The following is a 116,452-nucleotide window of genomic DNA, read 5'->3' as shown; positions in this document are numbered from 1 at the left end:
TATTTTTTAGTTGTAAAGAGCCACCTCGCATTTTACTTTCTCTGAAAACTATTGAACGACTATTTATTTTAGTGTTTAATCACAAACAAATTTTATTCACAATCAATAGCAAGCAAGCTTTGCATAAACTAAAGGCAACAGTTGAAAGTAAGAGTGTTGACTGGAAAATTTGTTTGAAACATTGGCTCGCGTATCAAAAAGTTTCTGATGTAGATTTGGGTTCTGATTTCAGAATTCAGGTTGGTGGTAGTAAAGTTATTTCTGCTAGTGTTGCAAAAAAGCAGCGTGTTAGCTATAGTGAAAACTGTGACGGTAGCGAGAGCATTAGCAGCATTCCCGTTAGGTTTAGAGTATCTTGCAAATGTTCGGGAAATTTCCGAAAAATCTTTCATCCACGGCTACTGGCAAAGGTGATTGGACGCTCATTGGTGAAGACGCAGGCATGGACAGTTGATTTGAGGAATCCAAACCTCGAAATTTATGTTCATGCCGGTGATGAATATTTGACTGTCGGGCTGCCGGTCACAAAGAGACCGCTTTCTGACAGACCATACTTGAAGCACATCAAAGTTCGCTCCACGCTGTGCCATGCAATTTTAATGGCAGTAGGGGACATTGATTCTGCTGACGTGATTTTGGATCCTATGTGCGGTGCAGCGACATTACTAGTGGAAGGAGCTGTCAGTTTTCCATCTGCAACGTTTATTGGTTTGGACATCAGTGCTGCCCAACTGGAAAAAGCAAAAGAGAATGTAATTAGTGCTGCAGTTGGTGATCGAGTACATCTTCTGCATGCAAACGCTGTCGCCCTCCCATTGAACGATGGATGTGTGAGTCGTGTGATATGCGACGTGCCTTTTGGCAACAAGTTTGGCAGCGTGAATCAGGTGAAACGCCTGATGCCGGTTTTTTTGTGCAGTTTGAACAGAGTCCTTTGCAAAGGTGGTAAACTAACATTTCTCATCAGTGACACACTGATAAACTTTATGAGAAATAGTGTTCACAACTTAAACATTTCTTTGCTCGAAAATATCACTGCCAGTTGTATAGGTGACAATCTAAATGTTTGCCAGTGGAAGTCCTTAGAGTGTCATAGCGTGAAACTTGGTGAACTACCGGCAACTATTTGTGTATACGAAAAAGTTGTTAAATGTGATTAGCTAATTTACAGTGGCTATTAATTTATTTTCGTCCACTGATATTTGTGCACTAAATTAGAAATCAATTAGTCTCTGATACATCTCTCTAGTTAAAAAAACTTACAGGCCTAGGTGTCAGTTAAATTTTTACCTTTAGTTTTTTGTTATGGTTTGGTTGTCCTGTTTGAATTAACTTACTAGGCCGACCTAATAACAAATCTTCAGTTCAAGAAAATCAAGAGTAGCTCTTTCTGCAGCTGTGTTGTGGACTCTGGGGATGGTGTTATTGTCAGGGCATGAGGTATGAGCGACTCGGACGATACCGACGCTCTCCTGCTTGTGCCACCAGATCTTTTTTACATCCACTCGGACTCTGAAGACAACTTTTTCTGTGATGTGTCGGAAGATCAGAATCCACAGTTTGAGAGAATGGTCGTCAATGATCTCATCCATCACGTCAGCGAACTGGAGAACAGGGTGCACGTGATAGAACACAAGGATAGCTTGAACCCGTACTGTTCAGACAGGAGCTTCTGTAGTCAGCAGTGGGATTGCTCTGCTGACGCAGCTCGCGGTTTGGGCGCGTTGCATTTGTCTGGATACAGCCGTGGGCATTGTGGGAGTTTTGAGAACGTAAGGAACTATAGTGCTGTTTGTCAATCCGCTCTCAACGTGTCTGCGACTCCCGTTAAAAAGAGACTGCCTTTGTCCCTCCCCTCCACCCCAAGTTTTGGCTGCTACGCTCTCCAACACCACGCATTAGACTGCTCCGTCCAGCCAAGCAACTCACTTGAACAACATCTTTTGCGGAACATTAAACCTAGTGAGGACGAAAGAAACATGTTTCAACCAACAATGCAAAATGCAAATGTACTGTCTTGGCCAGCAGTGGATAACGTAAGTTCTGCTGGTCTGAGTTCCATTCAGAAGACTGCAACGCCTCGAAAAACGAACCAGGAACAGGATTTGATGAGTGAAATTGATGAATTCCTCAACAGCGTTCAGAAAAAGCACCCGGAAAAAGTTCAAGAAAATGACTTCGGTATGAATGGGTTCGCTGGCCACCAGTTGCACAGGAACTCCGAGTCTGCATCTGTTTCATTCTCTGCGCAATCACAAGTATTGCCCAGCGCCAGACAACATGGACTAGATTCCGAGATCAAAGGACTAGCACTGTCAGATGTTGGCAGGCTTCTTGATGAGGTTGAAAGCACACAAAAAGAAATCATGCAGAAGCTGCACGACATAAACAAACCATTTCCAGAAAGAGCTCTGTCGCTGGAAACGTCGCTCAGCGCGAATGGACCTGTGCCAAAACTGGACGTAAGTGAAATTTCTACTCAAACACAAGGTAGGTTACTTACTAGTACTATTGCAGGAAAAGAAAATGGTATTACATCTCACCACATTGAAACAAGCCGTCAACAAACAGAATGGAGTGTGGACTTAACAGAAAATACATTGAACTCTAATAAAAATTCAGCACCTAATACATTGGGGTTGAACAGAGCTAGACGAAAGTTAGACCTAGGTGGGGAGTGTCCTGCCAGTTCAGGTGTTGCCACAGGGACCTCTGACGTTAGCGACGGGGCTGTGTTCGTGGACCCGACTAGCCACGCCACATTAGCGTCTTCCCTGAACAGTGTGGCTAGCAGCTCCCTTGTACCCTCGGCCCATGGCAACAGGACCGTCCCGGCCCAGCTCTCCTCGCACTCCGCACAGGAGCGAGCTGCTGCTGGCCCTTCGCTGGAACCTGGGCCTCCGTCGTCCGTCCCGGGACACGCGCAGAGACTGGGAGACACGAGCCAGGCTTTCTTCCCCAGCGATGGCATCAGCAACGATGCTTCGGGTAAGTTTATACAGCTCGCACAATTTTTTTTTTTCAAAGGTTGTCAGTATGAAATGACACCTCACTTAAGTTTATCTTAAAGGCGCCTGTTCCTAGTACAGCCCACCGTAAGTTTGAAATTTAATCATTCTCAGGTGGCTAAAGCATATGTTGATTACTTCAGCATACATCTAAGACTAGTCAGGTGGTCCAATACTGTTACAAGTGTTTCTAACAAACTGACGTCTTGTAAGCCTTACCTTACGTGTATTGAAGAAAATATTTTTGCTTATACTTAATTACAGTTAAAAATAATATTTACTTTTCATTGATTTTTTCATGTTCCTGTTTTATGAACATTGTCACCGTACAGTAGAATGCTGCCATGTTCACAAAATAACAATGCTTTAGCTGTATTTATGTTGTAAGTTCATAGCAAGCACAGAAATAAGTTTTTATCATGTTCAACTTAAAATAATATATGTCCATGTAAATGCCCTTAAATTACCTTAAAAAAATTCCTGTTTTCATATTTTGTTTTTAATGATGTTTAAAAATGATTTTTTCTCATAATGACCAGGAAAGTCCATTATTTTGAGAACTGATGAAAGGTTCAGGACAGGAAAGCACATCTTGGCTCCTTTCAGCATGGCTTTGCTGACAGGCAGTATCAGCATTGCTGCAAACTTGGAATTCTGAGTTTTGACGTACCTGCAAGAAACCACTGAACATATACATTACATACATGTCTTCATGCTAAAAGTAGACACATATATCGTTGTCTATAACTACACTCATTCTTATAATATAATTCAGATTTAAAGCTAAGTCCATTCAATTCAAAGCTATTCCAGATTTGATGCTTACTAATATTATTTGTAATTATTAATGGAGGGAATATAGTGAAAGACTTCCTTGGACAGTTGTCAAATAGAGGGCTACAATTCTATTGTGAGATTAGTTTTGTCATTATTGCTGTGCATGAGGTCGTTAAATTATTAAATATATTTTTGTATTAAAAAAATGTGTATGTTGCTTATGGTGAATTTTGTTTTTTTAAATATTTTAATTTGAACTTAATAGGTTACATTTTCTCACATGAACCCTTGAGTAAGATTGTGTACTAAAATAATTTTTTTAATAAGATGTACATATGTATTAGAAGTGCTGAGAATGTATTAATGTAATTTATTCTATGTACAGGTGACGACAGCAGGCAAGAGCCTCCGAAGCTTGATTATGAAAACAATCCTGTAACGAGGTTAGTGACATGGACAACCTTTACGTGATGTATTTTAAAAAAGTTTAACTCAAATACATTAGGTTGGTAAAGTGGTAAGCCTGTTTGCCATTCGCCAAGGTGTTAAGAGTTGGCATCCTGCCAAACTATTTAATTTTGTTTTTTTGCCAAACGGTAGACTTGACAGCCATAATTTCACAGTGCTACACCTCACCTCGTCTGTAAACTGCAGGTGTGTCCTTCAGTTACAGTAAAGCCTCAGCGTAATCAGACAATAGCGAGCGACATTGGCCAAATCTGTCGGTGCACCCCTGGTACTCTGTTGCCTCTTCTAGTCAATATTTTTATAAATTATATAATTAATGTTCTTAATTATTCTACGGGTCCTCTGTTTCCAAATAACCTTAAAAATGTACTGTTTCGTAACTTTTATACATGACTGTGACTTGCTTCACAGAGAAATTTTTTTTCTAAACTATGAAAAACCCACTATCATAGCTTGCTTCAGGAGATATTATTTGATTGATTTTGATTATAAACTTTTAAATAAATCATTTAAGAATCCCTGTTGTGTTAAAGATTTAGGTATCTGTCTTGATTCTAAATTGTACTTTAATAATCGTGTAGAATCCCTTTTATTGAATGGCTATAGAATTCATGTTCTCATTAAACATATTACATGTAATGCATCTAATTTAGGTTCCACTCTTCTTTATGTATTTGTAGTTAGGTCTCTGTAATCTAGAATAGTATTTTCAAAACAAATAGTGATAAATTGGATAAAATACAAAATAAATCCATAAAAATTGTAAACCAAAATGGAAATTTCAATAATGATGCTAATCTACACTCCCTTCTTGATATACTGTCACAGAAGAGAAATATTGAATGCATAATTTGTATGTAACAGCTATAATAATAACCTGAATTGTTATTATCTTGTTGAAACCACTGATGTTAAATTTACTACTTCTTTAGTCGTCAGGATCCTTTGCTATGGAGTACTTTAAGCAATACTAATGATATTGTATGTAGAATCATCAGTAACTTTAAACGTATGACCATTTTTATTCTTCTTCAGCAGCCTAGATAATAAAAAGTGTGGTGCTTGCCTGAATGTACAGCCTATCTGCATGCTAGGCTTTCCCGATGTGTAGTGACTGCCTGCCCGCTTGCAGTGGCTACTTTGTTGTTTGTGTAATTGTTTTTGTATGTATTGTAGCTGTCATGCCCACTGCTGAAGTTTCCCAACTGTTGGTGATCATGTTAAATGCTATAAATAAATCAATAAATAAAAATCAGTGATTGGTTGATTGTAGGTGTTCAGTCACAGTCAAGTCTGTAAAACATGCCAACGGCAGAGAAGGGTTAAAACTTTGAAAGGTCAGAGAAAATAGTCACTGAAGTTAAAACTTAAATCTGTAATGCTTTGTTAGCTTTTCCCTACATGACTATAAAATTCTCTAATTTAAAAACAATACTACCCATAGGTGTCAATAAAATAATTTTTCATTATGAGCATGGTTAGTGTTCCATAAATTAAAAATCTTATCATAGAACTTGCTTGATACAACTAAATCTTTTTTTATGAGCACATTTTGTTGATGATAGGGGGGGGGGGGGGTTATTATTAATTTCAAAAATTATGGTTAGTTCTTTGTTTTACGTCATGGAGAAGTAATGGAAATTTAATCGTTTAGTTCTGTAGCAATCATGTATTGTATTGTTAGCGATGTGACAGGTTGTTATACTTGTGTGCAGGGCCGGTGCAAGGTAAATTGGCGCCCTAGGCGAAAAATCTTAATCCCCCCCCCTCCCCCTCCGACCGGACACCCCAAAAAAAATTTCCCTTGCCTCAAAATACATCACGTAAGCCTAAGATTTTGTCAACAATCAAATGTAAGCAGGCTTGTGGTTTTTTTTTTACTTATTACTATTACAAATCATAAACAGGTCACCGTGGACTTTAAATAATTACTTATATCCAATATAAACATTCCAAACTGTGGTTCAAAAATCCATTTTCGTCTAGTTTCAATAATCATTAAACATATTGTATCAGCTGTTATGTGTCGTGCTGCGCCGCCCCCAGCTACTTGTTGCCTGGTTCGCCTGTACGGACGTGCCGGCCCTGACTGTGCAGTGCAGTTGCTGGACGTCTGACCCTCGACAGAGGTACAGGAGCGTGTTGTGGCTGGCCTGTGGGCAGGGTAGCGCCGGAGAGGGGCCACCTGCTGAGCCTGTCGGAGCTGTGGAGCGGGAGCGAGGGGCAGGGCCCGCGAGGAGACGGCACAGCCGACCCCGGGCGCCGGCTGGAGGAGGAGCACTACAGGCGCCAGGTAGCTCGCAGTTCACTCCACTAATACATACTTTTTTGACGTGACGTCTAATAAATCGATGAACGCCGGCTGCACGCACAAAAAAGTGTCCCGTTACGCACGTTGTCCCATTATGCCGTGTCCCGTTACGCTCATTGTACGCTTGCGCCGCATCTATCTCTCTTCCACTCGATTGGAACAACCATCGATTTGACTTTTTCGAGGCACATTAAACTTGAAACACTCCCATTCGTTTCCTACTTTTCCTATCATCGTCCTATCCTTAACAGAATAACACAGGTTGGAAGAAGTTAAATAAGAAACATGTATAAAAGTTATAGTTAAAATAATCTCTTCGTTAAAGTAATAAACATATTTGAATTAATGAGTGCAAATAAAAGTAAATTTATCATTTAAATTGTAGATTCCATTTCACTCCTTCTTTGTATCCATACAAAATATGATAATTCAATAAAAATGATTCAATTTTATTCATAAAAGTATGCAATCATTTCATCAATATTTTGTTATGACGTCACGTTAAACTATCGTCCGTAAACCGACTTTACAGACTACCAATTTTTTTATTTTGATGTCTCTACTGTGTCCTTTGTGCTTTACGATAAGTTCTACAAATCCAAACAAAGATTCATTGCTATCACTAATTAATAGACATCATATTTAACACTTCAAAACCAAAATCTTTCTGTACAAAATTTTAATATTGCTCTTTTTTTATCACTTTCAAAATATAATACTGTTGTACGACTTGCAAGGGGACGCACCACAACGCCGAACATACAATAACGCAGAATACCATAACGCCGAATGTCAAAATTGACCACAACGCCGACAGCTAGAAAACTGCTGTGTACCACAACGCCGAAATACATTAACGCTGAAAAATGTCATTGCAGGACTGCCACAAAGGTTACATTAGGTACGGTTAGCACACAAATTCATTCAGTTGTTTTTCATTTTGCTCCTGTGGCCCCCCTTCCCCGCAAAATCATTTTTCGGCATTGTGGTACACAGCAGTTTTCTAGCTGTCGGCGTTATGGTCAATTTTGAAATTCGGCGTTATGGTCTTGGGCGTTATTGTACGTTCGGCGTTGTGGTAACGACCCGTGTTGCAACAGTTTTATGTATGATGCCTACCACAGCCGTCGGTAGGCAAGTTACAATCTGGAACAGATAAAGAGTGAATATCGCAGTGGTGTGCCCGGTGCGGTGGTGTCCGCAGCACTGCGAGCAGCTGATCCGGCAGCTGCAGGGACGCCTGCTGGAGGAGCAGCAGCGGCTGGCGGTGGCGCTAGAGGTGGACCGCGCCAAGGACCGGGCCATCACGCGCCTGCGGGCGGGCTGGCGGCAGCTGGCGGCGCACTGGCGCGGGCTGGAGGAGCAGCTGCTTCGCGAGCGCGAGGCCCGGCAGCTCGACCTGGCCCGGGCCGAGCAGGTGGGCGCTCGCTCGCCGCCTCCCTCGGCACGGTCCCGCTTCCCCGCTCACGCGTTCCCTTCTCACCGCTCCTCGTCATCTCCTCGCACCCCGATGTTTACAATCATCTAGTGCTAATTCATCCTTCAGTCATTCGTCGTCCTAGCAGGACACGGTCGAGCCAGGGAAGGGGAGAGAAAGAATGTTGCAGGTTGAGGGAGTTAGGGGTGGTTGGTGACAGGGCCCCCCACATGGCCGGTGCTACCGTTGCTATTGCCACGGGGCCTGTGGGTCTAGGGGGGGCCCCGCGAAGGAAATAAAAAACTTAAAAAACAAAAATAGTAAGACAATATTTAAATAAATCATAGAAAAAAAAACAGTAAGGCCTAAATTTAGTTACCAATTAAATATTACGCCAGGGTAATATAATTCGGAATATGCTGTGCGTACAGAACGTGTCTGAATCTACGACTCTGAGTAACAAAACCACCACCATCCGACGTTACACCATGTTGACGGTGCACAACACTTACACTCGTTTATTTGCCGTTATTCAAAATAAATTTACGTTGACAATCGAAACAACTGACTTAAAACTAGTTTTAATGTGTTCTAAAAATAATTGTGAAAAGGTTTTAAAAAATATAGCTAAAACAATGTACACAAAGGAAATTTTTTTTTAAATCTCTTTTAGAAACAAAAAAAAGGGTGGGGGGGGCATCATGACTTCTAGCAACGGGACCCACAGAATGATGTGGGGGCCTTGTTGGTGAACATGCGACGAGAGCTCGCCCCAGGGGAGAGGTTGTGCGGTTCGTAGTCCGATGATAGCGATTAAGAAAGCTAACTAGTTCAAAGACTTTGTGCACCTTCAACTGGAAAGCCAATGCTGCCGTGAAAACAGCTGCTAAAGCATCAGATCAAACATGCGAAACTGTAATTCTTCCTCATCACAGAGAGAGAGTGTAACTTAACCTTGAACCTTGACTTGTAATGGTTTTCAAGCTTGATAATATGCCATGAGCGTAAGTCTTCTTGTACACTTAAAGTTATAGCAAACTTGTGTCACATAAATACCAGAATATTGTAGCTATTAGCGTTCGGTGGTAGAATATTACTATGTATCATATTTTCGCTTTATTTTTTAATAGGTCTGACATGAATAACAAGGACATTTTTTTTTCACATTGTTGTTATTCGTTTGTAAAATGAAAATAAATACTAATTATTTCAACATAAATTTTTAATAAATACTTTATAAACACTTTTTGAGCATATTTATATAGCGTGCTCATGCATCACATCCATAAGGCCTGTTCACAATTTGAAACTTTAATATTCTTTATTCTTATTTTATGCAGATGCAATGAACTTATACAATCAACTGAAAAAAATGAAATACATCTCATAATTCTGTAAAAGTAAACATAAGTAAAGTGTCTATCTTATGTATCGCTGTTAAGATTAATACAGTTTTTATGAAAGATAAAAACCTTAATTTATAAATTCACTCTGGTTTTACTTGTTTCCTAAGTATCTAACCGGATAGTTACTACTAACATTAATTTTATGATTTTTTATGAATCGTAAACAGAAATTGTATCTTACTGATGGGTGGAAAAGAGATGCAAAGCAACACAAAATAATGTTATTAGTATTGAAATTATATTGCGGCTTTTTTCTTCAAGGGTTTCTTAGAATTACTATCAGGTTTGCTCAGTAAACAATAGAATACTTGTCAGCAATGGCGTAGCCAGGATTTGTGTATGGGGGGTGTTAAGAAGCATAACTTCCCCCCCCCCCCTCCCTATTAAAGCGGGGGGTCAGGGGGGCCTCCCCCGGGAAAATGGAAAATTTGGATTTTAAGGTGTAAAATAGTGCTATTTTAGCAGTTTTCGGTACTTAAATTTTAAAAATATTGCAATGGTAAAATTTTTTATTAATTTTTAATATGAAATTTGTTTGAGTGATGAATAAGAAATTTAATTAAAGATTTGATGCCAGGGGGGGGGGGGGGTTGAACCCCTAAAACAACCCCCATGCTACGCCCCTGCTTGTCAGTTATTTTTCTTATTGTTAGATTTATTTTTTACACCTGCATAATGGCTCGGACATTAAATCCTAAAAAAAATCCAGGAAATTTCGCAGTGATCTGGAACAATAAAAAAAAAGGTAAATGTATCAGTATTGTTTGGTAGTAACGGGGGTTACGTTTTCCCTGGAGGATGCACCTCAGCGTGTGCTCTGTTCCGGGTGGTGTTCCCGGGGAATGGAACTGAGGTGCTGAGACGTGCGGGTCTTCCAGAGGGCGAAGCAGCTGGAGGGAGAGCTGTCGAGGACGCTGGGCCTGGCCGAGGACTACCGGGGGAAGAGCGAAGCGGCGAGCCGCGAGCGAGAGGAGGCCGCGAGCAGGCACCGGCGGGAGATGCGGGAGGCTGCCGCCAGAGTGCGGCAGGCGGAGGAGGCCTTGGAGGAGGCACGGGCCCGGGGGGAGGAGGCGGCGGAGCAGTTGCTCCGTGCGGAGCAGGAGGCTCGCAAGGTGTGGCATTGCCAGGGACGACATTGTGTGGTTTTTGTTTCTAGGACAATTTCATTATTGAAACAGGAGAGTTCAACGTTAATTTTTATTTTTGCTTACTGTCTTTATTCGTTAAAAAAAAAAAAAAAAAGGGTATTATTCAACAAATCGATGGCTTAGAATGAAAACCTCGTATCTCAATTTTTGGACGAAAATACGTTTTTTTTTTATGTTTTTGGCTGGAAAACCTCGTATCTCACAAAATGTTTGGCTGAAAGAAATAAAATGTGCATCCTACTGCTTTCTATCAGGAAAAAAAGAAACCACGTATATCGGTAGCACTCCACATTGTGGAGAAAACCTCGTATGTTCGGTATGAGATACAAGGTTTTCATTCCAAGCCATTGAAATATAAAACCGAAAACAATTTCTTAGTACTTATTTCACTAAAAAGGTCCTATTTTGATTAACACCTGATTCACATACACAGTAAATTAAAAATAAATCTGCAAATTTATTGTTGTGTGTTTTAAAAAAATTGGGTGCGTGTACTTTATGTACGCGCGTGAGAAGTTATACTTCTTTGGCATCATTAAAAAATAGTTTTTAATTGCATGCAAATAATTAATTACTATCAAATAATAAAAGGGTTGGAAAAAGATAGTCAACACAGTCAATGAAGTTCAGTTTAAATTTTAAAAATTAAGTAAATAAAATTTAGAGAATAATAAATATATATGACCATAATGCTATGGAAAAAGTTCTTTAATTATGGTTGAAACCATAATGTTATGGAAAAAGTACATTTTTCATAGAATGGTTTATAATTACATAGCAAAAAAATACCATGATTAAAAGTTAAAACATTAAGAAACATAGATAAACATTTAAAACAAAATAATATTTAGGCCGGCATATATTACAAAAGTTAATCAGGTTATTTAGGCCGGCATATATTACAAAAGTTAATCAGGTTAGGAAATTTTTACATTGAGTTTGTGTGGGTCCTTTAAATTATATGTAATTTTACATTACATACATGTTTTAAATCTTATATATAGTTAACAATAGCATGCGGTTGAAGTGATTACTCCTTGTACTTATTTGAACGTGTGATTTGATTGTATGTAGTACGTACAGTGAGTAACGGTGTTTTGTTTGTTGCATCTGTGGATGCCCGAAGGAGAAGCAAGCGAAGGAAGCCATCGCCGCAGAGATGGGGCAGTGTCGGGAGACGCTTGCCGATCTGGAGGCTGAACTGCTGGCTGCGAAAGAGGAGAAGGCATCGCTCCAGATGAAGCTCAAGGAGGAAAGGAACAGGACCGCTCTGCTGGACAAACAGAAGAAGGCCTTGCAAGCAGCACTGGAGGACCTCAAAAAGAGAGAGGTGGGTGAACGTACAGTCAAGTAACACCTGAATCCGGTTGTTGTGAAATAGGTACAAAGATATTTGAAGATATACCTCGAGCTTTATTACCTGCTGCGAGTATCATTATCAAATTACTAGACCTGTACAAATATCAGTTTGCTTTTAATCTAATACAAATACAATATTATTCTAATTTGAATAATAAGACTGATGATTAGATTCCTTTTGAAAGAAAAACAAAATTTTTTCACATCATGTAACAATATAGAGAGAAAGAAAAAGTAAATGTATAGTGTAATGGCTTCTGGGAAATTAGAAAAATAATACTTAAGTTAAAGGTTAGTTAGGTTAAGTTAGCTACAATAATTATACATAAAATTGACTTAGATATTTTAATTTTGAAAGACTGAATTTTGTGTTTCTAATTATGCAGCTAACCTAACTTAACCTGACCAACAAACATATAATTTCCATTCATGTCCGTCTTATTTTCCAGAACCTGTTACTCTGCATATTATGTAATCCAGTAAATTTTTATGAACAGCAAAATACTGTGAAATCCAATACATTTCACAAAAAAATTGAAATTTTTTAAATGCTGTATTCCCAAATTAGTGATTAAATTAACTCATATTTAAATATTTAAAACCTAGGTAGTCACACATTTTTTGCTGTTAACGAAAGCCAGGTAAATTGTATTTTAGTTCAGAAATTATACAAACACAATTTCTGCTACTTTCATCTGTTATTCAAAACCATTATTTTCCTCTTTTTTTCCAGTTGCATTTTAATTTTGATGCCCTTATTCAGTTTATACTTTATACACACACATTAAGTATAAATATAATTTATTGGAGATTATATGACTACATAATGTGAATTTTTATCTGTGAAGAGGTTTTTGCTTAATATTACGGACAAGATTATGTGGTTTTAATTTAGGCTAATTTCATTTTTAAAAACAGGATATTTTTGTGTTCTTGCTTTTATTTTTATGAATTATATTTTTTCATAATGAAACCATGTTACTAAACAAAAATGGCACTTAAATGATTTTGACTAATATATATTGCACTTTTACAATATAATAATTTTTAATTAATCATGTTCAACTATTCGGAACAATAAAAATAAATTGGCTAATATTTGTGTGTTGGGAAAAATGTACTGTCATAATGTAAAACTTGAGTTACTAATAACAAATGCAAGATAAAGAAAAAAGGTAAAAATTTTTCTAATACATGCATCTTGGTACTGCATAATTGCTTACAAAATTAGTTATATTTATTGAATATTAAAAGATTAGGTTTTAGTGATTTGAGTTAATTTAATACTTGGTTACAAATGCTTATCAACTTCATGATTTTAGTTGCATTTTGGTGCTTAATAGTGTGTTAACTTGCATTTCTGTGTTATCGCAATTCACAGTGATTTGAGTAAATTTAATATTTGGTTATAAACTCTGATTAACTTCATGATTTTTAGTAGGGATGGGTCAAATCCTATTTTTGGCCGAATCCGAATACTTAGTCAAATCCTTTAAGGATTTGTCGAATATCGAATTCGAATCCATGAAAAAAAATTATTAAAAAATTATTTTAAAAAAAAATTTTTTTATTCAAATTGTTTTCTAGTACAAATAAACCTAAAACATTGAGATTATTCCATTAAAAAAGGCATAAAACTAATACAAAGAACTTAATTGATGAAATATGGGCATGCGATGCTAGTTAATATTACCTAAAAATTAAAAAAAAAAAAAAAAAACCTACTTTAACACTACTCATGGGTTAATTTAAGTAATCTTAACGTCAGGTACTTAAGATAGTTACATTCAATGAGCACAGAAACCTAATTTAAAAACCATAATAATGGAACATGCCTGATGTACACTTAGTAGGCCTACTACAGGTAAAATATCTAACGATCAATTCCGCTATTTACGTTTTTTTCCCCCTCGTAACATAACCCCCAAATCGCTACAATTAACAGTCACCACCACAGATCATATCGCAAACATGGGAAAAAGTTTTGGTCCTGCCATTTTTCTCATTAAGATATACGCTATTTTTCTCCAGGATGTCAATAAAGTTGTTTTCCCATATCAAACGTTTTATGTATTTTACAAGTTGAAATTTATTATTAGTTTGAATACTACCACTTACTGATTTAATGTGGAAATGTTTTTAAAGATATTTTCAAACGTGTTGAATTATGTCGTTGCATCTTAGCATCATTCACGTTTGGTTACGTTGATTCCCGTATAGAGTGCGCGCACGTAGTGGGCTATCGATAAATCGCCGATGATTGAATGCCCCATGCGCGCTCTATCAAGTACTGAGTAAACTACCTATTTTTACGTTAGTATGTACTACGAAGATAATTTAGCGTTAATTCCATCTTTCGTCTTAGTTCCATTTTTCTGTTTTAATTTGAACGAAATGTGTTTTTGATGCACGGTTTGATTATAAAATGTGCGACTATCATCCCTTAAAACACATACTTCACGTTTTTCCCGCATTGCTGGCGCCGGCCCTGACCTTGACACAGTTGTCTCGCCGCGCCGCGTCATTTCAAAACATTCTTCGAGCGGCAAAGATGTAGGTTTGCGGTTATACTGCGATCTCCACTTTCAGTTTTGGATATTTTGATAAAAATCATCGCATTATATTTAGGTAAATACGGTTGTATCTACGGACATATTTCTCTTGTTCTTGGCTGAATGTTTACTAATGTGTGTGGTTTTCGCCAATAGGTTACTTGAATCCTCGCAGATTCGCCGAATCTTCGCAGATTCGTCGAATCCCTTGGATTCGAGGGATTCGACGAATCCTGGATTCGACCGGCCCATCCCTAATTTTTAGTTGCAATGTAGTGCTTAATGGTGTGTTAACTTGCATTTCGGGTGTTGTCGCGACTCGCGGTGTACTCGCAGTGTGCGTGTGTGTGTTGCCTGCAGAAGGCCGGGCGGGAGGAAGCGCGGGCGGCGGCGGAGGAGAGGCTGGAGGAGCGGCTGGAGCGGGCCAGGCGGGAGCTGCGGGACCACTACCAGCGGCAGGTGGAGGGGGTGGTGGCCGGGAAGATGCAGGAGTTCCAGGCCCAGCTGGACGCGGCCGAGGCCTCCATGCGCGCCGAGCTGCAGCAGCGTGAGAGCGCCGTCACCCGGCTCGCCGCCCGGCAGATCAAGAGCATCGCCGAGAAGTGCGTGGCCCCTTCTCCCCGCTGCTGTGCCCCTTGGATGGGCAGCCCTGCAGGATTTCCTGACAGTGGTTAATTTAGGTTAGGTTAGGTTAGGTTAGGTTAGGTTAGGTCACTTTACAAACTAACCACTGTCAGAAAAATCCTGAAGGGCTGCCCATCCAAGGGGCAACAATTCAGACAACCTTTAAAAAACACTACTGTTAGAAAAATCCTGATGGGCTGCCCTTCCAATGGGCAACAATTCAGTCGCCCCCTTCTCCCCGCACTTTCATTCCGCGGAATTTTTGGAATTTGAAATCGTAATAAACCTGGCTGCGTAATTTAATATTATAATAAAAATAAACTGTAATCACTGGCCACCAGTTCTAAGAATCAAAACTTCTTTTCTTTACATCACTACGCTCAGTTATATAAAAACCTCAATGTCACAGACCAGGGGCGCAACAACTAAATTTCCAAAGTTGGGGGCAATATACCTTTTTATATTTATAAAGAATCATCAATCCCCCCCTGTTGAAGCGTCCTCCCCCGGAAAAATTTGTATTTCAAGGTGGAAAATGGTGCTATTTAAGCAGTTTTATTATCTAAAAATTGATTACACAGCACTTTCTTTGCCCCCGTTTGCCCCCACTTCAAGGTTTCAGAGGGGGGGGCAAAATACCCTTGCCCCCCCCCCCCCCCCCCCCGTTTTTGCGCCCCTGTCACAGACACTCTTGGTCAAGCAAAATTAGTCTGAATAAACAAATCATCAATACAATATAAATAAAACCAAATTTTGAAAATTTTGAATCTCTTTTAAATTTTAAATTTTCTGTAGTTATAACATTGGTGCACGATAGTTAGAATCACGCATCTCTGGTAGAAAAATAGTGTTGTGTTAGTGAAATGTTCTCAGTTAACTTGTATCCTACTGTGAAGATAGAAGATAAGTAACATAAATCGACCTAACACTGTTTTTTTAATAATACGGTACACACTGTTGTTACAAACTCATTTATTACGGCCTTCTTTTTATTGCGACCTCCTTTTAAAAAAATTTGTGAAAAATATGTGTTAAAAAATTGAAAATTTGAAGTAAATTGCCTGAAAAGTTAAGGATAGTTCCAAGTTTCGATTTAGCACATGTATTTGTCAATAAATAAATGTTTTAAACTATTGGAAAGTTTTTTTTTTATGCTGATTATGAAATGCTACATCATGAACAGGAACAGAACATCAGACCCATGAAAGTGCAGTGCGAATGGGTGAGGAAATACAGCGAAATGTCTAGTCCGGAATTCTATGGTTCGGCACAGCCTGCGACACGGCACCAATCGAGCTGCCGACATTCCGGTTGCTGATTTTGGCAGCCAGGAGACATTACTATGCTGCCGGCACAGCTAGTTCACTTAGAGGTTACCATTACCGTCAGTTCTCTTTTCGAACTGTGTATAATGGTTTTTAGGGCTACATTTCACAGGAACACGTTCGGAATTCCCGTTGAAATACGTCAGTGTTTGAAAATGGCGTAGCCGTGGTCCCGAGCTGGCAGGATTTAAGACCTTTACACTGTGATTGAGGTCACGCGCCCACCGGTTGCGAGACCTGTTTGTTGAGAGAGAGCTGGCCAGGGTCTCCACAGTTAGTACTTTCGTACTAGATCTAGTACTTTTATAACTTTTATGGTTTAGTACAGATCTAGTACTCTTTTTCTTTAATATAATAATATTATTACAGTAACTCCAATATGTTTTATTATTAAGCGTAATTATTTTTAAAAAAAACTATGGAATGTGTGTGTGTGTGTTTGGTGTGATGTATTTAAGTTCGAGCATTGCAATGTCATAAACTTCCTGAATTGTTAAAAACCATAACAAATTATAACTAGTACTTTTTTCTCGCCTAAGTTGGTACGAAATATTTTTTCCCTTGTGGACGCCCTGAGAGCCCGCGTGTGTGTCCCAGGCACGAGGAGGAGACGCGGCTCTTGGGGGAGAAGCACCGGGAGGAGCAGCAGATGCTGCGACTGCAGCTGGCGCAGAGCACGCAGCTGGCGCGAGATCTGGAAGCCGAGCTAGCCCTGCTGCAGAGCCAGCGCGCGCAGCTGGCCCGGCGTCTGCACGGCATCATGGAGGTGCAGTGGAGGGAGTCCCTGCGCGTTATCACCGGCGCCAGCCCCGCCGTGCCCCCAGCCGTGAGTTGACACGGCGGGCAGTTCCCGGCAGCTTACTGAGCCTATGTCGTCGCTTTTTCACAAGTCCAGCAGAACACCTACCACATCTCGGGGGAAGAAGACTTCGGCAGGATCCATAACACAGTTTTTTTTGGCTGGATGGCTGGTCACTAAAGGTTTCAGCTCGATCGTTGCATGACTCCTGCACCCGGACATTAAATGGACGGTCTCCGGGTAAAAGGGTAACAAGTCAAGAATTCACTTTTTGCAGGAGAAACAAAAAAAACTCTTAGATAAAAATTTAATTCAAATACTTAAAATATTTCTTGCATTATTCTTTTATTTACCAACCAACATAGTCGCCAATGATTAAAAATGCATTACATATTCTAAGTATACTTAAGAGTTTATTGCTGGAATAAACTAAAAATCACCAAAATGTGACTTGTTACCTTTTACCCGGAGACCGTCAAAATTATCTGCCCTTAAAATATCATTTAGTTTCTGCCGAAACTGCAAAAAACCTGTCGGCACAGCACTCGGAACGATGACTTGACTGTACAGCGTTAACTGCCTCTTACAGAGGTGGAAACAAAGGAATGAAGCGTCACGCCACCCCCACAGCATGGTCCATCCTGACTGGCTGCCAAAACGGCACCCAGCAAACATTCTGTTCCCATTGCTGCGCTGTCGTGTGCCTACGCGAGAGGGTTTTCCCAATCACTCACTAACTTGTAGACAAGAAAAATACTTTCTGGCGCCGGGGTGTTTTTTTTCTTCTTCTAGAATTTTGAAGTACAGTAAATCAGGAATTGTCCAATTAATTAATACACACGCTAATTGAACTAGGCAAACAAGTTTAATTCATTCTTATAAAGTTATTGACCTTGCCATAAAAAAAAAATTTACTGTGAGGCCTCTGAGTTTCAACAAATGGATTAAAGAGTTTGACTGCAAGATAAAAGTTTTTATAATTAAGAGACTGGCAGTCACAAATAACAGTAACTCATCTGCTGGTGATGTGGACGTGCGTTAAATTAAATTCAAGTCAGTTCTTTAAATTTGACTGGTGGAACATCACCGCACCTAGATTGTGTGGGTGTGATGGAGTGTATACTCACGTTTTCACCTCGTACACTCGTGGTGGCCATCAAGTAGAGTGGATCCACACACAGTGATCTGGTTCATTCAACTCGCCCCGCTTCTGCTCTTGGCTCTGAAACTCGCCCAGGCTTGCTTAAACGAGTTTAGAAAAATTATATGCAACATTTAAAATTAAATAACTTTGTTAAATAGTTATTTATGATGAAATTTTAAAGTTATGGATTAAATAAAAAGTAAAAGTAAACGTACTATAATTTGTGAGCATGTCAAAAAGTGAAATTTTAACTACACTTGAAGGTTTATGTTACAGGTTGAGTTTAAGTTCGATATTGTCTTACTGTCACATATTTCCGTACTTAAATTTGATAGCATCTTATATTCTAGAGCCTTTTAAACTGAAGGATTTGTTTTTGAGTCCATTCTATATCACTAGAGGAATATATGATACTTATCATTTAAGAATTGAAATTACATAATAGTTTAAATAGTACTCAGTTACCTTGGAGAAGAATACCATTTCCTCCCCCCCCCCCCTACCATTTTATAATATTTTCATATAAATTTAATGAATTTTTAAAGCTATTGAAACATTTATTTAACGTTAAAAATTTTTCTTTTGTTGACTTTCAGTAAAGTAATTTATTATTGAAATAGGAAAAAAAAACACGTTTAGAATTTTTTTGCTGTGGATCCACTACGGGATATTCGCGTAACTCTGGGCATCTTTTAGCTGCGTGTGAAACACGTTCAGAATTTTTTTGCTGTGGATCCACTATGGAATATTCGCATAACTCTGGGCATCTGTTAGCTGCGTGTGAAACACGTTCAGAATATTTTTGCTGTGGCTCCACTACGGGATATTCGCATAACTCTGGGCATCTGTTAGCTGCGTGTGAAACATGTTCAGAATTTTTTTGCTGTGGATCCACTACGGAATATTGGCATAACTCTGGGCGTCTGTTAGCTGCGTGTGAAATACGTTCAGAATTTTTTGCTGTGTATCCACTACGGGATATTCGCATAACTCTGGACATGTGTGTGTGTGGTGCAGACTCCGAGGCCTGGGGAGCCGGCGCGGGGGGATCCCTCCCTCGCGCAGGGCGGCAGCTGCGCAGCTGGCACGGACCAGGACGGCCGTGCCACGGCGGCACAGCCGCAGCAGCCGGCCGGCGTCCAGCGGGCCGACGGAGGGGACGAGCTGAGGAAGTACATCGCGATGGTGAGGCAACGCTGCAGCGCGGGTACTGCGAGAAGGTCTCCGACCGGGAACATTCGGGACCGCGGCAGTCAGTTCTGCTAGCGATTTTTTCCCCCGGGTTGCAGAACGTCAGCTGAATTCAAACAGGAATGCCAGATGTGAAATTCGACTTGCCAGAAAACACGAAGCATTGCACTGAAATGAAAAATCGACGGCGACCGTCAACCCTTAAGCGAATTAAAATTGCTACCCGTAAAAAAAATCCACTCTATAAATGCTATTGTTGTCAATTGAGAGAGAAATTTTACAGGAATGTGGCTGTGTGTCTGTAAAGACACGGAGAAAATAGAATCTGAAGCACCATGAAGTTGAAGGCAAATTGTTGGGATAGTTTAAGCAAATTCAGGCTTCGAGTTTACCCACCCATCTCTGGTTTTAACATGATATTTGTTTACATAGCCTGGTAATGCCATTGATAAATTTTGTGCTTAATTTTTTTTTTTCCCTTTGATAACAGGGTTCTACTCGATATATAAAAACTGCCACGGCCTATAGTAAGAAATTGTCACAGCATTTGTCTGGAGTGGTTTCAAGAAACAAAATAAATAACTCTCCTCAAGATGTTTGTAATATATGTTATTGTTGTTAAGACTTGAGTTTTTATAATATATTTTAGATGCACAATTTTTTATTTTACATATTTTGGTACCCACAAACTTAGACCAGAATCCATGTCAATAAATGACAGGAAACAACTTCACACTAGAAATATTCATTTCATGTTGGCTTGCTTTATCCATTGGGTATACTGCTACATAGACATCACGTTGGTGCGGATTCAGTTGCCTGCACTGTTGTTTGTTCGTAGCTACTGGACTGCAAACCAGGGAACCCAGTGGGAGACGTGTCCGTCATACCAACTTCAGAGTGTGGTCACATACCAGCCAGGACTCAGCAGGAATATTTGGTGAGATCCCAAGTGCACCATAGTTTGTATATTGTGATACACCCAGACCTTTTGACATTTTACTTGAAATTTCCAACTATTAAATCAACATGCAAGTAACGAATTAAAGATGACTGTACTATGTTTATTTCAAAATATAAATACTGAATAGTATATTTTTTCCCCCCAAACATTTTACTTGACTTGATGTGGCAAACTCTTTATCACATTTATTTTCCTGGTCTACCTTCACTCAAGACACCAGTGCAAAAATAATTTTCATATTTTGCATCATCATCATCAGTCTGTCCTATGGTTAAGTAATCATTTAAGTATGTACCATGTGGCAAAGTGCATGCACAGTGTAAAAAATATTTTCTGGCATAGTATGAGATGAAAATTTTAACACAATTTGTGGATTTTAAAACTAGTATTAATACAATAATTGTAGTAAACCTTTATAATTTGAAAGTTAGTTTTTGTAAATATATTTGCAGCCATAGTGAAATTATGACTGAATAGCAGCAGAAATGATTTATCAAACTATCAGGAAGTGCCCGAAAATGAGTGGTTAGTAATTTTTAAGGTTGGTGTGCTTGGTTTTATAGTACAAAATAAGTTTATGTTGGTTTATATGAGATTGTGAATCTTGTAACTTTTAGTTCCTATTTTGATTTCCTACGTGAGCATTATTATAACCTTGTACATTTTGGAGGATTTATTGATTTATCGAGATGGTATTTTACTTAAAAATTCTGTCCAAAATGAAACCCATAAATTAAGAGTTTCATTGATCAAGGTAATTCTACTTTTGTAGTAATGTTTGCATGATAATTATAATAACTGTCTTGGAAATTTCAGATAATATTTTAAATAATATCTTGTCAATGATAGTTAATAAATTAATCATATGTGGAGAAATCTCACTTTAACTACACACACACAAGCACACAAAAAGTAAACCTGTTGGAAACAAATTCAAACAATATTTTGTTTTCAAGGTTGATGTGACAATTTTTTTTTATTAATCGTTCACGTGATTTTTCAATCACTGTTAAAGCAAGACAGTAGTAAAAAAAAAATTTTAATACTTGTTGCATGTTTAAAATGTCGCTTATGGTTCATGTTTTTATTATGTAGTTCCATTAAAAAAATCAAAAAAGGGCATTTATATCACCCAAATGACTTAACCTCAACATTGAATGATAGTTTTCAATGTCAAATATTCGTTCTTTCGAAGTGTGAGTATTCAAAGTCAAATCAAATGTAAATAGTTTATTATTTGTATTGCTTTTTGAATATGTTTGCACAGGTCTAACAAAAATATATGAAAAAGGGGAGAGGAAATAAATGGAGGGGATTATGGTTTAATTATTTACAAAACTTTGATGAGGATTCATATCACGAAAACTTTAAAGAAAATTTAATGATAAATTTTCCAACTTAATACATTAAGCTGCAATTGCAAATCTGTGGAAATTAATTATTATTATTAATCTATCAAGTCTCATACAAATTTTTGCAACATCACTCACTATCTTACTTCCTTACTTAAAAAGTCTTTCATTCCAAAAATTTTTTGTTTTTATCTACCGTGACACAAGGTCAGTGGTTATTTGTACATATAAATACAAGCTACACTTAAAGTAATAGTTATTCGTACATATAAACACCAGCTACACTTTGGCAGTCATGCAGTGCTCGGGTTGCGTATTCGAGCCTCCACTTAATTGCTGTGGATAGCCACGATGTCAGATGAACATACTGAGAAAAACTGAGTCAAAAATATTGTTAACCCTTTTCTCCAAAAACTTCACGTCCGATTTCAAAAAAAATTAGCACTATTCGATTCAGCGTCCTCGAATTACCCTTATATCAAGTTTTCAGGTCTGCTGGTAAAAAGTGCTTACTTTGCCTCTTGTTGACTGGCCTATGAGCTTCTTTTAATGTGTTCTACTATGTTTTCTACAGTTCACAGGGATTAAAGCTGCAACAATAACACGAACAGTACCAAAGTTTACAGAGGTAAAATGTTAGGTTAGGTACGGCAATTTAATAAATAACTTCTTTTTTTTTGGGGAGGGGGGGGGGGGTAGGGTAGGAGATAGGTTACGTTAGGTTAGGTTATCATAGCTAAAATGAAATATTGGTTCGGTTAGTGTTGTTAAAAACACTTCATGGCTGTAGATTGTTTACGTCCATGCATTTTGGAGTTAATTCACGCAAGCACATGATGTGGAAGTCGCACCGCTTGTGTCCCAGGGAGCAGGGCTCTCGGACCAGGACCGCCGCCTGGTGCAAGGTTACACAGCTCGCCCCGACCCAGCAGACTCCAGCAGAGACAGCCAGGCCGGGAAGCCACCCTGGAAGTGACCTTGAGATCAGAACAACAGTAATAAGCACACGTGTAATGTCGCGAACAATCTCTCAGAACTCGTATTTATTAACTCGGGCACGTATCGTGTTCCTATATTTTTTAATATCAGTGTCGTGAATGTGCATGCAGAATATGGCTGTCATATTTGTATCAAGAATTTTTATGGGAAAAATAAATTGAGAACCCGTTTTGTGTAGTCATTTTTTTTTTCCAGACAGTCCCCTTGAATAAATGTAGCCGGAATGGAAACTGTGCAAGGAACAAACAAAAAAAGAACAATTGCACGTGTCAGTTAAGTTAAAATTTTACTAAGTTTCAAGGAGTGGTCTAATTGATGCCATAGACCTACGTGCAATATGGCGAGCTTGCAATATTTTGAAACAAGTAAACGTCTATCCGTCACAAACCTACCTGGAACTCGTTCCTCAAAGTCTGCCCTCGGCGGGATGGTGCTAGCTCTCGGAGAGGGACCTGCAGGGACGTGGCTAGTCCGGTGACTTCTGGTAGAACCTGGATCCTCGGTCTGCACACTCGTCCATGTAGACTCGGGACACCGTTCTGAAACCTCGGTCAGGACCTTCGGCGCCGTTGTCTTTAACTGCTTCCAGTAGTCATACATCAGTGACCATCCGTAGTTTCTCGTGACGTGGAACTATGTCGATTACCCATGTTAATTTTCAAGTGAGAAAACATTCCAGCTGTTCTAATATCAATTTCCAACATACGATGATGTATAAATTGTTGGTTAGCATATTATTTTTCTCAGATACGCTTTGCTTCCTTAATCAATTAATTAATACAGTTAGGTACCCCAAGTACTGGTTATATAACCTATACTAATAATGTAACTGTCTGAGGCAAAAAGTCTCTGCAGTGAATGAAATTGTAAAAATAACTATAGGAAATGGCTATTTACATTACTAAAAAAAATATGGTTTTTAAAAAAATTTTCTGTTCACGAGCATTAATTGTAAAATACTTTTTGAATCATGAAGATTTTTTTTTGTTAAGGTATGTTTTGCAAGGAGCGTCTCTAGCGATGATCGCTCAGCGATCATCGCGAGCAACCGGTCAGATGGTGTTTACATACGTTTGTGTTGCCATGAGCGTCGATCGCGGGCCCGATTCAGTCGCTGGTCCCGAGGCAAATATAATCGCAGTCGCGAGCGATTATTCAAGGACGGTACGCTGCTCATTGTCTTCAGTCAACAGAACATTACCGAATGCAAGTTTATTTTAGTATTATTTGGAAAATAATTAAAACGCAAATACTTTTATCAAACAAAACAATAATACTAATTTGTTTTTAACATTCTTACTATTTTTCTTCACATTTAACTCACTGAAATTAACATTTCTCTCATTTCGTTGTCAAACCTTCGTAAACGTACAATTATTGTCCCAATTAATTCTGTAACAATTTATTTTTGACTGCAGGAGTTTCTCGAACATAAATTACAACAATGTTGACAATGTCACTGAAAAATCTGATGACATGGACACCACGATCCAAACCTCGGAAACACGTTCGATAGAAAACTCAGTTCCTTTACAAGTTCCCAATCAACAGGAAACCAAGATTACATACGATCAACCAACAATCATCCCTAAGAAAACAAACTATAGAGATAAAATTTTGGTAAGCATGGAAAAAAGAACAGAAGAGAGAAATGCCTTGATCAAAAACTTGTTTAAAGAAGATGAAGACGATGACATCGACTTATTTTTCAAGAGCATTGCAAAGTCAGTGAAAAAATTGCAGCCAGACTTACAACAGCGTGCAAAGCTCCAAACATGAAACATAGTGAACTTGAAATGCAGATGTGAAATTTATCTTCAGGAGTGGCTCCATCACTGGCAAAAGATCCTCCATTTTCTATTTCTTCTCATGCTACGTCTTCACGCAGAAATTCCTATGAAACTTTTTTACCATCTCCTTATCCAATGGAGAAGAATCAAACTCATATTTATTCTTCATTTGTTGACTGTGGTTTTACTACATAACCAATTTATTCACCGCAACCTGCCGCCAAACCTGCAAATGTTTCAACTTCCAGTTCTCATGATACAGAATACCAGCCGCCTTTCCAGAACATTAATAATAATTAGCTCTTTTGTAACGAATGTTTTCAACTAGTCCATTGAATAGATATTTAGTATTACTTTTTCATCTCCTTTAGTGAGTATTTTAGATTATTTTAAAAAATGATTTGATTTGTATAATTCATTTATCCTCAATAAATTACTTTTGAATAACTTTAAAACAGAAGACTGGAAAAAACCTCAAACATTTCAATAGACTTATTTAATATCAAGGCGATTTATTTGTGAAATTATAAATTAATCCACATTACAATTAAGGTTCGGAAAGAATTTTAGCAGAAATGTTTTTATTTCATTACAATATTCCTAGGAAGTCACAGATGTTTTTTTTCTTAAATCAACTGTTCAGTGATATTTTTTTCTTACCTTAGTGTGATGGCAAGTTTCTTATTAGGTGAGACAGGGTATTGACTTACGTTGCAAGCTAGCTTCTGGATGTCATCTTTTATCAAACTAAGCAGAAAATCGAACTGAGATATTGAAACCCTGAAAAATTCAGAAAATTTCTTGTCATCTACACGAAGATGATTTGCTATCAATGTCTAAAAGAATCCCTCTTCATTTCTAGCTTTAAATAACTGATGTTTCTCAAATCTTGGTTTTGCGCAGGATTGAAGCAATTCTTCATCAAACATTTCCTCAACCAAGAGGTACTTAATTAACGCCTTCTTTCTCTTACTCAAACTCATTTCAGGCTACCTCAAAATGCACAGCAAACTCAAACAAACCACCCTTGCACAACTCTGCGAACATTTGGCCGGAAAACACGTGCGAAAAGACGCTTTAAGGAAAACACATCACAGGCGATGATAGCTGAGCGATCATCGCTCAGCGATCATCGCTAGAAACGCTCCTTGCAAAACGTACCTTTAGAAAGGCCTTTGGCTAACTTAAAACCTAGGCTATGTATAATTACATAATTATACCCCCAAGGTAGTGAAAGAGGGTAAATATGGTTTTTAGATATGATAATCAAGCATAATAAAATTTATTGGATACCAATAATTAACATACAAAAACTACCAACCACAATTTTACCATTTTGCGAAATTCCACTCCTGAAGGTTGAAAAAGAGGTAAATAAAGTTTGAAGATAATTAGATCTCCAAAGCTAACGCAACATAACAAAAAATACTATGGACTAATAATAAAAACACAAAAAATTACCAACCACAATTTTACCATTTTGCAAAACCAGCAGAAAATTTACGAGAAAATCACATTTCTCAACCCCAGATAAGTCAAAACTACACAGCGTTTCACATTCAAACTTCATTGACCATATCCATTGAGCGGGTTCTGTTTTATATTTAAAGCTAGAGCTCGTAAAAAATTTGTTTTGTTATGAGTTCCAGTCCTGTTGTCAGTGAAATACTGCACAATCACAGAACAACTGATGAAATTGACACAAAAATTCTTATTTTGTATAGCAGTTATTACCAATATAAGGAACTCTTCTTTTCCCTAACCTAACAGCTAGATAATTTGTAAGGAATAATATGTAGCTATGTAACATAAATACTATTGTAAAAGGGACATTGACCTAACCTACAAGGTAAAACAGGACCTTGCACAAAAATTATTTGATAAAGTTTAACATCCTATTAATTTGTATAACAAAAATTTTTTTTAACCCTTTTATGAGAAGGGAATTTTGAACTCTATTTGTTTTCACACACTCCAACATACTATAAAATCATTACCAACATCAGAGGTCTCACAATAAATAGGTTTTCCACAAATACAGAGGCAGATTATTGGTTAAAATGGCCAATAAGCAGTTAATTTTAATATTCTTCTTGAGAAAACTGAGTTAAATTGCATGAAGGATCACAAATTTAAATTAAAATGATGGGGAAACTTATGAAAATTAAATCTCTTAAACTTGGATGGTTGAACTGTCCAAATTCAGTAAAAAAAATACCATTTAACTAAGTCGATTCAAGTCTTGAAAAGGCATACGGAAATTAAAGTTTCTTTACTTTCGTGACTCGTAGACACACTGTTTTCTGATCAGTGAATTACATATGTCAGTAAACCTTACTTTAAGAACACTGCGTGAATTGGCAATAAATGTAAAAAGCAAGAATGTAAATACAAGAGACAAGCATATGAGGTTTCACTGTTTAATTTTTGGAAAATAATGGTTTGTGATTTTATACTCATTGGCCTTTGCTCATGTCAAATATGTGTTGAGTTTTAAGAAAAATAGTGTTCCTTCTCATCACATCAAATACAAGAAGCTCAATTTGGCTTGAGTTCCAACTCTTTATCCATTTATAGGAATTAACTTGTACAAAAAATCCACACAAAAGCCTATGGTAGAACTACAATTCTTAAAGTCATATACATCAAAATTTTAAAGATTTACTTATACATCTGCATTCCAGCAGTTTGCTAAATGATCACCCAATGACTGTTACTTTAATGGGAGTACTATAAACTCACTTATAGTGTTGAAATAAAAAAAAAAGAAGACATAAAATCAAATAATAGCTTCTACAAACCAAAACAAAAATTGTAGGAGAAAATCAACACATTATAAATAGTATATCCACAACATTCTGTTTGTGTGAATATAAATTTATTTACATTTTTAAGCCAAAACAGGACTAAAAACACTTCCTTCAAAACTTCAGATGCAAAAGTAAAAGTAATTTAGTTCCCAAAATTGACACAGCACTTCACAAAGTTTTTTCAAAGCAAAGGCTTGTTCCGAACTACATATCTCACTTTTCATTTATAATACTGTACTGTACCACATTCTGAAAATGGCTTAAAATGCTTTGTTTCATTTGTTACTGTATACACATAAATACACATTCATGAAGAACTATGTTCATATAAAAATGCTTTTCTTTACAATCCAGCAATCCAAATCTATTATACTAATATACATGTAATAAATATAATATTCACAGCTGCACAGTAATGTAAATTCTTTTTCTTTTCAAACTTCTAAAGATAACATTTAAAAGTCAATATGAAGACTAAGGTAACAAATATTCAACACATAACTTTGTAATTATAAATAGATTCTTTTTACTTCTTTTCCACTGAATTAAATCAACATCTAATAAAGACTACAAGATACAATTTCTGACAAACATTTACAATATAGGACTTCAATAATAAACACCATAAAAATTTTTATTCACAAAATTTGCAAGCAATTTACAGTGATTGGAAGAAATAAATTAAACTATGTATGTATCTGTCCTTAATGGTTGATTTTTCAAAAGCACTGATTGCTGTCAAGCTATCAACATAAGAAACTACACACAGAATTACACAGAACATAGGTAAATATGACATGCCTTTATTTTCTGAAAAGCATACGTGTGTATTCACAAGTCACTCAAATGTTAGAGCTTGTATTATGACCACCAGTGGGCAATGGATTCCACAGAACTGATCACTCATATTTACATTTGCAACTAAGAGTACTTCTTAAAAAGGCTTCAAAATTGCACTGCCACAACTGATAAAAATACATAACTCAGCATAAGAACAAAAAAACAAAGCCTGAAATACATGACTATTCATGTAAAACTGAAACTTAATTAAAAGTAAGGCCATATAATTGCAAGATAAAAACAAATTTTTATGAAACTAAAATGTTTTGATCAATAATGTTTCTTTTTTTTTTTTTTGTTAAATTTTCAGTGGTTAAATCTTATATCATAAAAACTGTGCACCCTAAAAACAAGTTTGATACTTTCATATTTTGAACCAGTTATATACATAATTGTTTATTTACAATTGGAAAAAAAAAATTAAATATCTAAATATACACTTTTCCCTGGAAAAAAAAATTATATTTCTTAGGTGTGATGTTTAACTATATTGTATGTTTTATCACGATAACTGAAGTATGTACACAACTTCCAGTCTATAGCTTGTACATTAAACATTATTAATGGTTGATTGCACAACTTAAACATCCACTACAGATTAAAAAAAAAACCTGCAACAAAAAATAAAAGTTCTTCACTCAGCTACACTGAAGAGTCTGCACATTCAAGTACATTATTATTATACAACACATACGAGAACACTGCTGAAGACTAACGTTGTACGCATTTAAACACTTAGTCAGACATGCCAAAAAAAAATAAGTAACAACTCGTAACTAGCAGGTAAAGTATATAAAGGAACAGAAAAAAATGCCACGAAGCACATCACGATATTTACTACGTGTCCAGGTCATCTTCTCGTTGGCTGGAGAAGTACGAAACCAACCCACCAAACTCACCCCCACCCTCGTCGTCGTACGACTTGCTGTTGCTACCGTCAGACGGCTGTATTTGGTCCGACGAGGCGTACTGGTCGGGGTACGGGGAGCTCTGGTAGGCAGTCGGGGGGAGGGCGTCGTCTGCCGTGGACAACGGAGGGGGAGCGGGATAGGCTCCGTAGTGGTAGCTGGGCGGAGGGGGAGGGTGGTACGAGGGGTACGGCGCGGGTGGAATGGCCGCCCTCGACGACTGCTGCTGTGGTTGGTGGAGGTGAGAAGCAGCCGTCGCCGGCGACACGTACTGGCTCGGTTGTTGCCGCACCCCGTCGGGGCCCTGCAGGGGATACCTGACGAGGGGCGGAGGAATGGAGGAGCCGGGCGACTGGGGCACCGTCATGGCGGGGCGGGTGTACGGAGGGGGCGGGGGGGTGTTGCGGCCCGTCTTGCCGGACAGCGGACTGCTCGACGGGGCTGGCGGCTGATGCAGCGGCGAGCTGCCTCCGGTAGATGCGTTCGAAGCGATCGCGATGGGCCCTCCTCCAGAGGGAGACGGGTCCAGAGGGTGATGGGAAGTGTGGTACATCTGAGGTGGTTGACCGGCCGCAATCTGCGGCCTCATCCTCATCTGCGGCAGTTGGTTCATCGGGGGCCGCCCGTAAAGAGGGCTGCCCGAAGGGGAGCTCGTGAGCGGCGGTGGCGGCTGACGATACGGCGAAGGCATTCGTCCTCGCGGCATCGAGTACTGCTGCGTCTGGTTGAGCTGTCCGTTGCCCCTGCCCGCGCCGGAGCCTTGCTCGCCCATCAGAGGCGGACCACCGAAATATTTGTGCCCCATGGCAGTGGCAGCAGCCGTGAAACTCTGTGCAGACACCGGCTGCGACTGGAGCATGCGAGTGATCACGCTGCCCGTGGACTGTGGCGGCGCAGGCTGAGGGTGAGGTGGGATCTGAGAGTGAGGAGAAGGCTGAGCCTGGTTCTGAAGTTGAGGTTGGTATCCCTGCGGCATCGAATACCTTTGCAAGCCGTCTGGAACGTTGCCCACTATGCCCATCTCGCTCGCTGCAGCTGCGGCAGCTGCGGCCGCAGCTGCCGCTGCTATCGTGGCCTTTCCACGTCCCCTGCCCCTCCTCTTCGGCTTGATGGGAGCGATGGCGTCCGACATGACTGCAGTGATCGGTATCTCACCTTCTTCCAGTCGGTGCTCCACTGGAGCGAGAGGCAGCTCTCGGACAGGCACGTGAGGAGGATGACAAGTCATTGGGAAACTGGGTGGCGCTGGCATGGCAGGTGCTGGTGGCTGGATGACGACAGATGCAGTCGGAGCCTGTACGGGCACCACAGGGCCAGTGTTTCCTAGCACCGCCACCAACGGCACCTTGGGCAGTGTGTCTTCAGAAGATGCTTGTGCTTCCTCAAACTGCTTGGCCAGCTTGCCGAGCTTCTTCTGTTCTTTCTTCTCCAGCTTCTTCTGTTCCTTTTTCAGCCGCTTTCTCTCCTCTTTAGCAGCTCTTTTTGCCTTCTCTGCCTCCTTAATTACAAACAGCTGAGCTTTTTCTGCAGCTAGTACAGCGTCCTCCTCTTCTTCTTCTTCCTCCTCCTCCTCTTCCTCTCCTTCTTCCTCCAATGCTTCTTCCTCCTCCACCTCCTCGCCACCATCATCATTATCATCATCCTCGTTATCCTCATTGAGCTGCTCTTCTGCAGCAAGAGCTTCACGCTCCATTTCCTGCAGATACATCCTTTCTTCTTCTTCTGCCTGTGCTTCTATTTCTAACATTTCACGTTCCTCTTCGGTCATGGATGGTATTCCATCATCTTCCAACTCTTCTTCTTCGTCCTCCTCTTCAACCCCAGCAACTTCTTCTTCAGATTCTACTGGTGTTGCTATACGTTTTACCCTGATTGTTTTTACAGTGCGCAGTTTAGTCTTTTTTTCACGTCGCTTGACAGGCCTCTTCTTTTTGGTAGTTTTGGATTTTTTATCTTCCTTGGCCTTCTTTTTTGATGGTGGATTAGTGGTCACAAACTCCTCTGTGCAAAAACAAACAAAAACAATTACGACCAATACTTGTCACCTTTTAAACAATGCCTGAACACAAGCTTTTTATTACCAACTAGCAGAGCCCAGGGGTGTAACCCACATTAAACTAAATTATATTAAATCTACATATTCCCCAATAACCTTCCACAACAAACGGTCTATTTAACAATTTAATGTTTTTTTATTATTATTATTACAAAGTAACTATTGGTTTAGAGCTTATCTGTACACAATGTTAGCAGTCGTTTTATGTTCTGGTAGCAAAATATTTTCTGGAGTTCCAACTTGTGATAAACCAACATATAGTTGCCCATGATAGAAACACTCTTTTTCGTAAATAAATGCCAACCAATGAGAATGTTTGTACCCGAGACTTATTAATGGTCAGCGGAAATGAAGTTTTTACAGGAAACTGGAGCCCTTTTAAATCACATCGGCAAGTCCGCGGGGATCATTGGAATCCTCGGGATGTGTGCCAACTGGCCGGCTGCTGGGCCGGTGAGGATGGTCACCACAATTAAGTTGTCTTTCAAGTCTTTTATTAGTAGCCTTATGCCATTGGACGTATTAGGTGGGCTTAAATTTCTTAAGAGCATGATAGGCGTACCGATTTTCAATAATAGTTGGTGATGTGGCAGGCCAAATGGATTCAGTGAATTTAAAAATTCTTGTGGATAGTGGACTACATCCTCGACATTGCAAACTGTGTCAACTGACCTTTAGTTTTTTATTTGGCCGGGAACGTTTTGCAGAATTAAGATTGTTGACTTCAATGAAAATGTCGTTAATAGGAGACACTAATGTCCTTGAACACAGCCAATGAAAGTCTCTATCGAGGAGTGTTTCAAGGTCAGGAAATACTGCATCTATAAGATGCTGTAGGCTGTGAACTATTCGACCTAGTGTCTCATTTAGTGCGATTTCAGCACCGTTAGTGTTCAAGTTTGGAGATTAAAATGCTACTTATCCAAGGTTGAGCAGTTGTTGCGGGAAATCATTATCCATGTTTCCGCTAAGAAGGGCTCTCATGTTTTGTTCGCAAATTCAGTCTTTGAATATAACTCCATAAGCGAGGTGATTTGAAGCATGCTTTAATCATGTCTGCATGGTTGTTCACTGCATGATGTGGGCGTGATGTCATTCGTGAGAGTTGCGAATTTATTTTAAGCATGTTGTCGTTATTATACAGTTACAGCAACTATAAGTTTACACAAACCTAAGCATGTTGTAGTTATTATACAGTAACAGTAACTATAAGTTTACACAAACCTTGACACAACACTTTACACAAAACTTGAATAAGATAAATGTTAAAAGTAGAACATAACCTAAATGAGTTTTCAAATTAAAACAATGTCTGTCATAGATGTACTCGCCCAAGCACTCCATAATAATTTAACTATTCATGGAGATATGCATAGATAAAACTTGAAAATCTCATCTTGTAAAATTTCTTTCGACTTTTAACATAAAAACAGTCTCTATGTCTGGAATATCAAAATTAAGATTCAACAATCCCTCACTTAGCACGACATCAAATTGCGTGAATTCATTTAGCACGATGATCATTTTACTGTCCCAGTCTTGAATAGCATGTCTGTAAATTTAAGTTCGCGCTAAATCCCCACAGGCAAAAAAAAGTCAGGAATGATGCCACGAAGTCTGCTTCAAATTGGTAAACAACAGATGTACAGTGGCTTACATTTAGCTATACTACAGGAAATGAGAAGGGGGGGGGGGGGGGAAGAGATGTGTGCGCTGGTGACTATGCTATTGGCTGTTGTACAAACATCAGCTATGGCAAGTTCAGTTACAGCTTTTGTTTTTACGTCCATGCGTATGCCGCCAGGCCGTATCGTCGTTCGGCCACAGACCGGGCCATTATACGCGAATAAGCACTTTAATTTTGGAGTACATAAGCACCTATCTCACGTTAGTCATATTTGTCGTATTTGTCATACAAAGTATTTGATGGTAAGCTTATAAAGATAAATGGTGACATATTTATAATTGAGTGTTATACTACACATTTATATTACGTAAAGAATATTTCCCTACACATTTTGGAACACATTACGTAAGTAAATTAGTCTTGCTATTTATGGAGACTAATGCTTCAGAATACGCAATTTCGAATAGCACAAACAATTTTTAGGAACGCATTAGTTGTGCTAAATGAGGGATTGGTGTATGTGGTTTCGCGGACATTTTTGTACAGATAAGTTCATTTTTTTTTGCTATAAATTTTATTTCTTTATTTAAAAATGTTGTGTGTTATGATAATGAATGAATACTAAAATTTTAAAAAAACAATTCTTAAAGTTTAAAATCCATACAGAAATACATAAAATGAGTAATAATTAAGACAAAATGCTAAAAATTCAACAAGTAGCAACTTTAGTTGTCATGAAGTAAACATGCACCATAACGGGTAAGAAACCCAAGTTTGAATTGGTGTGCCTGGCGATAATTTTAGAAACTGTTATTTTCATAAGTTGTGTGTTATGTGGAGTTCGTTGCATACCTGCAATCCAAACGTATTGTGCAAAATTTTAAATTTTTTTTTTCTTCACGTTAGAGTTTTTTTTAGCCTGGATAATTTTGTCTATTAGGTATAGAAATGAAAGAGATGGTGTTGCAATAAAATGTAAGGTTTTGCTGGTGTTACAATTCAAATTTACTCACATACCTATATGTTCTAGGAGCTGTTGATGTAATGTAGCGACAATGCAAGCTATGTCCAACACAAACTGTCACAAAGTAACAGATAAATCTGAATCGGTATACTCTCAGTAGAGTTCAGCAAAATCGGGAACAGCAATGATTACTCACCTGGCGATTCTACACTTTCCTCAAGATCATTTATATTTTCCATTTTCTGATCTTCATCTTCTTCTGCTTTAACCACCTCTTCATCCTCCTCTTCGTCTTCCGGTGCTGCCACAAACTCGTCGTCGCTCTCTAGTTTCCGCTGCATGGCCTTCAAAATCTCCTGAAACCACAAACCCAGGTAAAGTTTCATGAAATTGCCCACTCAGCAAATAAACCAAGCCTGCATGTAACATTATGATGACCGACTACAAACATACACAGAAAACTCACCTCCTCACTGTCAGACCCGACTATCTCCTGGTAGTTCATCTTTCTACCTCTGGTGCGAGGCATATCAGGGACATCATTAACACTGTCCAGTCCTCCGTACTTCACCTGCAGCAAGGGAACAAACTACCAATTACTGAAATCAAGCTTACGACTGAACAGGAAGCATGCAAGCAGCATTCAAACAAACTTACAAAAATTGCGTTAAGAAATTCGGAAGATCATGTTGCACTTTCACTCCTTGTGTGACATTTACAAGAGTTTACCACCTGCAAAGAATTATCTTTCTCTGGTTGAAAAAAATTCAAAAACTTTCAATTCACAAATTAATATTAACATTAACTGAGCACAAAAAGATAATTACATGATAGGTACGTCTCCATAATGGTTATTTTTACTACAGTAGAACCCCGATTTAACGAAGTGCTATGGTTACCGAAAATGTTTACTCTAAATCGATGTTTCGTTAAATCCGATTTACCGATTTTCAATGACCCCCGCACTCATAATCGCGTCCCTACGTTTCCATATCGTAGACAGGGTTGACGGCGATATCTTGTGCTGCCGTGCTATCTCAGACTTTGTCAACTTTCCGTCTTCAATGTGTTTGATCTCGCTCGTACGGCCCCCGGTTCGTACGAACACCTCAGTCGTACGTACAGATTTTCAGAAACCGTGAAAAATTAGGCAAAAAAATATATGAAAAGTGTAAGAAATACGTTAAAGTTTATTAAAATACAGTCGCAACCTGCAGCGTTTATAACAAATACGAACTACATACACATTGTGTCACAGTAAAAAATTTTTTAAAAAAATGGCCGCAAATTGATGGAAATAGCGCGCGTACGCGGAGAAAGGTAATTAATTGTACTCAAGTCAGCTGTTGTTACGGCGTGGCGTAGCCGCCGGCTGGCTCTCTCTGTTCGCTGAGCTGCGCATGCGCTGTATAACTCACTCAACTCTCTGCCCAGACTCGTGACCTTCCATCAGCAGCCAGCCAATAGACGCGAGCTTAGCGGAAAAAAAAAATAATAGCTCCACCGCCCGTGTCCCAGTTTTGTCCAGTTCTAATACCAGTAACATAAACGAATCGTCAAAAAAACGTAACAAAGCCGATATCCAAAAACAGTAAATAAAGTCATGTACAGTAGAATCCCGCCGATGCACACGGCAGTGTCTAGCTGAGCTCGGCGTTTCCACTATCGCACGAAAAGCCGTCTCAGCTGCCATGTTATCTTACCTGCCCGCACACACGAAAAGCCGCTGTGGTAGCTTCTACCGTCCGGCCAGGCTGGCGGTAGCGGTGGCTTGACGTCATATGACGTGACGCTTACCTCTCCCATCCCCTGCTAATTCTTCAAGGCTCATCCCTCCCAGAGCTACAAACCATGTAAAAACACCCCCCCCCCCCCCCCCCCTTTTATCAACTAACATTTCAACACATTCCCTCCCTTATTACAAACTTCTGCGTGAGAAACTGTCAGCATCCTCCTCCCCTCCCACACCGCGTGCGACAAAAGCCAGGTTGTATAGTCCATTCTCGGTAAAATAAATATTTTTATGGGCTTATACGACTGTCCTTCGCCGTTAATAAATACTTTATAAGTTTAAGTTATTATGATACAATTTGTTTATTAGTCACACAGCAGTTTCTGCTGAAAAATCACTAATACCTCGAATTTTATTGAATAGAAAAATTTAGCAGGGCCGTAAATATATTTATTTTAATGCATAGTTACTTTTCCATCTGCATTCCAACGTTTTTTTTTTTTTTTCCCCCGCTGCGAAGGGACGTGAGAAAGATAATTGCTTGAGCTGTCAAAATAAACATCGTTGACGGCAAGGGCGGGAGCGCATCCTGTCGGTCTGTCGCTGTGATTATCTACTCCAAAACATCAAAGTCCGAACAGCACTTATAAAAAATGTATTCCAAATACTAAACACCCGCACAAAGCTCTTACTGAGAATAATAATGGCGTATTGGTGTGACGTGGTCACAAGTTGAAGAAACCTGGAGGATGGGAAAAGGAATATTTGGAAACGTGTGATTATTGGCTATGCGGGCGTGATTGGAAGATAACGTGGTGAGTCAAGCCATGGTCAAGGAAGGGGGAGGGGGATGCGGACAAAGAAACCCTTCATGACGTCATGTGTCGCGGACAGTCTATCTGTCCAGGCGCGCGCAATGGCACGCACCTACGCAATTCAGTTACAGCGCCCGGAGTTTTTAAGCAATTTGAACAATTTTTTTTTTATTTTTTCGTGATTGGACAGATGATGCAAAGGCACATATGTATTAATATATAGTACCTCCATTCTATTACTGACACCACAGAGTGTATTTTTTTAATAAGTTTCCGTTACAATTTACTTTCATTTTTTGGAAATCTATATTATTATTTTAATAAATTGGTGTTTTTTGATGGTTCCTGAAAACCTTTACGTTAAATCGCTGTTTTCGTTAAATCCGTGTTCGCAAAATCGGGGTTCTACTGTAGTTTACCTGCAAGAAAATAATGTTCATATCCAATAGATTTAAGGTTCTTGCTACTAGAATTGACAGTTTGTATTTAAATGCTGTGTACCCTGTGGTTCAAATTCTTGAATTTCACTTGTATTTAAAAAATAACCAATGAAAATAATTTTCCTTTAATTAATGCTAACAGTTCATGAAAAAGTAAAAAAAAAAGTTGGAAATCATTGTGTTTAGAACTTTTAATTTGCATCTGTTGTGTATACATTGTGGTTTTATAAGTGTTTTTGTAAAAAAGTTTTTTTTATTATTTAAATTTTTTACATGCACACCAATCATAAGACTTTAATGGTGGGCACAACACGTAAAGACAAGTACAACGTAATCACTGCAAAGGTAAGAACTCCCACCATCATCGGTAACACAGCAAGCAGAACAACTGCAGGTGGCCAACAAACAACACTAATTCAGTAATAAAGACAAACACAAAAAACACAAAATAACATAACAGGACACAAATACTGCTTATTCATAATTGCTAAAAATAACAGACATGGTCTTAAAACTAAGCACGATAAAAAAAAAAATTTTGAAGTTTGCAATAAAGTTTATTATAATCTATAATGTAATATAAGCCAAATTCTCATAACGATGCTTGTGTTTGTCTACTCCTCAGTTTTCGTAACGGCTAACTATTTACGCTACCATAATTTTTTTTTTTATTTATAGTATCTACAATTTATTTATTCATTTGGAAAAGAGTTATTGGTTTTTTTAATTAACTTTATAAGTATCATTAATTTTTAATATGAATAGTGTGATTGAAAAAAAGACGTATAGACCTAAGAGGTTAGCTTTATAAGTTTAATTTATTTTTTGTTTGTGAACACTGTGATTTGAAATGCCAAAAGGACTTACAGAGTTGTGTGATAGACTTCAGCGTAATTTATGTTTGATTGGTGTTTTTTATTACTTTTTTTTATTTTATTCTGCTGGTGGTAGTGATTTAACATCATGCCTAAAAATAATATAAAGGCACAAGCAGATAAGAGGTATTATCAAATGCAACGTGAGAATAAACTGCTGAAAGAGGTGCCAAAAAGTGCCAGTGGACGGATGCAACCATAGAAGTCGCGGAAAAATGAATTTTTTTTCTTTTGAGATAACACCTGCTTCCTTACTATTCTCGATTATTATCTCTTGTTTGATAAAAAAATACTAATAATTTATCTCTACCTATACACTATACCTAATAAGCAAGGTTTCACTTCTGTCGCATGTGGACTCCACGCATACATTTTTTTCTTATGTTTTTGATTATGAGTTCCTGTGTATTTATAGTTCACAAATGACAAACTCAACAGTGAACATTGGTATACGTCAAACTCAGGAGGTATTCAATGCAAATATTCTCAAGCAAACAAGAATATTCATTATTTTTGTTATTTCAAAGCGTTAGAATTCGATGTTGAATTGAATAGGAATAAAAAAAACTATTCGTATTCCAATACTGGCAAAGGCCTAATCAATTCATTACAGTACAACAACCAAATTGCATGAGCATAAAACAAAGAATTGTTTGGTAAAGTTTCGCGAATCCCAAAAATTTAAAAGCTGGCTAAATACTGTACTCTAACTTCAGTGCAGAATATTGCCATCACTTCAATAAAAAAATACTACCCTAATAGTTACCTTTCGCTTCTTTGGCATGTTTTCCTTACTACTATCTGCACCAGATTCATCATTGTGTTTCTTTTTCTTCTTCTTAAACTTGCTCTTGTGGCTTGACTTATGACTGCTACTTGATTTTCTGTAATGTAAAAAAAGATCAGACAAAAGTGAGATCTATTTGCTACCAAAAATTTCAGCAAAAACAAAAAAATTCCGCAACACAACCACAGTGACACTTCTCAGGGTAAAAATAAAGGGTTTTGGGGTGGGGTTGTGAAACATGTTGCCAGTGACACTTTTCGAAGCTATACGTCACACAGTTAAGGTATGCGTCACGCGCTGGAAATGTTGGAATGTTAAGAGGAGAGGAAGCAAGACAATTTATCTGGGAGGGATAAGCTTTATTTAGCCTTGAAGAATATAAACCAGGAAAGGGATAGGCCACATGATCCAATGCTGCCGCCGGCACGTGCTAGCCTAGACAGAGAAGTTTTGCACGTGCCGACTTACGTCACAGAAGCTACCATCGCTGCATTTTGAAACGGAATGTGTGATTTTTATTTTCTATACGATCATAATTGAGAGTAGTAAAGCCCACATAAAATATATGCTATGTGTTTAAAAATAACAAATTTAATATGCTTCAACTGTGATTTTTTTTTTCAATTTTATTCTGATTTATTTTTTGTGTCAAAATTTCCAATGTATCGACTGATCCTGAGAATGTTTTCGTAAAATCTCTACCTTCATTAAATCTGGGTTTGTAAAAGCAAAGGTATAGTGTAATGTACTAATTTCTGCAAATCATCTGCAATTGAAGCCGTTTTTTTTTGTTAACCCCAGGGATCACACAGGCTGACATTTCTCAGAAGAAAAAGAGAGTCACCTTCGCTTGCTGCGACCCCAGGTTTCGCTCTCTTCGCTCTCCGAATCAATGAACAGGCGACGAGTCTTCTTTCGTTTGGGGCCGTAGTCGCTGTCCTCGCTGTTGTCATTGACTGGAAACACAGGCACAGTGGTCATGAGGACGCAACCACTCGCTGAGGAAGCAGACACCACCCCCCGATCCAACTTACTGAACTCCCTGTCGATTCGCGTGGTTCTGGCGCGGGCCGACCTTCGCACCGGCTGCGACCTGCGCTTGGACCCTCGTCCGGCATCCGAGTCATCGCTGTCCGGTTCTTCCTCCTCCTCATCCTCCTCTTCCACCGAACTGGAAGAGAATATCGATAAAACACTCCTGGACCTTGACAAAACAACCAATAATGAGAATAAGTGTGAACCTCGTCACCAATGCACACTGGTAATTTTATTTTGCGTTTGATTATAATTTTAATATAATTTTAGTACATACATTTCATATATAATTTTTAATTTATTTTATTTTCAATTTTTTGTTTAAGTTACAAGATTTTAATCTCGTCAAGTTGGTAAACAGTTTGAAACTTGATGTTAATATTCATCTACAGATTTTAAAGATATGTCATTAAAATGATAGAGGATTTTAATGCTACATAAAATTTGGTAGGAAATAGACTTCAGTTAATAAGTTTATATTTACAAGTAGCTCCGGCTCGTAGCTACGCTTAGACCAAGCGTGATGTCACAACGCATCAGCTGTGAACTGCGCTGCGCGAGCGAGAGCGAGTCGACTGAAGCCTACTGACTGGTGTGGTCACGTGCAATAAGTTCGCGCAAGAAACAAAAATGCAGGAGAGCTGGTGTAACAGATTTGGAATACGTGTTTCTGCATGTAAATGTGGCAGGAGGCACGCTTTTTGGTACACGTGAGCCGCGATGGCACACAATTTGGACAGCGCCAACTATGACACTACAAGTAAATTACGTCTACCATGTATCTGTAGCACCGCTGAAGAATTAAGACCCAGACGTTTGATTTGTCTATTTGCACGCCCTAAGTCACTAAAAAAACTAATGTACATTTTATTTGCGGCCAAAGTATTTTTTTTTTTGTGAAGTAACGTTGCATGCGGACAAATTTGCGAAGAAGGTTTCGAAACCATTTCCCCACATGCGAGTAACTTTTTTTAGCTGAGCTATTCAATTGCTGAGAGGAGTAAAAAAATTTATATAAATCAAAATATGCAGGTGCTTAACTGATATAACTTTCTTGAATGTGAATAGAAATTCCCAGGCGTTAGAAAAAAGAAATTTAAACTTTTCTTGTTTATGATTATATTTTACGTAGCATTTGTTTTAGAGGTACGCCAATTTTATTTAAGTTTTATTGGCTTTATAATGTAATTTTATATGTATCAATTTGTAGTAATTTACTAAATGTTCATGCTTCCAGTTTACTTGTAAGTTTACTTATTTGTGTGGATAGTTTTAGAAACTTTTATTTATCACCATTTCATTGCCAGTTTGTGTTAAATATAATTTTAATAAGTTCATATTTCACTTTGCAGTTAAAAATAAATTTGGGAACTTTAATACTATTAATCTTATTTTTCCCCTTCGACAACTTTGTTTTCTGATAACTAACATCTTTGATTGTGGGAGAGCATAGTTTTGGTAACATGTGATTTTATGAATTATTTTAATAAACTTTAAGAATATGTTTAGACACGTAAATGCTATTCCCAGTGAGGTATCAACAGTTTTGGATACTGACTGGAAGCAAGAAGTAGCCACAGGACAAGCAATCAAGGAAAGACATTTATGATCCCATAAATAACTGACCAGGAGTCCAGTCCTTTCAACTAAAGAAAATCAAATATTTACTACGCTATAGATTAATGACCAGTAAATACCACTGCTATCACTTGAGCTTCCTATTACATCATTGGTTGAATCAGACAATTCATAGAAAATATATATACCGTATTGGTCCGAAAATAGGCCGACCCCTTCTACAGCAGACTCAAAATCAGGGAAAAATAAATTTTAACTAACAAAAATGATTATCAGCAGCATATTACCACAGTAAAACTTCAACTAAGTTAGTATTTACTGAACTGACAAAATGTGTTATCTTACTTACGAAAATATATAAATATATATAAGCTGTGTTTCCGTTTATCTTCACATTCTTTTGTAGTGGTGACAACATTTTATATGACAATGGCTACATTTTCTAAGTTCATAGAAATTGTGACGTAAAAACATTTACCGTTACGTTTAATTTTGACGTAAAAAAACCCAAAATAGTTTCATGTATGTGTTTAACTATACTATTTTGGCTAAGCTCCATTATAGGCTGAGTCTAGATTTCAAGGTTGACAAAACTGGCAAAAAAAGGTTGGACTATATTCGGACCAATACGGTAAATTTGTATAACCTACCTACATTTGTATAACAAAAGAACAGATAGGCCACTAGGTAACTAATTCACAGAGGAAAATGGACAGTCGCACAAGTATTCACAGCTGGCAACTACGAGTACTTGTGATCCTGCTGCCCTAACCTGGTGCCCTTGAAGTCCTCGTCGGAATCCGCGTCGTCCTCACTGCTGATGTCCAGGCTGTTCAGCCGACGGTGCTTCTTCTTGCTGATGCTCACGTACTTGGGCTTGACAGGCGGGATGTACCCCTCTTCCTCCTCCTCCTCGTCCTCGTCTTCGTCCACTTCTTTACCGTCCTTGGGTTTCTCTTTCTCCTCCGCTCCTTCTTGCCGCTCCTCCGCCTCCTTCCCGTTCGTCAGCTTTGGCCTCGGCTCCGCCTCTGGCTCGGACTTCTCTGCGTTCACAATGTTGGCGATGTCCTTGCCTCTCCCTTGGTTGCCGGCACCTTTCACAGCTTCCAGCTCATCCTGACGGCACATCACACATAAACAAAGCAATTAAAGCTTGGTTCTTTCTTTTTTTCTTGTCTCATACACAAGGAGGTCATTAGAGACAGATGTATAACGTACACGTCAGGGAATTCGGGGAAGGAATCAACCATAGCCCATAGCAGGGGACAAATACCACTGTGATGATTAAAGAATGTTGAGAATTTTCTCCTATAAAATAGTTAATTAAAAATAGCATTTAACAAAAAAAAAAAAAGAGTTGACATCATACTTGACCAAAGCAATACAGAGAAGATAAAATTATTTATTAAGAAAAGAAATATATGTGTGGAAATAAGCTTCGTCAAGTGCATCTGTGAAAAAGACGTTTTTGATTGTAACTTGTGGTCCCATGTTTGTATTACAACTGAGTGTTGAACTTCGTGAGTCATCGTGTGATTCAGCATTAAGGATTTTGCAACGCAGAACTTCCGCCCGGACATCAAAGCCCAGACCAGATCATCCTACATCCAGAATTGCAGTCCAGAGTCTTTGGCGCAAATACTTTTAGCATAAATAGCTGGCAAAATTGAATTTTTATGCAGTATGGATAAAGAAAACCAAATAGAATAAACAATTGAAACTTTTTTGGTTTAAAGGCAATGCTCGTGGCTACTGTATTGTATGGTTTAAAATTCTTTCCAAAAAAAATTTTTTGATATTATTTACCTTTTAAAATCATAAAAATTCTGAAGATTTTAATCCCCAGGTAAAATTAAATAACTTTTTCTGAAATAAATTAAACCAAATCACAAAGCAGCCAGTAAAATTGACTTTAAAACTAAGTTACAGTTTTGTATTCCATTTTATTCTCCTTATCCACGATGCACAAAAATGTTAAAAATGCAACTTTGCCAGCTAATTATGTGAAAAGTGTGCTATATATATATATGATTCATTTTGTAAAAGTTCAGCCAATCAAAAAGTCAGCAAGTTTAAGGTAAATATAAAGAATGACCTGAACAGGACATTCACACTTAATGGTCATAATTTCAGTAAAGTATATATGTATGAATATTTCTTTCATTTTCTTAGATTTTTGGATACTCTATGACTTATAATGACTATGATAAATTGAACGTGTTTCATAGGTTCGGCCTTTAGTACTTGAATTTTGATTAGCTTCACAAAGTAAGGTATACCACACGCTAGTAGACTAGAATGGATGGGCGTATGCAGCTTCTGCACAAGCTGCAGGTGATACACCACCTGTATGGCCGAGTTGATGAGGTCGTCATACTCGCTGAAGCGGTAGCTGAACAGAGCCTGCCTCCTCTCCCTGAGCTGGTACACAGGCTCAGACTCGTCACTCGACGACGTTCCAGAGTCAGAGGACGACGAAGACTTCTTCTCCTTCACCTCGGAAAAGGATTCAGCTGAGTACAGAAAAAAAAAATATATTACAAACAAAATTTCGAAGCTGGCGGTTCTCAATTAACTTCAATATTCACATGAAAACCAGGTATAAGAAGCTCCAGAAGCAACGTTAACACTACAATATACTACTCTTTTCAAATAACGTATTATTTCAGAGTTCCTTTTTATTCTAACAACTTTCTTAAAAAAATTTTTATTAAAAATATTTTATTTAAAAAAAAATTACAAATTAATTAACTGTATGTCCCTATGCAGCGGTTCATCACATGCAAACAGTTATGAGACACAAAATAGCTCAGAATTCAGAAGATTACACCAACACTACTGAATCATGATCAAAAATTTATTAACCATCAAAGGAGATGAAGTGTTAATGAACATTCCTAATATGTACTTAAAATGACAAAAATCAAATAATCACTGCACAAAAACCAAACAGACACAAAGCTTATCAAAACAACATGCATAAAAATTTGTTCACCACATCCCAGACATCACTATCGGTTTCTGACCAACAGTTAACAACGCGACGGCGACTCACCCTCACTCTCCTCCTTGTCCTTGTTGGGCAACACGTTGTCGAGGCTAATGCCCACGTACGCGAGCCGTTTGCGCCGCAGTTCTTCGTTTTCGCGACGCTTGGCGCAGCGGTCAAACTCGCGCAATCTCTCTTGCAGGTTCAGCAGCAGCCCCGTCTGCACAGACATGACACGTGAAGAAGGCGAGCTCTTCTCCTCTGGCATTTTGTTTTGTATTTTCTATACGTAATTTTTTTATTGCACACATAATTCTTTGATAATTTTTCTGGTATCAGCACCGACTGAATAACATTTGTTATTTGCTGTCAGAAATTTAAAAAAAAAAAGGGTAAAATAATTAATTACTTTTGATCATGGTTAGAACTGTGATCACAGCTTATTTAAATAAATTTTAGGACAGTCATGCCGTGAGGAGACATGATTTAAAAACTGAACTCCATACTTAAGTTACCAAGAACTATATAAAAAATCCATTATGGAAAGGTTTGATACTTTTTAAATAACGCCACCAAAATCTAACACTTGCAAACATTTGATACAATAATTACTTAAGGAGTACTGGCGACAAAAAATACTGGAAAATTATGAAGGTAAAAGTGTGACATAAAACTAGAAAAAGTTTATTGCAATTTAATAGTGTAATAAGTTTTGATTTTTAAAAGAAAATAGTAAACAATCATCGCAAAAAGAGAAAGCAGTAGTAATTACAAAAGAAAAATGAAATAACCAACAAATCATTAAAGACCAACAGCCATATGCAGAGAACCTCCTATTGTTTTCCATTTGGGCTACCTTACAGAAGGAAGGCACCATAAAGTACAGTGCAGAGTCGCTAAAAGCTGGTTCGCTCCTTTACTTCAACAAATAAAGGCTAGTCTCATCCTAAATAGCGAGGAAAGCTGAACATACAAGAACATTGGTGATTTTACAGAAAAATTATGGTTTTAAGCTGTCTACCTGAAGAATTAATGTAGTAAATTATGAAAATGTAATAATGAAATTAAAGTGTGTGTCTTCTACTTTGCTAGGAAAAGCAATTTGATGGAGATTTCTGATTGGAGTGTGGGAGGGAGGAGATAGTTTGATTAAACAAAAAAGCAGTTGAGAAATAATTAATATTAGTAATTAAAAAAAATTTCAGAATTAATATATTTAGGATTAACCAAATGAACACATTTCCACCCCGATAATAACTCAATATCACCCTGTCCCTTGTCGTTACCTCAAGCAAAAATACATGTTAAAAATACTAATTTCTCCCCTCTAGTTCTAGTACACACATAAAGAGCTGTTGTTACAGTTAGACCTACCACACTAAACAACATTTATTTCAGTTGAAATAAATTCATAAAATAGTTAAAGGATTTTATAGCAACCCTGTTTCGTTAATTTGTATGTGTATGCACCCTGAAAATATGTAATGTAAAAAAAAATTCTTTCCTCACTTACCATCATTTAACAAGCGAACACAGCTCAGTTCATTCAGTTATTCGTAGGATATATTTATTTTTAATCAACTTTTGCTAACTAAAACTAAAATATGTACATGTGCATTTGCATTGCATGCTTTTCTAAGAATGAGACATTTTGGGTTATTTAGTAAATATTAAAAAACGTTTAAAACCAAAATGTGTTTTCCCTGTATTGGTTCGGAATCTGTGAATCAGCAACAGTTGAATCAGCATATCGGTGCATTGGCATAATTTTGTGAATTGGTACAGCTCTGAAAGAGGGCACTAAAATACTTCTAGACATCGCATTTTAAGAATGAAAGCATAAAAGATGCCAGCATAATTTGAACAGCAAATATCAACATCGCACACACGTTTATATAACTTTATATATATATATATATATATATATATATATATATATATATATATATATATATATATATATATATATATATATATATATATATCTTATATATAAAATTCTCGTGTCACAGTTTTCGTTGCCATACTCCTCCGAAACGGCTTGACCGATTTTGATGAAATTTTTTGTGCTTATCCGGTATCTATGAGAATCGGCCAACATCTATTTTTCATCCCCCTAAATGTTAGGGGTAGTCCACCCCTAAATTTTTTTTTGTATTTCCAGTTTTTGGTAGGAAATCACCATGGCAACGGCTGTAGCATTGTTGATGCTTCATTCGTCTCTATGGCAACGGCTATTTAATTGTTAGTGCAGTCCTCATCACCGTTGAAATTTTGCGGGTACTTTAAATATCAAAAATTGCCCTTTTTTTTTCAAGTATATATATTTTACAGACTTGAAACTTCACAGTAATGTTCCTTACGTTACGCAGGATGACATTTTCCGAAAATTAGATCCCATGGGTGGTTAAAACCAGGAAACAGTGGGTACTTTGTCTGCATGAGAACAGGATTTTCAATTGTTCATGCCTTCTGCGTCTCCATGGCAACGGGCATTGCGTGGCAGTGGCGTACCCACAAGGAGGGGCATGTATAATGAGCGGCGCAAGAGTGATCTGCCTGTAGACTGCCATAGCGAAGTACGGGTACATCAGTTGTACGTTGCGTGCATGAGTCGGGAAACCATCGGTACATTATACAGCATTGTAATAAATTTTCACGGAATTTTTTTATTATTTACCATTACTGTAAATGGGAGATGTGGCTTAATTTTTTTCCATTAGTATAGCCGTGCGAAGCCGGGTCGGGCAGCTAGTGTGTATATATATATATATATATATATATATATATATATATATATATATATATATATATATATATATATATATATATATAACAACAAATTAAGTTTAAAAATGCCAAAATTTTGTTATAATTTTCACCAAAAACTCTCCCTGAATACTAAAATTAGTCCACAACTTTATTTTATAGCATTAACACACACAAAACGATTTACCTATCATCACTTTAAGAACACGTCAAATGTATACAAATGTCTTGGCTATAAGCTGTAGTGGTGTCTAACACTAGAATATTTAAAAATGTTAAAATATGCAACAGAACTCTTCCTAATGTCCATTATGATAAATCACCATTATTATTCATAAGCAGCGCAAGTCCAACTCTTCCCTATATTAATGCATAAGTTTACATAACCAACTTGGTTTTATCTCAAACTAGTCCGCCATCTTTATTTCTAATCTCTTGCTTGAATTATTATTATTTTTTTTTGTCTCAAATGTTTTTTTTTTCTTTTTTTTTCTGTGCAAGTATATTCTGAATATTAGTACGCTAAATGGTTAAAATGCTTTAGAAATGTTCCCTTTAGTTCATGTATCGCTGAGCACGTCTGGAAAGCGTGAGCTAACGTGTTCGAGACTCGCGCTCATGCTCACGTGTTCGCATGGGGGGCAGAACCAGTCGCCCTCCGGGATGACGAGCAGGGCCGGGCGCAGGCAGGAGCCGTGCCAGCCGTGGTCGCACTTGTCGCACAGCAGGATGAACTCCGGGTGGTCCGTTTGCCCGCACTTCTGGCACGCATGGTCGTCTGCCACCACCTCCGCCTCCCCGCCACTCGCGTCTGCAAGCACCCCCGTGCCTGCCGCTACATGTTACCAGCTCTTTTCTTTCTACCATCGAACGTAGCTACACGTGATTAATTTCATATATAAAAAAAAGGTCACTGTATCATTTGTACAGTACACCCCGCTATCCGCGAAATTAAGTGGCAGGGCCACCGCGGATAGTGAAAATCGCGGATAATCCGCAAAAGAGCCGAAAATGGGAAACAAAAACGGAAGTATTAATTTTTACTTAAAAATCTATAAACATTTATGTACAGTAAAAGTTATAATTAACAGTAAAAAAGTTTTTAAAGATGCTAAAATTTTAGTATTTTACTGAATAATTAACATTCAATACATTTCAGTAATGTAAACATAAAATTGCACAACCATACGACCAGAAACAAAGCGCGACAGAGACAAAAATGTCAACGCATGCCAGCCTACTCCGTGAGTTCCGATAAGGCCCGTGGCGTTTTACTGTATACTGCACACAATGCACTCGTCAGTAGAGTTCAAATTTGCTAACTTGTAATAAAATACAGATTTACATATGTGCTGTATTTTTTCGTAGCATGTGCGGATAATAGGGAGTTTACTGTACCTTGATGAGCTCAATTATTTAAACATTCTTTATAAAATAAAAACATTTAAATTTAATTTAATACACAGAGGTATTGATACTCCTTTAACCTTGCTTCAACTGGGAAATAAGGTTAATGTTTTCCTTGCCCTGAATATACCTTTCTGAGCAGTCCGGGCCCTGCGTGGCATCGGCACCTGGTCCCCTGCATCCTCGAGATCAGATTCCGGGGAGAACTCATGGTCCGACTTGAACACCAGGTTGCTCTCGTCCTCCGTCGGCTCCGGCTCCTCGTCCTCTTCTTCCTCTTCTTCCACGGAAGAAGAGCTGGGAAGACAAGACAGGATACATCTGTATCACGCACAGCACACGACAAAAGGAAAGAGAATACCAAATGAGAGATGATCATCAACTCCTTACCTTGACCCTGACGAGGACACCCAGGGGTTATTTTCGTTAAATTTCAATTTGTTTAACTTCTTCTTTCGCTTCTTTCTTTTCTGTTTCTTTGAAACCACTTGCTCTTCTGGGACAGCTATGTAGTCTTCATCACTCTAGATAACATTTACATAAATTTTATTGGAAATAAACTTAATAACGATGATTGACAAGCAATATATGACTCTCAACTATACTACACATTTATTTAAGACACTATAAACATTAGCACAACTTTTTTTTTAAACAATTGTAAATGTATATTATAAATATAAGATGGTAAATTTAATACATATTGAAACACACTTAAAAGATGACTTACATGTTTCTTCTTTTGTTTCCGGGCTGAGTTAGAATGCTGAAAATAAACACCAAAAAAATGCAAAATCCAGGCAACAGAGGAAGCATGCTTAAAAAATACAGTAGCAAAGTCCTTAATATTGCATTTAATAAAATATTAAATCAAACTAGGGAAACAACTAAAAGACAAACATATAAAATAATAAAAAATTATACAAAATTAGAAAAAACAAATGGGTTGTATGCATAAGATACTTTATGTAATAAGTTTCATGATGCAGAAAATTTAATTGCTACAAAACTTTCAGATGGAAAAATATGTGCAAAAATATATACATAAGGTGCAACAAAACTGTACACACAATCCAAGCCCCATAAATCATTATAAAAGATATTAAATTTTAATTTTTAGGTAGATTTCAAAGAAATACTACCCTATTGTAGTTGTTACCATAGCGCGTCTTTCGGAAATTTTTTATATAGTTTTTTTGTTTCATGGTCCATAGACTTAAAAAAACCACCACAAACTCAAAAGTTTATATACATATCACAATATTGAGAACACGATAAATGTTGCAATTTTCCACAAATCATTTCCAAACTGATACATAAAATCTAGCAGTGGAAAATCTTGGTCTAGTTTGTTAATGGGCTATATCCGACCAAAGGAGTAGAAATGGGGAAGGTTTTTTTGAAAAACAGAAAATTCGCTGTAACTCCCATTATATGGGAAATATCACATTATAACTAAATAATACCAAAATCTTTTGTCAGAAAAAGTTTTTGATACAACCAACCATAACTGCAAGGGGTTGAAAAAATAAGGGGTAGAATTTAAAAAAACAAAATTCATAACTCCCTTAGTACGTACACTATCAAATCCATTCAAATTGTTTGTAAATTTTATTTTTATCTAAAACTTTTACCTGAAACAATTTTTGATAATACATACTATTACTGCATGAGGTGGAAATAACAAGGATGGAAAGACAAAATGTCATTACTTTTTTTAAATTAACTGTTTTTTAATTCAAATATAATTTATTGTAAAATGCATAAACTTTATCTAAAACCTTTAACTGAAACAATTTTTGATGAAACTATTACCATAAAAAGGGGTTGAAGTTTAATAAATTAAAACTTTCTTAGTATCAAATTCATTAGAATTCATTAATAACTATCTTAATGTTACAAAGCTTGGTCCAAAATAAAAAATTATTTGACCACGTATTAGTACAAGGTATGAAAAAAAAGTGTTTGAAGACCAAAATTAATTTAATCTAACTACCTTAGTAGGCATAATATGAAATTTGTTAAGACATTCAATGCTGAATGCATTAAATTAAAAATATTAAAAATATTTTTGCTGCATGTAATATGAGAAAATGTTAAATCCATCTTTTTTTAATATTGGCGAACATATAAGATGTTATGTTGGCCACAATAAGTTCATAACATGCTCCAGGAGTTTATATAAGTTTCAAAATATTTCCAGAAGAAATAGGTATTTTGAAATATACCTACGCCTGTAGGCTGACCCGAAAGGAATTTTTTTATTTCAAATTGTACCATACAGCTTGATTTTGTAGATCAAAATGATAGAAAAGAAAACAGATTTGCCTTCTCTCTTAAAAGTAAATTTCTTAATAATAGCCTATTTTAATTAAAATTAAAATAGGTTTCTAATTACTTTATACTAATTAACATGTTCACAACCTTTTACTTAAGATTCTGAATATAAAAAAGGCTCTAAAAAAAGAACTATTTTGGGGATTTTTAAATAATGAAGCTTATACAAAATGAAGTTCTGGCTAAAACTTCAATAATCTAATACTTAAATGATCTCACATTATAACTAGATATGGGTAGGTTGGATAGGATTCAGTACCACATACTCCTTTATTTCAAATCAGAAAATATCAAACTAAACATTTCCATTCTAAAATTTAAGGCAATCTCAAACACAAGAGTTAACTACAACACAAGACAACATTTAACATGAAACTACCTCAAGCAAGAAACAACTGAATGCAAGATAACTTAATTACTTTAAATGTAAGATATAATTTAAAACCTCCTTGAATATAAGACTACCTAGAATATAAAACAACCTCAAATACTTAAGAATGCCTTACACTGAAGACTAATTTGAAAATAAATGACCAAATACTGCAAACATACAAACCTCTATACAAAATGTTCCTACAGATACACCAAACACTTACTATACATAATACATAACTGTAATTCTAAAAACTAAAAACCTCCACATATATAAAACCCACTTGTTTCAAGAATTTTGGATAAAGGATTATGCACCTGTATTTTCACGTCCTCACACCGTAAAGGAAAAATGAAACATTAATATATAATAAAAATGTCCATATTAGTCCAGCTACAGGCCAGGCACAACTATTTTTAAAACTGTCACTATGTTTTAAAATTAAATTTTAAAATTTTGACTTAGAAAATGTAAGGATTTAACATGCAAAAATTCTGGAAGTGAGAAAAGAACTATATCTTTAGTTTTTGTTAGTATCTTCACAATTACTTTACAAAGAAAAGCTTGAAGTAAAAGATGTGATGCTTGTAAATTGTTTTTATTTACGAAGTACAATGTTTGAGCGCTATACCAGCATTTCAGATGGATAGGTAATCTAAATCCCTATTGTTGTTTCCACTGTGACTATTCAAATGTTGGTGAAGAGAGCATGCACAAGATTTCACCAAAAAGGAACTTTTTTTATTTGGAGGCCAAAATAATCATTAAATAAAATATTCTGTCTTTGCCTTAACTTTGCCAACAACAAAAATTATGTTTTTTAAATGTGTGTGTGTGTGTGTGTGTGTATGTATGTGTATATATATATATATATATATATATATATATATATATATATGTGTGTGTGTGTGTGTGTGTGTGTGTGTGTGTATATATATATTGTGTGTGTATGTGTATACATATCAGTAACAGTAAAAGGTCCAGCATCTATAACCACATTATTACTTAACTTGAAATTTAGAACAAATAAAGTTATGAAAGGATTACCCCATGCACTAAAAAAAACCAAGGAACAACACAATTTTATCAGGCAAAAGTCAGATACATACAAAAATCTAATACAAATAATACTATGTAAGTTACTTTAGCTTAGATTTAATAAAAGTATGTATCAGGTATGTAGTCAGCACACAAAAAAAAATCAAATACTATACTTCTACATATTTCTCACAAGTATAAAAAATTGTAGTTTTTTTTTTTTCCGTACAGACAATAATTTGCTATTTATATTGTAAAATAACAGCTGAAACTCAAGGAAAAAACCTGCCTCTAAGGTAACAGAGAATGTTTTAAGCACACTGATATGTCATCAAATCTGTATTTACAATTAAACTCACCCAACCCAGAAAGTTTGGGGTAGAATTCAATACCAAAATGGAACTAGAGACAAACCTTAGTGGAATATGTATGTATAGCTAATCCATACTAATATTATAAATGTGAAAAGAGTGTTTGTCCAGTTGATCTTCTTTATTCTTCAACACAGCAAAATGATTTATTGCATACAGATAGTTTATGAGCCGGAGAGTGACGTACACTACAAATAATTATGAAATTCCATCCCTAAGGGAGTGAAAAAGGGGTAAATTCAATTTTATAATAGAAAATCATTGGAGGAAGGTCATAGCCACACAAACAGTGAGTTTGTGTCATTTCTCTATTTCTGCCATGCGGTCATGAAGTACGGTCTGGCAACTTCCTTCTCTTTGTGCAGTTATCTACAAGTTCATCATCAGCCTTACGTGTGTGCACGTATAGGACTGCCACCAGCCAGGTCATCTCTACCAGCAAGGGGGAAAAAAAAGGTGATTGTAGAACAAAACCTCTGTGCCACAATGTCGTACAGAGAACTGCTTCCAGGGCGGGTACCGACACAAGTAGTATTACTAGAACTGTTCTAAACTACAGAAACTGCAAAAAAAATTTTTAACATACTAGGGCACATAAATTAATCCTTTTTAGCTAGCAAAAATTTGTACAATCTATTTGCACACTGTTTCTTACATTATTTATGATGGGATTTCAAAAGTCACGCAATTATTTTTAGAACTGCAAACAGTGCAAAAAATTTTTAAATAAATGTTAAGCATTAGAATGTGAATGTTACAAACAATTCTTCAAAAACTTTACATAATTAATTAACCTTTTCATAAATCTAAAGTAAAAAAAATTAGCAATAATTTTAATTTTTAAATAATTATACTCTGTTAATTTATGTATATGTACAGACAGAAATACAATTATAACAGGGTTGAACGTGTTAAATTATACTATTGGGCATGAGTCAGATATATTTTACAATATCACTTCTGAGGAAAACGGTAGTATTAATTGTGAAGAGAATACCAGGGCTAAAAAGATAAATTACAAAAAGTTATTGTGGGTATGTCAATGAAATATTATTTGTATTTAAATGTTTTCTTTTTAACACAGACCTTGAATAGTTACTTTTTACTTCCTCTTTTATAGCCATTTAAGAGTTTTAAACCACGGTGTGGTTTTGGTTTGAAAATACATTGTAAAAACTGGTAGAATCATGTCTAATAATATTTTACATGTACTACAACCATATCCCGGTGCATCTTTGGGTTTTCAGATAACCAAGCCTCTAATGTGCAGAAAATAAAGATGTCCCATTATCTGTCAGAAACTCTCAACAAGGCTAACTTTTCGTAAAAAAATTTTTTCTAGGAACAATTTTTTTTTTTTAATTCAAAAAATCATGTGAGAACTGCCACAACTCAGAAGATATCTCGCTAAATCAATACAACGCAAAAAAGGGCTTTTACCTGACTGTCGTGGCTTTCCTCCAGCTTGTCTATTTTGGTTTTCTTTTTCTCAGTCATGCTCATCTCCTCTTTGATGACAAACAGAGTCATTTCTTCCATCCTCCTCCGCTCCGCCTCCTCCTTGATCTTTATCTGCGCAATGCGCCGAGACTGGCGCACCGGCATTCCCGAGCTAGGGCCTGCGCTGTTGGCGAGAATCAGCTCAGCTCCGAGATCCAAGTCCTTTAACAGGCGACCTGCGCATCGATCACTAACATAGCAATCATATACTATTGGAGTCAGCGTCCTCAACTCACTCACTCACAACCACTCACTCATTCAACACTGTTCCTGCATCACTAAACATGCTTTTCCTTTTCTTTTAATTCCTCAAAACCTACTGCAAATATCATAACTAAAACTTTTTTTGCACTCATGTAAAAAAAAAAAAAAAAAGCTTTAATATTGTTATTACAGTAATGCTAAACTTTAAAAAAAATTTAAAAAAAAACAACACACAAATTCACAACATATCTTTCCAGTTAACTGGAAAATAGTTACTTGAAAATAAACCCATTAAATATTGGGACACAATTCTGTAAACAAAATGTGTAAAAAAAAAGGGGGGGGTCACAGTGTTGAATTTTGATCGGCTTGGAAACACTATTAGTAAGTTCCACGTGAGACCCCATGCAGCCAAGGCATTATGTTGTAGGTTTCGCACTCAAAACTACCTTCACCTTGAACCCTACAGAACATTTTCAACTTTCCTTCTTCTTGCCAATCATGTGGGTTAGTTCATTACTACATTAAACATTTAGTTCTCATCACTTGTGACAGGTAAAAAAAAAATAGAAAAAAATATATATATGTATGTGTGTGTGTTTTTGTGTGTTCGTCTTGTTTTGTAAAGATATAAATATGATGATATAGACATACATATATATATATAGAATGATTATGAGTGAGGAACATAGAGATGTAGAGATACACATATAGAAAGGGAAATAGATTAAGATATAGATAGAAACATTTAGATATGGACACAGACATATTGATAGATATATATCGAGATAGAAATATACAGACTTTTTTTATATAGAGAAATATAGTGAGGTTTATAGAGGGACATATTATGACAGATAGAGAGAGAGATGCTTTGTATATGCGTATCAACTTAAAAAAAAAAAATTTGAAAGAGGCATAGCAACGCATGCCGGGCATTAGCTAGTATTTTAATAAGTGTAATGTCTCATCATCTCATTAGCAACAACAAGCAGTGGGGGTAAATTTCACTAGTGTTTATATTTTTTGTCATAAGTCATCGTTAGTTAAACTGCCGACGGCACATTTAGATTAGTAAAAAATTAGTTCTGATAGGGAATGTTCTGTGTGTTTCTCTTTAAACTGTGTTATCTTTGTGCCTCTTGCAGGGCTAGACCATCTGTGCCTGGGTGCACTAAGCCGCTTCCCGATTGCCGCAGCAACTGAACTGTCAACTACTTGCGCTCCTGAACCAGAAATTGCCAACTTTCAAGAAAGGTAATTACTAATAGGTAAAGGTAGTCTGTAAAAACATTATAAAAAACACTCTTGAACATATGTACTCCTAAAGTACTATCAAAACTTTATTTTCCATACTACAGAAAATTTGAAACATATCATGGTTAAACATAAAAATATAATCATTTTCTTGTAATAAGCAAAAAAAAAAACTACTCATCATCACGCAATTCGAAGCAATCAGAACACACAATATGAGTGTCCACTGTGTGAGGCGCTAGCAGATCAACTTACCTCCTCGAAGAGTCACAAAACAAAGACAAACGAGTGCTAAGAAAATGGCAGACTACTTCTGAAGAGTATTTATTGAAGAAACATACGCACGATTTGAATTGTTTGCCAAAACCGATCTTAAATCGTAATTTGTGAAGTACCACTTGTAAAAGCTTAATTGTGAAGGAAAATTTGTAACTATTGTGACAGATTCATAATTTCTGGCATGTCTGCTAACCCACAGTTAGTAACTCAGCCAAATGCTATGCGTTGCACCCTCGACAAAGCTGGCCAGAATCTACTATGTGCTTTTTATTTTATATGAATTTCTTTCCCTACGTTTCTCAAGTTTCCTCAAATTTTTAAAGCCAAATTATAAATATTTGCTCATTCATAAAAGTGAGCTGCCCATTTTTACTATCTTTTGTTTTTTATTGTCTGTGTAAGTTTATTCTCAATGAACTGTAAGGCACATGTTAAAAGCTCTAATTCACACAAAATACTTAACATAAAACAAAAAAAAATTATATTTTAAAAAACTAAATAAACACACTTTAATTGTATGAACTAAACAGTAAAAAATAATATTTAAAATGAAGTAATTTCAACATTGACAGAATTAACTACAACTCTGTATAACAAAATCTTTTAATAATAATCTTAATATACGAATCAAGTAATAAACAAAACAATTAATTTTAATGAAAAAAAAGTGTGGGATGCTTGATATCAGTTGACTTAAATGTCTATTCGTTAGGACAAAGTCATTATGAAAATGAAAAAAGAGAGCACCCCCTAGATTACTTAAATTTAAAGATTATGTTTTACATTTTTAGTTCATGTAAATAAAGCATGTTGTTTTAGTTTTTTAAATAAAATGTTATTTTTTTATTTTGTAGTTCATTTTAAATTAAATATTTTCAAAGTCCCAAAAATTGCGGGGCAATTACCCCCCCCCCCCCTCTCCTACACCACAGGGAGGTCCGTGGGAACTCAAACGCCCTGAACACACGTCAAAATCAACATACTTTAATTGTCCCGAATTTCAAAAAAATCGGGGACAAATGACCTCTCCCCTGGGGGGGTGGGGGTGAGGGTTGAGGATCTCGAATGGCTCGGAAACACTTCAAATCGAAAGAGAATCAATTTTTGACATTATCAAAATTTTGTGGTTTTGACCTGCCTCCCCCATGAGGGGGGAAAGTTGACTTTGGACAAATTTCCCACCTTGCTCCGGACTCATAGATGTACAAAAAGCAGGGTTATTGCCCATAGCACTTAGTGGTTTTTTTTTTTTGCCCCTATGCTCTCTCTGCCCTTTATTTTCGGGTCAAAGTAATGAAATTATTGTATTGCAGAAGTAAAAATTTAATATAACAAGTAGTGATGTTCCTTACATTATGAGGTGTTTAGCCCAGGCAACACTGGGTACTTCAGCTGTGTCTGTTATAATTTCTCATAGATTAATTGCCACAAAAACAAACCCCCAATTATTCATACTTATGGCCATGTACTTGATTATTTCAATTATTTTATTCATTCATCACTTCTTTATTACAGTAAATACACAGACCTCACAACTTTTCTACAGAATGCCTAATGGAATGCACAAAAAACATTTGATTATAGATTCTCGACCTCCCCAACTTTTATTGATGGTAGGAGGTAATATTTTAATACAAAATTACATAAAATAACAAAACAATATTATGAGGTGATCAAAAATGTTCTATTGTATGTTATATGTTCTAGTAACTGAACCAAAATAAAAGGGCTTTTTTTAAACCACTATATAAGCTGGAATAGGTAGGTTGGTGAACAAGAAACATTTAAAATTTCTTGTTACAGATTCCACTGTACTGTATTAAGATAATGAATTTTACACTTATTTTTATAGCAAAGTTTCATGTAATTCTTTAAGTAAAAAGTCTTAGTATTCATACAAAAAAAAAAAGGAAACCAATATTTACAGACATCAAATTACTACAAATTGATATATAAAAAGGATGAGAAACAAAAAAAATACTGACAGTTTACTATGCCTAAGGGTGTACACATAGGGACGAAAATATTCCCTGCTAAAATTCTAAAATAAAATTCTAAAAATCTATCATTCCCACCAACAAAAGGAAATAAATTGAAAGGAAAACAGTGGGCAAAATGTGCCGCCCCCACCACCCCGCGATATGAAATTCTGCGTACTCTATTGATTATGCCATGAGACATGTTATGGAATTCAGTAAATACATAGATGGTAATGGGAAAATACTGACAGAAGTATTGAGTAACATCCACAAAGATTTAGATTTATAAAATATTTAAAATATAAAGTTTAACAAGAAACAATTGCAGGAAAATATTTAAAAATTCAAAGCAAAAATTGTACAGCTTTATGAAAAAAATACAGCCCAATGTATAAAAAATAATTGAGTTCAATATACAAAGAAATTATATGCAAGTAAAGACCCACAGATAGTTAATTGAGATGTTAAAATATGTAGAGAGGAAAATTTCAGCAAGTAACTGAAGAGAAAAAAAGTGATTAAAGAAATAAGAATTGATCACCTATTAGTTATTATGTCCTGTTTTCTCGCAAGAACATCAATAGACCATTAAACCCAAAAATACATCAACCATCACTGGCTTTGACCACTTTCTATTTATTTTCAAGAAATTAAGAAATAAATAATAATTATATAATAAAATAATAAAATGCATATAGGCTCAATTCATTACCCTCCAAAGTCTAAGCAATACGCAAACGTCAAAACTATTTCTGACTTATTCACATCTTCAACACTGCAATAAAATACTAACTGAATAAATGCCCAGTCTACAGGAGCTACTGACACACAAAAAAAAAAACCTTCAAAGCCAAGTGGGGAAACCCCACCTTATCCAGCAGGCAGCAACTCAAAAACTTTGCATAAATAGGTGCAAACATGTTTTGTTTCTTTCTTCAGTCACCAAGATACGTACTAATATAGCTGTAATCGGTGTATCTGGGAGGAGAGAGGAGGCACAGGAATGTGTCAGAATTGAAATTGCACAAAATAAATGCTACAAATAATCCAAAACAAGACAATCCCTACCTGAATAATGGGAGTTCACTGTATTAACAGTGTCCAACACTTGCCTTACCCACCATTATCAAATAATTTTGTCAAAAAAAAAACCTTACAATAGATGGAATATTTTCTGAGATATATAAAAAAAATTATTTATATACATATATATATAACATTAACCATTTCAAAATCATTTGCCAACTTAATAATAATCACTTAAATTTAAAATCATAGGACTTCATAATTTTGTATTAATTTATCATGCAGGTACAAAATATGTATAAAAAAAAACCTGTACTTAAAATGTGTACAGATCTTCCAAAATCTTGCTTCGCTCTAGATCAAATAAATTTAAAAAAAAAGTAAGGATATCACTCAGAACAAACACTTCAAAAAATATTGTCCTATGAAAAAATTATGTTCCAAGTTTTCCCATGTAAAGAAACTGTAAAAAAAAAATTACATTCATTTTTTTTTTCTAAAATTTCATTTAAAGTGCCCAGTGTTACCTTCCTATTTATATCATTTATATCATCAATAAATAACTATACTGTATCTCAGGCTTGGATTGCAGTAGAGCAAATGGCGACCACTCTTGCCAGACTGATACTTCCCGGATTTTTAACATTAAAAATCTTATTTTGTAAAAACATTATAATTATAATAAGTTTTATTATTTGTGAAATTTTGTTTGATATTTAATTTTTCCTAGACCATAAAACCGTGTCTATTGACAGTTTTTTAACAGTGTTGTAGTCATTCTGAAAAAATACTAATTCATTTCAATTATTAGTTTACAGGAGAAACCATTTGTAGCAGTCGATCACTATTAATAACAAGGCATTATGTGTTATGCCAAAACAACGTCAAAATTTTTATATTTACCAATATAAAAAAATTGTTCACAAAAATGGTTGAAACCAAAACGGCATCTTTTAGTTACATCTCCGTAGAAGTAAAAACTGAACACTACTGAATGTTATCAGGTGATGCTCCTGATGAAATATAACAATATAATGTGTTTCCAAAATTCTCATTCCGAATTCCTTTTAAAAAAAAATACAATGTTACTGTCTCATATTTAAAAAAAAAAATATATTCATTTCATTACAAAGTTGCGAGCTCTATGGACATATCTGGCAACAGAGCACCCCAAAACAAAGACAGCGCTTATGGCCAAATTGGCCATATGGTCATATCGGCTTATGGTCTTATCCATTGAAAAACAAATTGCACACTGCAATCTAAGAATGAGGACATGCTAAAATTCAATCAGCAAAACAGCTAACATATTACACTTACAAGTACACGTTATAAAACTTACTGCCTCTACTTTTCTTTGCGGCCGGCTTGGGGGGTTCACTCGGGGTGTCGCTGCTGACCGCAGGGCTTTCCGCAGCCACCGTCTGTTCCTGGGGCGCCCTCCCCCGCCCCTTGCCCCTCGCTCCGCCTCGACCGCGACCCCGGCTCCTGCCCCGGCCGCCCCTCCCGCGAGCCCGCGGAGAGGCCCCCTCGCCCGGCGTCGCGAGGCTCTCCTTGCCGCCATCGTCCTCGCTGCTGCTGGCGCCGCCCTCCAGTCGCTTCTGCTCCTCCACGCTGCGTCGCAGCTCCAGGTCGGGGGTCTTCTTGCCCCGCACCTTCCTGCTCTTGCTCGCCGGCTCCCCTGCCTCCGCCTGCGCCCCCTTTCCCGCGTCTGCCGGCATCCCGTCGTTCGAGACCGACGTCTGCCGCTTGCCGCTCCGTTTCCTCCTGGAGGGGACCAGGCCCTCGACCGGTGTGTCGTCGCCACGCAGGTTTCTCGACCGTGTGTTTCTCTGCGGGACTACATCAACTTCTTTTCTGGGCGATTCCACTTCGTCCTGAGCAAGTTCTGATGTTTCAGGGGTCTTAAACTTCGCGTCAGCGCTCTTGGACGATCGTCTCCTTTTCTGACCGACAGGTTTGGGGCGTGCTATAATTTGGGAAATAGTGGCACGCAAAGCTATTTGATCGGCTGGATTGTAATCCATTGAAAATTCACTAATGGTGCACGGTTTTTTCAATGCACTAGTTTCGGTTCTTTCAGCAGAATCACCTTCCAGTTTATTGCTACTGCCTTCTAGTTTATCAATACTGTCTGATAAAGATGCAGAAACCGAACTGATTATCTCTGTCAAAGAATTCTTCCTCGCTTCATTTTTACATGCATCACTTTCACCTTTGGCATTAGTATCCAACATATCATCAGTTCCTTTAAGCATATCCTGAGAACATTGTATGTCATCTTTTACCACATCATTTTCTTTTTTACCTTCAGCCTGACAATCATTCAAATCATTTTCGGCATCCTTGCTGACTGTCATTTTATTTCCACTGGCTTTCTTAACCAATGCTTTTCCTTTTTTTCCTTTCTCTTTCTTCTTCACAACTTTGTTCTTCTCAGTAGATTTTCTTGTTATTTTCCCTGGCTCTGTAGAAGATGTGCTCAACTTTACAGCAAGCTGTGCTTGAACCCTCGAAAGAACACCCTCTTCCTGAAGTGCAGGCTTCTCTGTGGGCTGCAAATCATGAGTTAACAGATCAGATTTGTTTTCAACAAAAGGTACTGAACAACCCTGAACAACTGAGTTCACTACGTTATTCCCCAGTAAATCAATAAAATTTCTCTTCTCACCAATTTTCACGGGATCTTCCTTGCACATGATGAGAGAACTCTTCATGAACGATGCCATGCTTGCTTCTGGTATAATTTTTAAAAGTCCAACCTTACTTGGTGGTTGAACAGGCGCAGGAGTTGAATTTTCATCCGTAGTTTCCTCTGTTGTACCTACCTTTTTCCCTGCCTCACTTTCTGTAACTGAACTGTTTTCTAGGGTTTCAAGTAGTTTTGAAGTAGAAGACTCCTCAGTTATTGACACAGATGTTTCACCTTCAATAAGTTTTTTTGAAATATGCCCACAAGTTGGCTCCAATTGTGTTTTTGATTTCTTTAAACTTCCTATTTCAGAAACAGAATTTTCTTTGCTTTTATTTGGAGTAGATATTAACTCTTCAGGAGTCTCATCAATGGTACTCTCTACATCAGTAGTATCTTTAACTAGAACATCTAATTTACCTATGTTAGTCTCATCAATACTAACACTCATTTTGGGACTTTTCTCCATTGTTGTGTTAGACAACTCGCTACTTTCTCCTTGAACTTCTGAATGACTATTAGCTTCAACTGATGTTGGTAAAGACTTGTTATCAAATGATTTATCATCAGAGTCACAATGAAGTTCATTTTCAATTGATGCTATAGGGTCTTCTGAATTGGCTGAATTTTTATGACTGCCCGTAGATATCCTCGAAGAATCATCAAGTAGGTCTTCAACCCACGACAATTTTTCAGCCTCACTGGATCCTGAACTTTCATTCTGAGATTCTTTATCTTCACACAAAGAACTTTCAACAACAGGCTTTATATTAGAACTGACCAAAACTTCACTATGATCCATTTTACCTCCACTTTGACTATGTGACTTGGTCATGTAATTTTTAGTTTCTGTTGATGTTTCTGAAACCAAACTATCATCATCCAATAAATTTTCCGATGACTTGCTGCCTTCACGTTGTTTTATATCGCAACTGCCCTGCTTCTCTACACCCCCGACAGATGCATTTTTCCCAGGTAGCAAGTTACTTACACTTGCATCCCTGTCAGATTCCTCCACCACTTTCTGACTGCCATCGACTGAGGGGATGGGATCATCAGACATCATAGCTTCTAGCTGAGACTCAACAGACAAGAACTTATCATTTTCTTCCTTACTACTCAAAGTGTCCATGAGCTCTGAAGAAATCTTTGAGCTGCTTGCATGTGTAGCAGTAGCAGAAGAGGTTTGCTGTGCAGCTGGTGAAGCAATGGACTGAGATTCTTTCAAAACCTGTGGAGGACTTAGTGGTAATTTCTCAGACTTAGCCCTTGTATCCTTGAAATCCAACATCTTATCCAATAGTTGAGTTCCAGAGAGAGGAATATCAGTTATTTTTGACTGTAATTCCATCCCTGCTTTCCCAGACAACTTTCCCATCATAATCCCCATCGAAATACTTTCTACAGACTTCCGACGTTTTCCGGCACATGCCTGGGGGTGAAACTTGGCAAGAGCTGAAAACGATGAACCAATGTTTGGTGAATTTGGTAAATCAACTTTATATTTTTCAGTGGTCAAATTACTTTCTGATAATTTTTTAGGGAATTTATTTGACTGGTCAGCACTTGGAACCATTAATGAATTTTTCAATAAAATATTATTTTCTTTAGGGTGACAACCATTTGATGGCATATCAATACTGAATTCTGGATATTTTTGTACTTGGATGCTCTCCTTAACTGGTTGTGTGCTATGATTTGTTGGTTTACTACTAATTCCATCATGTGCAGAGTCTTGTTTATGTTTACTTGTGTTGATGGACGGCTGAATAATTTTTCCTGAACTGTCTACCTCTGCAGGTGTAATAATTTTTACTGAACTTTCTCTCTCCGTAACATCTCTTAAGAAAGTAGCAGAAGTTTTACAATGGCTAATGAAAGGATGTATCTGTTTTGGACAGTCAGTCTCCTTAACACCTATGCCAGTTATAGAAGGTTCACTTGGGATGACAGTGTGTGTTTCTCCTAAACTGTCTCTCTCTGTAACATCTTCTGTGCCCACTGCCGAAGGTTTACTTGGGCTAGTGACAGGATGGGTCTCTTCTAAACTTCTGCTCTCCCTAACATCTTCTACACCAGCTGACGAAAGTTTTCTTGGAATAATGACAAGATCCGACTTTTCTGAACTGTTACTCTCATCAACATCTTCTGTTCCAATTGTAGAAGGTTTGCTTGGGATTACAGGCTGTGTCTCTTCTAAACTGTCTTTCTCTGAAACATCTTCTATACCTATTGCAGAAGGTTTACTGGGGCTGGTGACAGAAAGGGTGTTTTCTGGTATCTCTGTATCCGTAACATCTTCTATACTAATAGCAGAAGATTTAGTTGGGCTAGTGAGAGGATCCGTCTTTTCTGAACTGTCGCTCTCCGTAGCAACCTCTGCTCCCATTGCAGAAGTTTTACTGGGGCTAGTGAGAGGATCTGTCTTTTCTAAACTGTCACTCTCTGTAACACCTTCTGAGCTAATTGTAGATTTGCTTGGGATTAGAGGCTGTATTTCTTCTAAATTGTCTTTCTCTGAAACATCTTCTATACCCGTTGCAGAAGGTTTACTTGGACTAGTGACAGGATGGGTCTCTTCTGGAATCTCTGTATCCAAAACATCTGTACAAGTTTCAGAAGATTTATTTGGGATAGTGAGAGGATCTGTCTTTTCTAAACTGTCACTATTTGTAACACCTATGCAAGTTGCAGGTTTACTGGGGCCAGTGACAGAATCAGTCTTATCTGAACTGGCACTCTCTGTAGCAACCTTTGTGCCAATTACAGAAGGTATACTTGGTCTAGTGACAAGATGTGTCTTTTCTGAAGTGTCACTATTGGAAAAACCTTCTATGCGAGTTGTAGGTTTACTTGGGCTCATGATTGGAATCTCTGTCTCCATAACACCAACTATACTAGTTGCAGAATTTTTACTTAAGCTAATGACAGGATGTTTTTTTTCTGAATTCGATATCTCCGTAACATTTTCTATGCCAGTTACAAAGGTTTTACTTAGGCTAACAACAGGATCTACCTTTTCTGAACTGCCTCCCTCAGTAACATCTTCTAAGCTTGTGCTGACAGGTTGCACTGTCTTAACTGAACTGTCTATCTCCGTAACTTCTTCTATGACAGTTGCATTACTGCAGTTCCCATCGGAAATATCATTACATGTTTCATGCATGCTTACAGAATCAGTTAACGTGTCCAAAGAAACAGATTTTTCTGAGATGATATCTGCATCAACGGGAGCATTATAACAGTCACTTTCTAAACAAGATGCAGATAATTCTGATGATTTACTATCCTCTGAAATGCTTTCTGGTTCTTGTTTACTCTTACTATCTTTTATGGAACAGTTCAAATCCTTAACATCATCAGCTCCACTCAGTAACGATATTTTATCAAAAGCATTTTTTTTACCACAAAATGTACCAAGTTTATCAATATGCAAATCTTTAGCACCACTATTTTCTGCTTTGCCATCACTTTCCACTATATCTACTGCTTGTGATTTATTTGTATCCGAGGATAAAACTCTAAAAACATTAGAAGGCTCTTTCTCTGCAAATGCAACACATGGTTTCTCATTTTCATTCGATGACTTCTGCTCTACCATTTTATCAATACTGAAACTAAATTTTTCAGTTCTTGATTCAGTTAAGTTTGAACTGTTTTTCAGAGAATCAACAGTGGTCAAATTATTTTGAGTATTACTAGGTAATGACTCTACCAAAGTATCTGTTTTGAAATTAAGTTTGTCAGATATCTTAGCACTTGAAACACTGCCCGTATTTGAAATAGTAGCATCTGTCAAAGACGTATGCAAAGACTCTGGTCCAAAAAAAAATTTTGTCATGGATTTATCACAGGTCTCATCTTTGTTCTTACATCTTGCTGTAGGTTCAAAACATCCATTAGGACTACATGTTCCAGGTGACTGAACAGCAACCACACTATCTGCTTCACATCCATCTAATTTTTGTAGCTCCTTTGCTTCAGTAGACTCACAATGTAAGGAAGGTTCCGAATTGGTTCCACCTACCCTTGAATTTCCTTCTAATGAATCTCCAAGGTGCTTCTCTTGAACTTTTGGGAGAGAACTGTCTGCAGTGCACTCATGAGAGCCAGCTTCAATACCCATTTCTTCTCTTGAACTATGACTGCAATCCTCAGAAGCTTGAACCTCTTCATTGTCTTTTGTTTCACTTACCACTGATGTATCCAAACTACCTGTCTTATGTTCATGATGTGCTACTATAGAATTATTAACCTTAAATCCTTTCTCAACCTTTTCTAATTTTTTCGGAATACCCACATCCCACCTGGATGGCCTTTTAACAGTTGCTGCACTCACAGTTTTTCCAAAAATTTGAACACCCAAAGACCACTTCCTCTCGGGCTTGACAGGAACAGATTCCGGCACTTCGACAACACCGTCACTCAAATTAGATGAAGAACTCAATGTATCAGATGTAGAATCTGGTTGCACGGAAGAGTTTCTGAGCTTGTCAGGGCCACAAATGGTCTCGATGCTCCAAAGTTTGTGTGGATTTTTCACTGGTGGAAATTTTTGGTGTTCCTTCACTTTTGAAGATTTGTTTGAAGGCAAAGGCAACAAGGGTCTGTTTGGTACATGCAAAGGAACTTCTGAAGTTCCGGGCTGAAAATCTGAAACTGAGGTCTGAAAAGAATTTTGAAAAGAACTAGTGACAGCAATACTTTTATGGGTTTCACCATGAGAAACTAACCTTGGCACCCTAAACTCACTTTGCGATGCGATTGGGGAAAATAAAATTGGCCTCTTTATACTGGAATAACTACTCGTTTCTCGACTTGAGAGAATGTCTGTATCTCCACTATCAGGTAAATGTGGCTGGAACAATTTTGTTCTTGGACTGCGAGCCCGGTACTCCTGCAGAGCAGATACTTTGTCACTTGACTGTAACTGACTTGTTTCACCTGTAGAATGAAGTGTCCTGGGGTCAGATGATGCTATTTCACCAACTTCTCCCGACATGGCATGAATAGTATTTTCTGATATGTTAGTTACGTGAGCACTGCTACCCTGCACTGTGAGTTTATGATCATTCTGAACAGTAGAATACCTTAAATGAGGTGATGCCTGGTTATCATCTTGGGTATCTCTAGGCTCACTTGAAGTTTTGGTATTTTCTAAGCTAGATCTATCTATCATAGACCCTTTCACACTAACAGTATCCTTTCCAAATGTTTCTTTTTCAGGTGCTGGAAGCTGCAACTGTGTACCAAATACACTGTCTGACAGCTCTTTGGGTCCAGTGTCAGATGGCCCCATTAGATTCTGTTTTGAGGTGCCCACATTGTTTGCTGCCAATACTTTGTCACCTGGAACCTTCTTGTCTGTTTCGTCCACTTTGCTCCCACTGTCCTGAGTATCTGTGCCGGGGTTACCAGTATCGCAATCTCTCCCTGAGCCTTCACCCCGAACCAACATCAATGGCTCCTCTATTGCCTCCCCCACCTGCACAGATGAAGGATGGACAGAACCACTTCCTCTGTTCTCGCTTGGCTCAACATAACGACCCATCTTGTTCAACCATCCGTCAGGCACGCTCTGCTCCCTCGGATCCCTTTTCAAACCTCTACTCATCTCCTCCGGGGTAAGAAACGTTTTACGTTCCTCACCAGGCCGGATCGACTGTGAAAGCAAGGTAAGTTTTTCAATCTGAGAAAGAGTTGCCAGACTTCTGACAGCTTCTTTCCTCACATTCATTAAATCATTTAATGAAAAAGGTTTCCTTGTGGACAAATCAGTTGCTAGGTGATGAGGCAATGAACTAATTCCCAGCGGGATGTTGCCACTGAAATGGTACGCACTCTGACTCTGCCCTGGATCATAACTTGGAGGGTGCATCACTTTATCCGGAGATTTTTTCGTGCTAAGGTCACACACACCACTACTGACCAAACCATGAACAATTTTCAAATCTGGTTTCCTGCTCATATTGCTTGGTAGAGGAATTTCTGGGGATTTCTTTGAACTCAGATCCATTCCAACATGCTCAATCCTTGTTCTACTGAGGTCTAGCATCGGTGTCTGTTTCCTCATAGTTTGTTTGTCAAACATAATTCCACGACCTGAACTCAGATCTATCCCAGCTTGATGGGGTGTCAATGGCCCAAACTGTTTAGACCGTAGATCTCCCCTAACGTCTAGTTTAGATTCTACCCTCACTTGATGTTGCAATGACGCAAAGTTCACAGGTTTAATTCTGCTTTCTTCCAATCTGAACTCTGGCTTCACGTCCAGCTTTTTGAAGTCATCCCTAGCCTTTGGTCTATCTTCCACTCTTGCATCAGACATAAAACTGGATTTCTTAAATTCTTCCTGACTCACTGTTTTCATTTCATCAAGCCTAGACTCTAATTTTAAATCAAAATTTTTATATTCTTCCAGACCCTTTTTTCGAGTATTTTCTTTTGCAGGTAACAAATTTGTATCAAACCTTTTCAATTCTTCTTTAAAAGAATTGAGTTGCAGAGCATGTAAGCTAGTACTTTTTAAAGCATTGTCATTAGCCAATCCAGATTCTGTACTAAACCTCCCTTGCACTGGTACACTTTCTTCCACTTTTTCAGTCATAGCCTTTGTACTAATATTTTTCTTATATTCATCTACACCTCCCAACTTTGGACGAGATTCAACTGACACATTTTCTTCAGCATTAATTTCAGTACTTAATTTTTCACCCACTGAAATTGCTGGATCTTTAATTGATGTCTTCACATTCAAATCCATTTTTTCTTCACTAGAAATTTGACTTTTTGATTTATCTTCAACTGAAACTTGTTCATCAATGCTTTTACTTTGTTTTTTAATAGGTGTGTGCTCTTTAGTTACAATTTCTTTTCTTTCATGAAACTTTTTCTGCTCTTCATCTTCATTTTTAACTTTATCTTCATCAACTGTGACCTTTTTATGATTTATTTCAGTTAATGAAACTTCAGGATTATCTTGTGTATTTTTACATTCTTCCAATTTTTCATTTACCTCTAGAATTTCTTTAGGTTCGTTCACACATAAAATATTTTTTTGAAATTCTTCATTATTTGTCCTACTTTTAGATTTTGAATCACCACTATCGTTGGAAAGTGCTGTGTGTGTACATTCTTCAACCAATTCTGCTGGGCTCTCTTCTTCTATCAATTTCTGCTTTTCACTCTGAAATGGTTTATCAGAATGAATAGTTTCTGATGATTTATTATGCTGAACAAGTGCTTCTTCGCTATTGACATTGTTTGTTGGAGTTACAGTTTTATCAACTTTATCGGGTACCAGTACTGCATCACTTGCAGTTAACGTTTCACAAACCGCTGGTGATGATACAATAACAGGCTGTTTTTGTATTTTATCTGGTTCTGGATGCTGTCGTAACTCTTTGAAAGAAACTTTTAATTTTGGAGTAGCATTTTGTTCTTGTGTTTTTTCTTCTTCGTCAGACTCTCCTGCCTCTTCCAGTGGTGATACTTCTCCCTCCTCCACTTCACCTTCTTCATCCTCTTCTATCTCTTCCTCAGGCTCTTCATCCTCATCCATTTGTCCTGTATCAGTAATTGGTTTCTCTATCTCCAAACTGTTACTGTCTTCATTAAATGTGGAGTCAAGCCCATTGTAGAGTGGGTCATCGGATGAAAGTTGAGATATCAGTTGAACTAAACCTTCACGATCCCTGTAAAAGAAATGGGATAATTGAATTAGGTATCGTCCACAGCTAAAATAACATTCCATCAAAACATGTAAAACATAAAAAGTAATTTTTACTTTATTACAAACTTTTCATTAGGATAAATTATTAGTTGACATAATTCACACATCAATTAAAATATTTTTTTTTTGTAATAATAAAAGAGAGTTTGTCTGTCTGTCATTTGTGTAGTATGGATGGTAAGACTAACGCCATGAAGTTTGGTATGTCTATTCTCTAGGGAAGGTCCGCATGCACCTTGAAGCAAGTTTTTCAAATTTTGATTTAATTTTTTGTGGTTTTTCAACCCTTTTTACACAGTCTGAAGATTTTGAATACTGAATACTCAAAATGGAAATTGGTATAGAATTATGGTTTGCAATCATGTTAACAATAATTATACAGTCTAACTATGATATCCAAAACCCACTCACTGACTGATCACAGCATTTCTAAATACAAGAGGGTTAAATACTCATAGGTGCATAGGTTTATTGCAAGTCATAGAGCAGCACTAACAAAGGATATTTTGCCTCTGAATGTATAACAAGTGATGCAAGTGTTTTCCCTGTATAATTCTGTAAAGAAACATGACTATACTAGCTCATGTTTAAAAAAATTAAGATAAATAACCTACTTTTTTGCAAGAAATAATGAAAATTAGTTTTACTTAGCAATTGGTGATTATTCAGGTCATAAAAACATTTTGAAGGTATCATTTTATTTAAAATATGGCATTAAGCAGATGAAAAGATTTGCTTCGGTGTTCCATACAGAGAAACCCATTATTAACACATTTCAAAAGAACACAAGAAAAAAGTATATATTTGGGGGAAAGTCTATGTTACTGCTCTAAATCGCACAATGACTATAGCTTCAGTATTTGATGCATTCATAATACAAACTTTTATATATTTTAATGTTTGTAATGTTTGCACTGTTTAAATGACATATTGAACTTTTTTTAATGCATAATTTATTAAATGATTGGAATGGAAAGTATAAACTATTTAGAAAAAAGGTGAAATCTTAGATCTTGTTTTTTCTTCTGCCATTTTCTGGTTGGCAAAAATTTTTTCAAATTCAAAAATGGCAATACTTATAAATTTTCAAACGTCAAATCAATATTTTTTTTAACAAGTGACATGACACTAAAATACATAATAGCATTTTAAAAACCTAAAAAATATCATTCCGCACTTTGTCTAGATAATCAAAGATATGAAGATACAAGATGTAACATTTCTGTGTTGATACATACAGAAAAAAACAGCAAAAACCTACATTTGTGCCAAACATTGATTCTGGTGCTAAAGCCGAATAAAATAAACAGATTCGAATTACTTAAATATTTTCTTTTTTGAGTTTTTTAGCTGTCATAAAAATCTACGACATACCGCAAGCCACCAACCATTCCAAAATGGCATCTATTTGCAAATGTTTTGAAAAGTATAAAGAGTGTGATACTTGTCTTCTGGACAGCGTTAAATTTTAGTAAATGTTCAACATTGGTTTAAATATATATATATATATTAAAAAAAAAAAACTTAAGAAACATTCCTAATTTTCAGTAAATTGTGAGAATGTATTTTTATAAAGTTCTAATGTAATATTTTAAATAACTTCACAACTTCTATACACTTTTTAGGTAGAATTTTTTTTTTTTTCAATTTTTTTCTTTTTAATCAAAACCACTAATTCGAAACGGGAGGTGTGTGTCCGGGAAGCGCCGGACCGGGGCTCACCTCGCCACCATGTCCCAGGTCTCCTCGTCGAGGTCCTCGCGGTACACACGTAGGTTGCAGTCGTCGTCCAGCTGGCACCAGTAGGTGAGGCCCTGCTTGTCCCGGCCCAGGGGCCGGGTCCGCAGCTCCCCAGCGCTCAGGCGGTTCACCTCCGCCTTGAACCTCGTGTTCATGTCGAACTGCTGCTCCAGCAGAGTCTGCGGCACCACCACCCACCGACCGCCTCGTCTCGTCGTCCGGCACTTCACTTCACTTGTACCCACACAAGTCATTGAAATACTGTGTTTTTTCGTATAATCGTCGCACATTTTATTCTAAAATCAAGTTTGAAAAGTAGGGATGCGACGAAAGTGCGGAAACATTTATTTTTCTTAGTTAAAGTTATTCATAAAAACAAAACCTGTTCATGGAAAGTACGTTTATTTAAAAAAAGGTGGAGTATACAATAGCACGCCAAACAATCTATATTAATAATTCCTTAAACAAAAACCTTTCTTCAAATTTAAATAGAAAAACCAAAACTTTTTACGCGAACGCAAGCGACTTGACTCTGACGTGAACTAACGTGTCGTAGTACACACTTGCCACGAAAGAATGCGGGCTATCAAATGTAGTTAACTCGGCACCTGACAGAGAGCGCGCGTTGCATCCAATCGGCGAGATATCGATATTCGACTACGTGCGCGCATTCTATACGGTAAGCAACATAACCAAACACGAATGATGCGCTGGCTACATTTTTATAAGCGGTACGCCGCGGTAACGCAGACAATCAGATAAAGGAAATAACGTTTAAAAACGTCTTTATAAGAAAATTTACACGTCAAACAACTTTGTATTTTTCCGTTAATTTATTAAGTAAGTGGTAATGACCAAAAAAATATTAGATTTCTACTTTAAAATAAATAGTTTTATACGGAAAAGATACCTACACAAAGCGCTAAGCATCTACTAGCGGGACCAAAAACATCATGCACCGTTTACGCGAGAAGTTTTTTTATCCCAATTTTGACAGCCTAAAATATGGTTGCGACGATTATGCGCACGCGACCATTATGCGATAAAACACGGTATACACCTTTAAAAATGTTTTCTACATGTCTTTCAATATTTGTGTGTGGTTTTATATGTGTTTTATTCAATTGTTCAATATCTGAGATATATAGGAAAACAAAAATAGCTTTGCATCTAGTAGGTAGCGAAACTTTTGTTGAGTTTGATCACACTAACTGCAATTTAGCATTTATTGGCCTGCTTTTGCCTTCACTACAATCTATTAAATTATAAATGAAAAAAATAAGTGAACTGATTACAAAAAATTTGACAAATTATATACATCAACAAGAATAACCAGCAGCAATACATATCTTCTTCTTAAAACTTAGCACTCTTTTTTCAAAAATAATAGGTGTGGAAATGTATTTAAAGTGAATTTTACTACCTTTCAACGCTGCAGAGTGAGACAGAGAAAGAGTACCTACTCCACTATAGTTGAATTCAAACAACTTATAACTGTCTCTGTTCAACTAACACAGCGTGTGCATCACAGTTTTCAGCATCACTGAAAGCTGACTCTCTCTGTGATTAACGTCACCACACATTAATTACCAAAATTTATAAAAATAATACAAGACCTACAAACATTATAGCCAAACCACTTCTTTCCATTACTGCAAAATGTAATTATAAATTTGTGAATTCATCCATACAAGTGTATATAAGTGCAATTTATTCTGTAGTCCTTTAAAGGTTCAATAGGGTATACAGAGAACATTTTCAAGGGCAATCAAATGTGTAGGGAAAAATTGGCCATGGGAATAGGGGAATAAGAAATAGTGCTGGATGTTTGACAAACCCACAGAATTTCCAATAAAGGAACCTACTGAAGGCAATCTGTTTAAAATCTGGAGTAGCGTGGGTTATTAAGATTTATTAGTGACAAAACCGTGCATATTTCACTGGCTCTAATTAATTTTTTGAAGCCAAATAACTAATTTATTTATTTTGTTAAATCATTTAATGTTCAGGTCTTAATGTAGGCAAAATATTAAAATCAAAGAGTTTAAGCAACATTCTCAGGTCTTCAATAACCTACTTTGGGGAACTTCTCTGTCACTTTTTTCCACATTAACATATATGTGGGTATTTAAAAACATTACCTTTTCAGTCTAAAGCAGATTTTCCATTAAAATACTGCAGTCATAATCCAGCAGCCTGATGTTATACATGTTTAAAATAACAAAAAAAAAGTTATGTTCTAGTTTCATGAAAACTCTAATCTACTTACCTTTAATACGTTAAGTTTAACTGCCAGGCGTGCTTTCTTGTAGCCAAACCTTTCTATCTCCCAGCCATCTTGGTTGGAGTAGGAATGACAAAACTTGATAAGTGCTTTCTCCCAACGCTCCACTGACACATTCTTTCGAGATTTCCTTAACAGTTTCACATGTAGGTCTATTAGTGGCTGAGAAACTGCAACAAAAAAATAAGTCAGAGTAAGAGGGAAACATTACAGAGTCGTTCCATGTCAAATCAACCAGTAATGATATCAATTTCAACCTTGCCATCTAAGATTTCTTTCCAACTAAGTGTACATAATTGTTGACAACTGGTAATTTTTTTTCTGATAAATATTTACTGAGCAATGGTGTTCTAAAATGTAAAAATTATAAGAGTATGGACTTCCATATGATTTTTTTTGCCCATATCTTGAGTTAATAACTAAAGAACAATGAAAATGGGTATGTTTAAAAGCTCTTCACAAAGGTTTTCATATAATAAACCATATAGTAAATAATGAAATAAATATGTCTTTCAAAATATAAACTTTTAAAACCTTTGTTTTGAATATTTAAAAAAAATATATTTTAAAGGTCAGTTTTCTAATACATATTCTGAATGTTTTGAATTGAGCTGTGGATGGAATCACTTGAAAAATTATGTTAGCGTACTGTTTTAATTTAGGATCACAAAGGTGATGGGTGTGTTTAGCATCTGGCAGCACTGAGATTTATTTAATTGGCTGGCTGGTAAGATAGAAATATCTTTTTAATGATTGAAATTTGACAAGTAAAAAAAAAAAAACTACTTTGGGGATTTTCAAACTGTTTGCAGCATTGTAACCAAAGGACAGACTATTTGTAAACTTTCTGATGAATATCATAAGTCTTTAATAATTTCTGCAGTATGGCACTGGACAGAACATGCATTTACAAAAATAGCAAGCTAGTTAAAAAAAGGTTCTCACTGCCCCTTCTACAGCTGTCTTTTTAGGTTTTTATTGGGACTATCAACACTCACATAAACGGAGGAATTTTACATCCAGCATGAGTTTTAGTGAAAACACAATTTTTAGGCAGAGCTCAAAAAACTTTCAGAACCCAAATTCAAACATTCTGGACAATAAATTGGCCTTCAGAGTTCCCTGGCAGGCACGTGTGTGTTGCTGCCATGTCGAGAATGACGAGCTGGGTTAGGTAAGAGATGACCGTTAAGGGGCCCGCCTACCTGGGCACACATACGGTGTGCAGAGCTTCAGGAAAAACAACGCGATTTCAAAACTACTCAAGATATCCGAGTGGGGCCTATTTACGAATAGCATTTAAGAGTTCGCTGAGGGCCGAAAAGTACTTTTAATTTCGGATTAAGTTTTTAAACTGTATTTTTAGAAGCGTTAAAATGGCAAGGGGCTTGCATAACACCTTTATCTTCATTTCTCCGCCATATAATGTTACGGTCACCGCTCAAATTTCACAGTTATCCTGTGACGACGAGACAAATGCGCGCCAGTTCAGAGACTTGCGCTTAGAGGCTATACCGCGCTGGAAGCACCAGCGAGCGTCGTGCTTATCATCCCGCCTCACTAACACACATACACCCCTGACGAGGCGGGCCCCTTAACACAGTAACTTAAAATTTAAGGTGGGCCACGGACTGAACTGGTTTGAGATGGGTGTATCTGATTTAGTAAGTAAATGATTTCTGTCTATGTTGATCGGCGGTTACTTTAGTTGATCTAAAAAAAAAACAAGGCCACTTGGATGGAATCACTTTAGCAGTCATGGTTGACTAGTTAGCTTGCATAAAAACACACTTGGATGGAATCACTTTAGCAGTCATGGTTGAATAGTTAGCTTGCATAAAAACAATGTTTGTGGTTCGTAAGCTTGGTCAACCACCATTTGCTCTGGTCATTATTTTTTTCTCTCCTTTTATTTGCTAAATTCGCTTCTGATTACTTCATAAGACATTTAAAAAACCTAATTTTACTAAATTAGTTAATAAGTTATGCCAAAAAAATTTAAACTGTCCCTTTAAAAATAAAAATTACACTTTTTTTTTCCTTGCAATTGGTTTTACCTGTTCTATTCGTGTGATATTAATGTCAAAGTTTAAATATAATGTAAAATCTCGTGTTAAGATATTATTTTGTGCCATAAATTCGTGTTGCAATTGTATACAATCTTTAAAGAAAACTGAAGTAAGGGAGCTGGAGAAAGTGCAGTGTAGAGCAGCGAGGTGAGTGATGGGTAGGTCCATATGGAGTAGAAGGGAAGGGCAATAGGGGGTGGAACAGGTTAGTCAGACTGTTAAAGATGATAAAAGGAGAGGGTAGATGGTGGTAGATGAGGGAAGCTGGGAACTAGAGTGGACAGGGAGGGAGTAGAATGGGTTGGAGGAAGGAATGCTTGGGGTGAGAGATGCAAGGGAACTGAGGAGACATCTAAAAAATAACTACTATAAACAAATACTTGTTGAGGGAACAGCCACTGTAATGATTATGGTGATGTTATGTGCATGATAATAGTGCAAGCCCACAACACTTTAGGTAAGGAAATAATCGGGCTTTGATTCAAATTAGGTTGAAGATCACTGCTATAGTCTACTACTGTAAGTTAGAACTTTAACAGGTGTGGGACACACATGTAGCTCCTACATTCAACAAGCTAACAGACACTACGAGGTCTCTTAAATAGTAGCCTACCTAATTTTTTTTCAAAAAGATCACAAAATAAAATATTGCTGTAAAACTGCTTACAGTATTGCTGAATTCTAACATATAATATCTGATCTATAAATAACTGTGAATGTTTTGAAATATTCTTTTTGCAGACCTAATAAGAACTTTTTCACAGTTGTGCTGGATTACTATCATTTATTCAGTATCATTTACATGACCTTTGTACATAAACTGCACTGAAAAAAGGTATATGGACAAAAATAAACAACCAAACAATTGATGAATTCCTACTGCTCGAATCCCTTCAGGGTACAGATGAAAATAAAAGTAACATTTCCAACTAGGTACTGGGCTACACAAACAACTACCTAAACATCAGCAACCTGTAACAGTAATAATTATAATAAATTAATAAAAATCTTTCATTTTTTAAAAAGTTACACCAAAGCTAGACTCTAATTAACTAAATAGTCAATTTTTTAAGTCTGTGATTAAGATTGTTTATTAAAAAATAATATGAGCAATTACATACAAACCAAACAGCAATAAGTTACAATTCAAAATCAGTTTAAAAGATACAGCATGTGTATGACCATAGACGTTTCTAATTAAAAACTTCCATAATTATGAGTTATTACAGTAATGATAAGTAGATAAGTGAGCATATTTACAGAAAGTTCTCAAATTGCTGGGCATAAATTTAATGAGTGGCAGGGAATGACAAAACAAGAAGTTTTAGGAGCCCTGCAAGCACAAACAGTAGCACACAAATTAGAATTCTGCACGCATATACGTAAGTCAGCGATGACTGCATAATTGTTTTAATGAGCAGGATTTGCTGGCAAGTTTTCCCTGGTGAGGGCTGGAACACCACCAACCGATACAAGCTGCCTAGAGCTACAGGGAAATGGATACGCCATTTCATCGCAACTTGGAGATGTTTGAGGAGGAGCTACGATGAGGGGCTGAGCTGACCCATCGCAGCATCACTGCCACCCCTCCCCCCTTAACCATTCAGCCAACCTGCGGTTGACTCAAAGGAATCCCCATCCTCAGAGTATCACGAGGCACTTAACCAAGTCTTATCACATCCCTGGGACTCCTCAGACAACCCAGAGAATCTGTGATCTGGCCAAAGTTCAACCAACCCCTACTAGCTTTCCAGGGTAGTTCCAAAGCTGTATCACAGTTTGCTACGTCCGTCCGTCAACGGGGTGGAGACCCTTCTAGGCATGCTCTAAACAATCAAGCTACCATCTGCCAGTGAGAGTCCTCACCATGAAACCTGGGCTGGTTGAGAAAACCTCAGCAGGGAGTCCCAGTACCAACAAGGGTTGCCCCGCACTACTCCCTAGATTTTTTACGCACTTAAGAGCATACAAAATCTATTAGCCCGTAAGCTAGTACAGTAATTTCCACGGTCCGGGATGCAAGATACACCTGTAGAACTGATCCATCCACTTGGGATACTCCACCGGCTCCGATGCTCCAGACCTTACAGCATTCTCTCACTCCACAACCAGACTACCTTTCCCATTACGCCATTGGTTCTTCACGATGAGCCAAGGCCTGTGGGATCCAACGGCCTCAGGGCCCGACACTGCTGCCCCCTCAGGTAAAGTTTCTGAACCATCTGCCGTTGCATGCAGAGAGAGCTTTTCCACCTCACCAGACACCAATTTCTAACATCTGAGGATGTTGAGGGATGAGGACTGCCCGGCAGAGCCACTCTGGTAAACACCCTTGGTACCACAAGGAGGTAGAGAGTTAGTTGCCTTGGTGCGGAGGGACTATATAATTCGCATCCATGCAACCTTTTCCATAACACAGTTGGATTCTGCCTCGGATACTAGTGCTATCATCAGCTCCATCATTTCAAACGGTAGGCACCTTCTCCCACAGGGGTCAGGACTACTCCTCACTTACACACATATAGACACCACACCAATGCCAGATAAGATGCATAATCACAGTTCCACGACTATCGTATTCAAACGCTCTGTGGGAATGATGAAAAAGTGCTGACAGTTACAGAAACATTTCTACAAGGTCCAACTGCCAACATTACAATTTTAATTAGCAACTTCAAGTAAATTTTATTTGCATTTAGAAATGATACAATGTTATTTGCTTGAAAGGGGCATTGAAATATTACAAGTGGTTTTTTTACTTTAAACAATCATTGTGAATGCATTATATGTAATGGTAAGCATTTTATAATGAATTTATGAATTAATTACTGTGTAATTTCCATAAGCTTTTAATTCTTAATATTTCACTGAATTCAAAATGCACAGTATTTTTCCCCCAATCACATTCTAATGTATACACAAGCTACATGTAGTATTAACAGTGCCTTCGAAAAAGTTAGGTTATTATTTTTTGTGTTTTATTTTGCTGTAGGTTGGGTGTGGGTGTGGGTGTGTGTGTTTTTTTTTAAAGGCAGTGTTTGCAGGGCTTGGTGATCATAATGAAACTGAAGGGCTGGTAAAGTGACCTCAGCAAAATTTTAAAATATGATTAACTCGTTCAAATGTATGAATTCTCGCAAAAATTATTTTTTATTTTAACAGGATTCTAAGAAAACTCAAAAGTTGTGAAGGGCTTTGGATTCAAATAGAAATAGATGGTATACCGGGTTATAAATAAGTAAATATCCATGAAAAATTATTAAAATGACTAGGCCTATTAATAATTTATTACAGTGATTTTATTAATTTTTGCATTTATATTTTCTCATTTTCACTTCACAGTTTCCCTGAACTTCATCAGGATTCCAACTAATGGGTTTTATTTAGAATTCGGTAAATATGTAGTTGGGCGGTATTTGCGGGAAAAAAAAATGTTAAAAATCCGAAAATACTTTTAATCTATGCTCTTTAACTTCCTCTTTTCATTAAAAGCAGCGGAGGTAAGAAATTCCAAATACTTTAGGAGATATCGAATTTTTAAATTTCATCATATGTGGATCAGCGGTATTTGCGGAAAAAAATGTTAAAAATCCGAAAATACCTTTATTATATGCTTTACAACTTCCTCTTTTCATTAAAAGCGGTGGGGATAAGAAATTCCAAATACTTTAGGAGATATTGAATTTTTAAATTTCATCACAATACCAGTGCATTCATGTGGCATTCACAATTGTTTCTTGTTTATGAGTATCTATTTTTTTATTGGATAATGATGTCACGTGATTGTTCGAGATAGGCCAGAATTCAAATGAACCAATACGTGATTATTTGGTTCCTTTATTGTTTAAAACTGTGTTTAATTACCGCCTCCAACTTAGGTGAGTTTTTAACGTTTCCAATTTTAAAGTGTTATTTGTTATTGTTATGCAAGTAATAAGTAACAAAAAAAATTTACGTGAGTTGTTACTGTTCATCTTTTGTCCCGGTTTGTTAGGTCAGGTCAGTTACATTATAAATACTTTAAAACTAAAGAACCATTGAAATTAATTCATATTATTTTTAATGTACGCTTAGTTTCAAAGTATTTATAATGTAACTGACCTGACCTAATCGACCATTTTCATTAATTAGGCATTCAGAAACACATGGCAATAAAATAATTGCGACGGTCGAATGATTACACAGGTCTTGTATAGCAAAATAAGAACAGCAATATCTCCTAAAGTATTTGGAATTTCTTATCGCCGCCACTTTTAATGAAAAGAGGAAATTGAAGAGCATATAATAAAGATATTTTCGGATTTTTAATTTTTTTTTTCGCAAATACCGCTGAACTACATATGATGAAATTTAAAAATTCGATATCTCCTAAAGTATTTGGAATTTCTTACCTCCGCCGCTTTTAATGAAAAGAGGAAGTTGAAGAGCATCTAATAAAGGTATTTTCGGATTTTTAACATTTTTTTTCGCAAATACCGCTCAACTACATATTTACCTATAATTCAGTTGAAAATCTGAAATTCCCTATTGAGGGATGATCAAGAAACATTAGTAGAACTCAAGAACATGATTTAAGAATTTTTTTTTTTAAGACGTAACTTTCAATGTCAACCCAGTTACCTACGACAAGCAATTAATTGATATAATTATTCACGAATCATGAGAAAACCAATTACCATAAAATGAAAAGCTAGCAAACCAAATGAGAGGGGCACATTCAAAAAAAGCAAATAAACATGCATAATGCATTTACTTTTTCTTCCTGATTTTTTTTAAAATCAATATGTAAAACAACACAACTGCTGTGTATTTCCCATTACCTGAGACAAAAAATTATTTCCCGGTAGCATGTTCAAGGAAGGATGTGATTTCCGCCATATTGAATAATATGTTCTAGCAACATGACGTTCACATGTCGTTTGAAATGTTGATGATGTGATTAATTGTAGAGTCATGGCGATTTATTAAATAATTCGGTAAATATGTACAGTCGCGGTAGATGCCAAAAAAAATGCTAAAAATCTGAAAATACTTTTATTCTGTGCCCTTTCACTTCCTCTTTTCAAATCAACCGGCGGAGGTAAGAAATTCCAAATACTTTAGGAGATATCGAATTTTTAAATTTCATCATATGTAGAGTCGCGGTAGATGCCAAAAAAAATGCTAAAAATCTGAAAATACGTTTATTCTGTGCTCTTTCACTTCCTCTTTTCAAATCAACCGGCGGAGGTAAGAAATTCCAAATACTTTAGGAGATATCGAATTTTTAAATTTCATCATATGTAGAGTCGCGGTAGATGCCAAAAAAAATGCTAAAAATCTGAAAATACGTTTATTCTGTGCTCTTTCACTTCCTCTTTTCAAATCAACCGGCGGAGGTAAGAAATTCCAAATACTTTAGGAGATATAAAAATTTTTAATTTTCATCACAATACCTGCGTAGTATGCGGCGATTACCATTGTTTCTTGTCATAGATAATAAGGTTTCTTGTTTACAAGTATCATGTTTCTTATTGGACAAATTTGTCACGTGACTGTTCCGTGATTGGTCAGTATTCAAATGAACCAATACGTGATTATTTATTCATTTATTGTTCAATACGATGTTTAATTAATCGGTCAACTTCTGCCGTGAACGACTACATCATTTCCTTATAGTGGCAAAGGAAATGTACCCGCCTCCAACTTAGGTGAGTTTTTAACGTTTCTAATTTTAAAGTATTATTTTTTTATTTGGATATTGTTGCGCAAGTAATAAGTAGAAAAAAAAATTACGTGAGTTGTTAATGTTCATCAATTGTCCGGGTTTTGTTAGGTCAGGTCAGTTACATTATAAATAATTTAAAACTAAAGAACCATTAAATTAAATTCACATTATTTTTAATGTCCGCTTAGTTTGAAAGTATTTATAATGTAACTGACCTGACCTAATCGACCATTTTATTTATTACGCATTCACTAACACACGTCAAAATAAAAAATGGCAACGTTCGAAGGGTTAAACGGGCGTTGTATTGCTAAATTAAAAAATTCGATATCTCATAAAGTATTTGGAATTTCTTATCTCTGCCGGTTGATTTGAAAAGAGGATGTGAAAGAGCATAGAATAAAAGTATTTTCGGATTGTTAGCATTTTTTTCCGCATGAATACGCAGGTATTGTGATGAAAATTAAAAAATTCGATATCTCCGAAAGTAGTTGAAATTTCTTATCTCACCCAGTTGATTTGAAAAGAGAAAGTGAAAGAGCACAGAATAAAAGTGTTTTCGGAATTTTAGCATTTTTTTTGGCATCTACCGCGACTGTACATATTTACCAATAATTCTTATGATTTAGTGGTATTAGTGGTTTATTTTATTTCTGAAGGTAAACGGAAGAGGACTAGTGAGGATAGTTGAATGGGCTTGAGGGGAACATATTAATTGGAAGTCAAAAGTGTGAAGGACCTACCTACAAAGAAAGCTAAAGAATATGGGAGAGGGAAGCCCAACTGCAGGTGTAAAAAAAAAAATTCTATGTGTTTCAGAGGCTGAATTTTTGAACATTTTGCTGATTCTTGCATAAAGGAAAGGTTTTTTGGGTAAAGGTAAGCTACATTAATAAAACACATTTAATACATATGTATGTTATGAATATGTAATATATAATTAATGCGGCTGACCTAATCTAACCGACCGTTCACATATACCAACAGTATTTTTAATGTAGCTAACCAATTTTTAATGCAGCTAGCTTAACCTAACCATTACTGTAAACTACTTTAAATATCAAAATGTAGTTTAACAGGGTAATATGGTACTATGTCAGGGAGTAAAAAAGGGTAGGCCTACTACAAGATTTTTATTTTGTTTTATTATTTTTGGGATGCGCCCCTCTTCTAAAAAAAAAAAAATCAGCTGGGTACCCTAGAAACTTACTACATTTCTAGTCCAAACATTACATTTAAAAGAATTTATTGTTTAATTTGTATTCAACACACATAATTATAGCATATGAACAACCGTCAAATATATTTTTCCCACACTAAAATCAGAAGAAACTACTCGACGCGCTACAGGCTATGTATTAAATGCCCACGTAAACACTGTAACATGCCATCAAAACAATGTCGGCACCAAAACATCACACGTATAAAATAAAGCTACAAGAAAAACTATTAGATGTGCTTTTTCCGAACGTTACTTCCATTATTTATCCAGTGTTATATAGAACAACACATTCGCAGTACCAGGAAGACCATATTATTTAGTATTTCGGTACACGCCAAACGCAGAGCTGTCATTGAGAAATGTTAACAACAACCACCACCACTATGAAGCCAATAACACATAACAAAGCATGGGCTATTTAAGGTAACAGGCATCTTGAAAATATCACTAGTTTCTTGTGCGACAAACATTTACAAGAATCATAATAACAAACATAATTCGCAAAATAAGGCAATACACGTCCATTTAGCCATTAGAAGGAAAAAAAAATGTATTCCAAATATTATGATCACACACACCTTCTAATGTGTTTTCCAGCATTTCTTGAAGTTCCTGGAAATTTGGATGCGATATTCCACATGATGTAGCAAACTTTTCCAGAAAAGAACAAATAACTGCAAAATTTGGGTCACAAATACAAGACGCCTCATTATCAGACGCCATTTTCAATTGCATTTCTCAGTTCACTACTATAGTCAACTTTTTGTTAAAATAAACATTTTGTTAGTTGACATTAGTTAGTAAAGACATTGAATTTACTGATTCATAGTAGCTAACCAAATTATTACGTAGCTAATCTTGAACACACAAAGCAATGTTTCACGAATGAATACATTTAAGAGTTTAACTTGATCTACTCAAGGACGTGGATAATAATGGTCATTGGTAAATGGACCGTTCGGATTTCGGATCCATAAAATATATTGTAATAACAAGTGAATTCTGCTATTTCTACTGCCAGCAATAGCTGTACCTATTTACTTTTACGTCTGGTTTAAGTGACATTTTTTTTTCATATTAATTAACCAACATTCATTGATTTTAAAATAATTTTACATACTCTATGTAGTATTGTTGCTAGGCTATGTACCTACTTACAGATCTAGTACCACACCAGAGGCAAATTGTATCATACATATCATAGCTAGACATTTTTTTAAAACAAAACATTATGGCAAAACTAGGTAAAACTTTACTGAAATAAAATTGATATATCACACTTATTTCTTTAGCTGACATTTTTAAATGTTAAGATCTCTTAATACTGTTTGTTATTCTTATTGTACCTTACATCTTTCCCATAGCTTTTTCTTTTTCACTTGTTTTTTTTATTTCTACTGCTATTTTCAATTTTACTTTAGCCCTTCTATTTACCATTTCTCGTCTCTTGTCATACTATCTAAACTGACTTACTAACCATCCCACAGTCAAGCAAATGGTCCTTGGTGGCTACAATCGCTAAATTGTCACTATCGTGTGGTGAGGGTCTCTGGTTCGATCCCAAGCACCAAGCCGATATCCTTGTGGTTTGAAGCCCACAGTTATATTGGAGGTTACTATGCCTCAAGCCTCTGCACATGACTGTGCAACATAAAACTCTACTTTTCTTATGACCTAATACTTCACCATCTCGTAAACACCATCCATCGTAATCCAGGGTTGATTCTCACCTAATTCCATTTGGAATTTTCATGAGAGTAAAATTTTATTGTTATTGGGCATTGCAGGTTTGGATTGTATTCCATTGTAAGTTCTCATTTCTGCAGGACCTATTTGCACTCTGCAGACGCACAGGTGGATTCAGATATGTGATACATCGGCACATGCAATAGTTGAAAAGTCTTCTGAAGTAAATTTTTTTTTTAAAAAGATTGCTAGTCTGGATCTGATATCTAGACTCCGTTATTAGTATCTAGACATTTTGACTTCCAGTGTCACTCAGAAATCAAACCTGTTATCATGGGCATCGCAAGGATATATTTTTTGGGGGGAACTTCAATTGATATAGTTGTTTGAGGAATATCCGTCCCCTGGAAAAAAAGCGGGGGGTCCAGGGGTCCTCCCCCGGGAAAATTTTGGGTTTGAAGGTGCAAAAAGGTTGTTTTTAGGCATTTTTCTTTCCTAAATATTCAAATTATAGTTGGTTGCAATATATAATTTATTTTTTATAATAAATATTTTCAGAGAACAAATTTGTAAAAACACAGTTAACATATCTGCTGGTACTATATCCACACAAAATCATTAATTTAAACATCAGGAGAAACTACGAAACTACGAAACTAAATATATTATTGGAGGGGACGAAATTGAAGACTTTTATTATTGGGGGGGACATGTCCCCCATCCCCCCCATCCCCCCTGGTTGCGACGCCCATGCTGTTATTTGCTCCTGTGTCGTAAGTGTATGGTACATAATTATATGTATATGTTTTTTACAATTAAAACGTCACTGTGTGTCAACTCAAAGACAATTTAGCCACTTTACTTACCAGGTTAACTTCATGAGCATCTGGAAAAAAAACTAACGCACTGCTGCCATTTGCTCTTGTTAAAACAAGAGAAAGAAAAATTCAGTTACTGACTACCTGATATTGAGTATCGTATTTTAATGGGCAATTAATTGCATTACTTCATTTTCACCTTTATTTGTATGTTGTAAACTACAATCTGCCATAGTATGTCTTCAAAGTGATACCTGTTCATAGTTTTCACTTTACAAAATATCAATTGTAAATTTTTTTTGGCTGTGCATATGTATTATTGTTACCAAATTTTATTGCAATACATAACATTTATTTATTAAGTAATTGAGTCAAACACATTGGTTGCAAAATGAAGGAAAATATGAAAAGAGTATTTTAAGTTTGACTGAAGCTTGTGATGAACTTTCTGGTGAAGGAATTAGTTTTGAAATAGAACAACTTTGAAAGAATTTATAATCTACGAAATTAAGAGAAGTAAAGCAGGGGTGCCCACAAGGGGGGGGTAACGACGCAGACTGCGTCATTAAAATTTCAGGGGGGGGGGGGGGGTTAAAAAACGAGAAAAATGTATATATTATTTACATAATTATAGCTTCTAATGTGAAAATACATTTCTGGTGCTTTGATAATTGAAAGGGATCTTGTAAATCAAATTGGCAACCCCGCACTTTCCTCAACAAAAGCAGTTTGGCATCTGTCGGTTCTGGATGGAAATATTACCTGAAATGACCAAAATTATTATTAGAAAATCAGTTTTAATTAATGCAAAATGTGATAAAATATAATACTAAAAAAGTATAATATTATAAAATAATTGAGTAAATCATTGAGAAAATGGCATAAAAAATTTCGGGGGGTGGGGGGGGGTGCATCATTAGGTTAGGGGGGGTGAGTCATAGTGTTTGAGGGGGTGGGCACCTCTGAGTAAAGGGTGCAAAAATGGGCGATGTTGCAGTTCCTACACAAAATTTTGAATAAATATGTTTTTACATGTTCAATAATCATTCACAGAGATTTGATTCGTATGTCTTGTATTGTAGTGGGATCATGTATCAGCCGTTCAACATCACAAGAACCCAGCTTAATTACGACATATGTCAATTTGAGATTCAATGAAATACTTGTTTGTGTTATTGGGCTTGTTAATAAATTATCATTGGAATGAATTCTACTTAGCAGCTAATTTCCGAACCACCCGCAAACGTTCTTTTTCCTCCTTGTTACGGCTTTCCTATGTTTTAGTAAAACCCGTGACAATGTTGCTGATTCTCAGTTGCGTTGCAGATCCATCTTGACGTAGACAGGGACGTAACTAGGCTAGCTTCCACCCAGGGCAAGAACTCATCTTGAACTTTCCCCCCCCCCCCCCCCCCACTGCTGTTTACAAACCAACCAAACCAAAACCTTTCCCAACAGTAGACCATATCGCCACCACATATTAATTCACCTATTCCAAATATTTTTGATCAATTTAGATGGTAAATAAATATAGTTATTTGTAGCCATTTTATTTTTAAACATCACAAGTTGTAAAGTAAGTGAAAAATATCAGTTTTTTTTTTTAAATATATACTTGACAATATACATGTATGAATCTTTCAATACAAATTCAGTTCATCTGCCCTGCAACATTTATTTTGGTTCTAACACTATGATATTCAGGTAATATCTGTAGTAAAAATTACTCAGAGAGTTTAGTACCATCCCCCCCCCCCTCACTCACTCACTTGCTAAATGTGGTTACAAGGCACAAGTTCCCCTCCAGTTATGTTCCTGACAGTAGGTATGTTAATTGCTTAAGGGAAAAAAGTTTGTTTAAAAAAAAAAGCAAAACAAAATCTTTGTTAAACTAGGAGAAAAATGAAATTGACTACTCTAGCAATACTTACTGTTAAACATGAATATATTCAGCATACAATACTTGCAACAACCACTTAGTTTGCAAACACATATGTACACATTACCAAATTTTAACTTTTGAACTTTGAACTTTTTACATCCTCATGAAAATTGGGCTTCCACCCAGTGGCAAGGACTCCTCCCTGCTCTTAAATTCCCCTCCCCTTGAGCTTTCTTCGTAGGTCCGTCACTCTTTTCACCTCCAACACCTTTTCCTCCAGCCCATTCCATTCCCACCCTGTCATCATGAGCAAGTGCCTCCCTCTTTCTGTTCTTCTTCACTCCCTTTGGATCTTCTTACTTTATTCTCTGTGAATTTTTTCTTTCAGTAATGTTACTTCCAAGAACTAGGAGTCTCAACCAGAATCAACAGTGATAACCCAGCCAAAGTGAAGATACTAACTGACCATTGTGAAATCCTCCCGAGACATTCTTTACGCGATTGATGGGCTCATATGGTGAGGTCATGGTCAGTAGCGCAATCCCATCCCCCAGTATGGGAATGTTTTAAATCGCAATGGCAGTTTTCACTTGAGTTGGGGTCCAATATCTTACAGGATCTTCTGTACCTTTCTCTGCAAAACTTTATAATGTGAACAGAAAAGTAGCAGTACTAAAATGTAATTTCAACAGCAAGTTTGCAAAAGAAAATTTTCCTGGACTAGGTTTGTTCTGACCTGGGAGAACCACAAACACAATGGAGTCAACTTCTGGAGTTGAGAATTCCCATACTAAAACCATACAAATATATGCAACGGCAAATTTTCACATATAGTATTTGAAAGGATAAATATTTTTTTAAATTCATTAGCGCAAGTTATTTATCTCATTTCTCAAGTCATTTGCAGATTTCTTTATAAAATTTAAATTTTTTATAGCTAGGAATGTAGTCCTTTGAATAAACCTTAAGAAGCGTAATATTTTTTCCTCCTTCCATACCATTTCATTGTCAGTCATTTATAAGCAATAGGCTTAGAACAAATTAACGTATTTGAGTTAAACATTCCGTAGACATCAGGGACATTACAGTCTCTAGACAAGATGAGAACGGACCAGTGATAGAATGAATGGGTTGCGAAAACGGGAGCACCCCATGAAAATCCAATGGCTTACGGCAGCATTCGCAACTTTTACTACCTGTGAAAGGTTTGTGTTTGACCTCATCAGGAACAGCAGAGTTCGACCAAGCTTGGATCCGAGCCTCATTCAACACTCACCCCATTACCTAAATACTTGAATCTTCAACCTTGACATTGCACCTCCTCGGATGAGCAAAATGTGTGTTGTTGGCAGGCCTGGCTCCTCTTCTCTGCACCATGGACAACTTTACCAGAGAACCTCTCTCTTAGTCATTTTGTCTGGCCTCACGCATGTTCACATTTTGTCCTACCACTCAATGGTATGCATCATAGTGGACACCAGCTCCCTTGCTCTAGTTCCACAACCCAAAATACACGACAAGACACAATAACAGGATCTGATCTCGGTTACCTTTCTTTCTATGCCAACAATAATTCTACGTGCCTATACAATCGGCCAGAAACTTATCTAATGGGCAGCACCTTTGCTGCAAGCAAATTACGTGCACATAAATTACAATATAATACATACATGGTCAGTAATTTTTTTTTTCCTGCACTTTAGTACCAACGTTGATTTTAAGCAGACAGAATTAATTTTCTATTTACACCTCACTAAGGATTACCCGAACGTAAAATTTTTTTGACAAGTTACTTTTGGTTGTATTAACCTTAACCCAAGCCCTCTTCTTCCTGACGTAACCATGTCGTAAGAACATTTTTCACTTGATTATTTGTACCAGTACCACTAACTTAGTCTTTCATGAAGAAATGGTACTTTAAAAAATTGATTTTTGGATTAAAACCTTTATTTACAGTAAACATAAGGAATCAGTTAAGTATTTTTCTTTGCAGTGTTAGTGATCCAGCACTCACTGGTAAGAGCCACCATCAGAAGCGACAGTGTTTGTACGATAAGAGCTTCTAGTCCTAGTGTAATACTCAGAGCACCACGACTATGAAACATGGAACAGGAACTGGCGAGCGAGACAAAAGTAACTCGCTAAGATTCGCCTACTTTGAAACTTGTCATGACCTTGTGACTGCTGCTATAGATGAGCCAAAGGAAAATAAATACTAGACAATAAAAAGCATCCACATTTCGAACTGTTCTCCAGGTGCAGAGAGAATTAATGAATAGAGGGCCAACACCTCATCAACTTCCAAGTACACCTATACCTTACTTAGCACGGCTTCAGATTGTGCGAATTCATTTAGCGCAATTTTAATTTTACTGCCCCAGTCTCAAATAGCACGTCTGTAAACTTCAGTTAGCACGAAATCTCGGCAGGCAAAAAACAAAAGTCGAGCATGACGCCACGAAGTCTGTTTCAACTTCTGTGAACATGTGCTGTGGGATACATTTAGCCAAACAAGGGGGGGAAGGGAATCGCACGCAAGTCTGTCTACGCTATCAGCTGTTGTACAAACATCACCTGTGGCAAGTTAAATTGCAGCTATGGAGTGTAAAGAACCAAATGTTTTTTACGTCCGCGCGTATTCCGCCGTGCCGTACTGGCCACAGACCGGGCCATGAACTCAGTCTAGCCAGTGGCAGGGAATTCACTCAAAAAAATGCAACGTCTGCCCATTCAGCTGTTGGTAACTGTACGTGCTTGATCACTCATAATGCATAGTGTTCAAGTATTTGAGACAAAACTAGAAGTATTACGATGCGCAGATTTTCATGAAGGCCACGCTTATGTTGGTCGCACTTTTGTTTTAAGCAAGTCAACTGTGCGCACAATCGTACGAAATAAGGACTCCTACCAAAAGTTTATAAAGTCTGATGCTGTTGTTTGTACTAGCGGGAATATATTTTAAATTAGATACCGGAACAGAAATGAACAAATGATTCACGTGGAAAAGGTTGTTAAATGAATGTTGCAATAAAAAAAAATTGGCTTGACAGGATTGGTATGAACCGGTGAAAATACGCGAATAAGTACTTTAATTTTTAAAAAATTAAATTATAACTATCCCGACAGTAATATCGGTTTCACTGTCAGTAACGAATGGTTTGGAAAAGTACGCGACGTGAGTTGAAGGTCACGCCCAAGCGGGCAAGTCAGCCAGCAGACCGACGATAAAGTACAAAACCACGTATCTCCCATCACGCAGTGTCGTATGTCATACAAAGTGCGATGAGAGGCATATAAAAATAAATGGTGTGACATATTTATAGATGAGTGTCATTCAACGCATTTATCTTACGTAAAGTATATTCCTGCACAATTTTGGAACACATTAAATAAATTAGTTTTTCTATTTATGGAAACTAATGCTTCAGAATACGCAATTTCGAATAACACGAGCATTTTTAGGAACGAATTAGTCGTGCTAAGTGAGGGATAGGTGTATAGAGATGGTGAGGTGTTTTTAAAAGGGTAGCATTGACAATTTACATGTGGGGGTAATGGAAGCAGCCCCAGAAAGTCTACCGGCACATAAGTAACAATTCCCACTTGTAATGAATCCGGATTTTAATTACACTGGTGATGTAACCTGGATTAACCTATGCAAAGGCAGTGGACTATTGCTGAGTAATATTTTAGTAATAATATTGACCTATTACTAAAACCTTTTGAAGTTTTCATTTTTGAAGTAGATGGCAGAAAACTTAAAAATGCTTTTAAAAACTTCTGTAAACTACCAATAATTAATAATATATCGGTTAAACAATGAACAATTTTGAATACCATAATTCTTCTTAGAAACTTAATGCTTGGTAGATAATATTGACACACACAAAAAAACACACGCAACACACAACCACCACACATGCAAACACACACATGATGCTATATGAAAACACATTCATAAACCACATTGTGCAGGATACCTTTTCAGTAAAATGCTTTTAATGAACCATCATGACAAGCATTGATACCTTCACTCATCGGAATACTTGATCGCAAAAATTTAATTTTAGGCTGCTTTTGGACATTCATAGTATAATAGTAAAATCAGTTTCACAAGCAAAAGTAACGACCGTTTGAGCATTGTGGCCATTTTCTTTCGAATGTTACAGAGAGTTGTCCATCTGCAATTAAAAGATTGGTTGAGTTCATCTATATTGTCTTTGTATATTGTATATAATTGTTCCTGATAGTTATATATTATACAAAAAAGTTTTTGAATGTAAAATGTTTAGCTTTTAAAGATCCATAGCTTGTGTTGCATTAACGAAACATTTATATTATTATGTTAACTAATTCTACATTAAACTGTTGCAAGGATATATTACTCGCTACCCCTGCTTACTAGTAATAGCCTTCATTATCGCTGTCAGCCCTACTTACAGGCTCATAACTGCAAGTCTGTACATTCGTAGGTATGCGACTAACCAAAATAATAACGTGATAATGATGAAGCGAACAGTCCACCGGCTGGCTTCAAACCCCAGCCACCAACCCGGATGCATGTCGATGGCGTGACCAGCGCAGACCATGCAAGAAGATTCTGCAGATGTCCATCCTTGCCTTCTGCAGTTAGTTTGTGTCTTCAACACAACACCCAGTTCTGGACCCAGTTAAGTCAACCAACCCAATCCCGGCTAGCATTTAACCTTCAGGGGCCTGCCTAGTCAGAGATGTGTGTGTTGGTGAGGCAGGATAAGTGCGATGCTCGCTGGTGCTTCTAGCGTGGTATCCGCTCGAAGCACTGGCACACAGTGTCTTCTCATTGTGCATAGGGCAACTATGAAATCTCAACTGTAACCACAACATTAAATGGTGGAGAAATCCAGATAAACATGTAATGCAAGGCCCTTAGGTACTTTCAAAAATCTTTACAGAGGGTTTCAGGTCTAAAAATTATTCTGAAAAAAACATGTTTTAGCCCTTTTCACTCTCCTAAAAATACAGTTTAAAAATGAAATTTGGAAATCTAACTAGTCACCCGCATTCAGCTTTTCATAAACAGACCTCTCTAAAATCATGATCAGTTTTCAAATTACGTGATTCTGGTAGGCAGGGCACTTAAAGAATGCCCTTCAAAAAGAATAAATTAGTACATTAAGGAAGTTAATTTTAACCTATTTCACTCACTGCCTTGCCTGAGATGCTGTTTATGCTATACGTTCAAATGAACCAAGTACAAATAAATTACTAATCGGATAAAGGACCGAAAATAAAAAGAGGGGAAAAAATTAAATAATATATTTAACTAAGCTGACACAATCACAGCAACTCCAACAAGCACAGATCCATGGTCACAGTTCCACATCACAGCACTCAAACATTGCAATCTCAAATAGTTTTACTAGTTGCAACACAAAACCACCTTGTTCAAATCCCTCGTTTTTCTAACGTCACAAAATAAATTATACCAAGCAATTCTCTGGTGCGAACAAAATATACAACGCCATTCACTCGCTGAATGGAAGAATTATGCACCATGAATTTTCAATAAATTTTCTGGTCAAATAAAATGACACTTTTTTTTTACAGACTTGTGTTAAAAAATGTACATGTATATAAAAAATGCCAAAGGAAGCTTTATACATTTCAAAAACTTTCTGTAAATAATTTGCAACAAAATATAATTTCCACAGCTCACATGAAAAAGCACTTTAAAGATATTATCTGTCTCTATGATAAGGTTTTCTATACATTTAGTACTGATTTTACAATACCAGTGTTTACACTCTTATAATACGCTACAATATTGAGATAGCAACTCTCTTCTCTCTTTAATAAAACACAAAGATATAACATACAGCTGAATGACAACAGGCTATTTATTACAACTGACATTTCATATAGTACAGTAATTCTGCGTGACTATACTGCATGTGAACTTTTGATACAATAACTAAAACGCAACTCCCTGAGTAACCAAGAGATGTTAATCACTTGAGTCCAGCTTGAACTAGGTATAATACACACTAAACAACACAGATAAATAACAACTTGAAGGAAAATTTCATAATAGTTTGGTTTGCATGTTTATGCTTCACTTTAGGCAAACATTAGTATTATAAACTATTTGCTCCAGGATCACAAAAAAAAATTTTAAGTACTGTACAAAAGTAAAAACTATAGAAAATGATTTAGTATTCTTTAAAAAATAATATGTACCCAATTTAATAAAAACTATTATCTCTGCTGATACCAACAAAGAAACATCTGAACTATCATACTGGATCACTAAGCAATAACAATAATTACAGCATGAAAACAAACCTAAACAAGACTTCATATAAAAAAAAACAATTGCCACAAAACATTAAAAAGGTACTTTATTGTATTGCACTAACTGCATTATGGTTACTGTTCCGTGATAAAAATAGTTTCTCATATTATGCTACTTATTGTCCAAAATATAAATTTTTTTTACACTTATTACAAAATTAAATGTGTTGCACAGCACCAGTTCTACAATTTGTACAGAAATAATGGGCATACAAACATCAGCGGGGGAAAACCATTTTATTTTTTTTTATATATAAAAACTTCACAAAAACAACATGCAGATCAAAATCACACTTCATTGCACATGCATTACAATATCACATTCATTGCAAATTTTGCAGAAATAATTATATTTCTCACAATTCAGAAGAAAAACAAAGTGTTTAAAAGGTTTAACGCAAAAAAAATTAACCATCAATCTCGTACGTAACAACGAAAATAATATTTCTGCGACCGTAAACGATAAAGATACGAAAACTAATTCGGTGGTACAGCTCGCCGACCGCGAGGATCGGACGGGACGATCCCGGACAGGCGAGGAAGGGGGAAGCCATCACGCTTCGCAGGCGGCGGGGTCTCGCGACTCCTGGCCCGGCTGTGGTCACCTGAGGCACACGGTGGCCTTCTCGATGCCCAGCAGCTGGCGCACCCGGTCGGTGTACCTGACCAGCGCCACCTTGGAGGCGCGGATGTTGATGCGCTCGCCGGCGCCCAGCAGGTTGCAGCAGCGCGCCTGATCCAGGAAGTCCTGCATCCTGAGCTCGCGGAAGACGGCGCGGGGCGGCACCGAGGGGTCCGTGCCCAGCTGGCGCAGCACGGCGTCGCGCGACTTGCAGCGCAGCACGGAGGTGAGGTCCTGGAGCAGCACCCAGCGGTCGGCGGCCGGCTCGCTGCGGAGCCGGTACAGCACGGGCATGGCGGCCTCGCACGTCTCCACCTCCAGCTCGTCCGCGTCGTCGGGCACCGGGGACGCGGGGCCGGGGGGCTCCGCCACCGGGTCGTACCCGTACTCCTTGGGATCTGCCCCGCACAGCGCCACGTCAGTGCCAGCACGGCGCACACACGTCACGAGAACAACCGGACGTAGTCACGCAAAAAGGGAACCGACCCACATGAAACCCTATTCAGAGTATTTTCAAGTTAAAAGTTAATTTATAAATTGTAATTCTCATGTTGGTAACATAATGCGGGTATAATTTTAACGGTCTAGTATAAAATACCGAAATGATAATAGCGACGACGGTACGATCAACCTTGTACTATTTTAATTTTATTTTCAAATAAAATAAAACAAAATTGTGGGTTGGTTCCTTTTTTGCATAACTAAGTCCATTACTAACAAAGAAGCAACATATGATTATTACTGAATGTGAAAAAATATTCAAGAGGTATAACCTCTGAATATATATATATACTGTATAGAAGTCGCAAGTGGATAGGATTTACTCTACGTTTTTCAGGAGCGTATGATGAGCAGCTTGGGAACTTCACCGCTGCAGGGCGCTGCCGTAACGCCCTGTATCGTCTTAGTTGTTATTTACACGTTAGAGCGCAGCACTGTCGCCCGCTGTCATTCCCCCGCACCCCCAACCCAACATTCACTGCAGCTCAAGGTCGTTCAACGGAAGTTTGTGCGTCACGGGTGGAGGACAACGCGTGTTAGAGGGAGGGTGGGGAAGGGGTGTTTGAAGAGTTCGACACTTGTCCGCTAGGGACCACCACAAGTCGTTGCCCTAGAGATGGTGGCAATTGCGGCGGTGAATTAACCAACTACCTCAAACCGTATTAGAAATTTTAACCTGGGCTGGAGACTTCTATACAGTATATATATTCAAAGGTATAACTATGTATCTACTAACATCTACCAGCACAAGGAAACCAATTGACACAGAAGGGAGAAACTCTGGTGCTGCCAATACCATAGCTACACTTCTGCCATGCTGATTACAACCCAGAATTTTTTCAACTGCTGAACCCAAAGTACCGGACCGAGCAGATGACCACGAGACTTCCCAAGATGCATCCTCAAGTTGAAACCGTATGAGAGCCTGTCACGTCTTCAAAATTAATGTCTTGAACATCAAGAAAGAGTGTAGTCTACTCGACAGAACAAACTACTTAACTGCGTCATTTCTATTTTGTATCAGTCGCTCTGCATCAAACTAAATTAATAAGAACAGTTTGTAATGAAATAATTGCGCTTTTGGTAGAACGTAGGTTAGTAGAAGACATATTTTATTCATACTGTTGCTTCGAATATATTTGAGTATAGCAAAATAATATTCACATAGTAAATTGGATACACACTTGCTAAGGTTTTGTGCTAATTAAACTTCAATATTACATCAGAAGTCCAGCTCTAGCAACACTGAGTACTAATATAGGATAAATATTATAAAGTTAAGCAAAACCATATAACAGTTGATTTGAATCTTAAGTTGTGAATTCTATCAAATAACACACTTTCAGAGATGGTCATACATGGGCAATGGTTAGAATCAACCGCATCTAATTTAGAATATTTATTTAATTGAAGGATATTAAATTCAATACACTGCTTGTAAATGACCATTGAAATTGGGTATTGATGTATGATGTTCATGAAAGTTCGTTTAAGTACATGAATGTTGAACATTTTCAGCTCTTTGATTATTCTAGATAGAATCAAGCATTAAGTTTCTTGCACCCACACCTATTGTGTCAATATCTTGATTTTTGTGACATATTTCACACAGAGTCAGTAGAGTACATGCACTAGGTGCATTTCACAATAGAATTAATTATATTTTATTTAAATTTATTTTCTTACGAAAATTTTATTTAAATTTAGCAACTGTGGGGTGGTTACAACCAGCTGCCCCATAATGTTTGGAGTGCCACTGCGAAACCTCCCTGGACGACACATTGACTCTTTGGGACAAGTGTTGGCCACGTATGTGTTTGTCAAGTTTGGACTAGTTCTGCCTGGTCACATTGTGGGGAATGGCTTGAATGTTGCCGGTGAAAGGGAGGATTTCCGGCGGTAATTCTGTTTTTCCCACCAACCCCTCCCCTCTTCCACGAGACAAGTTTGGAGATGTCAGAAAGCTACGACTACAACCTTTAAAACCAGTTCATACAGTAAGAAGTATCCTTTTCCTGCTAAGTTCACTCGTCATTCAATTACAGTTGAACCTCATTACAAAGTACTAAAAATAATTCTCACTTTTAAGCCTGCATGTTGAAATGCCTACTAAATCCTTAACATTTAAGGACCCCGCCTACCTGGGCACAAACACAAGTGTGCAGAGATTCAGAAAAAAAACTTCAAGATTTAAAAACTCTTCAATTTATCTGAGACGTGTCTGTTTATTAAGAAAATGCTGAGGGCAGATGAATAGTTCTGTTTACCGATTTAGTTCTTAGAAGAATGAAAATGGCTTAAAAGCATGTTTTCAAAATAACTTTTAGGCATTGAAACACCCGGTACAGATTCTTGAAAACACTCAAAAAAAACATACATTTGCACCTTCGTCTTCATTTCTCCGAAATGTAATTGCAATGGTCACCGATCAAACCTCATAGCTGCCCTATGCATGTGCCAGTTCAGGTCCTTGCACTTTAAAGGCAAACTTATCATCCCACCCCGCCAACACAAGTACACCCGTCACTAGCCGGTCCCCTTAACAACAGTTGTGTAAATATAAGATTATTATTAATTCCTAGAGACCTGCAAAATTCGCGGTTTTGACGGCCTTCAGGATAGACTGCACATACATACCCCTGTACACTCGGGCAAATAACGCAAGTTCATTGGCTGCCGACTCGTAAAGTCGTCTCGGCTGGCTTGTCCGTGATTCGATCCTTCTTCGGTTGAGGGTTAATAACAACTGGTTGAAATTCGTCCAGATGAACAGTAAGCCAATAGCAAAATTATCTAAGAGGCACGTGTGTTTGAATTCTAGCCCATCACTGAACGAATCCACGAATTTTGCAGGTCTCTATTAATTCCCGAGACTAAGGCTCCGTGTGTGGTCCGTTGGAGACGCACCACAGACAGCCGCGGGGCCGAGGAACTGCCAGGGGGGCGCCGGAAGGCCCTGCACGTCCGCCAGGTGGCACTGCAGCAGGAAGCGAGACGTCTCCTCCGTGGCCAGCGACAGGGGCGTGTGGCCACTGTAGGTCGCCAGCAGTGGGTCGGCGCCGTACGACAGCAGCAGGCGTATCAGCTCCACGTAGCCGTTGTCCGCCACCTCGTGCAGCGGCCTGCCGACAAACACGACCGCCGTCCCTTCACACCCGTCAAGACACCCTCGAAATCAACCCTTGATAGAGAGACATGCGCTTGGAAACATCCACTCAGACCAGAGACTTTGCCAGTCAACTCTGGTTGCAAAAAGACCTGGAGTTTATGTTTCATCCACAGCGATAACTCTGCTTCAGCATCCCCAGTTGGCTCTAGTTTTTTGTTCACGTCACCGCCATCACGCACTCGTCAACAACTGTGATGCAGCCGTTGTCTCGTCCTCTCGTCTCAACTTTTTTTTTGCCACCCCCAGGACAAAACAACTCTGCCCGTGGACCCATTTATCTGGCAACAGCCTGGTTGGAAAACTTAGATATTTTCTTAAGACAATCCAGCAGGCTATGCAAGCAGATCGACTGACAGCAGAGCCAGTGTTTAATTGTATGTGAATATTGGTGACGAGCGTGATCCAGAGGCGAAAAGACTGACTTCAGCTGGTAAGGGAGGCTTTGCAGCTTAAGAGAGGAAGCCCTGAGGCAACAGTTTGAGACATGGTGTGCAAGTTGGTAGTTGTGAAAGAGTGCTAGGAGATAGTGATGCGTACACAAGCTACCATTAAGCAAGTGATTTACTTGTGAGTCAAGACTCCAGTAACGTATGTGAATGGTAGCATAATCATGATTAATATTTGTATTTCGATAACCTTTAGAGAAATCTGAATTCAAGATTAAGTGTGCAGTCAAGCAAGATAGTGAAGATGACTTGTGTAAATATTAGTGAATAACTAGATGTAGATTAAAATCAAATGGGCTATCCTTCAAAACAAGATATCCCCCACTCAAAAACTTCAAGGAAATAAGTTCCTCGACTTATTTTCTTATAAAATGCTCCATGTTTAAAATTGGTGGATACTAAAATTGGTTTAATTACATATCTACATGCACATTTAAACATTTAATTTTTTTTTTTTTTTATAATTTTGAACAGTGCCACAGTTTTGCCTTTAGACACATGACCAAGAAAGCTTTTCCGACATGTGGCAAAGCAGAACTAACGAAAATGTTCACTTCAGCATTAACTAGCCCTAGTGCTCAACTCCTCACCACAATTGAGATCCCTAAAGAAATGAAAGGTGACGAGATAAGCGCACTGATGTGATGAACGGGTGGAACAGGCATATCCCGACAAAACCCATCAGCTCTTGGCAACATCCTTGACGAAAATTAGTCGTAAGTATGGAAAAGCTGATCCACGCAGGCCATGAATGTTGCCCTGATGGTGGACGGCTAACCTACAAGTGCACCAGATGGTCCTCAACCGAGGGGCATTCAGTATGGACTGGTCAATGAATACGAGCAATAGTAACAATCCCGTGGAATAACAGCTGAGCATAAAAATCAAATGTAATGACTACACAACGCAGCTAGGATAAAAGAACATGTTGATTACTAACACCTCATTCAAATAGAGTAAAATTATATATTTCCAGCAAGGTTTGTTTTAAAACCACTCGTTTACTAGCTCTGCTACAACAGTGCTCAATAGACAGAATAAGATGGCAAGTTTCTTTCCAACAGCCTTGAATTTTTTTTTTTGTGTGATTACAGACAAAAAAAATTTCTTTAAGTTACGCACACCCATTGATAATTACCAAAGGTAACACAAACAAGTGGAACACACGTAAATTATGAAAACAACAGTCCCATCAGGAAGAAATAATTCTTTCATATTGTCAATTTAATATATAAAAAACAACTTCACCATTCTACACAACACAGTAGCTGTTCATTCAAAAATTTGACTCATGCGAATTTATTTCACTAAATTACTTGTATTAGTACATACTAAATTTTTTTAAGCTGCAGCCTTGTAGATTTACATACAATTCAATGAAAATACTTCAGCATAACAAAGAAAAATTTAACCAAGTTATTAATATTTTGGAATAAACTACAAGAGTCACCTGGTGAATCACCGACTGAGAAAAAAAAGTCTCAAGAGACAACAGTAGCAGGTTAATAACTACAAACACACATTTCTACACATATCATGTACCATGTAAAAAAGAAGCCATAGAAAATATTTTTTGAACTTGGTGTCGGTAATATCTTTGAATATATATACTGTATAGAAGTCGCCATCCCAGGTTAAAATTTCCAATACGGTTTTGAGGTAGTTGGTTAATTCACCGCCGCAATCGCCACACATCTCTAGGGCATCGACTTGTGGTGGTCCCTGGCGGACAAGTGTCGAACTCTTCAAACACCCCTTCCCCCTCCCCGGTGAACGACCTTGAGCTGCAGTGAATGATGGGTGGGGGGGTGCAGGGGAATGACAGCGGGCGACAGTGCTGCGCTCTAACGTGTAAATAACAACCCAAGACGATACAGGGCGTTACGGCAGCGCACTGCAGCGGTGAAGTTCCCAAGCTGCTCATCATACGCTCCTTGAAAAACGTAGAGTAAATCCTATCCACTCGCGACTTCTAAACAGTATATATATTCAAAGGTAATATCAAAGTGTGTTCCGTACCGGAGACCGCCAGGGGCGCTGTCGCTGACGTTTGCCCCGTACATGAGCAGCAGGCGGGCTATTTCGAGGTGCCCTCGCGCGCAGGCGTTGTGGAGGGGGGTGTAGCCAGCGTTGTCTCGTGGCGACGGGTGGTTGTCCAATACTTCCAGGCAATACGCAGCCACATCCTGAACAAATAGCGTTTACACACCTTACACAAGAGCCTAGCAACACAACAGCCAGCGGAAAAATAACCCCCGACATCTTCCATCACTCCCCCATATGCTCAATTTTAAAAATTTTTTCACCTTCAACTAAACACAAAACAAAATATCAAGTAAATACATAAAAAAATTAAGTTAACATTAAAATACAGAAACTAGTTAAAGTATAATATAAAAAAAAAATTACGACTTCGCAATTTTTACCCTCCCAGCCCTCAAGCAGAGATGCGAATGGCGATCAGTGAAGTGGTATGCCATTCCTGGCCACCAGAAGCACAGATGAGGAACACGACTAGGGAACTGAGCCGCAGACAGATGGTAGGGAAGGGAGTGAAACAACTTCCAAACACACACACACGCTTGTGGCAGCACATAGATAATCATGTTATTCAAGAACGTAAAAAAAAAAGTAGCAGGATAAATAAATTAGAAATTCCTGGTGTAACTGAAAAACTTTTGAGAAAAAAAAAAGCCACAGCACACTCACCGTGTAGCCCAGTCTCGCAGCTCTGTGCAACAACGTCTCTCCCAGGCCCTTGTTTATAACCCAACCACGAATCTCACTCTGAATATCTTGCACAGATTCCGAGCTTGGCCGCGGGATCCAAAACTGGAAAGAGAAACATACCAATTGTAACTTGCTATGGAAGACTTGCTTTGATGTTTTAAACTTACAACGTGTTTCAATATCAAGAGGTCTAAAGACTAAGTGAAGACTTGCCATTTGAAAATGATCCTTTGCTTAAAAGATTTAGTTTGTAGGATTTTGATTATTATCTGAATGTATTTTTTTTTATGATAGCGCTCAACACAACCCATCAAATAATTTTGAAAACCAAGTGAGTGTCAGTGTCTTGACAAAATTACTTGTTTATTAATTTTATTTTAAAGTGTTGTACATGCATTTTACACTACAAAACACTTAAAATTTCTTTATTATAATGCAAAAAAGAACAGAGCACTTGCTAGCTCTAATGTGATCTAGGCCTACATCTTCAAACTGCCGAAACCACGACAGACCCTAGAACCACTCAACATTGTTTAAGCCTTTTCAGACATACAATTCTCCAAGCAATAAAGTGAAATAAAATATTGCCTTAAATTATTAAATACACTGGAATGAACCATTATGGTTAACAAATCAGCCAGTTAAAACAAGAAACCAAAATGAATAAGTCAGCTGAACATACTGATCGACTCTTAATATTGCACGGATGATCTAACAAAGGGAGAGCATGACTTGGGAAATTCACTTCGGGATGATACTCGTGTGTTAGTAGAATGCCTTTAGTGTATTCCACTAAAATAATAAAGCGCACTGGCCAGCCAACTACAAGAAAAAAGCCTTTGAAAATTTAAGCACAGTTTAAGTACTAAAGTTTTACTCTGGCCAGCAGCACAGCGGCCTAGGTGATAACGTACTTGCTTGCTGCCCAAAACGCTCACGTTTAAATTCTTACAGAAGGTCACTTTTTTTATAATACTAATTTAGATAGTTTTTGTTGATAAACCTACTGTTTGCAAATATTAATTTAAATATAAATTGTTATTTTTTATTACAATAATTGTATTTAAGGTGTGGTTATAAGTTTTTAAATATCCCATTTAAACAGTTACAAAATATTCAGTTAAAACCGCGAAAAAATAAACTCAAAAATATAAAAATGTCATAATAATGTCATAATGTCATCGAAGTCCAGAATGTTAACAGGATTATATACCGACAACCTTAAAAAAATTTTTTTTAATCATACGTCTGAAAGGAACCGTTTCTTTTACTTATAACTCTCTTTTAGGGTGGGCAAACAAAACCTGGAATGACCTAATCTTCCAGAATGACAAAATTGCCTTCTTCTACAATTATAATTATTCCTCCAAAATGTACCCCTTTTGTTCAGCCTTGCAAAGATTATTTTTATAGACAGGTAAAAAAAATCTAACGATTTTCAGAATTATGCTCATTTAAACTAACAAAATCTAGAAACAAATTTCCATGAAGACTGTACCAAAATACAATCACTAGATTATCACCAATTGTCATCCCCAATTTTTTAAACCAATAAATTATGCTTGGTATGCTTCTAACTTTCACAAAGATTTCTCTATCTTCAGAATGTTAAGAAATATGTTTTACAACATATCTACTTCAACAATGTTGTTTATGTAAACAATCCTCTAATATTAAAGGTGTGAGATGCCAAGAAAATTTTTTGTTTCCTATGTTTTTTATGATAATTTTCATCCAGGTTCTTGTTTGTAAAACAAACTATATGAATAACATTTATTAATGAAAATCAACTTTTTAATTATTGTGAAGCACTATATAAAACTAATATTTTATTTTGGAAAATTGAATTATTGCTGTAATTAAATCAAGTAATATAAAATAAATAAAAAAACTAATAAATTAAAATAAAATTATTTGTATTTAAATTACTAATATTTGTAAACATTAGATTTTAAAAAAAAGTGACAGTCCGTGAGAATCAAAACCCTAGTGTCTGGGCAGCAAGCAAGTAGGTTACTACTTAGGCCAATGCACCATTGGCCAGAGTGAAGCTTAACTAGCAAATAAATTGTGCTTAAATTTTCAAAGGATTTTTTTCTCAGAATCAGCTGGCCTGTATGCTTCATTACTTTAAGGGGTGAACACCCTAAAGGTATACTACTAATACACAGAGACAGGGCAGCAACTAGAGTCTCTGGCACCCGGGGCATGAATGGATTCATGCGCCCCCCCCCCCCCTCTTTTTTTGCACATACCACACCAATAAAGCGGGTGGTCCGGGGGCTCTCCCACGGAAAAATGGTGCTATTTAAGCATTTTCCATACCTACATGTAACAGTTTCTGTGCTACTGTAACTTCCATTCATGAACCCACTATGTCTATAAAGTAGTCCGTGTAATCACTAGACTTGTTCATTAAATATGTTGAGACTTTATATTGTAAATCAGATTAGACATTCCTGGCATGCGAGTTAAAAAACATTTTTACCAGTTATCAGTTGTAGTAGGAATTACAATGCAAGCGATCTCGGCACCCCCACAGCTTTGCGCCCGGGGCGTATGCCCCGCTTGCCCCCCCTTAGTTGCGGCCCTGCACAGAGTCTCATCCTAAAGCAAATTTTCCAAGGCATGCCCACCCCTTATAGGAATCACCACACATCAAAGTTTGGCAACATTCTAACTACCCAAGTAATTTTGCAATACTTGCTTTTGTGAACTGCCGCATAGTTTTAGGGTGTTGCATATTAGTTAATTTTTGTGGAAAACAAGAAGATAAAACATAGCTAACTTATCCCTGCAAGAAAAAAAATGAAGAAAAACTTTAATCATCTGCCACAATTATTGTGTGCAAGCTATCTATAGTTGACTGTAAAAGGTCTTGGATCACTTAAAAAAATTTTTTTTATTAAGTTATGCGTTCATACAAATCAATTTTTAAAAAAATCTTCATAGAACTCTTATCAATGTAGTTTTTTACACTTTTACAAAAACAAGACGGAACATGTTTAGTCGTGCAAATAACATGGCCAGCTATGTTGTATTACGATTACTACACGTACAAAGATTACATACTTAAAATGGCAATTCTACAAAATTAATGCTTACCTTCTTTCTTTCTTTGACAACTTCACCATCACAGTCTTTTTTCTGCTGTTTCTTTTTCTTGCGAATGTAATCGAATCCCGAGTGAAATTTCCGACGCACCGTGCGCAGTTTTATGCGCTTCCCAGTGATGGTCCGCCCGGGTTTCAACTGCGCCCTGGCACCCACCTCGCCGTTCGCAAACCCGGCGGGATTCGAGAACAAGTTAGTCCCATCACTCAAGAGCTTTTTCGGAGAGAGCAATTTCAGCACGCCGTGCCCCTGCCTTTGCTTGCCGAGAAGCAGCCGCCTCTTCGCGCCCGACACGGTCTTGTGGTTCCAGACCATCCCTTTGTTCCTGGCCCCGCCACGGCCTTTGGTCGCCCCCTCCCTTCGAGTCCTGTCGGGCCTGTCGCCCTCGCAACACTCCCCCAACCTGTCCTCCTGGCACGCCGGAGGGGCAGACGCGGGGCGATCCGCCCCGAAGACCGCACGTATCGTGGCCTTGTGACGCATCGCCCGTGTCCTGCCTCGCGTCCTTGACACGCACACTTCAGCCTCCGACAAGCGACTGTTTATCCTCAACACACTGTTAAAACTCTGAGACACTTTATCTTTCCTGCCAGCGCCCACCAAAACAGAGTCCTCAATATCACAGACTTTATTACTCTCTTTCAAACAGTTCCTACCCACTTCTTTGGCGTCCAGTCTCGCGGCCAAATGTTTCTTATTGATTCTTTTAATTTTCTTGTTCAACGAATCCGAACGCATTATTAACTCAGGGGTGTTTGTGGCAGAGCGGGTAAAAATGCACGGACTATTCTTTCCATTGTCCTTTGATTCTGAAGCAGACTTGTCTTTAAAGTTGCTCGAGCTAAGTTTACTCGCAATCCTGTTCAATAAAGCATAATTATTATCACTCACTTTACACTTGTTTTTGATGGAAAAAGTTGTTGAAGAAGAAGCTTCTTCAGAATCTGGTGCAACGTTCCAACTTCTTTGAGGCAAGGACCAATTCGAAGAGAAATTGGAATTTGAATCCACATCGCTGTCTGCCATTTCACTGCGTACGGAGCTCCACGTACGATGGGAACCAAGCAGATTGGACGTGTCGGTCCCTTTGCGCTGGGGTGAGAAGTCGAACGAGTCCAGAGTGGACGTGGCTGGAGAATGGAGTGGTGCGTCCAAGTCGGGTAGAGACGAACACAACCTGTTTGAAGGACGGGGGATACTGATCAACTTCGGTGGCATACGAAGGGATCGTTTGTAACTATACACTGCTTCTTCCCAACCAGGCTGGAAGTCTGGCATATCACCAAACTGGTTTTTTTTGTTGACTGGAGTTAATTTTTTTTCAGGTGAAGGATTTTTCTTTGGTGTAGCAGTATCTTTGGAGCGCAATTTCATCCCAACATTCAACTTTTTCTGGCATTTCCTGCGTCTTAAGCGCCTTGGGATCGCATGAACTTGCCCATCGCAATCACTATCAAATCCTTCGCTTTTGCTACCACCATCAGCACCTGCATCTCTACTTGTCTCAGTTTTGACCAATCTCGCTTTCATTTCAGCCAAACTAATCTCGTCCTCTACATCCTTATCAGGTTCTTTTTCTGGTAAAGCCTTTTTTCTTGGACGTCCTCTGCTACGTCTAACAAGTGGCAAATCTTCTTCAGATTCATTTGTTTTTCTTTTCTTACCTTTTGAAGAACTATTTTCTAGTTTATTTGGTTTTTCTTCTACTTTATTATTTATTTTCAGTTTCTTGCTGCCTAAAATTTTGTTCTTATTATAAAATTTCTTTCCAATTTTACCCAGAGCTAACTTAATTTTATCTCCCAACTTTTCTTTTTTACTAACAGTTTTATTACATTTTTCTGATGCATTCTCTTTATCAAACGCTATTTGTTTCTTGTCTGATGAAAACGTCTCTGTTTCTTCTAACTGCTTTTCTTTCAGTCCTAGAACATTAACTACAGAAGGAACATTTTTTCCCTTCTTGTCAAACAATTTTTCTTTTTTATCTCTTTTCAGTTTCTTCACTTCACCATCTCTCTTGGTTATTACATCTTTTTTGATGGTGAATGTTTTATTTTCAATCGGTAGGTCTTTCTTCTTTACATCATTCTTTATAACCAACATATTGTGTGTTTCTAAAGAGTCCAGAGTTACTCCTTCTGTATCATTTTCTTGTTTTACAACAACATGAAACGATTCCAGCTTATCTTCCATTGCTTCATCCTGATTCACTGGGTGCGCATCTTCTATCTTTTCTTCTTTGATTTCCACTTTAATACCAATATTTTCTTCTTTCTGTGAACCAGCAGTTTCAACAAAATGTGATGTCTTCAAGGGCTTTAGTTTCACCCACCTTTTCACACGATTTGCACCATGTTTCAGTTCTTCCACAAACTCATCACACATGTTCGCCCAAAGAGGGTCACTGACCAGAGATTTTTGATCAACAGCTTTCGTGACTTCCTCTTTAACATCCACACACGCCGCTTCTTGATCGCCCGCTTCAGCGACAGGAACATGAGCTTGCTGTTTGGTGTGCGATTTCCTGTCACGTCGCATCTCGTCCAGCGTCTGCCTCTCGAGCACGGGCATCTCGCTTTCCGAATCAGAGTCGCGGAAGTCGAACACGGACGTCTCGGACGAGCTGCGGAGCCCCGACGGGTCCCTCGGAGGAGCCAAGGAAACCACGCTGGCGGGCTGGCTGCTCCCTCCCGGCTCCTCGTCGGGGCGGCTGAACAAGCGTCTCCTGGGCAGCAGAGAGGCGTTGGCGGGCTCGCGAACCAGCTTCGGCGGACTGCTGCTGCTGCCGACAGAGGTGCTGATGCTGGACAGCGTCGTGCCGCTAGTGCTGGTGGCGCTGCAGTTGTGGGGGGTCTGGTACGACTCCGCGGGATCGCTGCTGGAGTGGGCGAGCTGCTGTGGCGGTGGAGACGAGAACACCACGGGCGTCCCGGGGGTCGTGCGGGGGGAGTGAATGGAGCTGTTTGATGCCGAAATACTGGACGCAGGTGTGGAACTCCTGAACTGGTTCTGCGAGGTGATGTTTAGATGGTCCATGCTTGGTCCCACCTATAAACAAAATATTCATTATCCTGTATTTTTTCACAAACCAAAACAAAAGAAACACCAACTTTTCATAAACCAAAATGAAAATTACCCAAATAACCAAAAAAAAAAAAAAAAGAAAAAAGAAAAAAAAATCTAAAAAAAAATCAAAATTTCAATTAATTATTTTCATGTCAGCAGTAATAACAAAAAATAAATTCCAATGAATTAACGAGATCAATATAAAATTATTATTGTGAATATTTTTCTAACAAATTTTTCTTACTACTAAAACATTACGGTTTCCGTAAATATAGTTTATTCATGTTACATTATTCTTTTTCATATTATTCATATAAAACATCTTTTTCATATTACAGCAATGAAATAAATGTCATATCAATAAATTGTGTGCTTAAAATCACTTGAAAACTGTGAAATTAAAAATATTACAATCGTATGCTTTCTCTTTTCTTTCGTTTCCATTTAACCTGACTGAACAACAGAAACGCATGGCCGGTACAGCTAGCTACATAATAAAAACAGCTACATAATAAAAATTGGAAAACTATTTTGTTTACCAATCAAATATTAGTCCTTGATAAAGATTCTGATCAATTTTAGGATGCCAGGTGAAAGGACACAAAACCGTATTAATTTAGCATGTTCAAAAACATAATGTGAAGTTAAAAATGTCTAATGATATCATACTGATCAAGACAGGCTCTGGAAATAAATTAACATTTACTACAGCTGTTAGAAGTACTCAAAATTAGGAGTAAAAAAGTTGCCCCAATACATTACACGAATGAACAGGGAATAGCAAACTGGGCAACACACCTGTTTCAGTTCCGCTTTTGTCCTTATCCTCGCAGCAAGGTACGCAGCCAGCCCATCGAGTTCGCCCGCGTTCGAGCTGCCGGCAGATGTGGTGGGGGTGTTGGCAGCCATGCTGGTGCTGGTGCTGCTGATGACGTGGGTGTGGTTGTCCGCCTCCGGCCTGCGGAGGGCCTTGTGGGAGTCGTGCTGCATCTCCGCGTCCAGGCAGATGGAGTCGACGGCCCTCGGGAGGTGGAGCTTGTGCGCGAGCGGCGCGTGGCTGTCGTCGAGCGTGTAGGTCGGGATCGGCCGGCCGGCGGCGGCCGCCGACGACTTGAGCCGCGCGTCCGGCTGGCGGGCGGCCAGGTACTGGGACATCTGCTTCTGCCGCTGCCTCTGCTGCAGCTCGTTCTGCAGCTGGCTGATCCTCGCCTCGCGGATCTCCAGGCTGGTGCGCAGCACGCTCAGCACACGCTTGTCCGCGACCCCGCCGGCCGCCGCCCCGTTGCTCCCGGCGCCGCCCGCCGTCGACGACGACATCAGCAGCTGCTGCAGCGCGTTGCCCCGCGGCGGGGGGAGCGGGGCGGCCTGGTGCTGCATGGCGTGCTGCTGCTGCTGCTGCTGCTGCTGCTGCTGCTGCAGCTGCTGCTGCTGCAGCTGAGGGGGAGGGGCGTACGGCGAGGTGTTCTGGAGGGAGACGGGCGAACTGTAACTGGGTGCGGCGCCGGCGGCCACGGGACTCCTTGATGAAGTCGCCGAGTTGTGATGCATCGAGTGGTTCGACTGCTGGTGGGTTTGGTGCGGTAGGTTTTGGCGATGCTGCTGCTGCTGCTGCTGCTGCTGCGACGTATACTGCTGATCCAGAACGTGACTGGTCGGGCTGGTGTTGACCAGAACACCGTTCACCTGCTGCTGATGCTGCAAGTGCTGGTGCATATGTTGCTGATGCTGATGCTGATGCTGATGCTGTTGCTGCAAATGCAAATTCTGTTGCTGTAAATGTTGTTGCTGCATATGCTGCTGCTGCTGCTGCTGTTGCTGCTGTTGCTGCTGTTGCTGCTGTTGCTGCTGCTGCGCTTTAGCATTTGCGTAAGATGACAGTCTTTGTTCTATTTGCTGATCTATTGCATCCCTCCAAGAATCTATCTTAGGAACTTTCGCCGCCACAGAATGTCTGGCGGACTCGCCGGTCCTCTTCTGCCCAAGAGGCGGTGCAGATGGGAATGCCTGCATGTGATTGGCGCCGCGCACATCCATGTAATCCAATCTCCCTTTGTTGTAGCCGGGCAGCGAATCCGGAACCTTCTTGCCGGTCTCGTACGAATGGAGGTACTGGTGGTTGTTCGCCACAGAGTACGGTGGATGCATGTTGGGGTTGTCCGCCTGTTGGCCCGGGTAGTACGGCAAGTGATGGGAGTTCATCATGGAGGCTGTGGTGGTGGCGGCAGCGATGGACGTGGTTGTGGTGGTGATGGCGGTGGAAGAACTCTTCTTGATGCTGCCGACGTGGGGAAGCACCTGCGACTGCGACGAGTAGAGGTGGTGCTGGTGGTGCCTGGAACTGCCGCCCCGCGCCACCTCGAGCTGCTGCGAGGAACTGTGGTGCGAGGCGCCGAAGTTGGGCAGGAAGTCCACTTTCGGCGCCCCGGCGGCGGAAGGAGCGCCAGCCTGGGACTGCCGCGGGCTGCGCTCGAACGAGGGGTAAGGAACATTGGAAGGAAGCTGCGGGGATGGAAGGATCACCCCCGGTTGCTGTGCGGGGCTCCGCATGTGATTGGTGATCACCTTGCCGCCGCCGCCCACGGTCGGCGAGAAGCTGGTCAGGCCGTACACGCCCTCGGCATCGTCCTTGGCGGTCGAGTCGGCCGACTGGCGGACAGTCTTCACGGACAGGTCCAAAGGGGACTCTCGCTTGCTCCTGCCTCCAGTGGATGACGGCGCACTCCTGACCACTGTGTTCGCGACCGTCGTGGGTGTGGTGGAGGACGAAGCAGACAGCCTTTGGTGGCCATTCTGCAGAGCGGTGTTATGCTGCACAGGCGTAGGCAGGGATCGAGCGGTCCCCGACGCTCCATAATACATCTGAAACAAGTTAATAGTTGCTACAAGACAACAATCTAGACAAAGATTAAGTACACTTTACAGTTGCAAAATTTAAACAAAAAAAAAGGTCAGTATAAAAATTACAAAACAATTGCTTTAGAAAATTTTTAATCTTCCACGTTGCAAAATCATTCAAAAAAAGTATAAAACTGTCAAACGGCTCGTTTAACTCAGGGAGATTGTCTCTCTTGACCAACCCTATATTGCCCGAAGCTCAAGGTAGCCCATGGACTGGTTTATGCCCCAGAAAACGCCGTGGTGATGTAGACAGGACGATTCCAAGAATGTTAATTTTGCAAAGCATTTCATTATTGCCTTACGAAATACAAAAGTGAAGGGGTTAATTCTACACCAAGACCAGTCGAATGTGCCCAGCTCCAAAAGTACTGGCAATTTAACCTCGTCTAAAAGACCGTTTAGTTAAAAGTATCTACACATTTGAGAACTCAAAGAGTAATTATTGCAAAATTGTTGTGGCTCGGAAAGCGCTAGCAGCGAATCACGACAACCCTGGTCGATCCTTACCTGACTGCTGGAATACTGTTGTCTCGCCAGCTTGGACGGCTGCTGCTGCTGCTGCTGTTGCTGTTGATGATGATGATGCTGCTGATGCTGCTGCTGCGGATGATGTTGTTGCTGATGTTGCTGCCGCTGCTGATGATGATGCTGTTGTTGTTGTTGGTGTTGTTGGTGTTGTTGTTGCTGCTCCAACTTGCCGTAGACGTCCGAGAGCGCGGGCTGCTGCGCGTGGTGCTGGCTGTAGGCGTACTGCTGGTGGTGCGGCGACGCCTGGTAGGCGGACGACGGCGAGGTGGACACGGCCGCGTAGGCGCCGTACGCCGGGGAGGGCGCCGCGGAGGCGGCGGCGGCGGCGGTGGCCGAGGGAGGCGGCGCCGTGCCGCCGCCCGCGTGCTGCTGGTACTTGGCGACGCCGCGGTGGCCGTAGTGCACCTCGCCGTACTGGTGGTGGTGTGTGGTGGTGTTGTTGTTGTTGTTGTTGTTCATACGCGCGGCGGCGGCGCGGCCCGGGTGGTAGCCGGGGAGCGCCGCGATGGGCGGCAGGCTCTGCTGCGACCTGCCCTGCGGCGGGTAGCCGCCGCCGCCCGCCTCCGCGCCGCCCCCGCCGCCGCCCAGGCGCGCGCCGTTGTACACGCCGCCGCCGCCGTACAGCTGGGGCGGGTCCTTGGCGCGCTGGTAGGCGGCGGGGCCGGGGGAGGTCTGCGGCGCGGGCGGCGGCCAGTAGGCCAGCACGGTGGGCGGGGCGGCGTCCGGCTGGTGCTCGGTCGAGGAGGCGGCGGGGGCGGACGAGGTGCTGGTGGGTGCCGCCGCCGCCGCCGCCGCCGCTGCGGCCGCCGCCGCCGCCTGCAAGGGGGAAGGAACACCCTGGAAGAAGGGACGCGCATCCTTCAGCACGTTGGAGAAGCTCACATCCATGTCCTGGACACCTGCAACACACACCGGCGGGCGACCGTCACCAACACATCCCTCGCCAACACACGCACACGCCTGTAACTACACTCAACACAAAGAGCTACGAGGTCCGCCTAGCCACTGTCGGGCTGAATGCAGGGCCGCGCTAAGGGCGACGCCATCTAGAGCTCGTGGCCTCTGCAACCAAGGCAGCTAGCGGACTTCATCGCCCTCAATCAGTTTCTGCCAAATGTTTGCAATGTACAGACGCTACGGTTCTAGAGTACTTATTATAGATTTCCCCTTAGACATTAAAGGCACGACAGAATTACTTCAATCTTCCACCTGCAGCCTAACATGACGCAGACTAAATTATACATGACGATTAATTGGCGACCCGCGGATCGGCTTCATCCGACAGTTTTATACGTGGCCTGCTTACAGAATCCGACAACAAAGGAACGTTCGGTTTATTGGCTTACGATACCCCATTAGATTTTTAGCAAATATAAGATGTCGGCAAAGCACTGTTTAGAAGTGTCAATATTCTCTCAGAATCGACGTTGTGTTTATTTTGTTCTGAGGTGATTCTAGAATTAGTTTTTTTTTTATGAATACTATTTTTAAGATTTATTATTTATTTATTATTTACTAGTCCTGCGTCATCCTGGGAAATAAAAGATGCAAGGTTGAGGTTTGGCGACCAGACCGTCCCCGACTCACTGCCGCTGTTTTGTCTCTGACGGAACTGCAGGCAGACAGCGGAACACATCACACGCGTGTCGGCAGTTCCACGCGCACATAACGTGCACTCGTTCACACAAATATATTGCATTGAAAATTCGATATAAATAATACTAACAATTAGAAATAAATCTGCAGGGGGAGGGGAGGGTTTGTGGGCGCACGATTATTGGTTTTTCGTTTGTTTTTTTTATCAAAGGCGAAAAAGGAATCACGCGGGTGAAAATAAAACGAAGGGGGAAAAAAATTATGAAGTTGTTTACCTCCCTCCTTCCCATCCGGCGCTGTTTCGAGAGACTGTGACTCTCCCGTCAGTTAACAAGTGTTTACACACGAAGGACGGCCGGGAAAAGAGAAACAGAAAAAACTTGCTAACTTTTCCGCCGCAGGGTTCGTAACACCACCCCCCCCTCCCCCTCCTCCACCAAAACCCGGAGGGCAAGAACAGCCTCGTTCCGCTACAAAGGAAGGGAGGCTGTTCGGGAGAAAGGGCTGGCGGTCTTGTTTACCTGCGGGGCCCGCTCAATGACGCTAATTACATCTCATTATGCAGGCGGCACGGGCCTGCAAGGCCCACCTACTACTTTCCCCTCCACAAACGCAAAAAAAAAAAAAACCTTCCCCCCCCCCCTTTTCCACCAAGCCGGTCGACGTCGTCCTCAACAGCGGTGCTGAATGGGCAGCGGCGAAACACTCGATGAGAAACGCTTCATTCAATTTAACGAAAAAAATTGGTTGTCTGTACAGCCGGTTTACGGACGATAGTTTAACGTTACAACGTCATAACAAAACATTGATGAAATGATTGCATACTTTTATGAATAAAATTGAATCATTTTTATTTTAATAATAAAAGAATAAATACTTGAAATTATACTAGTAATCAGATTCATTTTCTTACGTACATTTGACGTAGAAATTATTTCATATTAAACATTTATAAACAAAGTTTAAAGTTTTCACTTCTGTCGGTGCGGCGCAAGCGTACAATGAGCGTAACGGGACACAGCGTAACGGAATAATGAGCGTAACGGGACACAGCGTAACGGGACACAGCGTAACGGAACAATGAGCGTAACGGGACACAGCGTAACGGAACAATGAGCGTAACGGGACACAACGTAACGGAACAATGTGCGTAACGGGACACTTTTTCGTGCGTGCAGCCGGCGTTCATCGATTTATTAGACGTTGTCACGTCAATAAAGATAATTATAAAATAATTTTACGAACTAGACAAACTCTACTGAACAAAACGCCGCTTAGTCAATTTTCTTCAGACAATTTAACACTATCGAATCACGTTAATATGCGCAATATTTGATGTGCATTTCTAACGCGAAAACAAACTTTCTAGAGCTGTGTCACATCTAGAGAATTGCAGTGCTAATTTACTGACCTAGCATTTTCGAGCGCACTTGAGTACACAGAGCCACTCAAGTACCTCGACAATCTAGTCGCTACGGTAAACAAACGATCGTAATTTTTTTTTTAGAGAACGCTCCTTGTGTAAAACATTTTCGAAATTAGTGAACGAAAAATAATAATTTATTTTTCTCGTAGCAGATGTATTACTGATGTGCAACTAACGTTTTGGTATTTTACATGCAATTTTTAATATTAGAGGCAAAGTTCCAACTGACTTAAAAAAACAGGTATACATGTACAAACCAATTAAGATAAAAAATTATTTAAATTTTTGGCAGTTACACATTGCCCTTATCCAGGCCGTCTTAAGGGATTAGAAGTCTGGAATGATTTGCCCCCCCCCCCCCCCCCCCAAATTCCCGGAGTCCAGTTGAGTTTAGAGTTTTTTTTTTTTTTTTTTTTAATGATTGCGTTAACCCAGATAGTAGTACGAAATTACCAGTTTATTGCTAACAGACATAACATGAAATACACATAGCTCACATTTACAGTTAGGTATGGCCATGGTAATGTTGTCTTTTTTTTTTAAGTTACGGGAAGTTTCTCTCGGCGGCCCTGCCCTTAACAAAAGGCATCGACTAGGAATTGATTTTCCGAAATTCGCATCTAATAAGGCCCTTGACCTTAGGATACATTTTTTAAAAAAGTTAACTACCTAAGTAATCTATGCATATTAATTTAAAAATCGAATTTCACGGAACAAAACGTAAATATGTAAAAAAACAAAATCACAGAAATAATCGATTTATACAGTGAACCAGATAAGATGTTACGAAGAAATCTGATTCATAATGATACCCATATAAACGCCAAAAATGTAATTTCGGTGTGTTTTTTTCTTTTTTTTTCGGGAAGGGGGGGCAGGAGGTGAATGAGGTGATATTTTTCAAATCAGACAAGATATGCCATTCGTTTTTTCCTAGAAAATGTCTGTTACCCAAGTAAGAGTATTCAAACAGCAAGGCGGAGCCGGGCCGATAGAAACACGTGGCGACCACGGGTGCGACTGTGTTGCGCTGTACAGACGCGGCGAGTGTGCGCAGTCGGCCCGTCAGCTGGCAATGAGCGGGTCGTTACCACAACGCCGAAATGCCACAACGCCGAACGTACAATAACGCCGAACGTACAATAACGCCGAACGTACAATAACGCCGAATGCCAAATTTACCGCAACGCCGACAGCTAGAAAACTGCTGTGTACCACAACGCCGAAATACAGTAACGCCGAAAAATGTTGCTGCGGGGAGGGGTGCACACAGGAGCAAAATGAAAAACATCTGAATGAATGCGTATGTTTCTTAAATGTATCTTAACGCCGAAATACCACAACCTAACCTAACCTAGGCTAGCCTAACCTAACCTAACCTAACCTTTGTGGCAGTCCTGCAATGACATTTTTCGGAGTTAATGTATTTCGGCGTTGTGGTACACAGCAGTTTTCTAGCTGTCGGCGTTGTAGTCAATTTGGCATTCGGCGTTATGGTTTTCAGCGTTATTGTACGTTCGGCGTTGTGGTGCGTCCCCGCACCGAGCGAGGCGTTCAGTGACGAGATTCCTTCGCCCTCCCCTCCTCTCACCCTCTGACCGCTCCTTCTCTTCCGCCCCGCAGGCACGCGCGAACACGTCATTGGAGTATTACATTTATCCCTCCCCCCCCCCTACCCACCCCCCCTTTTACCAAGCACTCTTCGCCAAGAGTCTGCCAAATGGAATACAGTTAATGAACTCAACAGTGGCCGCGGGAAACATGATGCAGTCCCGTCGGGACTTTTAGACGCCGGTTTCCGTCTCTTAAGAAAATTAAAAATAAAAAATAAACCTCCGCTCGTGAAATGAGAAAATTCAACAAGGAACTCCCAATTTGTCCATAGAGTAACCGCTACCTGCCGCTACATTGACCCCTACGAGTACTAAGTTGATTTTGAAGCTGTTGACATTTTAATAGCGGTTCTTTTTTTTATTATTATTTCTGAGTTAACAGTACTTGAATTCTGTTACTTTTCGTTTCATAGAAAATACAATACAAATGGATTAATGAAATAACATAATTTTTTTGTTGCGAAAACACACATCAATTAGCGTGTGTGGCGTTAGGCTACACAATTAGCCGTGAGTGGATAGTGAACAGCTCTCCCGATGAAGACCAATAACCGAGGAACGATTACATTTACGTCTTTTAGCGTCGCCATCAGATAAAACACTGTCCAGTCAAAACAGCATGTGAATGGAAATCACGCAACGCTATGGGCCTCACTTATCTCATACGTTGAAAGACAGGAAATATCAAACATTCAAAGGGTGGGGGGTGAGGATGAGGGCATCAGCAATAATGGCTGACGTCTGCGCGGAGAGGTGGAACTCTCGCGTTCTCGTCAACTCCACAGGTTGCACTCGGACACTCCCAATTATTGTATGCAAATGTTACACGGGCGTTCGAACCTGCCTTAACTGATGTAGTAACAATAAGCTGTACGCAAATTAACGGCGCAGGTTTATCACTTTCAACAGTGAAGCAGAACAAACGCCAGGATAATGAGATTAACAGAGCGATTCCATTTTTGTTTAAATATCGTTTGGAACTCGGGCGACTGATTATGGACAGTGGAACCGCAGACAATCACAACTAGAGATATACGAGTGATGGTAATTTTAATGAGTCAGTATGAGTGTTTTACGAACTAAATTTAATATATAACTACCTATATACACATTTCAGATGAGATAAGGAAAAAGATAGTTAAATGTATCGTTGCACTGTATAAAGCTTTTAAAACGGTTAAAAAGAAATATATAAAAATAATGTTATGCAGATACCGGCAAATTTTAAAATCCTGTAATTCCATATTTAGCGATAAATAAAGAGTCTTCAAACCTCTGACGGAAGTCTGAGATGGTTTGATTGGCGAACCTTTAACGTAAAACAAAACATCAAGAGCAAAGAGAAAAAAAGCAGCAGTAAACAAACACGAGGATCTTGAAAGCTGGCGGGAGGGATAGACGCGCAGCAGGGGCGAGAGAAACAAGACCGAAGGAAGAGGAGCACTGCCCTATGGATGCCGGCACGTGACGCCGCGAAGGCAGGCCGCCCAGCGCGACTGCTGCTGCCGCTGCCTAACGATCTGAGCGCAGGCGGCGAGATTGTACTAACATAGATCCCGTTCCAGGTCTTCTTAGTTTATATTTATTTACGTCCAGCACGGTTAAAATTTTAGACTGAGTGGCCGAATTTCAACCAAATGAGAAATATACATATACCACCACACGGAGAAAGTAAGAATGTTCACACCATCACAAGGAGAAGGTAAGAAAGTTCACACCGCCACGAGAAGAAAGGAAATAAGTTCACACCGCCACGAGGAGAAAGGAAGAAAGTTCACACCGCCACGAGAAGAAAGGAAGAAAGTTCACACCGCCACGAGGAGAAAGGAAGAAAGTTCACACCGCCACGAGGAGAAAGGAAGAAAGTTCACACCGCCACGAGGAGAAAGGAAGAAAGTTCACACCGCCACGAGGAGAAAGGAAATAAGTTCACACCGCCACGAGG

At 38.4% G+C, this 116,452-nt stretch overlaps 3 protein-coding genes across 9 annotated transcripts in view; 1 reads left to right on the top strand and 2 right to left on the bottom strand.

Moving 5' to 3' along the window:
• Positions 1 to 1,253: 1,253 nt before the first annotated feature.
• On the top strand, positions 1,254 to 23,014 carry LOC134543093 (uncharacterized). 2 transcript variants are annotated; one of them, XM_063387880.1, is made up of 11 exons: positions 1,254 to 2,988; positions 4,171 to 4,228; positions 6,417 to 6,546; positions 7,769 to 7,981; positions 10,266 to 10,499; positions 11,662 to 11,865; positions 14,810 to 15,048; positions 16,993 to 17,221; positions 19,356 to 19,523; positions 20,371 to 20,469; positions 22,711 to 23,014. In XM_063387880.1, exons 1-11 carry the CDS (start codon positions 1,443 to 1,445, stop codon positions 22,819 to 22,821), a joined length of 3,231 nt encoding a protein of 1,076 aa, XP_063243950.1. In that variant the 5' UTR covers positions 1,254 to 1,442; the 3' UTR covers positions 22,822 to 23,014. The 2 variants fall into 2 exon arrangements, with proteins under 2 accessions (XP_063243950.1, XP_063243949.1); XM_063387879.1 differs by having other exon boundaries at positions 14,807 to 15,048.
• Positions 23,015 to 28,563: 5,549 nt separating this feature from the next.
• On the bottom strand, positions 28,564 to 83,024 carry LOC134543092 (uncharacterized). Of its 5 annotated transcripts, none has more exons than XM_063387873.1 (18): positions 82,655 to 83,024; positions 73,064 to 73,248; positions 70,777 to 70,973; positions 59,973 to 69,016; positions 53,826 to 54,061; positions 48,997 to 49,032; positions 48,657 to 48,790; positions 48,397 to 48,563; positions 47,486 to 47,688; positions 44,157 to 44,310; positions 43,448 to 43,614; positions 41,874 to 42,217; positions 39,523 to 39,659; positions 39,333 to 39,444; positions 38,468 to 38,585; positions 34,306 to 34,410; positions 34,036 to 34,195; positions 28,564 to 31,193 (listed from the first exon to the last, which is right to left on the bottom strand). In XM_063387873.1, exons 1-18 carry the CDS (start codon positions 82,809 to 82,811, stop codon positions 29,122 to 29,124), a joined length of 13,728 nt encoding a protein of 4,575 aa, XP_063243943.1. In that variant the 5' UTR covers positions 82,812 to 83,024; the 3' UTR covers positions 28,564 to 29,121. The 5 variants fall into 5 exon arrangements, with proteins under 5 accessions (XP_063243943.1, XP_063243944.1, XP_063243945.1 ...); XM_063387874.1 differs by having other exon boundaries at positions 47,486 to 47,670; XM_063387875.1 differs by lacking the exon at positions 48,997 to 49,032.
• An 8,721-nt stretch (positions 83,025 to 91,745) lies between these two features.
• LOC134543336 (uncharacterized) overlaps positions 91,746 to 116,452 on the bottom strand; it is a 283,249-nt gene continuing 258,542 nt past the window's right edge. The window contains exons 6-12 of one of the 2 annotated variants that reach the window (XM_063388292.1): positions 109,852 to 110,771; positions 107,245 to 109,305; positions 103,369 to 106,428; positions 100,243 to 100,365; positions 99,553 to 99,719; positions 96,826 to 97,040; positions 91,746 to 93,815 (exon numbers count right to left, since the gene is read on the bottom strand). In XM_063388292.1, coding sequence (XP_063244362.1) covers positions 93,397 to 93,815; positions 96,826 to 97,040; positions 99,553 to 99,719; positions 100,243 to 100,365; positions 103,369 to 106,428; positions 107,245 to 109,305; positions 109,852 to 110,760 — 6,954 coding nt within the window. In that variant the 5' untranslated portion in view covers positions 110,761 to 110,771 and the 3' untranslated portion in view covers positions 91,746 to 93,396. The remainder of the gene's footprint in view (positions 93,816 to 96,825; positions 97,041 to 99,552; positions 99,720 to 100,242; positions 100,366 to 103,368; positions 106,429 to 107,244; positions 109,306 to 109,851; positions 110,772 to 116,452) is intronic. The other variant, XM_063388293.1, reaches the window with a different exon arrangement.

This window comes from Bacillus rossius (assembly GCF_032445375.1).
Source record: "Bacillus rossius redtenbacheri isolate Brsri chromosome 9 unlocalized genomic scaffold, Brsri_v3 Brsri_v3_scf9_2, whole genome shotgun sequence".
Classification (NCBI taxonomy): domain Eukaryota; kingdom Metazoa; phylum Arthropoda; class Insecta; order Phasmatodea; family Bacillidae; genus Bacillus; species Bacillus rossius.
This window is presented reverse-complemented; position numbering and strand designations above follow the sequence as displayed.

What these genes read in the sequence shown, in the direction of transcription:
- LOC134543092 (XM_063387873.1), bottom strand. Translation starts at nt 82,811, where the DNA reads ATGCAATTGAAAATGGCGTCTGATAATGAGGCGTCTTGTATTTGTGAC. An exon ending in GGCCCGGACTGCTCAGAAAG is followed by an intron (nt 47,689 to 48,396) that starts GTATATTCAGGG and finishes ATGTAGCGGCAG; the next exon opens with GCACGGGGGTGCTTGCAGAC. An exon ending in TGGGGTCGCAGCAAGCGAAG is followed by an intron (nt 38,586 to 39,332) that starts GTGACTCTCTTT and finishes TTTACATTACAG; the next exon opens with AAAATCAAGTAGCAGTCATA.
- LOC134543093 (XM_063387879.1), top strand. Translation starts at nt 1,443, where the DNA reads ATGAGCGACTCGGACGATACCGACGCTCTCCTGCTTGTGCCACCAGAT. An exon ending in AGGAGCACTACAGGCGCCAG is followed by an intron (nt 6,547 to 7,768) that starts GTAGCTCGCAGT and finishes TGGTGTCCGCAG; the next exon opens with CACTGCGAGCAGCTGATCCG. An exon ending in CGGAGCAGGAGGCTCGCAAG is followed by an intron (nt 10,500 to 11,661) that starts GTGTGGCATTGC and finishes GGATGCCCGAAG; the next exon opens with GAGAAGCAAGCGAAGGAAGC.